Source organism: Dysidea avara, chromosome 7 (assembly GCF_963678975.1).
Source record: "Dysidea avara chromosome 7, odDysAvar1.4, whole genome shotgun sequence".
NCBI lineage: Eukaryota > Metazoa > Porifera > Demospongiae > Dictyoceratida > Dysideidae > Dysidea > Dysidea avara.
Genome location: NC_089278.1, coordinates 27,000,729 through 27,137,615, shown reverse-complemented (window position 1 = coordinate 27,137,615; position 136,887 = coordinate 27,000,729). Strand labels below are relative to the sequence as shown.

At 37.2% G+C, this 136,887-nt stretch overlaps 4 protein-coding genes and 3 long non-coding RNA genes across 11 annotated transcripts; 1 reads left to right on the top strand and 6 right to left on the bottom strand.

Moving 5' to 3' along the window:
- Positions 1-11,246: 11,246 nt before the first annotated feature.
- Positions 11,247-32,823, bottom strand: LOC136262394 (uncharacterized). Its single transcript, XM_066056645.1, has 17 exons — positions 32,641-32,823; positions 25,447-25,744; positions 24,160-24,388; positions 23,994-24,100; positions 23,237-23,675; positions 22,948-23,126; positions 21,923-21,970; positions 21,539-21,860; positions 18,884-19,086; positions 18,450-18,747; positions 18,222-18,385; positions 17,028-17,349; positions 15,638-15,801; positions 14,378-14,744; positions 13,488-13,654; positions 11,890-11,940; positions 11,247-11,828 (listed from the first exon to the last, which is right to left on the bottom strand). The coding sequence occupies exons 1-17, from the start codon at positions 32,776-32,778 to the stop codon at positions 11,464-11,466; spliced, it is 3,861 nt and encodes a 1,286-aa protein (XP_065912717.1). The 5' UTR covers positions 32,779-32,823; the 3' UTR covers positions 11,247-11,463.
- An 8,305-nt stretch (positions 32,824-41,128) lies between these two features.
- Positions 41,129-51,174, bottom strand: LOC136261821 (uncharacterized). Of its 2 annotated transcripts, none has more exons than XM_066055891.1 (10): positions 50,907-51,174; positions 46,015-46,309; positions 45,686-45,962; positions 43,601-43,704; positions 43,224-43,451; positions 43,114-43,171; positions 42,267-42,638; positions 41,815-42,203; positions 41,583-41,717; positions 41,129-41,466 (listed from the first exon to the last, which is right to left on the bottom strand). In XM_066055891.1, exons 1-10 carry the CDS (start codon positions 51,045-51,047, stop codon positions 41,399-41,401), a joined length of 2,067 nt encoding a protein of 688 aa, XP_065911963.1. In that variant the 5' UTR covers positions 51,048-51,174; the 3' UTR covers positions 41,129-41,398. The 2 variants fall into 2 exon arrangements, with proteins under 2 accessions (XP_065911963.1, XP_065911962.1); XM_066055890.1 differs by having other exon boundaries at positions 43,114-43,174; positions 50,907-51,173.
- A 21,326-nt stretch (positions 51,175-72,500) lies between these two features.
- On the top strand, positions 72,501-75,348 carry LOC136261830 (uncharacterized). The gene is made up of 3 exons (XR_010704032.1): positions 72,501-72,726; positions 75,068-75,098; positions 75,169-75,348. It is a non-coding gene; the product is annotated as an uncharacterized lncRNA (long non-coding RNA).
- On the bottom strand, positions 74,651-95,585 carry LOC136261820 (uncharacterized). 3 transcript variants are annotated; one of them, XM_066055887.1, is made up of 10 exons: positions 95,385-95,585; positions 83,760-84,057; positions 83,436-83,700; positions 77,107-77,210; positions 76,731-76,958; positions 76,600-76,672; positions 75,801-76,163; positions 75,350-75,738; positions 75,092-75,250; positions 74,651-74,990 (listed from the first exon to the last, which is right to left on the bottom strand). In XM_066055887.1, exons 1-10 carry the CDS (start codon positions 95,508-95,510, stop codon positions 74,923-74,925), a joined length of 2,073 nt encoding a protein of 690 aa, XP_065911959.1. In that variant the 5' UTR covers positions 95,511-95,585; the 3' UTR covers positions 74,651-74,922. The 3 variants fall into 3 exon arrangements, with proteins under 3 accessions (XP_065911959.1, XP_065911960.1, XP_065911961.1); XM_066055888.1 differs by having other exon boundaries at positions 76,600-76,669; XM_066055889.1 differs by lacking the exon at positions 95,385-95,585 and having other exon boundaries at positions 83,760-84,149.
- Positions 95,586-102,791: 7,206 nt separating this feature from the next.
- LOC136261494 (uncharacterized) lies at positions 102,792-106,074 on the bottom strand. The gene is made up of 4 exons (XR_010703929.1): positions 105,832-106,074; positions 103,321-103,702; positions 103,167-103,244; positions 102,792-103,114 (listed from the first exon to the last, which is right to left on the bottom strand). It is a non-coding gene; the product is annotated as an uncharacterized lncRNA (long non-coding RNA).
- Positions 106,075-108,735: 2,661 nt separating this feature from the next.
- Positions 108,736-113,542, bottom strand: LOC136261495 (uncharacterized). Its single transcript, XR_010703930.1, has 3 exons — positions 112,956-113,542; positions 112,641-112,706; positions 108,736-109,023 (listed from the first exon to the last, which is right to left on the bottom strand). It is a non-coding gene; the product is annotated as an uncharacterized lncRNA (long non-coding RNA).
- Positions 113,543-123,486: 9,944 nt separating this feature from the next.
- On the bottom strand, positions 123,487-126,444 carry LOC136260907 (uncharacterized). 2 transcript variants are annotated; one of them, XM_066054821.1, is made up of 7 exons: positions 126,231-126,444; positions 125,695-126,004; positions 125,149-125,385; positions 124,868-124,986; positions 124,172-124,777; positions 123,895-123,954; positions 123,487-123,793 (listed from the first exon to the last, which is right to left on the bottom strand). In XM_066054821.1, exons 3-7 carry the CDS (start codon positions 125,268-125,270, stop codon positions 123,600-123,602), a joined length of 1,101 nt encoding a protein of 366 aa, XP_065910893.1. In that variant the 5' UTR covers positions 125,271-125,385; positions 125,695-126,004; positions 126,231-126,444; the 3' UTR covers positions 123,487-123,599. The 2 variants fall into 2 exon arrangements, with proteins under 2 accessions (XP_065910893.1, XP_065910894.1); XM_066054822.1 differs by lacking the exon at positions 126,231-126,444 and adding an exon at positions 126,065-126,181.
- Positions 126,445-136,887: the final 10,443 nt, after the last annotated feature.

The window sequence follows — 136,887 nt, the reverse complement described above, 5'->3', positions numbered from 1 at the left end:
AAGTGTTTTGTGCTGGAGTACTGTGTGCCGGAGAAGTGCTGGCTAGTTAGCTATCTGGCCTATTTCAGCCGCTAGTTAGCTATCTGGCCTGTTTCAGCCAAAAAGTGGTCTGGCCCCACTGGTCTGGCCTCACTGGTCGCACATACTCGATGGAGTCGATGCCCTTAATCTAATCTTGAGACATGCAGCCATTTTCGAGAATTTTCCATTTGTGGTCCACTAAAATTGCAACTTATAGTTATGGTCATTTTCACAGTCCTAAAATACTTTCCTTAAAATCTAATAAAACAATATAATAATTATATAGTTTGATCTAAAGAATTGGCTTGTACGTTACTGTAAGTTTGTTTGCTATTTCCTAGTTCCAGATCTCAGTCAGCTTCTATATTCAATCTTGCCATAATTATGTTTCAACTACTGAGGTAAATATGCTCCCACACTCCCCTGAAATCCCTTCAATCATTCTCTTCACCGGCATTTTGCTACACAACAATCATGACAATATAGAGCACTAGGCCTGTGTCAAATATGCCAGCATAAAAAAAACATAATAGGCCAAAGTGCTATGCCAACATAATGCTAGCATATTAGGTGGATATTTCAAACTATGGAACTTAATTACATGAAAATAGATCAATACTCCTAAGTACAGCAGTCAGCAAAAAAACTACAAACTGCAATAGAACAAGTGTTTGTAAGAAATTTTGCTAACCTAGGAGCATAATGCAAGCATAATGGGAACACTTGAAGAGCATAATAGTGAAAATTTTGGGAAGGCAAAATTTTGAGCATGTTTGACTCAGGCCTATAGAGCACAAACCAAATACAAAATATATGATTCAAACACAAAAGCAAATTTTGTTTATATGTACTACTACTACCCCCCCCCCCCCCCCCATTCTCAGGTTTGGGATAGTTGTAACTGGAAGAATAGTTTCTTTAGCCACTGGATATCGGTTCGTTCTGGCATACTGTTGCATAAACTTTTGATCGTGGTTATAGCCCTGATAGTTATAAGGGGGATGGCACTGGCAAATACTGGGTAGGAATATGTATCAACTTGTTTACGAACTTAAATAGCAGAATTAAACGTGAATGTCTTCTACGATTTTCAAGGGATGGCCATTTCAACGTCATTAGCATGTCAGTTATACTGTCTCTGTGGTTCCTCCTCCAAGGTTTGTTTAATACAGACTGTGCAGCACATGCAATGTTGTAGCATTTCTAGCTTATGGATGGATGTTTAATTGCTGGTATGGATCCCATATAGCAGAACAATACTCAATATAGTTGGTAAAACAATCTGTTTGTAAGCACGCTCTTTTAAGTGAGGTGGACAATAATGGAGGTTTCTACGTAGAAATCCTAGTAGTCGATTTGCTTTGTTGCAAATGAGGGGTCCATGCAGTATTGATTTCAGTTCTACCTTGTGGTTGGTTAATTTGTTTTATCTGCTTTACCAGATGGGCACTGGAGGACACTGGAAGTAAAGCCTGTAGCTTGGCTCACAATATTATTAAATGATCACAAGTATATAATAGGTATAGCTAGCTAACTACTGCACAGTGAGTGCCGGCACCAATTATCTTGAAAACCAGTAGCTATAGCTAAACCGCCATACTCAATCAAATTGTTGATCAGTTATTTTGCAAGCCTTTCAAGGGTAAAATGACAATGTACACAAAACAAGTGTTTAAACCATGTAAACAGCCGGTCAAACTAAGGCCAGGCAAACTAAATTCATTGTTTCTCATCCCCGCCTCCATCACTTTTTACCCCACCACCTCAAATTTCATTATAGCTATAATCAATCATGTGCACACACACCTTGATGCTAAGTAGGCTGGGTATCATTTCACAGTACAACAACTCTGAACTCTCATTTCTTGCAACTCAGAAAACGTAATTATTAGCTTTTGCAAAACTTTAGTTAATCTTTATAGTAGCAGGCAGCCTGACTTGGAGAATTTTCTTCAATAATGAATAATGAAAAATGACCTCCCGCCCACATGGAAGTCCAGTGGATAAAAAACAAGTAGCTAATCAAGTTTTTCTGGCTAAACTGTCCATAGTAACTAAACCAGGAATGTCCTTGGTTTATGATTTCTCCCACTCAAAGATCTGTTTAACACAAAACATGCAACACGTACTGTCAATATTGTGTGATTGTACATCCTAGACAAATCAGCTGTGCTGCCTGCCTAGTAATCAAATAAAGAGTAAAGCACAGTGTTGTATCATCTCTAGATCATAGAAGATGGAATGATGCTTGCATCAGTGCTGGTGCGGACAGTACTATGGATATTAAAATAATTTGTTTGTATGATTGGTGGGATGGGCGGTGCCTGTGGCTGTCTGGGCGGTGTCCGGCTGTGACTCGAGCGGGAGGTGGGGCATCGGGCATGGCGCGGCCGCCCTTTCGTAAGCAGGATGGGGCGGCCGCGCCAGACTAGTCAATACATACAGGTATTTTATTGGTAGAGGCTATTCGTCCGGTTCCAGACGCCGATTTTACCAAGCTATTCGTCCGGCTCGGTTCACGTGAATAAAAACTTAGACAAAAAAAGAGTCCTCAAGCGAAAAAAAAAGTTATGACCTGTCCGGGAATCGAACCCGGGACCTCCAGTGTGTGAGGCAAGGATCGTAACCACTGTGTTTCGTGGCTCCCGCTACCCACTTCTCTTAGTTTCTATCTTATATACGTCATTCAAGAAGAAACCTATAGATTAGATTAGATTATCAATTTTTGTCAAAGACATGGGAACACAAAAGGCACAGCCTGCAAACGTGCTCCCTATAGCTATAAGAAGATACTCAGTGAAGAAGAAACCAAAGCTGAACCCGACCCTAACCCTAACGCTAACGTGACGTTTGCCTGTTAAGCACAATGATGACTTTCACTGTCTGTATGAAGGTAAGTTTTAGGGTGAGTTCGAGGCGAGCTAGGGTTGGCCCGGCTTTGCCGGGACGCTCGCTTCGCTCGCTCCAACCCTAGCTCGCCTTGCATTCACCCCAAAACTTACCTTCATACAACTAGTGTGTTTGATACTCGAGTTATGGGTGATACTGTCGGACGAATAGTACCGGACGAACAGGACCACGCGATCCGAACCGGACGAATAGTCTGGTGAAATCGGCGTCCGGAACCGGACAAATAGCCACTACGTATTTTATTTGCATGACCACGTTGGGAGCTTGCCAGCCAGCTTAAAAATTTGTTCATTCCTTAGTTCCGTTCCGATATTCTTGCCCAGTAGCCAGCAATCGAGCGCCCGCAATAGATTGATGTGCCCAGCCGAGCTCGCGCTAATTTGCTTGCGTATGGTCACGTGACTATGCATGGTCACGTGCAGTCATGCAGTGGTCGGCATCGAGAAGCCACACTCTACTATAGCAGAAAAATGCAACATGTAATATTGTTCGCGTGCTTGTCATACGTTTCCTCCGCCGTGTGCTGCACATTGCCGGTGTCTACCAGCAAAAACCGAGGCGAAAAAGAGTTGGCTAATATGATATTTAAGCATCAGCTTCACAAAGGAATTGGTAAAATGTTTGCTCCTACAGATCCAACGAGTGTTATGACCGAGGATATGACAGAGCGGATAGTGGAAATCGAAGTGCATTTCAGCTGCTGTGACAAGGGAAATCTCCACTTTGTATGGACCAGCAGCAGTATTCATATCTACTTGAAATGGTACTTGTATTCGTTCCTGAGCTTGCTAGGTCCAACGGTCAATTTGGAATGGTACAGACTCTCTATAAACTTTGGTGATTTTAACCAGTCAGGCTGCTTTGATAGTGACCAAATCGCTATAGTCATTCTAGAGGTCAGTAGCTAATTAAAAGTGCAAGTATACATAGTGATACACAACCGCTCAGCTATAGCTATATACTTATAATAATCGATAATAGACTATCATGGGTACATAACTTTGTGCATGCAACATACCGTAGCATAGCTATAGGCATGATAGCTAAGCAATCAAGGGGTTTAACCGCGTATGTGTGTGTGTGTGTGTCCAAGGGCTCATCAGTGCATGCACCGGCCTGTAACTTCTATAGTGTACATGTGCATGTTCCTTTCATATTATGGGTCTCTCTTTCAAATTGGCTTTAAATGGTGAATCTCAAATCTGTTAAATTGTCTCTGTAACTGTATGTGTATCTGTTGTATATGTCTTTTTGTTACTCCAACAAAGAAGAATGGCTTTGCCGATTGTTGAGAGGTTAGATTAATATCAATCTCTACATGTAATGTTGAACCTGGCTAACTTGAAAATATAGTTACTACATCTGGTAGGCCTATCAGAAATAATCATCTCATAGCAATTATGGGATGTATAGATACTATATCACACTGGAGTGAGTCTGCACACATGCAATCTTATATCTTTGGTGGGATCATCACCTACAGTTGGCAATTTGTAGTTATTCACTGTGTCAATGGATACACAAAGGGTCTTTGCTTAGTCAGTGTGTGATGCATACCTTTAATAATGTCTTTTATGTCAACTTGTATATTGCTACATGTAGAGTGATTCCTGAATTTTTAGAAATTTTCATCCAGCACTTGTTTATGTGTACAAGGGTAGTGGCGTAGCCAGGAAAATTTTTTTACTGAGGCAAAGTTTATACATTCACCAAATTGAGAGGGTCTGCTTCTGGCTCAACTGATTCACAAATACTTTCAAGTATGGGTGGTACAGCATTTACAGGTTGACTATCTGGTTGGAAGGAGGAAACTGTTTCAGAAGACTCTTAACATTTTTCTACATGTCATATGTAATGCTCCAGCATATGTGACCGAATTTGACAGAACAAGGCTTCCACACACATCCACTTTTATGACTTTGAAGTACCATTAGTTTCAAAATAATTAACTTGGTATATTGTACTATGCTATGGAAGGACTTTGTGAAATTTTAGGCCAATAGCTTGCTGAGTAGTCAAGTTACAGCTGGTTAAAGTCAGAAAATTGGATGTGTGGAATGGAAGCCTTGTTTTGTCAAATTTGGTCACATATATAGTTAATGCTACAGTATACCATGCTCCAATTATTAGACTAGTTTAATTGCATGCAACACAACTTACTCCGGAGATATTTTTATCCATGGACTGCAATGGAGGTCATAATCATGTGCACTACTTTTTATTGATCTGATCAGATGTGATGTTTAAATCAGAGATAATAATCTCTTTCATGTGATGCTCAACTGCATGTGCTAAGCATGTCAAGCTAGGGAGTCTGGGGGAATGCTCCCTCAAGGGAAATTTTGAAAATATATGCTTTGAAATGGCATGTGGAGCAGGCTGTTTTTGATTGTAACTGCTAATGCATGATATGCATGATCAATTAGCTCAATGTAATGCCATGCAGTTGACTTATTGAACTTTTGAAAAGTAATGTGAAGACAATTAACATTGATCAAGCAGTGTAATGAGAACAGTGGCTATAATCTGTATTGAATGCTCTATTAGAGTATATTACGATGACTGCTCTATTAGAGTATCTCAATCTTTCACAAATTCAAGCCATACAAAATAGTACTAAGCAGGGCTGGAGCCTATGATGACATGGTGCCTTGCATGGTGCTGGACCACTTTTCAGCTACTGGGGTACTGTAATACTGTCTAGTAATGTTTGAGTAGAAAATTTGGGGTGCCAAAACTCAGGCCTGCTCAGCCTAGCCTGTTGTTGAGCATTTTTAGCTGCCTCGGTTGCCTCAATGGTAGCTACGCCACTGTAAGGGTCAGCATTATTGTCCATGCAGTTTTCATTATTGGTATATGCTACTGCATACATATGAATTTACAACATTATAGTTATAATTTCTTTGATGCACAACTTTGGTAGCTGGCTATATCAAGGAGCTGTACATTTAGAGAGAAAAAAAGACTAATTTTTGGATGAAGGTGTCATAACCAGTACAAAGTGTATACACAGGAATCTAAAATTTTGGCGCTGGAGGTCTGGGTTCCTTCATAACAGCCACAGAAGTATCATTGGCTTTACATGAAGTTACTTCATGATACTCTATGCAAGGCTTTTCTTAGTACGCATATGTACATGACCATGCATGCGTGTGTATAATCTTCTAGGTGTAGTATAATACATGTATGCTACATACGTACAGTGCATGAGTGCATAGGTACCCTTCTATTATGCACAGTTGTACATATGCCACTTTTACAAGAGCTTATTGATTGAATTGTGAACTTACATTATAGATTATAGGCCATTACACTTAAGCTATGCATTGACATTTGTTATATCAAGACACATAGTAGCATGTTATGCTGCTAAGGAATGCTGGTGCAAGCAGGGGATTATTAATTTTCTCATCCTCCATGTCAATGCTCATGCACAGTAACAATGTGGGCAGGCAGGTTTTAATTTTATTATTTTTAGCTAGATAGCTAAAATAGATAGCCCACTAAGACTTGACACAAAATGCAGACTGCTCTAGCTAGATACAAATCTTCACAGGGGCTGAATGAATGTATTTAGCCACCGATAGTCCAAAGTCATACTTGATGTGATAGGTATTGGCAATATAAAATGTGGACAGGGATGAGAAATTAACAAGTAATTTTGATGCATATTAATAATGTGAAATGTTTCACTAACATCACAAGTTCTCATTACAGATTCATAGGATTGCTGTGCAGTATGCTTATAAAGAATCAAGTCCTTCTAAACTGTTTGATACATATTTGAAAGATACTGGATATGTCATTAACCTGGATGAATCACAGTACAAGATCTTGTACACCAGTATTTTCTCGATAATCGGAATAAGTCTGATTGTGCTGATTTTCAGTTTAGTAACTATTTCATCCCTTATGCAAATGTCACTATCTCTTAAGGAACACATGTTACCAATCTGGCTTCATTCTGCTGCAATATTCTCATGTGTAATGTGCACAATTATGATGTCTGCGATGGTATTCTTTTTATCAATGGCATATATGGAACTCCCAAACAGCTTTGATTCAAATACAGCATATGCAGTTATAGTAGCACATTGTATGTGTTATTCTGCTTTATGTGTTCTGGGTGTTATAGGTGGTATTCATAGCACTCATTATTGGTCTACATTCACTTTTGTTACCATCTTTCTGTATCATGAGGCTTTTACTTTCATAGTGTTTTTGTACCATCCATTGCCAGTTCTTGTAAATGTCACCTACAGAGGTACAGTCCTGATTATCAGTGGTATGGCAATTCTTACTACAGTCAAAATAATGAATTTTAAAAATGATCATATCCGTTGGACTGTTTTGTATGCGGTTTGGGTGTTCATAGGTACAACTGCTTACTGTGTGACTTTGAGGTGCATTTATGCCATAATGGAGCCAGAGAATTTGTTCAAGTTTTACCTGGTAGAAGTTATACTGTCTGTCATACTACTGTACTCCTACTATTACTCAAACTCTCTTATCCACAAGACATTGTTTCCTAAAGAACAAAATGTGAAGAATGGAAACAATAAAGTTGCTAATATCCTTGAAGCTACCACAGAGGAGGTGGCAATGGCACTTCAACATCAACCACAACATTCAGCTTGTGTCACCACTAGAAGATCAGAAAGACTGGTCATGATATCCATTACAGTAATGTATAACCGTGATGTTGCAGATAGTGTGTAGACTGATATTAAATAAACCGACAGCATAGATTGTGATTAAGAATTTAGACTGTTGTGTAGGATATAGTAGTGCGTACAATGTTGACATTAATTGTAGTGCATGTGTACAAGTGTCTGTAAACACATGCATGTACTCATGCATACATTTCTATTGTACAATAATTTTTGATGTATGCATACATAGTACTCTTGTAGTTGATGTTTGCCATTGGTGCATTTGGTAAGAAACATTATCAGCCACAATTTTCAGTTTTAGTTAAAACGTAATAGTTTCAGTATTAAAAGTAGTAAGCCACACAGTTAATGTTCAGAAATTCGACTATTAGATTTGCGTAAAACATTTTCATAGAAGTTTGTGCAAAATTTATTACAATGAAATAGCAAGCAAATTTGTGGTATACGCAGACCTAATAATACTTTCAATCTAGAACAAACCTGTATAGAGTAGTAGCACATGGCCAAGTGTCCAAGCCCTTTGGGAACTTAGAACTTAAGCTATATAAGTTCCCAAAGATAATTCAATAGTGATATTTTATTAAGTCTTTTGAGATATGGTATCCCTCAACTGCTGAGGTGCCATGATGATGATGAAGCAATTTTCCAGTACTTATGAGGTGATGAATACATGATATGGCACCAGGTCAGTATTACGTTATCATTAACATTATAGCCAAATTAAAATGTCTCAAGGAACATGGGCAATATGAAGCAGTGGAAAAGCAATTCTATTGTAAAAGTTGTATGTAAACAAATACATGTTCAGATATGACAACAGAATGGTCAATATATAACTGATATTTTAGTGTAGTCTTCAACGTTGTTCTTTGAATGTTTGTATGCTATAGAGTGAATACAAGTACAGCACTACTATATAGAAATTGTTATATGTAGTATAATGCATCACATCTCTTGTAGCTACTGTTCAAAGTTACAATAATTACCTTGTTCCCCTAGAACATTTTGTAATTTTAGTACGAAGTATACTACAGACAGATTGAGTCTCAATGGGTTGTACTGTTCTTCATAATCCATGCCAGGCTGTATAGTATTATGGGCTCAGGGCTTGAAGTGGAATGGCCACTTTAATTTGCTTGTACAGTACAGTGGATATATATGCATGCATGCATAATTCTGTGGGCTTTCATAAGATATAAATAGCATGTGTATTGTGTGAGGATGAATGTACACATGATTAATTTTCGTTTGCGTGTCAATCATGACCTTAGAGTTTAGACTCCAACCTACAAATTGACACTGCTACATGGAGACAGTATAATATATAACATGCCTAAGCTGCAAATATTGGTGTAACATGCAAGGGACTAGTGTTGTTTCAGTTAACTGTAACTAAAACTAAAAGTACTTTTAGTAAGGTGTATATGTTTAAGTTAACTAAAACTAAAACTATAACTAAAAACTAATGTATATAATCACTAAAACTATAACTATAACTAAAAACAAATCTATATTATTACTAAAACTATAACTAAAACTAAAACAAACGTATATAATCACTGAAACTATAACTATAACTAAAATCAAATCTATATTATTACTAAAACTAAAACTATAACTAAAACAAACGTATATAATCACTAAAACTATAACTATAACTAAAATCAAATCTATATTATTACTAAAACTAAAACTGCTTACAATATAGCAAGTTGATCTTATTACTGAAACTGTAACTGCTTGTTAAATGTATTTGATACTATAGTTACGTACATACTATTAAATCTATAACTAATAAAAACTGTTTGACCAAAATTCACGAACTCAGTTATGTAGGTACTAGGTAGTAGTGATGGCCTATAGTATGCTAACCATTTTTGTTAATGGTCACTGTAATTTAATGCTTTTAGCTAATGGCTACATTTATGCATACCTGCATGCTTCAACAGCCCCTATTGAAAGAGTATTTGTCTACAAGTGGGGAATCGACATCTGGCAAACGCAACAGACTTACTAATAGTAACTTGGAAAGGGAAGTTCTGCTAAGAAAGAATGAGGAATACCTGTGACAGAGATTGCGTCAAATGCACTGTATTAAGTGTTGTATTAATCTATATTATAAAAAAATTGACAGGTCTTGTAATACAAAGATTTTGTATTACTAAGCTGGAAAAATGGTACTGAAATTATAACAAGAGTTTCATTCACATAAAATATAGCTTACTATTAAAGCTAAACAAGGTTTTCTTATGCACAACTAAAACTATAACTAAAAGGTTTTCAGATACATAACTAAAACTGTGTCTAAAACTAAAAGGTTTTCAAGTTTTTAACTAGAACTAGAACTAGAACTAAAACATTTTCATGTACATAACTAAAACTGTAACTAAAACTAAAAGGTTTTCATGTTTCTAACTATAACTAGAACTAGAACTAAAAGATTTCGATGTACATAACTAAAACTGTAACTAAAACTAAAAGGTTTTCATGTTTTTAACTGTAACTATAACTAAAACTAAAACATCAAAGAGTGAATAACCATAACTAAATCAATAACTAAAAAAAATTAAGAAAGATTACTATAACTAAAACTAAAACTAAAATTATTGATGAAACTAGCTACAACTATAACTAAAACTAAAACTAAAACTCCATACTAAAACAACACTACAAGGGACATGACAATTATAAGCCACTTGCTACGTATTAGTAGATAGGCTATGATGAGTATGATCAGTAATGAGCTGCATGCCTTAAAACTTGCAATTGATGTTATAATACAATGCTGAATTAAGGCTTTACTTGTATCCAGGCATGAATTTTTCAGATGATTTTGGGTGCAGCTTAGTGGTTACAGCTATCATAGTTTTGTGGTACTCAAACTTAAGTGAAGACATTCTGCTCCTCTAAATTATGTAAGGGTGAAGCTTTTATTTCTTTTACAACAGATCAGAGACACGCACTTGTCAGCCACTCAAGATAGCCATGAGAGAGGGTGAACAGCTGTACACAGTAACACCTGAAGTTATCAATAAAATTTGCTCATCAAGTAGTCTTCAGTATTCCATCCATGTAGCTAGCTATAACTTTAAAGACTATATAGTAAACATGCATAGTAGTTTGCACTGATCATGATCAGTAAGTATATATAGCTGATTAAAGGTTAGGTGCATCAATGTTATGATGCATGCTGAGTGAATCATACCATAATGAGGTTTCAAGCAAAATGAAATTACTGAACATTTGTCAGTTTCTGGGGGCTATGCTTCCAGACCCCCACTTCCCTCTAATTAGAATAAGTTTTTCTTGTATTATAGTTAAGATTAGTCATATTGATCAATACTCAGGGGCGGATCCCTGGCAAGGGAAGGAAGTGGGGGTCAAGAGTTGTCGGATCAGTGACAGTCATAAGTACTTCTGTTATGAGCAATTGTCATATAGAACGGTACACAAAGGATCATGTGCATTTTAAATGTGCCTATGGAATGGTGCTGCAGATGCCAAGTAACTGTGGAGGATTCTTAATGCAGTGACTGTTCTATTAGAGTATTTTGACTGACTGCTCTATACCTACTTTTATTTACTTACTGATGCAATCTTCAAAACTATTTAGGCAATAGTGTATAGCGTGTGTAGTTCTAGTTTACTGAGTTAACTTTTAATACAGTAAGCATTCCAACACCCAACATGACACTATTTCTATACCATAATATAAATGACTGAAATATATAATAATATTATTGCTTCTATGAAGCAAATACAAAAATAAAATATAGGTCAATAGTGAAGATTAATTAAGCCAGTATTTTAAGTGCATTGGATTTTTTCAATGACAACACATGTTGAATAGTGTACACTGTTACATGCTATTTGTAAAATCTTGTGAGTTGAGTCTCTTAATATTCTCTGTCACCTGGTTGATTTTGGAGTGTAAATCATTACCAGGTGACTGTGCAACTGAGGATGGTAACAAATCATAAACGTTACCTTGATCCTGATAAACGAATTCTTGGCCACTATGCACATACTTGCAAACGTCTGGCACATTTTGATAATGATGAAAAGACTTTTTACGGGAATTACTATTGTCCTTATCAAAATGTTGTCGTACATGAGCCAACCACTGATCACAGCTATCCAAATCACTGTCAGCTGCTGCATCAATCTCACATTGTAAAGCTTTCAAGTCACAATAACTATATGTGTAGTCGGTAGATGATATTACTATTAAAAAAAAAGAATCGTACAGTCACTCAATTGACTTGCTAATTCTTGACGTGCTTACATTCTAAGTAAACAGCATCTCCGGCTGACTTTCTACTTCCCTGAGAGCTTCCTAATAGTACAAGTAAACTGGTCATGAAATACACAATAATATTAAATCACAAACACAATTACACTAGTTATTTACCATGTGTTAAATTGTTTCACTGATGCCCCATTTTATGTGACTACTTTATGAATTTTATAGAAATACTGTTTCAACAGGTTAGCTACTGAGCTTCATACTGTGATCAAGGAGCAATATGTGTCTTACAGCTCAAATCATTTGATTCAATGTTTCCTTAATGTCCATCATCACAGAACATTCTAAAATTACTATTAAACAAGAATACAGGAGTACAGTCTACTTGACTGAATAGTTGGCAATAATGATATTAGTGTGGTGTTTAACCATGTATGGTATCCCTATTATAAATCAAGACATACAGTAGTATGCCACGCAACCAAGAAAACTGGTGCGTCACACCATGTGTATGTTGACAGGAAGAAAGAAAACATTATTTTCATAACTGTATGCCAAAATTTTCATTTTTTTCTATGGAAGCCTAGATGCATACTTTGCAAAACTTGTTATAAACACAAATGTGTAATTGCATTACTTTAAAATTTGGAGCATATAAAGGTAAATTCAAGCACTAAGTTCAAGGAATCTATTTAGTGTCTATGGTGCTAAGAATGTATATTCGCTAAAAAAACGACTGAACTTCTGTCATATGGCTACAGGGTAAACTGCTTATTGGAATACCTTGAAATTTGGTTTGTACATAAGATAACCATCATAGCAGAGCAGTACCTTTTGATGGTTAAGAAGTACCACTTACAGAATTACAAAGCAAAAAACTAGACAAATATAAACGGCGGGTAAAGATCCTCTAATAAAACCGTCACAACAGAGTTAAACAGTGCAGGGAACAAAATAAACTACCAGAGTTTGAACCAGGGACCTCCTTACTAAATACCCAAATCTTTAACCACTGAGCCATTGCTATCACCAGTTGCACTACTATCACCAGTAAATAAATTAGTTAAAATTTACTAATAATGGTTATGTAGATTTATCAATGGAAATTCTAGATTGTTCTAGAACATTCCATGTGCGTTCTATTGAATTCCTCAAAAATGCACAATAATATTGCCATTTCAAATACAATACATCTGCAATAATCATCATTGTTTCTGTAGATGAGAAATGTGCATCGTATAAATAAACCCCAAATCCAGCCTTGGGGCCATATAGAGTACAAAAAGAACAAATCTGCACAAAACAGTCAAGCTGTGAAAAAGGTGCGGCCTTCAATAGCCTGGGTGAAAAAAGATATGACAGTGAAATCCAAGGTGGCAGCCAAGAAATGGCTGTGATCATAAGTTAATGGCAAAAATTTTAATAGCAATTCAGGTGAATGTGGTGCCCAGAGCAGGCAGCACCAATTCACTTGAATTATCACTATTGAAATTGACTTCTCGCTATTAAAATTTTTGGCATTGACAGCCATTTCTTGGCTGCCACCTTAGATTTCACATCTATTCTCGCCATAGCTATATTGAAGGCTGCATCCTTTTTTTGCTGTTTTTGAGCAGAATAGTTATACTCAGGCATACCTGTGTTACATCTGACCAAGAAGGAAGCAGAAAATCTACTACTGCTGTCACAAGAAGTCCGATGTTCAGTAGCTGACATCAACAACTGGTCATTGTGTTGTGTAGATGGATTGTTATACATTGGTAGTGAAACTGATTGATCATTTGAACAGCCACTACTTTTTTTGCTAAAAGCAAGATGTACAAAGTCATTATTACATAGCTGTATATACAGTTTAGATTAACAATTGTACATTTTAAAATGTTGAAAATAACAATACACCAATACACTACGTAGCAGACATGGGGCCAAGTACATTTAAAAGTACTTAAGTAAAGTACAAGTACTTTTGAATTTTCCAAGTACAAGTACAAGTACTCCAGCAGCAATCAAGAGAGTACTTAAGTAAAGTACAAGTACATTTTGCTGTAGTAAAATATATGCTGTATTCAGTGTATTGTAGTATGTAAGTGCACCTAGGGGATTGGTTTTTGTCAACCATTCTCTCTCTTAAACTCTTAAAATTCACTGACTTGAATAGCAGCATTGTTGTTGTTTGCCAGAATTCTATGACATCATTAATCGTGGCAACATGGTACATAGTAAGATTGGGGAAGGCAGTAGAAAAATCGCAAAAAGTTGTAAACTGCACCTTCACCCACTGTGTACAAACTACGTACAATGTTTGCAGTACTTACAAGTACTTAAAAGTACTTTAAGTACTCAAGTACATACAAGTACTTAGCAAAGTACTTGAGTATAAGTACAAGTACATTGGGGAAATTAAGAAAGTATTTAAGTAAAGTACAAGTACTTTCAAATCTGTACTTAAGTGTACTTAAGTATAAGTACTCATGTACTTGGCCCCATGTCTGCTACGTAGCATTTACTAGTTACAAATATGCCGTACCAATTGCCATTATCTGTTAATAACTTGGCAGATGCAGTATTCTTTTCTGTCAATGCCCTTGTATCATTGTGCAGCGGAGTGACATTGGCTGACACATTCTTTCTTGGTGCTGCAACAGGTTTGTGTAATCTTGGCAACACTTGTGGCTTCTTTTTAACACTGTGCATGTTAGGATTTCTTGTCTCTTTTTCACTGTCGTAATCACTGCCCTTATTCAGTGTTTGGTTAATTTCATTATCTGCTGATGAAAGTGTTCTTTGGTTACCACGTAACCATGATTCACTGTCACTGTAGTAGCAGTCATCAACACTGTTACATCTTGCAAGTAAGTTGCTTGTTCTTGGCACACTGTACACTTGATCACCATCTGTATGATGGATAAGGATAACATTGCACACATACACATTAAGCATTAGAAGTATCAGAAAGTGTTCGAAACTTTCTTAGGTCTTAAAACATACATTAGTATGTACCTAATAAAATTATATGCATATGGCTGGCTATAGCTACCACACACACACACCAGCGTTGAAACCGGGTCGGGTCATCCGGGTCACATTTTCTCCGGGTCACCCGGGTCTGACCCGGTTTACAAATTATCCGGGTCTGACCCAGATTGGATCATGTGAGAAACGAAGTTGTTCATTTGACAACGTGGAAACTTATAAACGCTATCGCGTAGCTCTTTCGTGAGCCACGCCCACTTATCGCGTTACAAACATATGCTCAGCCACACCATTTATTAGTAAGTGCAGTATGTAGCACGAAACTGAGGATATCTATGGTGAGGGGTAGCTATTGTTAGTAGGTGATGACCTTTTGTTTTTTTTTTGGTCTTCAACCTACAGCTAGGCTGAAGTTGCAATTCTAAAAGTCTGGATCCGCTCCTGTTTACTCAACACGAATCGAACATTCAAATGTAGTCTCGCTCGCTCGAGACTAGCCGAAACATAGTTCTTATCGCACGACTCGGCTTTAATTAATCTGGGTCTGGCCCAGATTGCTATCCGGGTCAGTGGGTCATCCGGGTCAGCAGTAGTAACCCGCTTTCAACGCTGACACACACACACACACACACACACACACACACACACACACACACACACACACACACACACACACACACACACACACACACACACACACACACACACACTTATGTTCATCAAAGGTGAACTGGACTCTTACAAAAGGGATTTTGTAAATGTCAGTAAAGCATTTCTGGCAGGCTTACATACAAAAAAAAATGAGTATCCTAACCTTCAGAACTATTGCATGTTGATAAGATATGATGACGACGTGTCTCCAGTAATATGGGTGAGTGAGGTAAGGGCTGTTTGTTTCTAGCAATCCTCCAGTACTTGTGAGGTGGTGAATCCACAACTGTATATGGCTCCGGGTCCATATTGCATTCATCATTAGTGCTATAACCAAATTAACATGTCTGAACATACATATTATAATATTATATAGCAGTGGAAAAGCAGCTTTTTAAATACTCTAATAGAACATTCAACTGTGATAACAGTTTATTATACGTATTTAGTTAAGGTGGCGGTTACCTGGAAGTCGTGGTTTTGAAGTCATGGCAAACGAAGCCATACGTCCTGCCACAAAAATTCATTTATTGCGTCAGGTGATTAGTGTTTACGTAATGATTAAAATGGCAGCTGTGCATACTAAGGCCCATTGCTTTGTAACAAGAAGAAATTTGTTACTATTGTGCGAGTATTATCAAAGAAAACATTCACTAAAGTAAGTAGAGTAGTGTAGAAGCTTTGTTCACAGGGATTCGGGTGGTTCGCGCGAAACTTAGGCGACATATGTCATTTGTGGTTTTGTATGGTATGCTAAAGTGTTAGTACAACTTTCTGCATCAGTTTTTTCTTGTATACTAGTGAGGGAGACCTCTGTATTACTGTACGCAAGGAAATTTTGACGCAAGAAAAATTTGAGACTTCAGCAGATTTGACGAATAAAATGTTGACGAAAATCAAGAAATTGTAGGCAAAACCTGTACTTTTAAGGGCGCTTATAAACATTTGACGAATTTAAATTTGACGAATTAAACCGATTCGTCAAATTTGTCAATTTTTTTTGACGTCAAAATTTTCTTGTGTACAGTAGCGTAAAATAAGCAATTGGTTATTTTAGCAGGGCCGCATGTTGAGGAAAAGATTTTTGTACTGCCTGTCGATGTTACAGCAGGTTTTAGGTCCCTTCGCGGTGGCCAATAGGGTTTCAAAGTCCCATAGCTGTGTTTCAGCCTGGCATAGGCTGAAGTTGCGTTGATTGCGCCCTGCTTATGCTGCTAAAGAATAGATTACATGTTTTACTTTGCCATAATGTGCAACGAGCTTTGCGTAAACTGACACCGAAAATATTTTTGCATGCTCTTACAATTGGCTCTATAGCGTTATAGTTCAGCACCTAATGGCCGTACAAATCATCATGTAAGTAGAGGAGGAGCTGGTCTACGATGTAACAGTGTTTGCTTTCGTGTAGCTCTACAAATGTGTTTACAACTGAATTTAAAAAAAATATCCTTCAAACCGGAAATTGTGAGGTAACCGCCACCTTAAAAGATAACATATCTAAATGCAGTCTCCAACATTCCACTTCTTATATCACAGTAAACACAAGTACTTACTAATAGCATTCGGGATCAGGAGACAAGGGGAATAATGATTCTGAGTGCTGTGTAGTATCACTTAATACACTTAAGCTGCCCAGTTGCTTGTCCACTTTTAGTGGAGCAAGATCAGTGGGTGAAGTGCCAATATTAAAATTCCTTGTACTTGTTTTATTTTTACCAGTTAATAGTCTTTGCTGTCTAGACAACTTCTGATCTTTGTATAGTTCACTGTCACTGTAATTGGGTTCCGCATCACATACAACACTACTAGCACCCTTGTATTCTCTCCATGTGGCAATATCCTCCATGTCAAATTGTAGATCAGTATAAACCGAGCCTAGGGATATGTTTTAGAATAGCAATCATACTGCATGTTAGTGTGAAAACTTATGTTACCAGAACTTTGGGTCTATTGGTTATAAGTTGAAGTGTTAGAAAACAGTACAATTACAAAAAACACCAAATTTAACACTAATGTTAGAACAATAGAACATAAATACTTTGTTCAGATAACTGAAGTATAGTGATGTACTGATTAGTTGGTTAAACAGTGGAAATTGGCTTAAAATTAATAGCATGCAGTATTGACATTCTAATGTTTTTACCCAACTCCCCTGAACCAATTACGGTTGCAAACAATAGTCCCCTCTGTCAAATTGAATCCTCTCACTAGCATTATGTGTGTGTATTATATTGGCAAGTGTAGGGAGGAGTTTTCAGTAGGTTTCAGCAGGAAAACCAGGATATCCTGATTAAGCAAAATGCTTATAAATGATCTTTCCAAATTAGTAGCTAAAAGGGAAAAAGGAAACCTACATTGTGGAATTGCTCCTAGTTCATCCTACATCTTAACAAGGCATCTAAAAGGGTACTAAACCTAACAAGACTCAGTGTAAACATTGTGCATGATGTATGTTCCAATTTAATTTGTCTTGTGCTCCAGTTGTCGCAGCACTACCTGCAACAACATAACCATGATCGTATTCCTTGACACAATTGGTATGGAGAGTATCAATGATAACCACAATTTGTCCCTGGACCATCTTTGATTGCAACAAATGGTTACCCCAGGACCAATACTTGCAAGGTGGACTATTTTTGCAAGTTGCCAAATTTTATCTGAGAGTTTAGCGGCCAGAGCAGACTAAGTTTGTTCTGACAGGATATTCAGTAAAATCTTCATAGGTGTATCACTATGTCAATACTTACTCCTATCAGATGCAACCATAAATGAACTATCTTCAAGTGACTTTGACCTTCTCTTGTTAACACCATTGTGTAATGCATGACGAGGACTGTGGATAGGCAATGGAACGCCTTCTTTTCGTCTGATCATAAAATACTTGTGAACTAGAGATTGCTCTTTCATAAATCTGTAATAAATTTGAGAAAAAAGGTTTTGTTACATGTAAAAAACTTATCTTCTACTTTACATACCGACTGATGTGATTGCCTTGTGAAGTGTGTTGCTCTTGACAACTTGCATTATAAAGTTCACTTGATTTATAGGCAGAAACATTATCAGTAGAAATGCTAATCTTTTGATCCTGAGCTGTTTTTGCATTGGTTTGACTTGTTAATAGCTTTTTCGTTTGACTGATCTTTTTTGATCTTCTTGAGAACATAGCCTGTTGTCTAGATAACCATATTTCACCATCACTACAATTATCATCATCATGATGAAGACTAGTAGCTATACTACTGATAGACTTTGTAGATGCTTTCTTCTTGTGATCTATTAATAAGAGACACAAATTATTAATAATTTACTACGTTATATATAGTCAACGTTACCAAACAAATTAACTACAGGATTACATATTGTACAAAAACACAGACATAAGTAAATAAGCAAGCCTTTGTATACCTACCTGAATCACATTCAAGGAGTTCAGAGTCACTATTGCAATGAAGCATTGCATGGTTACTGAACATTTTGTGGCTTTGAGGGAGATCATACACTGAAGGTAGTTGAGGTAACGGATCATTGTGTAGTCTACCAATAACAGAATATGTGTGATCTGGTGGTGAAATATCTTGTGTACGATTTATTTGTAGAGGTGAAGTTTTTCCACTGTGAAATGATAAAAATTTCTGCATTATATACAACGATACAAACATACTGTATATGGTTACTTTGTAGGATTATTTCTTATATCACTTCTTAAATAAGATGGCATCAATATATGTTGAGTAGGTCCCAACATACCAAGGTGCATGCTATGGCCTCACTATACACAGGATCACTTTATTATCTAGGTCTCAAAGTGGAATATCCAGGAGCTGTAAAGGTGAGAGACACATCAAAGCCAAGGTGCAGGCAGCTAAGAACAGTATTTTAGCTGTTATAGCGATAATGTATTCAGTTTTTAACACAGTAAATGTCCTTTTTGTTTCTGAGTGGTTTAAATGAAGTATGTTGCCATGTATCAATGCTAATGATTTTAAAGATCACCAACTTAGAGATTCAATCACATGATATTGTACTGACTACACTAATAGAGTTGTTGGTGTTCCTTCGCTGTTTTGCTTACGAAAGCCTCAAGAGTATAGGATCGGTATGTTAGAATATAAATAAATACACAAAACATGGACAAAAGGAGTGCAGACATCACAAAATGCAGTTGAAGGCATAATGCATTTTTAGTGTAGGCGAACACTAGCACTAGAAACAATATGAGGCTCGTACAGTTTATAGTGATATTATACTTGATTTTCACCTACGAAAAGGTAAGTCAGTAACAGCTATGAAAAAACCGGTTACACTGATGTGGCCTTATTATTGCGCTCTCTTGACAGCTACAATTACTGACTGATCAGTTAGAGTTATTGATTACTCTAGATTGTTTACTTGTTATCTAGTTACCTAGTTAAGCCAGAGATGGAGGATGCCTCTGTGCCCCCTCCCTCCCCCTAATTCCACCCAAATGAAGTGAGCATAAATACAATTTCTCTGTACATGCTTTGTATGTTTTGCAGTAGTCAGCGATGCTTCAAACTACGAATTCTATGAGATATTTTGCAACTCTGTTTCAGAGTCAAGTTGGCTGGAAACAGTTTCTGTATGGCTTCAACATGAAATTTACAGGGCCTAAAACAAGCAAGCTGTCACCATGAAGCGCCTTGTACTAACAGAAATCTATAAAGCATTTTGTTCTCTACTGTTTACAACAAACAGGAACTCTCTTGAATGCATGTAGTGCAAGTTACAAATTTAGCCCTTCAGAGTGAACTCTTTCTTCGTACTTGGTGCTATGGGGCTGAATTTGCTGTTAGACACTATTTACCTGATAATCTACCATTGTGTGGAGTTACTTTTCTTAATCAAGTCTTTAGTTCACGTGTTAATTCTACCCATGTCACACAAAGATTTGAAATGGGTTTTTTAAAAATGTGCCACCACAAGGCAGAAGAGAGTATTAAAAATCAGCTTCTGCACAATTGTAGCTTATTTACTACTGCTTGCCCTCCCGAAATTCGACTGTTGTATCTTGAAGAAAAACCGGTGACTAGTTCATTATTGTATTGAGGCTTGTAACAATAGTGTGCTGCGATCTCGTTAAATGCTGTGATGTATAGTCTCGCATGGCCAGACCGCTTTTTCTCGGCACGGCACTTATTGATTACAATTATAAGCACCTATTTGAAAAAAAGTCTGGTCCAGAATCAATACGTGAACTCATTGTATTTAATCAACTTTCATTCTTCCATTTCCAGTGCGTACGTGGTTTGAAAATGTGTAGGTTCATTAGAACTGAACCTACACATTTGACATAGCTATTAAAATGATGTGGTGTTATTCTTATTTGTGATTGGATCTGGGAAAACTGATCTTATTTCCCATGCCAGCGGACTCGATCTTTCACCAAGAACACACAGCTACATGAATAAACTATCTAATTTCATAATTTAAATCAGCTAGACTTGAGTGGTCTGCTTTTGCTGGCTGCTTTTCCTAAGCCCAGTGGAGATCTGTACATGCGGTGTGGGGCCTTAATGAAGCCTGGGTATGGCTGTATGTGGCTGTACAGCTCTGTGGTGTTGAATAAACACCTCTGTTATGAATTTCCTTTCATTTAAGGCAGTTTTGAGACCTGAATGGCCCATAACTTGGCTAATTCATCCCTACGTCTTCCTTTTCAATTTTCTAAACAGCCTCTTGTCCTCCTTCCGGGCCCCCGCCTCTCTCCCTTTTGGAGCTCGCCTGATACAGCCAACCTTGGTTTAAAAACTATCTAAAATGGCAGGAAAAACTTAGCTGCTAGCTACTTGCACAGTGGATGCTTTGGAATGTAAGGAATTTGTATAAAATGTGTGAAAATTTGATACATTTAATTTAACCATTGGCGAACTACAACACACTAAATACTTAAAGCCGGCATTTCTCAATACTTTACAATAGGTGACAGTCCCAGACTTCGTCACATTTAAGGAAGTAACTGCAAATAAAGTTAAGAAAAACCCTGCAATTCTATACATTTCACAAACAAAGCCCAGCCAACCAATATAACCAAATGCAAACATACTTGTACATTTGATGGTTATTCTTTTGACACCCATTTTCTTTTCTTGGGTTCAACATTTCGGGCACATCACTACTGGAGTTAGCACATAATGACTTCTCATCTGCTGAATTGCCTCCAGATTTTCGTTTCTGACTGAGTTTCTTGGATCTCTGAGAAAGTCTCTTTTGCTTTTTGCACAACCACAGTTCACTATCACTATAGTTTGATTCTCCATCAGAGCTAACAAGGTGTTCATCCTTTTCCCATACGCATGAGTTATCTGGATCCATTTCAAAGTGAGGGTCACTGTAAACATGGTCCAATGACAATTGCAATGGTGATGCTGTAGGTTAACAATATTATAATAATTGCTTTTTATATAAGTATTTTATCAGTATTTCTTACACAAGAAATCAGAACTATTCCACTTTGTAGAATCATGTCCAGGACTTCCTGGTAAATAAAAAAGCAAACATTTCAATTTACCAGTTATACATCTGTGTGATGAGTTTTAATTTAATGATCAATTTTTCTTGTAGAACCCACTGCAAACCCAAGCACCAGACACGGAAAGATTATGAAGATGGTAATGACAGCTGGAATAAAACCTTAACACAGCTCCACCCAAGATTACCACTAGTAGTACAAACAGTTCGATCACTCATCATTGAAACGTAGTCCTAATCTCATTACAAAACATTAGTAAATCAATTTCTTAATTTCAAACCTACATAACTTGTAACCAAACTCTGCTACATAAAATGATGTGACTGTGCTTTACTGTTGATCTGGACATCAGCAGAGGAAGTTTTGATTTGAAGTTGTGAAGTGAATACTATATTCCCTACTGTGTAAGTATGGGTTATTGAACTGATTGCTGGCCAAGTATGACAAGACTGAAAAAAGCAAGCCGCATGATGAATCGATATTTGCAACGAAAGATAACTAAATGACAAATCTAAACTACTGTAAATGTTTGCCTTTGTGGTATATTACTTCTCTAACAAAGCAATCGTGATGTGATAAGTATACATATACAAAGAGCAGAATACAGTATAGAGTACTGAACGTACGTATGTATATATGTGGAATTTCATCATATGTGACTGGATTTGCGAAAAGGGGTCTTCCACACACATCCAATTCTATGAACTTGAAATACCATAATTTTGTGTTCAAGAAGGACACAAACCTGAAATTTTCTCCATCCAATAACCGATGTTGGTACTCACAACTGTCCAAATTTCAAGTCAATAACTTTTTCTAATCTGAAGTTATGAATTATCAAAGTTCGTAAATTGGATGTGTGTGGAAGACCCCCTTTCGCAAATCTGGTCACATATAAAATTGCTCTGAGTTTGTTTTATAGGAAACATCAAGAATACATAATCTTGGCATCTTGCATCTACATAAAAACACAAATATCATACCTCCATTTTGTTGATAATTGAGGATTTGTGAGTCACTTTTTGAAGGTGACATTGCGATACTATTGGGTGAAATAGGTAACAACTTGTCAGTATCAAGTGAAGCTAGTGATCGAGGCAATGGGGCTGGAGGTCTAGCACTGACTGAAAGACGTTTATCAGCAGTATTAAATGGTATCAATCTACATAACAAATAATAGAACTCCTTAAACAGTCCACTCATTAAAAGCCACATGGTACAATGACAGATAGCAATTTCAGGGACAGCATTAAATAGAACACACATGTATACCTGTCAATATTTGATGGAGTTACATTGGAGTCCTCTACTTCAGCCAATCGACAGCCACTCACAGCAAAAATGGGCTCAGATTTTTTGCGATTCCCTCTTGATAGAAAATTCTTTGTTCCATTAACTGCTACAGATGGCTCAGATGACTTCCGAGGCTGATCTTGTTTAGGTTTGGATGACAGCAATGGTAATTTAGTCTTTCTTGTGCTCTTGGACACTTTTGATTTGCTCTTGACATTGACCTGTTGAGCAGCTCTATGTTGCACAACTGCATTGAAATTTGCATAAAGATGATTTTCTGGATTTGTTCTAAACTTCTTTGTTGTGGTAGTGATATGAGGAGTTTGTGGCGGTGACAATGTTTTATTAACCTTATTTGGTAAGACTACATCTTCATCTGGCTGGGGCAGATCAATTACTGAAGGTTGTTTGGGGAGATCTGGAGTGGACAAACTACCAGTATCAAACTACATTTGTGCATACATAATTCACATATGTACATGTTAGCCACAATAGCTGAATCATATTTTAATCGGATCAGATGTAAATGTAAAGAAATATTCCCAGCTCCTTCCTAGTCAAAAGCATAATACATTGTTTGAACCAAACTGTCAATCTAAAACAATTTTTGTACATTAATAATAGTAAGGTTTGTTACATGTTTTACTACAGTGTACAATACTATTAGTATATGTGACTGAAATTCATACATTACATCCACCTTAATTTTAAGTGTATGAATATGATGCTGATTTACCTCTGCTTGATGAGCTTTTAAACAAAACATTTTTCCTGTGATTAATAACACGAGCTATATCATGAGCACAGCTGGCCTGAAACACCATAACATCACCACCATTTTCACTGCGATAAAAAATATAGTGTAATTTTAAGGAGCAGTTATACTCTATAAATGTCCCTACCCAGAATCAATGTTGAGGACGGCCAAACTGATCACATGTCTTGGCTTATTGGCTAGATCTATTGATGACGCCTTGACAATATCCTTAATAGGCTTCCTGAACTTTGTAGAGATTTTTCCATTGGCAGAAAACAGCCTAACTTCTTCATCAAATATTTTTAGTAGATAAGAACCCATAATATCATACTCTTGTGCAGTACGATTCTGCTCCACTTCTACATTGTAGTTATCTATATATATGCACACAAAGTATTCCCATAAGAATATATCATGCAGTATGGCAGTATTTAATAGCAGGAATCACAAAGGTTTGTGCTTTTCCAATGACCTGAAATCTTCATAAGTAACACTTCTATGGTGCCTTGGCTAAACATCTTGTTCTCCATATGTACACATGCAAGTACACAGGGGACATTTATTATAGCAAACTGAAGCCTACAAGCTATCCATGTTAGCAGTAGTGGGATTGTTGTATAGAATTTTGGATTATCTGTGTGACATTGCACGGTCTTCTTGTTGGTTACTAGTCTTGGCGATTTGCTTGTACCAACTCTAGTACCTAAGGACAGGTACCCAGTACTGGCTCACTGGGTGTAAATAGCTTTTCCTTGCCATCAATTAGCATTATTGTGGGTGTGTATTTTGTTCTAACCTACTGTAAGATGGTGTTCACTAATAATATAATAAAAACAGGATGTTAAATATACTTTACAATAATGAAACAAGCTAGATCATCACCTGACATACAAATTTAATTCTTAACTTAGTCATGGTAACCAGTTATTGATGTGGACATGAACTAGAGTAGGGATTAAAATTGCAAGTTAGGAAATGATCTCTTGCCTCAGCATGCACTTTTATTCTTTATAACACATTGGTATGTGTGTGTGTGCGCGCGCGCGCGCGTGTGTGTGTGTGTGTGTACGTAGCTATCTTTATGTGATGTTAATATACCTGTGAAAAACCACAGACATTTCATGATAATACCTAATGGGTATTTCCCATTATAATTGACAGGAACAGTGGTACCCAGAACACTTAATAAAATAAACAAACATGTTAGAACATAAAAAATCCTATGTGAAAATGTAATGATTTTAGAAATGCATGACAAAACACTGCATTGTTTTATAGATTTTGGAAACACACATTGTATACAACCTTTATTTATTTATTTATTTATTTATTAAGACTTTACAGCACAAATGCTGAAGGTCTGTAGGACACCTGGTCCTATAGCCTGTTTAGAGTTGTTACATAAAGTGTGTTTGTTTAACCTGTTACTTACATATTATTCCATCAGTCACGGGTCCAAACAGTTCCTTCCAGATGGCATAAGTCCAGCTTTCAGCTTGTTCAGGTACATCAGTACCAATAATGTATCCTGTTTCTCTCGTAATAATCTTAAATGATGTGGAGTGTCCATAGTTGACCCCAGATACCACCTCTATTATGTCACATTGTAGTGGAATTGTGCCAACTGCATTCTGCCTGCTTTGGACACCATTAGCTCTGCTGTGGTAAAACCTCAATTCTCTTGGAATGTGGCTAACCTCCCGATGAAATTCACACCAATACTTGCATGACTAAAAACATTATGTAAAGTGTAAGCTGTCAACTCATTAAAAATGTAAAGGGTACACAACCCATACGAGTACACCCAAATAGTAACAATAGATCCACAATTAATTTTACTCATGCAAATAACGTTTAGGCTTTACCCTTATTTTAAAGGTAGGTTGTTCTATTACTGATATCCTCTCTCATGACCAAACATTACCATATAAGTTTAACGCTTATACCAAATTAGAGACAGATTTATCCCCTTTATCCAACAAAACTTTATTTCTATGAGAGTGTGGTATATCATGTTGATAGTGAATACATTGAAAAGTATAACCTTTTCCTGTTTTGGTACATTACTAATCACATTTATGTCCACCAAGTAGAAAAAAACAAATTTTGCTATGCGGTTTATATAATCCACTTTCTGTGATATTTAGCATGAAGCATCCAATTGTTAGTTCATAGTAAAATAATGATATAAGCCTTGATGCATGAGCACACCATTGTAAAATCTTCTCACCCATAGTATCTGTTGAATCATTGAGAAGTTAAAGTATTGCTACAAGTGCTACACGAAATAATATGATGTAAAACAATGGATGAGAGCACGAGGCTAAACTGAGTGCTTTATTTTGTCTCGAGACCACTCTTTGAGTGCTATGTATCTATTGTATAGCACAAACAAAGCAAAGCTTTAACTGATTTAAAGAACTTTCAGTTTGAGCTCGAACTGGTTGAACCTTGGGTTGAACAAGAACATGCGTGAAACTGTTTGAAACTTATACCAAGTCCCAGTAGCAAGTAGCCCTAAAACAGCCAACTTTGTTCTGGATAATGATTGAATGCACCATCTGGTGTGATTGCTTCTGTGAAAGCTTTCTTTTTCTTCATGAAAATCAGTCTTTTGCCTCCATATAACACTGGTACAGTATGTATACGTAGCACTGTGGTCACTGCATGTGGGCACATGAGCCATTCTGTATGGTGAAATAGCACAGTTTTTTTGCAATGATCAAAGTTCTTTAACTTTCCCACACAGATTAGTTAATTTGCCGTACAGGACATTATCAGCCGTATGTGGTATACCACTAACACTATCAGATAATTAGATAACATTATGAAACAAAATTGGATAATATTACAACACAATAATGCCACACAATTGAGGTGCCTACTTATGGTAAACAACTAAAATGATAGATGTGGTATATGAATATGGCATCTGCTTATCCACTAAATGAAAATCATCACCAAAATCTTTAGCCTACTGACTGGCTGAGAAGTACATTATTCAGAATTGCATAATATAAAAACACAGACAAAACTGCTTGACTCAGTATGTATGTACATACGTGGGTACCAACCGACAGTCCTAACCCCCCAAGGTGGTGGGATTTTCCATACAAGCACTTGTGTGTTGTTAGAACATGCTGTATTAAGGTATAAGCTTGACTAACTGTGGTCAATTCATCACACAATGCCAGATTTGGAACAGCTAACTAATCTTTCTTAAATTACATTACTCAGGGTTGTATAATTGTAACATGTGACACTTGCCGTGAAGGCAGAAACAATTTACTAAATAAGTACACACAGAACTCACATGGATACAGGTGGATGGATTTGGTGCATACCGTATTGTCTCAAATTACGGCCAAATTATGGCCCGGGTGTTTATTTCATTCAAGCAACTTTTTACCCAGGCTACTAAACGAGACTGGAGACTATACGAGACTGGCGTTTATATACCTGATCAGCATTCACAAGTCAACTTCATACCTTGGTGTTGACTCTCCTCAATGTTTCCCTCAACATATTTCACAGATTCAAGCTTAAAAGGAGCTCTATAAAATGTTCTTCCTTCATCGATATAACACCACCCGGAATTGTTAACAATAATGACTAGACGTTTATTTGAGACCCGGTGTTTATTCGAGACCTGGCATTTATTTTTGTTATGATGCTGTATACTAAACGGGACCAGGAGTTTATACAAGACCAGCCGTAATCCGAGGCAATATGGTATATTTTATGACCAAACATAGCAACAATATATTAGAGCAAGAACTAGATATTGCTTATGCTGCATAATGTTCAGATATTGCAAAGGAAAATAAACACTGCTTTAACTTGGGCTTCTTTATGGATCACAAGTGCTCACGGTAATTTTAGAGAAGTTCTCATTTTACAGTGCTTCTGACAGCGACATCAGTCACAATTCCTACAAATTTATCCAGACATTCACTGGAGCATGGCGTGCTTGCTTACTAGGATAGTAATACACACAGCACAAGGGAAGCTTATGAAAAACCTTTATGATTAACTCATGAAACTGGAGTTTAAAGTAATAATCAATCAATCAGTCATTAATCAATTGGCCAACTTAATTTTACAGGTGTTTGAATTATAGAACAGCTGTATAGAAACAAAGTAATGTGTGCATACTAAAACTTAAAATTAATGCACGATTAAGGTGGCCAAGAAGTTTAACAGTAACTGTTTCAATCATTACTTCTGTAATGAAATTGGGATGGGTTGATTGTTTATAGTAAAGTTCTCCTATTCATGGTTACACATTTCAGTGCTAATTTCACCTCATACCAGAAGCCATGTGGTTAGAGTAATCTAGTGTGGTCAACACTGGTATTTTTGATGTTGGTCAAATAAATGATTTACGTACGACACTGGTTGGGTTACCATTCAATGCCTCTAATGTGTGAAGCAGCAAAGATAACATACCAAGATTTTGTGATGAAAGCACCAACTGATTCTGTGAATGGCTTAACATTTGACCATACGGGTATATGTATCTTTGATCACTTCCTTGTAAACAATACCCAGTTGCGTATGATACAATCTGTAACTTCTCAACATCACTTTGTGTAGTATAGTGAACCTAGCAACCGTGATTCTACTCAAGGAAATTGAAACACATTTTATCTGAAGCAATAATCATTAGCAGCAACTATTGCTAACAGTAAAGTAATCTATACCACTCTCTAATATTCACAGAAGCTAAGTATTGACTGTTAAAAATAGAAATAAACATACTGACAGAAGGTAAGTTTAGCAAAGCCCAGAGCCGGTAAACTCTCAATATGTACATTAATGGCTTGTAGGTACCACAAGCTTAAGAACCACAAGTACTGAATTTTCATTCCCGAATTGTAATGAAGGTGCCAATCTTAAATAGTAGTCACCATACTAATACAACTTATATTATTCACAAACTCTCAATTGTGAGACTCTCCTAACACCAGAATGCACTCAAGTGTTTTTAGTAGAATGATTTATTCCTACCAACCAACAGAGCCCATACAACACCAGTGTTACACTACTCAAATGTTATTAGTGTTATTCCCTCCAATAGTAGTTATCCTGACAGGTTCTTGTGGTGAAAGTAAAGTTAGCCACAGCACTTAAAAGGTAGGCTTTGAGGGTACAGTATACAGTCCTTCTATAGATTGTCATGGGTACACATTACCTTCTATGGTACTTTGCTAAGTCATACAACAATGGCTTCACATTAACCATAAGAAACTAAAACTTTTCCCTGATGAGCACACATGGCAAAACAGAAGGAGCTTTATGAAAATGCTAGAAAATAGAATACACAAAAACACTTATCTTGTACTCCTTCTGATATAGCTCTTGAGTGCAGTTTTCGTGTGGTTATAAAAAGTGTATATATACATCAATGGTACAGAGTGACAAATAATTAAGAATTTTGGCACCATTATATTTGTAAGGCTACATGAACATTTTGAAACATTAGCAGTATATAGTGCACTTTGTGATACAAATATAACAAATTGTTCTCTCTCATGACGTTTATTGTTTGATACAGTGCCACCACAGGTTTGACCTTTGGTGACCAGCCATTTTTGTATTGAAAATTCGTCATTCTTGTCTTCATTTCCCTGAGGCATTACTGAGGAAACAATTTGACTTTTATTAGAGGTAAATAACTCATTCCATTCCGATCATTGTTATTAATGCCTTGAATTTCTCTGCCCTTCGGGTGTAAATTACCAATGGGCAGGTAAATTTATAGAATTTCATGGCTGATACAAATGGTCATAACTTTGGAACGAAATCACTTCAAATAAAATCCAAGCTGTTAAGACCTTTAATTTGAAATCATGTATTAACTAATGCCTCAGGGAGTTATATAAAGACAAAAATGATGAATTTTTGATACAAAGATGGCTATAAGGTCAAATTTGTGATGGCACCATATCAAATAATAAATGTCATAAGGAGTGCAATTTGTGTGGAAAGTTTTATAACTGTACATATCACATATGACACATTTCTATACAACATGGCTACCAAATCAAAGACTATTAAAAATAACCACACAGAAATTATTCATGGCTGTAAATATCTATTTCCTTTTAAAGTCACATATAAGATTCTTACAAGTACATAAGGTTCATAGTGACAACTACCTATTGGTGACAAATACATTATACTACTATAAATGTGTTAAAAGAGAGCAATTCATTACATAGCTATGTACAATAGTAGCTACATGACATCTTCTACTGCAGGACTGTTATACCAATGCTAGTAGGAAGTGTGATAGCATAGGTACTACCAGGAGTATATAATGGGGAGGGTTCCCCATTATATACTCTTGGTACTACAGGATATATCCTTCAAATTCATGATACTACATAGACATACTGTCTTTATTCAAAGGCACCCATGTACTAACACAACAATTGACTATATAACATAATTCATTACATACTTGAAGTTAGCAGTAAACACAATGTACTCAAAAGCTTATGTCTTATACTTATATGAAATGTTTCAATACAAAGCCTTATACTACAACTACAACTCATGATCAACATTAAAAACATGATGTGACAACCTACGTAGTGACAACAGGAAGATGGAACTAGCCAATATATTAACAACAGACAAGCACAATATTCTAGAAAGGAACATAAAAGTATTAAAAAGACGTCTGTAATTTCCATGAAATCCGTTTGTATTGTAATTTGTATAAACCTTAGCTGCGGAGCAGAAAATATGACTGACAGAGCACAACTTAATTGTATAAGGTACTGCTAATCTATAACAACACATCTGACATATTCTACAAAGCTAAATATATGTTCTGGTGAAGTTGTATGTTAATAACTTTTGGAGTTACAGCCTTACAAAGTAGCAACAACGGAAGGATTGATTTGTATAGCAAGTATAGGGAAAAATAAATTACAGATGCTTACAAAAGTGGTTGTAACTAACAAGTGCAATAATATACAGATTTGCAACTTGTACTATCGTGTTCACCATGAATAGGGGAATTCATTGCTGGGTACGTTTTTCTTGTATCACCTTTCTTCACTGAAGAAAGATCAATCGCTTTGACGTGATGTAAACAAATGCCTTTAACTCATGTATCCATTGGTCTACTCAAAGATTCTCATACTCTTGGTGAATAAGATGATATCCAAGTTTTTATCTTTAGACCTTTTCTTCACAAGAAAAAAATTTACTAATTTTTTTTTTAAAATACACAAGTATTTTATGAATCAATGGTTTATACTGTAAATTTAAGCTTGCACCATTATGCCAAGTTTTTGCAAATCCGGTCACACATATAACCTGATGGTTGATCACATTTTCAATTGATTTGAACACTTTTTGCATATGATCTCTATTAATGTGATAACATTTGCATCTTCATATGCTAAATTATGAAAAGGTCAAATTTTATATAAATATTCAACAATCAAGAATTCAAACAATGTGCCATGATGAACGGATTCAGGAGCTTGTTTTTCCCCTTTAGTTTTTGCAGCCACTGGAGATATGAGACCTACTGCAACTACCGTCTTTTGGAAACTTGCTGCTATGTTGGCTGAGAAGTGGAATGTGAATTACAGTCATTGTTTATTCTGGGTTCAATATCGGTTGTGTTTTTCTTTGTTAAGGTCTGCTGTGATGTGCTTACGGGGTCATCCAGTACCATCTATGGTCGATCTGGCCTATTCCGAGGGTCGCCTTGAGTCTGGCACCCTCAATTGAATTGTTTCAGTAGCTGGTGCCCTCCAGCTGTCCAGCACTTGACAGCCAGTGCTGGGGGTGGTAGGCAAGGGCAGTCCATCTAGCCCAGGTAAAAAAGCCATTATGCCAGGTTTTCGCAAATCCGGTCACATATTGCATAATCAATACGTACAATATGAAGGCTTAAGTAGCTATACCAGGTAGCATTATTAGTATTGTACAGTTCTAATGGGAGCAGCAACAGAGGATTTTAATTGCATTTGAATTTTCCCTTCTTGGATGTGTGCATAGAAAGTAATGGATTAAGAAACACAAAACAAACATATAACCAAAATCTTCCGTACTGTGGATTTCCTGTCCACTTGAACATTGTGCATCATGTACACCCACAACTGACCCATGTGATTAAAATTAGCTAGGTACATTAGCATGTCATATATAACCCGCAGTATCATACTGCATAGCTATGATTATGCATGCAGTGACATCTAGCTAGCTACATATCAAATCTAACTCTCTACTCTGTCGTCACGTGGCTGTGTAGCCATTACAGGCTTGTTCATATGACAAAGCTGGTAGGCTGGCCCGGCTCGTACACTGGCATATGACATGGGTTTTTTCTCCTTTCTCCACCTTTTCAAACACACTTATGTAACGACTTTAAACACGCTGTAGGACCAGATCTTCAGCACTTGTGCTGTAAAGCCTTAATAGAAATAGAATAGACGTGCAAAATTCATTGACAAAGTATACTCCCTTTCTGATTAACGTGGCAAGATGTACGGTGCCCTTAACAGTTTAGTTTAGGATGCACCTATTAAAACGTGTTTGGATGGTTTTATTACCTCGACAAATACATGCGTAGATATAAAGTGAACGGACACAATAATACCTTGTGCGGTCTCTTCTTTCGAGGATTGTAGTAGAGTGATCCGCCCCAAACTAAGCTATCGTCATTATTCTCTTGAGATCGTTCAGGTACAGACGCCATGGCCACATCTGTAGGAGTGTCTATACTCGTACCACTCATCGTCACTCCTTCTGCTTTATAAGATGCGAGTACGGATACGTCACGGAGTAGTGGACGGAAAAATCCGATGTTTGGATCACGTGCATGTGGCAATTGTAGATTTCATATCCTATCGTCCAGATTCAGAAAGGTGCACGGCCTATTAATTGTGGAAACTTGATGTCAACTTGAAACACCAGATTTACAGCAGATAAGTTTATCTAGCCCAGGCTATATATGGTTCGTAACTTGAAATTCATTTGATGTCTGTTGCCTCATGTAGGTAGTGTGTGGCTGTCTGATCTAATTAGTATTATTAGTATTAGTATTATTAATTACCGGTAAAGGCACTGCCTGTATACCGGGTCAACACAAAATTTGTACAATCATAAGATGGCTATACAAAAATAATTCTAGAATTAGCAAAGTGAGAATCTAACAATGATTTAAAACAATTAATTGAACTAGCATTATAATACAATACCTTTGAAATGACTAGCTATCTACGGGTTACATGCGAGGGTAGTGATGACCCGATAAGTGATTGATTGTCTGATACTCACATACACATGCACAAAAAAACAAGGTCAACTTGACAAGCTACTTGACCTTTAATCATTTTGTCCACTTACAATGAGGCATGCTACCTATAGCTATTAGCTATCAGTACGATGGACATGAAGATATCAGGAGCTTATAAGCACCAAAGATGTGGCACTTATGAGCTCCAGCTGATAATATGACCTACCATGATATTCATGGGACTAGGTACTTAAAGCTAGACTTGTAGCTATAGCTAGCTACCTTACCTGGGACATGGACAATAGCCCTGTGTTAGCTAAATCCAGTATTTATTTGGCAGCAGCAATGCTAGTTCCTAAAGAAAGAAACAGCGGCATATATGCATTATATGGTGAACCTAGGACCTTGTCATCTACCTGACTAATGTGGCCCTAACACTAACTGCACACATCAGTGTGCTCATGCGTGCACATATTTTAGATGCTGCAACCTACAGTAAATCCATACTAGCCCACATACATACATGTATATGTATAAGAACCACAGAGGTCATGTATAAGGTTCAAAATGTTATTTCAGGAATTAAAATGTTATTTTGTACTGCCTGCAGAGCCGATGTATGCAACTGGGCCAACTACATGCACCTATTTAAGTTAGTTTACGTATAGTCATATACTAATAGTTTGTTTGTATTCTATTAAATGTTGTAGCTAGCTAACTATATATAAAGAAACATGATACAGATAATATGTAATTATAGTTGTTAAACAGCACTACATAAATGAAGCAGAATGTGTAATTGTAGTAAAGTAATTACTCCTAAACTGCATTATTTATATTCAGCTAACTCTTACAGTATTACCTATGTACGTATAGCTACATTAAATGGTTTACTATTACAAGGTGTACTAATGTGTTTACAAGATCAGTGTACAGTTACAATCATCACTATCATTTTACTGCATGGTGTCTGTTATTCTGTTACATGGTGGAATCCAACTGTGACTAATAAACTGTAGTTTTAAAAATTGGTTTATGTATCATCATGGCATTTCAATTAATATTATTATGGTTATATTTATCACTAGATATCAGCCAGTAAATCCAAATTATCTTAATTGCCACCATGGTAACCATGCTAATTTGTGATACTACACATTAGCTACTCCATATCTAGCTCAAGCTCTTTACTGAATCTTTCAACCCATACACAAACATATAGCTAATTGTTTCAGCTTAAGGCAATGAGTCAATAGAGCACATTGTTTCCACAAGCCATGCAAAGAAATGCTTAACCACAGAACCCAATGTGGTGTATCCTCTTATATAAACAGTTCCATTGTACAAAAAGCAGTCAGTAGTGTTACACATGAATGGTATGAGTTCTATTTATAAAGCCATATTGTAATAGCAACCACACCAATTATTGAGTATATTGACACTATACTGCTATAAAGCCTAATGTTATTCTCTGTGTGTGTGATCATCTGTAAGACAATCACAATTATGCAATAAATGATTTTGATCTTACTGCATGCATGGATTCAATTTGGAAGCATTAAAAATATCATTATGAAATGAAGGCCTTTGTTTAGCCTGTGAAAGAGGTTAGTCAAATAGAAGAAAAGAGTTGATGTTTTAACAAATTTTCATTAATATCAAAGTTATGCAGCAACCAACAAAAGTCACACTCATCAAAATATTTCTACTGTTCTACCCATCTTTATTAATGAAAGAAAGATTATTTGTGAATTAAAATAAAGAATTTGAGTAATGTCAAAAGTAGCCAGATCACATGGCATTAAATAAGAAGTCAACACCAATCAGACCAAACTACATGCAATATTACTGCTTCAAATTGAGACATTAACGACCCAGCTGAATTTAAGCACATAAATTTTGTCATACTCTAATAAAGCAGTCCATGATATGCAAAATAGTGATGATACATGCCCAGTCAGGTGATGCAAGAAGTTTTGCAAATTATTTTGCCAGATCAAAATCACAATTAACTTCACCAAATTTCAAATTACTTGACATACTGACTCACTGTCTTGCAGTCTCACTAGATATTTGCATTATAATGGAATCACACTTTAAAAGCTCTTCACAGCTGTGAGTGAATTTACTGCAGGACCAAACTGGCCTCAATAAAAGGCTAGGACCAGGCGAACAGACACTGCAGTGGCTAAAAAACTAGCCCAAAGAACAGGGGTTTAATATTTGCTTAAAGTATTTTTTTGTGTTCTATATTGTCATGATTAAATAATTGCTCAAAGAGTCATAGTGAAGTTAGGATTTGTTTGGCAAAATACTAGTGGCAGGCTGAAGGGAATTTTTGTGCAACACAGCATGCTCCAACTAGGAGATGTGCTTTACCAGGAAAATAGCTGTGGCAACATTGAATCTGGAATCAAGTTGAGAGATAAAATGATTTGGAATCAGGGGCAGATCTAGGGTTTGGCAAGGTGGTAGTATGGAGCAGCAGGGGATTTTTTGCATTTTTTCTTTATTCTTCACAGTTTTAGATACATGTTTCTGACTCCCTGTATTTACAGGCCTAACCTTCTTACAGGTCCCTAGTGGGATATAGATATATGTGCAGGGGTCATCATTAAAATGCTTCAAAATTTACAGTAGAATCATAATTTTATGGGTAGTAAGTGCAAGCTATTTTCAATACATACTTTGTTCACTTTAAGTCACAAATGTCAATTATGGCTTATGACTAGTCAGATATTGTAGTGACCTAAATATAGAAAAACTTAAGATTTAGCTGCTAACTTATCCAAGTCAGTCTTATATTTAAATCATTCTTTAGTAGCCATTAAAAATTACATTCTTTACTGAATGTTCTATTAGAATAGTTAGACTGCTCTATCAGAATATATCTGACTGCTCTATTAGAGTATCTCGATCTTTATAAAGACATACCCTTGGCTTTATATTTTATCAATATACTGTGAAAACTTTTATTATTATTATTAAATACAGAGAAAAGGCATTACGCCTGTGAGTCCTGCTCGTTACAATAAACAATTACATTTAGAATAAAAGTTATCAATCATAGTTTTAAATTGTCAGTAGAATTAGACGACACTCATAATTGGGCAAATTATTCCATGAATTGATGGTTCTTACTGAAAGAATTTGCTGCGAACGTTCTTTTGGGCATGAGGTTTGAAAAGTTTAACGCCATCAGGGGCGGATCTAGGATTTATAAAAGGGGGGGGGGGGGGGGGGGGGCTAACTCAAGGTATACTAATCTCTTGGGTGGAGGTGTGCCTTTCGCATGCTGGAACTAGGGGGCCTGGGGGAATTAGGGGGTCTGGGGGAATGCCCTCCAGGAAAGTTTTTGAAAAATAGATGCTAAAATATTGCAATTTGGAGACATTTCCACATAAAATGCATATTTCTGCCTGTAGATATTTATATACTGCCTTTAGATATATATGGCTCTCTGCAGCATTTGCTAATGGAAAGGTTTGGGTAGGTTCAGACAACCAAGCACATGATACACCCTCTCACAATTGCATGCATGATAGAATGATAATGTTGAAACTGGAAAATTTTGAAATTTGAATGATACGAGATTGAATCTGAGACCATTTTCAATGGAAATTGTGTACCTGAATTAAGTATACCAGTACCAGTAATAACTATACAAGTAGATGAACAAGCCTTTTAAACAGACCAATGCACTTCATTGTATGTATAGGCACAGGCAGATTTGGAAAAATTCCATAACAGAACCAACTTTTTGCTTACACTGAATGTTCTATTAGAGTAGTTAGGTGACTGTTCTATTGGAGTATCTCGACCTTGTACACCTCCAATGCTGATCCGGGTCCTTGTTGCATAACCTTTAGCATAAATCCACTAATAATTCCTTGGAAAGATATTTATAAGGTATGAGTATTTCTATTATTAGTGATCTTATAATTATGCTAAGACAAAACTTTTCTTATAATCCTCAGCACATTGATCAAGCAAAGCCTAAAAGTGAAGGGGGGGCTTCAGCCCCCAAAGCCCACCCCCTAGATCCGCCCCTGGTCATGTCCCCTTGTGACACTTGACAAATTCTGGTGAAAGAATAATCCAGGTTGTAGATTAACATTCCCTTGTAAGATATTATATACCATTATCATGTCAGCACGATGCCTTTGATACGACAATGTGTATAGGAAGCTTGAGGGTAACCAGACATTCATCATACTCTAAACTGGACAAATCCTGAACACATTTAGTGGCTCTTCTTTGCACTCTCTCCATCCTATCACAATCTCCAATATAATTAGGTCCCCATACAACATTAGCATATTCAAGGGGAGGTCTTACCAGAGCCTTGTAGAGTATTATTGGAAGGGTCTTTCTATTTAGAATGTTAGATGATTTTTTGATTAATCTCAATACGCGATTAGCTTTATTTATAGCAGAAGTTGCAGAGAAAACTTGCTTTGTTCTCCCTTATTTTGAAGGATCAATGTACTGTAAGTTTTTTTCTAATACACTGCATCTATGCTACCCTGCCCTGTTCCCATTTACTCTGTATATTTGTGTTGCCAAACTAAGATAGTTTGGTGTTCCTGCTGCAAATCCACAAGTTAAAATTTTAGAAGGGGTTTCTGGAACCGCAGGAAACCCCCTAAATACAGGGGATCTGGGTACTTCATATGTTTTAGAACTAAAATTTTTAATGTAGAGCTGTTTTATGCACAGATATGTAAATATTATAACAATATACTTCTTTCTAAGTGGTCTGCATTGATCAAGAATTGTAGGAATTAGTGACAGTCATAAGTAGATAGATAGATATTTTTTAACTCCACAAAATCAGCTAAAGCTGCTCTTCCTTGCAGGAGACGTTACAATACATTCGTACAGTACAACTACAAAAACAAACACTACAGTTATAAACAAGACAATATTATACATACACAAAATAACTGATCATTACAAAAACTATTAAAATGGCATCTGTTAACAGTATTGTGGAGGGAAGCTGGTACACTGTTCCACCAATGGGATGTTTTATATCTAAAGAACTGGTGCAAGAAACTAAAATTGTAGTGATATGGAGGCACAAAAATTGGCTTAACCCTTGTATGGTAATGAGTTCAATTGGATGCTACCAAAGTGAATGGGTGGCTCCAAGGGAATACATCTGGTATGATGGTACTGGTGGAACATTGCACAAACAGAACAAATTAAAATTGAGTGAGATATTGAAATGGTAGTCACACTGGTAATAGATCATGATCTCGGGGATTTAAACTCATTATCAGACGAACAGCTACGTAGCTCTATTCTGGAGATGCAGCAGACATTATGATAACTGTTGAGTCAGAGAGGGACCCCACACAGGTAGAGCATAATAAAGGTGAGAAAATACAAGAGAATCAATAAGTTTAATCAATTGAGTGCTCAGAGTCCGCTTGTGCGATTGGTATGAATAATTAAGTGAAGATATTATGCCATCTTTTTACAAACATTGGGTACTTGAATAGCCCAGGGTTTCTGTTTATCCACCACCATCAAGATTACTCCATCAACTACAATGGGAGGATAATCTACCAGCTTCTTATGATTGTCATGAAACCACATAACATTAGATTTGTTAAAGTTTAGCATCATTCTGCTGTCAGAGATAAAATTAGAAACTAACTGCAGCTGAGAATTCATTAAAGCAACTGCTGCTGCAGGGGTGGGTCCACAGGGTGGTGTCATTAGCATACTCAGGCTGAACCAATAACCCATCTGTAACTTGAAGTGGCAACTTGTTCATATTAGAAATAGCAGTGGCCCAAGAGAACGTCCTTGTGGAATACCACCCAACATTGGTTGCCAATTACAGAACTGATCAGATCTCTTAACACGCTGAATCCTCCCACTCAAATAATTCTAAAACCACTTTAATACAGCAGAAGTAACATTGATATTGAGCTCCTTTAGTCTCTGTAGTAAAATGCATTGATCAAGTGAGTCATTGGCTTTCCTCAGATCCAAAAATGCAGCACATACTGACTGATCATAGTCCAAGGAATTAACAATGTAATCAACAGCAACTAACAAGATGTCTTCTGTAGATTTTCCACGTTGGAAAGTGCCCTGGTGAGGGTGAAGCAGTTTATTTACCTCTAAATAAGAATATAACTGGGTGGACACAATCTTTTCAAACACCTTAGCAACCACAGGGACTACATGAGAGATGGGCCTATTATTACTAGGGTCCAATGTTGAAACCGGGTCACTACTGCTGACCAGGATGACCCACTGACCCGGATAGCAATCCGGTACACCGGGTCAGACCCGGATGACCCAGAGAAGATGTGACCCAGATGACCCGACCCGGTTTCAACGCTGCTAGGGTCATCAATGCAACTTCCTTTATGTACTGGGGTGATGTTTGGATTGCTTCCATGCAGGCGGAATAATACCTTCTCTCAAAGATTCATTATACAAGGTGGTTAAATGGGGGCAATCGCTTCAGCTATTTCTTTAAGATACCTAGCAGATAAACCAACAGGACCAGTAGCCTTACACACATCCAGTTTAGACAACTGTTAAAGAAATCTGGCTAAAGGTAAAACCATCAGATGAATTATTATCAGAACAAAATTCTTCCACACTCTTGTGGCTTGGAGAAATGGCCACAGTTTGAAAGAAATTATTAATAGAATCTAAGGAGACTGAGTCATTGACAGGTGAAGGTTTTTGCTTAGAGCGACCAATAACTTCATTTATGCATGGCCACATATAAGCCGCCTTCTGTGGGCACCTCTTAGACTGCTCTGTAGAAGGTTGCAAATAATTTATCTTGGGTTAACGAATAGTGGCCCTTAAATCATTTTCTCTAGGCACCCCAGTCAGCACTTGACCCTGCAAGACACCTGGCAGTTGTTCAGTTGTTAAGTAGTTCAGTTATGAACCAATAATATTGTCATATAGTTAGAATGGCTACAAAGGAAATCTATGGTAAAATTCCTAGTTGGCTACATATATCGTTTTTTTTTGTTGTTTTTTTTTGGGGGGGGGGAGGGGGGGGGAGGAGGAGCAAGTTCCCTGTGCTCCCCTTGCTTGGATCCGTTAGTGGGAATAATGTAAAGGGAATAGTCAGCCAAAGGGAGAAAATAGAAAAAACTTAACATAATAGTTACAAGCCAAGGTTAGGATTGGAAGCAATTTTATTTTATTAAGGCAAGTTTAATTTAATAGTGGACTGTAGTAAAAAGAAATTAAACATGATAGGAATCACAATAAAGAAATTTTAAAGAATAACTATCTCTAGTAGACTGTTAAAGATATTTAGAATGCAGGCATGCATATACTCCCTGTAGCTATATGCATACGTACATGACTTTGTATTTAACTTTTCTGCATATGGTGCAGACTTCTGACTTTTACAACTACTTAAATTACCATTTACATCTAGCCCAAATCCATGCACTTACAACTAGCCACAGCTAGTCCTTATAGCCTGGCAGACAGTCAAGGTATCACTGCAAAGGTTACTGCTCCTAGATAAGTATATAATTACGTTGCCAAAAGCTGTGTCTATTTTTCTGGTCCATGTGGCTTTTGCCAGCCATTATATGTCTCAAGTAATGTTACAATAATTGGTACCTTTCACACTGTGATGAAACTCTACTAAGTATAGTAGTCATATAGTGTATTTGTTTAAATTTCCTGATACAGCAACTAACCATTTATTGAAGCCTTGATAATAAGGCCACTTTGTTATTAATGAAGTTTTTAGTAATAGGGCCACTTATCGTGGGCGGTCCCATAGGTGACCCTATTACACTGTACCTTGTGTTCATCAAATGTAGCTATTATTTAATTATGACATACTGCCTGTAATTTAAACTATTCAACCATTGGCCAAATCAAAATGACAATTATGTACATACACACATTCACATGCGTACATCTTTAAGTTTATATAGTGACAAAGCACCACATACAATAAACAGATATGTACACATTGTACTAGAACTGTAGAGCCTGTACAAATATCTCTTGTAGTTCCAATATACAAAAATTACAAATTTGTTACAATGAGTTACAAGTGCCAACAATTCTAACTACACCAAACCATTTCACTATAATGATGCTCTCATTACAGTACTTGAGAATAAATTCTGTTATTATCATCCAGTTCGTAAGTGTTCTCTGTGTCAGGAAGAACTATATAAGAAAATGATACCGTAGCTAATAAACATATTAAAAATTATAAAACTAAAGTATTCTTTACTTGTAGACAGCTATCTATGTGTATATGTCACATGTGAAACATCACTTACGTTTAAGGTAATGTTCTTTAGCAAGATGCCTAATGACATAACCTTCATCACCACCATCATCATCATCATCATCACCACCAACTTCATCATAGATGCCATCGTCATCATCATCATTAACTTCATCATAGATGTGTGCTATTTGTGTGAAATCAAATACAATTATCAGATATTTCAGAATTATAGCAAAATTGCATTTTATCTTTTTACATATGTGCAGCAGAGTAAAGTTTACCTGTTCTTACAACCCCAACAGTGCTCCACTTAGGTGAAAGAGATGGCAAATCATCATGCAGATCATTTGTAGGTAGTAATTCTGTTAGTGATGCAGATTTGCAGTGCAAAAGTAGGACATGTTTTTGCTGACTCATAACTGAATTAGTTACGAGTGATGATTTTGTATTTTCCTTCACTGCTGAGTTAACGTGTTGATCTGGTGCACGTGGGGAGAATCTATCAATACGAAACATGGTGCAATTATTCTCATTAGTAATGTTGATTTCTGGAGTTGACGGATGACAAGGAGGCTTATCAGTTAGGGAGTATCCTGGACTAAATGGGATCATCTGTGGTATTTTATGTCGTGGACGAGGTAAGGGGGGTCGATTCAAAGCAGATACATTGCTATATAGGTCAATATTGGCATACATATAGATGAGCTATTATAATTATCTATGCATACTTTACCTTAGTGAATGGAAATTAGTGGATTGGTTTGCAAGATTACTTTTAGCTTCACAGATATTTTCTACTGATTTTGAATACTGTTTCTTCATTGGCATGTCTCCACTAGAAGAGCTGCTGCGGCACTGTGCATATTCCAGCAAATTCTTTTGTAGCTGTGACAGGGAATCACGGGTGTGTCCCAATGATGAGGCTGATGTGATATCTGGTGCTCTAAAATCAGCTTCACAGTCAGTGGAATTTAGTGAGGAGTTGGATGAGTTAACTTGTGAATGATCAACAAGTGAAGCATTACAACTCAGTGGTAATGCTATAAATGGTGTTGCTGATTTCCTTCGTGGAGAAAGCTTGGCTTCCACTTCAGCTTTAAGGTCACTATAATTTATGAGAACACCAAAGATTAAATCACTGTATAAAGTCAGCTACAAAATTCAACACAAATGTGCATGTGGGAAAGTTATGAAACACTATAATATAGGATGCCTAGTCTTACCACATAGTTATTCCAGCAAACCGTATAGCTATGTTTTCACTAACAGGCTAGTGTTTTGTTGTAGGGGTTTGACTATATAGGTGCATGGCTAATTTGATTATAGGAATAACTGTATAGCTTATATGCTTTGAGGTACTCTAATAGAACATTCACATATATATATATATATATATATATATGCATAGAGTGGTCAAAATGGTTAATATGCTATGCACTATTTTCAACAGCATTAGTTCTCAGATGAAACATTAAGAATGACCAAATAGCCTCCCAGCAAGGGAAAGTGGTAACAGTCATCTTTGTTAAAAGACAATAATAAACCAGTAAAGGTATGTGTGTTTAAGTGCCTGCCCTTACTTAAATTTACGACTCTGAATGGCATCATTTATGTTTCCCATTGACTTTGAAATTCTTCCTACTAGGAGAAACATAATCATTAAATGTACACAAAGCTAATTAGTACATACCTTCATTGAATGGATCCAGCTTTTGTCGAGGCACTGGAATGGGTTTTGCATGATGTGAGCCAATCCCATCAATTACGGGTTCATTGGTACTGAATGTTGAGACACTTACACTATTCCAGTCTCCAGGACACTGTTCTACTGATCTCTTAGTACAGAAATGCTTTGGTCTGATGCTCTCTTGAAAGGGCTCTTCTAAAGATTTGTTGCTGGGTAAAGATATCACATTCCCTACAAAAACAAAACAACTCCTTAGCGTGTAAATTATGTATGTGCATTGATTTACATGCCCCCCTCCTTGGACAAACCAGTAAAAATTAACTGTCTGTCCAGTATTAATAAATGATTTCACACACTATCACATTCATACATGTATTAACCTTCAGAAGATTTTTCCACTGTTAGTCTTTTTCTGTGACAGACAACCCTTATCAGATCAATAGTACTCATTGCTTGTAGTGTTAGAATATCTTTTTCTTGATAACTAATATAAAAGGTCATATATAATTTGCAAAGTATACCAAGTAACAAAATGATTTTATTATATATACTTTTAGGTATTCTTTCATGCATGTTCAATGGCAGATCTAAAGGGTTCCAATGGATTCCATGGAATCTCCCTTTTGGAAGAGCCTTAATAATATTACTTGCTAAGCTGATGACAATTTTTTTGGACTGCCGAATACTATATTTATATTCAGTAAATTAAAATCTGTTAGTCAAATCAGTTAGTCGCTCAAAGAAATATTTAATGTATGACCTTTATTGCTGCAAACATTGTTTTTTACTGCTCTGCAACCCCAGCACCATCATATACAATAAGCGCCTCTAAAATAATTATTGTTTTGATGTTATTTAAGCTATTATGGGTGCTTTTAAAGACTCGGTTACATTTCCAAAGGACTAAGTGGTAAGATTTAACAGTGAAATATTTCTGAGGAGTGATTGAATACTGTACTACAACTAGGTAGCTATAGTATTACTATTATATGCCTAAAACCAGAGCCCTCTTTTGTACAGTCCGAATCTGCCACTGTAGTAGAGCAGCATATCACAAAAATGGGCATTTCGTGCACTTAATGAAACTTTCCACATAAATAGTACTCCTTGTGATAATTATTTTTTGGCTATTGATACTGATTGTCGGTGTCAATAAGTGCCATCCGAAGCTATTGACACCGACCTGCAAAAGCTTAGACAAAAAACGTAGGGAAAAAAAGAAAAATTGCACTAAAGCAGATCCCCAACCCTTTGCCATTAGAATACTCTAGTCCACTGTGCTAACCCATCAACTACCAGTGCAAGCTACAAATTTCTGTTCTTTTTTACATTATAAAGGCAAGTCGTAAATGATGCTATAAGAGGACTAATGAAGAAGAAACCAAGGCTGAACCCGACTCTAACCCTAACGCTAACATTTAAGTTTGCCTGTTTAGCATAATGATGTCTTTCACTGTCTGTATGAAGGTAAGTTTTTGGTGAGTTTGAGGTAAGCTAGGGTTAGCCTGGCTTTGCTGGGATGGTCGCTTTGCTCCCTCTAACCCTAGCTTGCCTCAAACTCACCAAAAACTTACCTTCATACAACTAGTGTGTTTGATCTTGAGTCCCTTGGTCGACGTCACTGTCAATAGCATTAATTTTGGTGGTGCTTATTGACACCGATGATCAGTATCAATAGCCACTGCATTATTTTTTTGATATAGAGCCATTGCATATTTGACCTCTGGTGACATTTACAGCCATTTTCATTGAGAATTCATCATTTTTGTCTTTATCTCCCTGAGGCTTTATTTTACACTGTTTAAATATGGTTAAAAATTAAAGGTCTTGCTGACAGAAACTACTTGATTTATAGCTGAAGTCAATAGGTGATTTCATCCCAAAATTATGATAATTTATATTAGCCATGAAATTGTATGAAGTTTACTATGCATTGGTAATTTACACCCCAAGGGAAACAAATTTTATGACTATACTTAAAGTAATCATAACTTTGTGGTGGAATGAGCTATTTACTTCAAACAAAAATCATATTGTTTCTTAGATCAACACCTTTAATTTGAAACCATGTTTTAGCAGTGTAAAATAATATTTCAGGAAGATAAAGACAAAAATGATAAATTTTCAATGTAAAAATGGCCGTAAAGGCCAAATATGCAATGGGACTATATCAAAAAATAAATGTCACAAGGATTTCTATATAATAATATGTGTGCAGAGTGCATGAAATGCACACTATGCCCTCTACTACTGATACTACTGGGAATAACAATCTAGAGCTTGAGAGCCACAACGACTTGATCACACACGCACGCGCGCACGCACACACGCACGCACGCACACACACACACACGCACACACGCATGCACACAAACACACAAAACACATATAACACACACATGTGCACACACGTACAGACATGCACACGTACACATATACATGCATAATAAGTATTCAGTGCTTACTGTGATTTAGCATCGTTTATAGAAATTGTAAGATAGCCTCTTTCATCAAAATTGAAGAGATGATTACAACATTGTTTTTTTTTAGTCTGGTATTTGACATTGTAAATATCCTTTATGTCACATGAAAACTTGCATGAGATTTTTCCATTAGCACTATAAAGTTTTATCTTATCATCATATACTTTCAGAAGGTACCTATTACAAAGTGATCCTTTACTACTTTCTGCTTCACACTGTTTACCAATACAATTGCAAGGGACTTTCACTCTGTATTCATCTACAGATAAAAGCATGAAATTTATTTGAACATTCTAAATGGTTATACTCACATACTACTCCAGGCACTGGTGGTCCAATAGTTTCATTATTTATTGCATCTACCCAATTGGAAGCTTCTTGGAAAGTATGAACTCTAATTTGGTACTGTTTATCTGAAGTCATAATTTTGAACATGCACTTCTTATCTACTACTTCAACTCTGAACACCTCATCTAATGGGATTAATCCAGCAACTTTTCCAGATTGCTCTGTACTGCCATTGTACTTTGGTATCTCAAAGAGAACTAACTGTCTTGGGTAGAAATTGGTTTCTCTGTGTAGTTCACAGTAATATTTGTGGATGACCTGTGATTGGAAAGCAATAATTTGACAGCACCAAATCAGTTTACACCCACAATGAATAGCTACATTCAAACAGACAAATCAAAAGAAAGGTGACATCAAGTTGTGGCATGTAGCTAAACCTGATATACATAGCTTTGAATTGGATGGAGGCACCCACAAATACATGTTAAATGAAAACAATATGAATGCTTTAAATGCATTGAACCCTGCATGCATGCATGACCCATTCACTTTACAACACTATGATACTTTACAACTACACAACCTCGTACACGACATGCACAACAGTCAACTGCTAGCTATAGTGTTATGACATGCACAACATACACAACAGTAGCTATGTAGCTAACACTTCATAAGGACCATGTTTCATGGCCCTTATGTAGTCTTATGTAGTGTTAGCTACATAAGGGCCATGAAACATGGTGCGATTCCTGCTTATAACTTATAAGTAACATGTTTACATGGCATGCATCAAAGCTACGTTACTCTATAGCTACATGTACACACAGTAAAAACAAACTAGTGAAGGTCACTACTAATGTCTGCCACAATAGCTACTCACTATTTTGTGTAGTGATGTTCACTACTAATTTTGTAGTGGCCTTCATTAGTGAACATCACTATTGCTACATGGTAGCTAGTGACGGTCACTACAAACTTAGTAGTGAGCGTCACTGCACAAAAATAGTGAGGATTGAGTATTGTGGCAGAAATTAAACAGGCTGTAGCTAGGACCAGGTGTCCCAGCACTTGTGCTGTAAAGCCTTAATAATAATAAAAAAAAATTAATAGTGAAATTCACTACTAATTTTTTACAGTACAACATATATAGCTAGGGACCCACCTATTATGCTCAAATTTTTACCTATTATGCTATGCTGCACTGCTCAAAAATTTTACCATGCTATGCTGCACTGCTCAAAAATTTTACCTATTATGCTCAAATTATGCTCAAGCTTTATGCCTAATTTCCCATGTTTTGCTAATAATTTTGCAGTTATGGGTACATAATAAGTGGCTGAAGCACATCTTTGCTCTTCAAAATGCATGTAACAGAAAAGATCGATATATTGAGTTATTGACTGTTCTATTAGAGTATATCGATCTTTTTCTGTGATATGTATTTTGACCATCAAGGATTTGTAGTATGGCTCAAATATTCTTCCTATTAATGTACTGCACAATAACTTTCCCAGGTCATGCCACAAGCACCACTAAACATTTCTACAAATCAATACTACACAATACGGCATGCTTACCTACACATATCACCCTTCCACCACACCTGGCTCTATAACATTACAGCACTGAGAACAGACCTTAAATTGACCACAGACATATACAAGACATAATGAACAGACAGGTAACACATACTTTGAGGGGAATTGGAGGCTGAATGAGGCAATGTCAGAGCATGCTATCACCTTAGACTTTTTAGCATGTGTCACACAATACACATTGCATCGTGACATCTATCGTGTCATTAACACATCGTGTCATGACAATACCTTATACACATTGTGCTGTAAAGCCTTAATAAATAAATTAATATCCATTTGGCTCCACATGGGGTACTTTGAGATAATGAGTCACTCTCTAGAGTTCCTTTGATACATATACATGAAATTGACAAGGAGAAAACATACTGACCGCCTGACAGACTCCTGTAAGTGTTCGAGCATTAATCAGATGGTTGCAGGTCAACGTTGAAACCGGGTCACTACTGCTGACCCGGATGACCCACTGACCCGGATGTGACCCGGATTAATTAAAGCCGAGACGTGTTTCGGCTAGTCTCGGGTGAGCGAACGAGTCTACATTTTGAGCGTTCGATTCGTGTTGAGTAATTATTGCAACTTCAGCCTAGCTGTAGGTTGAAGACCAAAAAAAAAAAAAAAAAAAAAAAAAGGTCTTCACCTACTGACAATAGCTACCCCTCACCATAGATACCCTCAGTTTCGTGCTACATACTGCACTTACTAACAAATAGGCGTGGCTGAGCATATGTTGGTAATGCGATAAGTGGGCGTGGCTCACGAAAGAGCTACGCGATAGCGTTTATAAGTTTCACGTCGTCAAACGAACAATTTCGTTTCTCACGTGATCCAATCCCGGTCAGACCCAAATAAATTGTAAACCGGGTCAGACCCGGATGACCCGGAGAAAATGTGACCCGGATGACCCGACCCGGTTTCAACGCTGTTGTAGGTTCGAGGCTGCCTAGGTCCAGTCATGGATTTTTTCTCCATTCTCCACCTTTTCAAAACACACTTTCTGTAACAACTTTAAATAGGCTGTATGACCAGGTGTCCTACAGACCTTCGGCACTTTTGCTGTAAAGCCTTAATAAATAAATAAATAAACATTGCGTTGTAACAGCACATCACACCAGTCATGTCATAACACACATCGCGTCTATATACATTGTGTTGTGACATCACACATTACATACATTGAGTTGCAACAGCACATCACACCAGTCAAGTCATAACACACATCGCATCTTTACACATCGCATCTTTATACATCGCATCTTTACACATCGCATCTTTACACATCGCATCGTGACATTATACTACACAACACATTACGCACATTGCATTGTAACAGCACATCACATCAGTCCTGTCCTAACACACATCGCGTCTACACATTGCGTTGTAACATCATACTACACAACATATTATTCATATTACATTGTAACAGCACACTTCACCAGTCATAGCACACATCGCACAGTGACAACACATTACACAGGTATTATATTACTTTGGTGATAACACACGCTTTTCCTCTCAGTACATAATTGCCTTCTTTCATTTTTTATTCTAGCAGCTAACTGTGTCCGATTTTCCCCAAACTTTTTTGATAAGTATGTACATGAGACATGAAATAGTATAGTACTTATGTCAATGATCTTACGCATATGTATAAATTCTGGAACATAAGAGAATGTTGAAGTACGCATACATACTATGTCTAAGCACATACAATACTGGGTCAGTACAGGAATACTGAGTTGTAGGTATAATGGTGTGATGCACAATGATTAATGTTCTTGTCCTTCTGTGGACACTGAATGGTAGACTAGCAATACTGACTGACCACCAAGTTGTCAATGACATCTGTAGCAAAGCCATCAAAGCAAAAGCCTTCCTACAATGTTATCTCTTCCGGTGTCCAACAACAGTGAAATCTAATTATTACACATCCTTAGTGAGACCTATATTAGAGTATGCTGCTACAGTGTGGTCCCCACACCTTCAATATCAGAAATACCAAATAGAAAAGGTTCAGTGCAGTGCTGCTCGCTTTGTTAAAAATGATTTCTCCTATCACAGTAGTGTAACTACTAGGGGGTAGCCAGCGCCCACGCAAAAACTCAACATGGTATACGAGAGTCCCAATATTTAAGTATTTCAAAAATATTTATGTAATTAAAATAAATTTGTAAACACAATGTAATTCTATTTTTGATATTTACGATGATGTTTTTACCTTGAGTTTTTGCAAAGGAACACCTGAGAGAGTAGATGGGAACTTCAGAAGAGACACAGGTGTACTTTGCACTGTCAATTTGAAATGTTGTATAAAGCGGCGACCATAATTGAAATCATGAACGGATGAAAACGAGAATAACCTATTTTGTACGTGATTCGGGATTTCTAAATATTTAATGGATGGATTTCTCAGATAGTGTACGAGAGTCCCAAGACGTTGGCTACCCCTCGGTAACTACCATGCTCAAACATCTTAAGTGGCCACTACTCGAACACCGAAGAAGTTTCTTAAAATTGATAATGTTTTATCTAATGAATCGGGTAGAGAATTCCACAAATTGATAGCAGAGGGTAGGAAAGAATTTAAATATGTATCAGTTCTAGCAAAAGGGGTGACGAAACGCTGGTTGTGTTCACGGGTAGGTGTTGAGAGGGGTATAAGTGTAAATGAAATGTCAACAAGACCATGTAATATTTTGTAAAACAGTTTTGAATGAAATGGCTGGGGCATCAATTTCTGCATCTCAAAGGATCTTATTTGGGAGGAACCGTAAAGAATGGACTATCGACCCAGACTGATTGAACTAGATTTTGTAGTTACCTTATAGGGCTTTTCTTGTTGTATTTATGTATGTACGTATGCATGTAGTTACACTTTTTCTTTCCTTGCCATGCCCACAACTGACTACTGTGTAGATCAGATCTGTGGTCGCATGTTAGTCCGAGGATTCACATACTTGTTTCTTTTTTTGTTGTACACATTCATCATAATCATGATGGTCTTCTCCACCTCAATTTTAAGAAACTTCTTCGGCGTTCGAGTAGTAGCCACTTAAGATGTTTGAACATGGTTATAGTTGAACTGGATGATTTAAACCAATTTAAAGATGATTCAGTATCCTTTATACCTCTTCCCAACAGACTGATTTTATGTATGATTATCTGTGTGTTTATACTGTTCTACGGCACAGTAATTAACAATTACAATAATAATGCTATATTAACTAGAGTACGTATTCAGCATAGATAATATATACCTGTATCAGCTACACGTATAGTTATTATAATAGCTATGTATCTATTCGCAAACTTACTTGTCGAAAAAGCGCCTTCATAGGAAAGTACACAACTCCAAATTTAACAGCATTGTTACCCTTCTTCACTGGCATGGTAGCGGACATGGTAGCCATTGGTGGCGACCACAATGACTCTGGCGAATGATGTAAGAGTTCCATAACTAGAGTCGGTGAGATTGCTGAGACTTGTAGCTAGTAAAACTATTATAGACTATCATAGTATAGAGTAACTAATCTTTATACGTAGCTATAGGTCTACGTAGCTAAGCCAACTAACTGGACTTTTAGATTCAGTGTAAATACCAGTACGGATAGCCGGAAGTCAATGGAATGTTGGGCATGACTTGCAGCCATCTAACGTCCTGTGGGTAAAGAAGCAAACTGTGCCCAATCCTGCAAAGATATATTATTAAGATCCATCCTGTAAAGATGGAATCAGTGATCGCCATCACGAAATTGTGTGGCCCTATTTGTTGTGCTCCATGACCAGAAGGGAACCTATCCGCCACACTTGAAGGTGCACAAGATGCACAAGATCCCGAGAACATTCATCACCTGTGACAGTGTGACATGTTAGCTATATGGTGAGTGGCTAAAAGCAGTCAACTGAGACTATAGCTACGTATATGCCAACATAATAATAAGGTGTACGTGTATCATGAGTGGTATGCTGGGTCAGAAATCTCAGGATGTCAATTAATACTAAAAGGTTAAGTATGGTACATAGCTAGCTAGTTGATGTACATATGATGTGTGTAAACTGCAACTACTAATGATTGTTGCAATGTGTAGCCAGTCATGGATGGGTACCATTGCAATTTGTACTACTAATGATGTTGCTAGGAGACCAAAGCTATTAGAAAACATTTATCTTGGTCATCTCATGTATCCAAAATAACAGGAAAAGCATCCAGAACATTAAACTTTCTTAAGAGAAACCTAAGCAATTGTTCTACACAAGTGAAAGCAGCAGCATATTTAGCAATGGTGGAATATGCTTCAGTAGTATGGGACCCTATTTATAACAGTGATGTACATAAACTATTCAAAGAAAAGCAGCAAGATGGGTTTTGAAAGATTACAGTAGATACAGTTCAGTTACTTCCATGCTCCAACATCTCTCCTGGCCTGAACTTATATACTCGATGCAAGATATCCAGACTGCAGACATTTTACAAAGTACTTCACAACCAAATTTCCTTATCTATTCCATCCAATTATCTTCCAATGACCAGAGAAACCAGGCAATATCATCAGTACCATTTCATACTCCCTACAACATCTACTACAGCTTACCAAAAAAGTTTTTTCTCCAGAACAGCTCAAGACTGGTCTAAGGAACTTGTTGCCACAATTCCTAATTGATTTAAATGACTCTGACTCTTTCTCAGTAAACATTTCTAATTATTGTAGTAATGTACATGTGTGATTTTTTTTCCTGAGCGCATCAGCAGTGCTGGCTGCTCAGTAATAATAAATAAATAAATAAATAAATTAGATCAAAACTTTCAAGTTGTCATTTTTACTATCATAAGGTTAGTCTTGGGTAGCCAGACCCTTTTCTTTCTTTTGTGTGAATGCATGGGAGTGCACTGGGTGACAACCAGCTACCATGCAGATAGACAGAGCAGCTAGCTCTACAGACTACTGTGTGACTAGTTATCACCCAGTAGCAGAACCACTAAGAATAATTTGTGACATCATAATAGTGAATGGTATTGTTTAACTACCAATGGAGCAAATAGCCAAATATGGAAATGTTATTACAAGGAAACATACAGATAGCTATTAGTGGTGCCACGATATGAAAATTTTCATATCACAATGATCACGATATCATCATGGGACTTATATCACAGTAATCACGATATATTAAATGAATTGAATTTGTTGTGTTACTCAGTCTATATGCTTAAAACAGTGATGTAACAAAGTTGACACTTGTTTATTAAGAGCATATTTTGAAAATATCAAGCCACTTTTCACTAAATAATTTATGTTTTTTGGCTTTTTCTCTGTCACGATTATCATGAAATGTTACTATCACAATAATCATAATGTATGATATATCGTGGAATCACTAGTAGCTATAACACTTACAACAATATGGTTGATTCTTCAGTGACACTACATAATACTAGCTTTCAGTATTGTTATTTGCTACTATACTATATATATATATATATATATATATATATATATATATATATATATATATATATATATATATACGTATATATACAGAGGCGTAGCTACACCCGGGCCTGCACGGGCACAGGCCCGGGCAATCATTGCTGGTGCCCGGGTAGCGAGCCTGGTGATAGCGGCGCCCGCCAAGGCACGCCCGTAATTAATACACACTAAAATACGCATTTGCTATCTTTTTGGAGCGTCTTGTAATACTTTCCATAATAGTAAATAGCCTATACTTGAATTTTCCGGATTCCTCAGTCAGTTTAGTAAACTTCTATGTAATGCCCAGCATCACGTGATAACATTTTAAGATTTGAGCTCGGGTTGAGAGTCAACTGAACACGAGGTCGAACATGTGCTGCAATTAGGTGGAATCACTCAGTGGACAACAGTACTGGATATAAAGTAATTGTTAAAAGAGTTGATGTTGGGGCTGGAGTTGTCACTGATGAAGTATTATGCTTATAAAGCGCCGGCTGCCGGTGTCAGGCAGAAGAGTGAAAAGAATTCCCATACTGGCGGGGTTGGAGGCTAAGTTAATCCATCATTGTTTAGATTTAGCTTCTATATTTTCATGCAGTAGTATCTTAGCTATTTAAGCTGCACAAACAGCAGTGTTTAGTAGCTAGCTAGGTACATGTGTGCACTTTTAAACAGTTTTTCGAAAGCAAATGTGTAATAAAGAGTCCACAGAGATGGGCTCGCGTTTCTTGCTAAATAGTTTGCATGGGGACGTGCAGTTGAACCTTGTACCCGGGCAATCAAGAAAGCTAGCTACGCCCCTGTATATACATGATAATCTAATCAAAAACAGCCAAGCTGTAAAAAAGGTGCGGCCCCCAAAAAGGCCATGGTGAAAAAAGATGTGAAATCCAAGATGGCGGCCAAGAAATGGCTGTGATGGTAGGTTAATGGTTACATTTTAATAACAACAATTCAGGTGAATTTGGTGCCAAGGCCAAGCGGCACAAAATTCACCTGAATTGTCGTTATTAAAATGTAACCATTAACCTACCATCACAGCCATTTCTTGGCCGCCACCTTGGATTTCACATCTTTTTTCACCATGGCCTTTTTGGGGGCCGCACCTTTTTTTACAGCTTGGCTGTTTTTGATTAGATATCACTTCTTTTTGTATTTGTATACTGCAAAGCCGGCCTATGCCTGGCTTTGGGGCTTTTTTTAACCCATGTGTTTTTTTCTTTACTACAGGAAGAAGAAATTAAAGAAGAATTTTAGTACTTCAATTATTTTTTGATTTTATTAGTAATTATACAAATTATATACATATATTTATTACATGCCCATTATTCCCCACAGGATATTTTTTGCAGCTGATCTCTCTACTGGGTGACTTGAAATGTAGCTGAACTATATACAGGATGGTTTCTTTGTAGCTGAACTCTCTACAAGGTAACCTCTTCTAGCTGGTCTCTCTACAGGGTATTTTGTTTCTAGCTGAACTCTCTACAGGTGGTTTGTTTGCAGCTAAACTCTCTACATGGTGGTGTCTTTGTAGTCGAACTCTCTACATGATGGTTTCTTTGTAGCTGAACTCTCTATAAGGTGACTTCGTCTAGCTGAACTCTCTACAGGGTGATTTGTTTGTAGCTGAACTCTCTGCAGGGTGATTTGTTTGCAGCTGAACTCTCTACATGATGGTTTCTTTGTAGCTGAACTCTCTACAAGGTGACTTCGTCCAGCTGATCTCTCTACGGTGTGATTTGTTTCTAGCTGAACTCTCTACAGGTGATTTGTTTGCAGCTAAACTCTCTACATGGTGGTTTCTTGTAGCTGAACTCCCTACATGATGGTTTCTTTGTAGCTGAACTCTCTACATGGTAATTTCTTCTCTACAGGGTGATTTGTTGTAGTTGAATTCTCTACAAGGTGGTTTGTATGAGGCTGAACTCTCTACATGGCGGTTTCTTTGTAGCTGAACTCTCTACAGAGTGATTTGTTTGCAGCTGAACTCTCTACATGATGGTTTCTTTGTAAATGAACACTCTACGAGGTGACTTCTTCTAGCTGATCTTTCTACAGGATGAATTGTTGTAGCTGAACGATCTACAAGGTAACTTCTTCTAGCTGATCTTTATACAGGGTAATTTGTTTGTAGTTGAATTCTGTACAGGTGGTTTCTTTGTAGCTGAACTCTGTACATGATGGTTTCTTTGTAGCTGAACTCTTTACAAGGTGACTTCTTCTAGCTGAACTCTCTACAGGGTAATTTCTTTGTAGCTGAACTCTCTATACGATGGTTTCTTTGTAACTGAACTCTCTACAAGGTAACTTCTTCTAGCTGATCTTTCTACTGGGTGATTTGTTTGCAGCTGAACTCTCTACATGGTGGTTTCTTTGTTGCTGAACTCTCTACAAGGTGAATTCTTCTACCTGATCTCTCTACAGGGTGATTTGTTTGTAACTGAACTCTGTACAAGTGCGTTTTTGTGGGTGATCTCACTGCAGGTTGATTTGTTTGCAGCTGAACTCACTAAAGGGTGATTTTGCTTGTAGCTGAACTCCTTGCATTGTATCTAGTTTCTAGCTGATCGCTCTACAGGGTGATTTGTTTGTAGCTGATCTCTCTACAAGTTGATTTGTGTGTAGCTGATCTCTCTGCAGGTTGATTAATTTGCAGCCGATCTCTCTACAAGGTAATTTGTTTGTAGCTGAACTGTCTGTAAAGTGATTTATTTGTAGCTGATCTCTCTGCAGGTTGATTTGTTTTAGCTGAACTCTCTACAGGGTGATTTACTTGTAGCTGAACTCCTTACATTGTGTCTAGTTTCTAGCTGATCTCTCTACAGGGTGATTTGTTTGTAGCTGATCTCTCTACAAGTTGATTTGTGTGTAGCTGATCTTTCTACTGGTTGATTTGTTTGTAGCCGATCTCTCTACAGGGTAATTTGTTTGTAGCTGAACTCTGTACAAGGTGCTTTTTTGTAGGTGATCTCACTGCAGGTTGATTTGTTTGTAGCTGAACTCACTAAAGGGTGATTTGCTTGTAGCTGAACTCCTTACATTGTGTCTAGTTTCTAGCTGATCTCTCTACAGGGTGATTTGTTTGTAGCTGAACTCTCTATAAGGTGATTTGTTTGCAGCTGAACTCTCTACATGGTGGTTTCTTTGTTGCTGAACTCTCTACAGGGTGTTTTGCTTGTAGCTACTCTCTACAGGGTGATTTGTTTCTAGCTTATCTCTCTACAGGTTGATTTGTGTGTAACTGATCTCTCTACAAACTGATTTGTTTGTAGCTGAATTCTCTGCAAAGTGTTTTGTTTGTAGCAGACCTCTCTTCAGGGTGATTTGTATCTAGCTGATCTCTCTACAGGGTGATTTTTTTGTAGCTGACCTCTCTTCAGGGTGATTTGTTTCTAGCTGATATCTCTACAGGGTGATTTTTTGTAGCTGACCTCTCTTCAGGGTGATTTGTTTCTAGCTGATCGCTCTACAGGTTGGTTTGTTTGTAGCTGAACTCTCTACACGGTGATTTGCTTGTAGCTGAACTCCTTACATTGTGTCTAGTTTCTAGCTGATCTCTCTACAGGGTGATTTGTTTGTAGCTGATCTCTCTACAAGTTGAATTGTGTGTAGCTGATCTCTCTGCAGGTTGATTTGTTTGTAGCCGATCTCTCTACAAGGTAATTTATTTGTAGCTGAACTGTCTAAAAGGTGATTTGTTTGTAGCTGATCTCTCTGCAGGTTGATTTGTTTTAGCTGAACTCTCTACAGGGTGATTTATTTGTAGCTGAACTCCTTACATTGTGTGTAGTTTCTAGCTGATCTCTCTACAGGGTGATTTGTTTGTAGTTGATCTCTCTACAAGTTGATTTGTGTGTAGCTGATCTCTCTGCAGGTTGATTTGTTTGTAGCCGATCTCTCTATAGGGTAATTTGTTTGTAGCTGAACTCTCTATAAGGTGATTTGTTTGTAGTTGATCTCTCTGCAGGTTGATTTGTTTTAGTTGAACTCTCTACAGGCTGATTTGTTTGTAGCCGATCTCTCTACAGGGTAATTTGTTTGTAGCTGAACTCTCTACATGGTGGTTTCTTTGTTGCTGAACTCTCTACAGGGTGTTTGCTTGTAGCTGATCTCTCTACAGGGCAATTTGTTTGTAGCTGATCTCTCTACAGGGTGATTTTTGTGTAGCTGACCTCTCTTAAGGGTGATTTGTTTCTAACTGATCTCTCTACAGGGTGATTTTTTGTAGCTGACCTCTCTTCAGGGTGATTTGTTTCTAGCTGATTGCTCTACAGGTTGATTTGTTTGTAGATGAACTCTCTACAGGGTAATTTACTTGTAGCTGAACTCCTTACTTTGTGTCTAGTTTGTAGCTGATCTCTCTACAGGGTGATTTGTTTGTAGCTGAACTCCTTACATTGTGTGTAGTTTCTAGCTGATCTCTCTACAGGGTGATTTGTTTGTAGCTGATCTCTCTACAAGTTGATTTGTGTGTAGCTGATCTCTCTGCAGGTTGATTTGTTTGAAGCCGATTTCTCTACAGGTAATCTGTTTGTAGCTGAACTCTCTATAAGGTGATTTGTTTGTAGCTGATCTCTCTGTAGGTTGATTTGTTTTAGCTGAACTCTCTACAGGGTGATTGCTTGTAGCTGAACTCCTTACATTGTGTCTAGTTTCTAGCTGATGTCTCTACAGGGTGATTTTTTGTAGCTGAACTCTCTTCAGGGTGATTTGTTTCTAGCTGATCTCTCTACAGGTAGATTTGTGTTGATTTGTTCATTGCTGATTGCTCTAAAGGTTGATTTGTTGCAGCTGAACACCCTGCAAAGTGTTTTGTTTGTAGCTGATCACTCTAAAGGGTAATTTGTTTGTAGCTGAACTCTCTCCACAGTGACTTGTGTGTAGCTGAATTCTGTGTAACTGAATTCTCTAGAGAGTGACTTAATTGTAGCTGAATTCTCTACACAGTGCATGACTTGTTTATAGCTGAACTTTCTTCAGGGTGACTTGTAATAATGTTCTGAATTTCTATAGTGATATATTTGCTTAACTCTCCACATGGTGACTGTCTTCTTGCTGAACTGTCTATAAGATTAACTGTTTGCAGCTGAACTCCCTACAGAATAACTTGTGATGTAATAAAATTCTATAATGGAGTAAATAAATTAGCCGAATGCTCTATTAGGGTGACTGTTCTATTAGAGTATCTCGATCTCGCATTTGCTACACGGAGTTGGCTTTCGAATCATAACTCAGTGATTTGTAATCCGATTCTTCTGTACTACTGCAAGGACTTTCTATGAAGATTATTCCAGCTATACACCGATTTTCAGCTCATTGCTCTAAGCGGTTTGCCTAGTAGCCGTGAAAACTAATACTTTTTTATTCATAAAAATCGATCGCGTAATTGTGACACAGGTTGGGTTTTGTGTCATATCTCCGTGGTCTTTATCTCGATTCCTTTCAAACCACCAAAAGACACTCCTACGATGGTTACTCCATCTACATAGCAATTTTCAACTCATTCCATGAAGCGGTTTACCCTGTAGGCGTGACAACAAATCGATCTTGTTTTACGCGAATAATCGGTCATAACTCCTGAACCATTCATCGGATTTGTACCAAATTTGATGCTAGGATTCGCCTTTGGACTCCCTTTCTGTGTGCCAAATTTCAAGGCGATCGGAGTACGCGTTTGCTTGTTATAGCAATTTTTGCAAGTGTGCGAAAAGACGAAGAAGAAAAAAAAACGAAGAAAAAAAACGAAACTTTGGCAGCTCGTATCTCGGAAATGGCTGGAGCGATTTCCTTCAAATTTGGAATGTAGACTCCCTTGGCTGGCGGGCAACTGCGTAGCAAATTTGGTTCCAATCAGATAAGTGATCACCGAGATACAAAGGTGTGAAAATGACGTTTTCGTTCTTCCTGTCAATATACTCACGGTGTGGCGCGCCGGCTTCTTGGGCCGCACGACACACTATCGTGTGTCTTGATATAATATATACTAGTAATAGCATGGGTAGCAGTGAAATTTGGGATAAATACCACGAGTGTTGTATTGGAAATTTACCATTTCCAATACAACAAGAGTGGTATTTATACCATTTCCAATGCAACAAGAGTGGTATTTATCCCAAATTTCACCGCTATACCCATGCTATTCCCAGTTAATACCATACTCGCTGCATATACACGGCATATACGCATGTTGTACACTATAGCGTTGCTATGTACGCAATTTGTCACTATGTACTAAACACGCGTAAACACTAGCTAATTGGCGCTACATTGTTAACATAAATTCTAGCCAATGAAATTGCAATTACAACTTTTTCACTGCTACCAGTGAAATACGGGATAAATTTTACTGCTACTATTGAGACTTTTGTATGGGCAGTGAAACAGGTATGGTATTAATCAAGACACACGGTAGTGTGTCGTGCGGCCCAAGAAGCCGGCGTGCAACACCCGTGAGTATATTTACAGGAAGAACGAAAACGAAATTTTCGCACCTCTGTAGCTCTGTGCTGCCTTGATGAAACTACGATTTTTGTTGTGGAAACGCCCTCCAACTTCAGCACTCCACATTCCAAATTTGAGCGAAATCGCTTCAAGCGTTCCCGAGATATGCGACTTCAAAAATAAAATCTTATAATTAAAGGGTAAACAAACTATTAAAATTACAAACAACTATTACAACTACGTAAACTACAGCTAGCTACAGGGAGAAAACTATTACTAGGGGCCTTCAAAAATTGGCTAAGTTTCTTCGTCCCCCCCCCCCTTTTCTTATTTTTCATCCTCTTTTCGCACACTTACAAAAACTGCTATAAAACGCGAACTCCATATCCGATCGCCTTGAAATTTGGCACACAGAAGGGGGGTATAAAGGCGCATCTCGGTACCAATTTTGGCTGGAATACGATAAACAGGCAAAGAGTTAAGAGCGATTATTCACGAAAAATAACACCGATATGTTGTCACGCCTACAGGGTAAACCGTGTATGGTAAGAAGCTGAAAGTCGGTGGGTGAATAGGTTAACTATTGAACCTCAAACTTTTTGTGGTTTGAAAGAAATCGAGCTAAAAACCAGGAAGATACAACGAAAAGACCAACAGTGTGTAACAATAGACGATATGCACACTCTATTACTCGAACGAAAAATGATCAATTAAGCGTAGACGGCGCAAAACTCGACGGTAACTTAAAAGCGGAAGTCCCATACAAAAATATGGGAAGCAAATGCGGCTCGAGCAATAACTCACCACTCGAGCTAAGGACAGGCCATCTCGCTTGCCATACACTTCTTTCCGTGATTACAACAACTCATAGTAATTACAATCACGAGACTCTTTATACCCTACGTTACATCACTATAAGAAGTCTGTTCATTACGTAATACCACCCCCCCCCCCCCCCCCCCCCTTAAGAGAAACGGCAGGGGGACGAATCTCAGTCCCAGTTTGACTTCTAGTCATCATTCGGTGAGGCTCTTCTGGTTCTGACAGTTCTTCAGGAAACCCAGCATTAGATTCTTGAGGAACAACTCTTAATTGGATTCTGTTCCTCTGAAGTTGACCTGAAGGAGTCTCTACAAGATAGGATCTGGGGGTTCTTGCTGAAGTAACCACTCTGCCCGAAACTGGACCATTATCAGAGTTTACCCAAACGGGAGTGTCATCGGGGATCATAGGTAAATCCTTGGTCCTATGACGTTTGTCAAAATTGTCCTTCTGTTTCAGCTTGTATGTGGCATCTGGCATCAGACTTCTGAAATTCTTCCAAATAGGTCCATTGAGGAATCAGCTTACAGTCTGCAGTAGGAACACAAGTTCGGATCTGTCTCCCCATACTCAATTCAGCTGGGCTCCTTCCACACCAGGGAAGAGGTGTTGACCTATAAGTAAGCATCGCCATGTATGGATCTTTACTGTTTTTCAGTAAATGTTTAACAGTTTGAACCATGCGTTCAGCTTGCCCATTACTCTGGGGATACTTGGGGCTGCTTATGATGTGACAGAATCCATATTCATTTGCAAACTGAGTAAACTCTAGAGCTGAGAATTGTGGACCATTATCGCTGCGAACTACTTCCGGGATTCCATGATGTGAGAACACATTTTTGAGGTGGCTAATAACAGCTGCTGAGGTAGTTGTAGTCAACTTGGTTACTTCAGGGTACCTTGAAAAATAGTCTACTGTTAACAAGTACTTGGTACCTTCCAGTTCAAACAAATCTGTCCCTATAATTTGCCATGGATAATCTGGGAGTGTCGACTTGATCAGGGGTTCTCTCCTCCGTTGGGCTTCTCTAGCACATGTGGGACACTGACAAACTATCTCAGCAGTATCCTTGGTAATCCCAGGCCACCAAACGGAGCACTTCATTCTGGCTCTACAGCGTTCAATCCCCTGATGCCCCTCGTGAATCTTTGCCAAGGTCTCCTTTCTTAAAGAAGAAGGAATAACAATACGCTGGTTATATAATAGCAAATTATTATGAAGCGAAAAGAAACTTCTCACCTTCCAAAATGCACTCAGGTCAGCATCTGTAGGAGATTTGGCAGGGCAACCCTCTAGGCACCATCTTTTCACTGTCATGCATGTCGAGTCATCATCCTGAGCATCTTTGTACTGTTTCAAGCGATGCTCCCCAGCTGGTAAAGCTGCTACTACAGTATCAACTACTTCTTCTTGAAGTTGTTTGTCACAAAGTGGGGATGGTGCTCTTGATAAGGCATCAGCTGTAGTCAGTAGCTTTCCAGGTACATGTGACACAGTATAATTAAACCTGGCCATTCTGAGTCTAAAGCGAAGAATTCTAGGAGGTAAATGGTCAAGGTTTTTGGCATTCAACAATGGGATGAGTGGCTTGTGATCTGATTCTATTAGAAAGTGAGTACCCAGTATGTAGTTTTCAAATTTGTCACATGCCCATGTAACTGCCAGGGCCTCTTTTTCTATCTGGGCGTAGCGTCGTTCAGTCTCTGTCATGGAGCGGGATGCATATGCCACTGGCTTCCAGATTTGGCCTGACTGTTGGAGGAGAGCCGCACCCAACCCGTAGGAGGATGCATCAGCAGATACTTTGCTGCTGGCTTCAGGGTCATAAAGTGCCAGGACTGTTGGTTGTGTCAATTCAGCTTTAATTGCTATGAATGAATCTTCCTGTGTTGGGCCCCACACCCAAGCATGTGACGGACTCAGTAACTCATGTAATGGCTGACTAATTTGGGATAGCTGGGGAGAAAATTTCCCTAACTGGTTGGCCATTCCCAGGAACCTGCGTAGCTCAGTAACACTAGTAGGGGGTTTCATATTAGATACTGCTGCAATCTTCTCTGGGTCTGCTCTGATTCCTTGACTATCAACAAGGTGTCCCAGGAATTTCACAGATTTTTGGTTGAATTCACACTTAGTATGGTTCAGGGTGACATTAGCTGACTGTAGTCACTGAAGTACTGCCAACAATCTAGAGTTGTATTCTTGTGGGGTGGAACCAAACACAAGGATATCATCCATCTGGCATACTACCCCTTGCAAACCCTCAAGAATTCTCTTCATTCGTTTCTGAAATAGTTCTGGGGCACTTGTGATGCCAAAAGGCAATTTGTTAAAACAATACCGCCCAAATGGGGTTATGAATGTTGTAAGGTGGCGAGAATCTTTTGCAAGAGGAATTTGCCAAAACCCACTATTGGCATCGAGTTTGGAAAATATAGTGGCACCAGCTAACAAGGCTAAAGTTTCATCTACTTTGGGCATCGGGTGTACTTCTCTGAGAACACCTTCATTCAACTTCTTCAAATCGACACAAATTCTGATGGCCCCAGATTTTTTTGGAACCACCACCATCCCAGCACACCATGGTGTGGGCTCATCAACCTTAGAGATAATACCACCAGACTCCATTCGAGTTAATTCTTCTTGGACTTTCTTACGAAGCGGTAGTGGTATGTTACAAGGGGTATGAAGAGAATGTGGCTGTGTATCATCCTTGAGTTTAATCAAATATTCATCCCCTAAAGTGCCCAAACCTCGGAAAACTGTGGGAAACTGGCTGTAAATGTCCTCAGCAACCATAGTATGAATTCTGCAAATGAGATGTAGTGCTGTGATGGCTGGTAATCCTAAGAGGTTGTGTCTCAAGCCCTGTACTACGAAGATTTCCTGTCTAGATGAAATATCTTTGTTAGACAGAGCATCTGTATATTGTCCCAGTACAGTCAACTTTTGGTTGGCAGGTCCTGACAATATCTTAGAGGGCTTCTTCAACTCTGTTTTTGGAAGTGCACGGTATGTTTCCTCTGATATGGCTGTTACTGCAGCACCAGTGTCTAGTTTGAACTGAACAACGTTGGTATCCAGAGTCACTGTAACATACCAAGATGATTCTGAACTGGTTGCTATGGCATCTAGGAATGCAATATCAAGGGACAGTTCTTCAACAGGAGGTAGTTTCTCACTGGGTGTGGTATCTACAGATAATTCATCAGTGGGTGAAGTGTCGACTGAAAATGCTTGTTTCTTAGTCTTGGAAAAACAAAGTGAACTGTAATGCCGTCTTCTGTTACATCTGTGGCATGTGGCACTGATAGCTGGACACTTCACACCTGGATGTCTACTGTGACCACACCTACTGCATGCTTGTGCAAATTGTTGTCTGTCTGGCAACATGCCTCCTCTGAGTTGTTGTGTGTGGGGTGTGGTTTTTCCACCAATGGCTCTCTTGTTGGAATACTTGGATACAGCATCCACTACTACAGGATCTTGCATAGTCCCTTCACCTTTTAACTGACGTTGCTGATCTTGTACAGTTTCGTTCAAACGTACTGCCTTCTTAGCTTTGTCGAGCGCTAGTTCCGGGTCGAGCTGAAGGCATTTGGAAATGGCTTCATCTCTTATTCCAACAACAATTCTGTACGGAGCATCTCTTCTGTTAAGTTTCTGTACTCACAAGTCTCTACTAAGGCATAAAGCTCGGAGATGTACTGCTCCACCGTTTCACCAGGTAATTGGTTGCGACGATTAAATTTGGCTCTTTCAAAAATCACGTTCCTTCTAACTTTGAAGAACCTGTTAAGTTTGGCCAGGACTGTGTCATATTTCTTTCGTTCTTCACTAGTAATTCGTGTGGAAGTTAGAACGTTGTCGGCATTTTCCCCCATCGTATACAACAGTGTGCTCACTTGTCGAGTTTCAGATTCTCCCGATAAACCAGACACTTCTATCCCACTTCTGACACCATGTGGCGGTTGCTGCAGTGCGTTCACTAACAGGTCAAACAATTATTAATAATTCTGTTAATCAATACAACAATCACCAGCACACTCAAGATTACAACAACTCATAATAATTACAATCATGAGACTCTTTATACCCTACGTTACATCACTATAAGAAGTCTGTTCATTATGTAATACCACAGAAACCACCATGTAGAGAGTTCAGCTACAAACAAATCGCCCTGTAGAGAGATCAGCTAGAAGAAGTTACCTTGTAGAGAGTTCAGCTACAAAGAAACCATCATATAGAGAGTTCAGCTGCAAACAAATCACCTGTAAAGAGTTCAGCTACAAACAAATCTCCCTGTAGAGATATCAGCTAGAAGAAGTTTCCTTGTAGAGAGTTCAGCTACAAACAAATCACCCTGTAGAAAGATCAGCTAGAAGTCACCTTGTAGGTACAAAGTAACTACCATGTAGAGAGTTCAGCTACAAACTAGTGACCTTGTAGAGACATCAGCTAGAAGAAGTTACCTTGTAGAGAGTTCAGCTACAAACAATTCACCCTGTTCAGAGATCAGTTAGAAGAAGTTTTCTTGTAGAGAGGTCAGCTACAAACAAATCACCCTGTAGAAGATCAGCTAGAAGAAGTTACCTTGTAGAGAGTTCAGTTACAAAGAAACCACCATGTAGAGAATTCAGCTACAAACTAGTGACCCTGTAGATACATCAGGTAGAAGAAGTTATCTTGTAGAGAGTTCAGCTACAAAGAAACCATTCTGTAAAGAGCTTCTTCTAGCTGATCTCAGCTAGAAGTTACCTTGTAGATAGTTCAGCTACAAACAAATCACCCTGTAGAAAGATCAGCTAGAAGTTACTTTGTAGATAGTTCAGCTACAAACAAATCACCCTGTAGAAAGATCAGCTAGAAGAAGTCACCTTGTAGAGAGTTCAGCTACAAAGAAACCACCATGTAGAGAGTTCAACTGCAAACAAATCAACCTGTAAAAAATTCAGCTACAAACAAATTACCCTGTAGAAAGATCAGCTAGAAAAAGTCACCTTGTAGAGAGTTCAGCTACAAAGAAACCACCATGTAGAGAGTTCAGCTACAAACAAATCGCCCTGTAGAAAGATCAGTTAGAAGAAGTTACCTTGTAGAGAGTTCAGCTACAAAGAAACCATTCTGTAAAGAGCTCAGCTGCAAACAAATCACCTGTACAGAATTCAGCTACAAACAAATCACCCTGTAGAGAGATCAGCTAGAAGAAATTACCTTGCAGAGAGTTCAGCTACAAAGAAACCACCATGTAGAGAGTTCAGCTGCAAAGAAATCACCCTGTAGAAAATTCAGCCACAAACAAATTGCCCTGTAGAAAGATCAGTTAGAAGAAGTTACCTTGTAGAGAGTTCAGCTACAAAGAAACCATTCTGTAAAGAGCTCAGCTGCAAACAAATCACCTGTACAGAATTCAGCTACAAACAAATCACCCTGTAGAAAGATCAGCTAGAAGAAGTTACCTTGTTTGTAGATAGTTCAGCTACAAACAAATCACCCTGTAGAAAGATCAGCTAGAAGAAGTTACCTTGTAGATTGTTCAGCTACAAACAATTCACCCTGTAGTGAGAGCAGCTAGAAGAAGTCACCTTGTAGAGTGTTCAGTTTCAAAGAAACCACCATGGAGAATTCTGTAATAAATATATGTATTAATATATATAATTTGTACATTTACTGATAAAATCAGAAATATTTAAAGTATTCAACATCTGCTTCATCTTTTCTTCTTCCTGTGGTAAAGAAAAAAAGATAGGTTTAAAAAATCCCAAAGCCGGCCTATAGTATACAAATACCAAAAGAAGTGAAATCTAATCCAAAACAGCTAAGCTGATAAAAAGAGTGTGGCCCTCAAAAAGGCTATGGTGAAAAAGATGTGAAATCCAAGGTGGCGGCCAAGAAATGGCTGTGATGGTAGGTTAATGGTAAAAATTTTAATAACGACAATTCAGGTGAATTTTGTGCCAAGACCAAGCGGCACAAAAATTCACCTGAATTGTTGTTATTAAAATTTTTACCATTAACCTACCATCACAGCCATTTCTTGGTCGCCACCTTGGATTTCACATCTATTTGCATAGCCTTTTTGAGGGCCGCACACTTTTTTTACAGCTTGGCTGTTTTGGATTAGATATATATATATATATATATTATATATAAAAAGTTTACGTTTGTAATTGTAATTACAGTGTGATTACTAGGTATTATGCATGTTTGTACTGTAATTACATTTTGACCGTAATCCATAATTATCCAAAAAGTGGTTTTTCACTAGCCATATTTACAATATATTCATAATTACCAATAGAGCATAATTCGTAATTACGTTTTTGTAATTACGCTACTACAGCACAATTACGATTACAAAACGTAAACTTTTTTGCAGCCTACTGTAGCTCTCAGTATTGCAGTGGTTTGAAACAAATGTCAAGAAACATGCAGTAACTACCTATAGTCTGTGTTGGTGTCTGGTCCAGCAATCAGTCCTGGATGGTGAAAAACCAACTTCTTCAGATAACTTGACTCTGTATCCATCATTTTATCTTGGCCTGGGAATAATCCTCGCCACTTTTTGTTCTTTTAGCTAACCACTCGACACCACTCCACCAAGGTGAATCATGAAAACTGAAGGGACCATTTCTTGTGGAATCTTGCAGAATGGTTTTGTGACACCTGAACACTGCTGCTTTGTAAAATTGTCCATCTCTATAGTTTATAGCCTGTCAGTATATAGCTATAGCTATGGTGTCTCTGTAGCGCTCTAGTAGCATCTGTGATCTGGAATCATAACAAAATTTTTGCTTTTCCACATATATCAGTTGATTCTTACAAGTATACTCCTTTTTCTAAGAACAGTACCAGAGTAAAATAGACTTCCAGCAAGAATTGTACAAAGCCAATCACTGACACAAGCACTTTGGTCATATGTAAAAGAATAGAACTTCCATATTCTAAGTTCTAACACATGTATCATACAAAGTATTAGCTGCATTCAGTTAAACTAGTTTTTGTTTTGTCTATTGTTATGCAATATACAGTATATGTATGTGATTGTCTTTTGTATAATAAACATTTCAAATAGTACGCTATGTAGCTAACTCATTGTGTTGGAGACATTAACTGGGACTGGTTTATTACAGTAATTTATATATTACATGTAATATTATATAATTACCACATTAGTGAGAATTAGTCATGACTGCACATAAAAAAACAATAGCAGGTACTAGTGTTACAGCAAATGCACACTAAATGCTTAAGTTAACAATTCCCATATGCACTCTGTAGATACATAGCTATGCAGTATTTACAAACAATGACTATATAGTTGTGGGTTCTATAACTTATAGCTGAAGATATGACAATGCTATCATTACAGTTATACATTCTATTCTGCTGGCATGTCAGTAAGATTTGTATTCTAGATCATGTGACAGTCACAATAGATTTTTGCAAGCTTAGTAGGCATAGCATGCCACAGTGCATGGATCACCATCAACTTGTGTTTGTTTGCACATACATGATGCATTCTTTGAGAATCCAGGTAAATATCTATGCAGTAATGTACACTATAGTAATCTGAATGTACTTTTTCCTTTGCAAGTTATGTACCTTTTACGTTTGATATAAGAATGCTGCAAATATTTTGTTATGACAAAGGATGTTTTCACTGACTGAAAAGTGACAAATATTAAAAGTATGTAGCTCCCAAAAATTGTTTTCAAAATAGTATTCATTGTTTTACTTTGTAGTGATTGCAGTTTAGTATTCCAATTCTCCAATTGTAAGGGCAGATATATATATATATATTATTGTAAGGGCAGATTCTCCAATTATAAGGGTAATTGTAGGGAATAATCCAATTGTAAGTTTTCTGTACTTAAGGGCAGATATAGAAAAGTGTCATCTTAATTTTCACCTTAATGTTTGGAGACACTTAATTTGGTGCTTTATAAGAGTATTAAATGATTTAGGATATTGAGAGGATCTCAACTTGACATTTGGAATAAACTGATTCATCCCTGTAATAATTATTATTTGCTTATAATTGGATATAGCATGGAGATACAGATGGATGAAATTGGCATGCTCTCAGCTTGTTTCTGGTAAAATACACATTCGTCTGTTGCCCGCCCACACCAGCTGTACTTGGCCACACAATGTTTATTGAATGTAATGATATATTTTTATTATACAGACTGCCTGTGATTTTAATTAAATATCAGACCACAGACCAAATTAAAAAATAACGAATATTATGTATTGTACTAGAACTGTAGAGTTTATCTCTTGTAGCTATGACGGTATGAGTTGCATAAAAATAGTTGAAGAAAATATCAACAATTCTGATTATCTGAAATCATTTAATCACAATACTTAAGCAATCATCATCATCATCCAGTTCATAAGTGTTCTCTGTGTCAGGATCATCACCCAGTTCATAAGTGTTCTCTGTGTCAGGAAGAACTGATATGCACATGTAATATACATGTAATATACCACCTGAAACATCACTTACGTTTAAGGTAGCATTCATTGGAAAGATACTCAATAACATAGCCCTCATCATCATTATCAATCTCATCATAGATGTGAGCTGTGTGTGAAATCAAATGCAATTAGTAAATAACTTGCTGATAGTATACATATTTCACAATACTACAATACATACTTACTGGTTTTTACGGCTCCATCTGTGTTCCATTTAGGAGAGAGAGGTGGCAGCACTTCTAGTGACTCAGACTTGTAGTTCAAAAGTAGGACATGCTTTTGTTGACTTGTAACTGACCAAGTTTCCAGTGTTGACTTTGTCTTCCCCTTCACTACTGAATTAGAATGTTGGACTGGTGCATGTGGGAAGAATCCATTGATACAAAACATAGTGCAATTATCCTCTATAATATTGTTGATTTCTGGAGCAGATGAATGACAAGGAGGTTTATCAGTTAGGGAGTATCCTGGACTGAAGGGGATCATTTGTGGTATTTGAAGTCGTGGATAGGGCAACGGGGGTGGTTTCATAGCAGATGTATCACTAAGAAAATATTGCATAGCATATAGAGTAGGGGCTGGTTTTATGGGACAGGCGGTAATATGGGTTGCATAAAGTTTAGTGGGGTTAAATCCTGCAGATTTTAGAGTAAAAGGAAACACCTATTCAGATAAGTAAACCACAAATCCAATTAGGGGGTAATATAGCTCTTTAAATTTGCTAGGAATTCTCTCAATGATAGTCTTTGTACCATTCGCCACATGTGTAGTAAAGAGTACAAAGATGTACATCATGAAGTCAACTAATCTGTTTTGACTTTCTATATATACTAACAGTGTCCCTGCTACCCTTTACATGAAATTTACCATAATCAAATATGAAATAGTCAACTTATAAGCACAGTGTCATTATACCCAACACACACCTTCAGTGCTCCAGAAAAATGGTCATACAGACCACCACAAGGTAGGAAAGTTTTGAAATTTTAGGATAGTGTAGTTTATGGGTACATTTTTTCCTATTAGTAGTATGAAATATCATGCAGGGTTGCGGTTTTAGGTGATAGCAATGCTTTAAAGTTAAGTGTCTCGTAACTACGTATCACCATGCACTATCCTGCACGAAAAATACTTGTACTTTACCTTAGTGAATGGAAAATAGCAGAGTGATGGTTTGCAAGATTGCTTTCAGCTTCACAGATATTATCTACTGATTTTGATTGATGTTTCATCAAAAGCATTTCTTCACTAGAGGAGCTATTGTGTTGCTGTAAATCTGTCAGCAAATTCTTTTTTAAACTATAATTTTAAACATCAAATATCAAATCACTTCAAAACTGTTGCAACATTAAATAACAAATTGGTAATGGCAGTTTCGAAACACTAGGATGACTTAATATCATATACCACTGTAAAGCTCTTAAGAAAATCTGTAGCTCAGGCTAGTGTTCTAACATTGTAAAGAATTGAATATAGAGCTGTGAGTAATTTGACAATAGGAATGCCTGTTGTAATTTTAAAACTCTCCAAGTTACTCTAATAGAGCATTCACAGCAGTTATGCACACTGCTTTGGTTCATGATTCAAACATTAAGAATGACTTAACAGAATTAGGGAAAATGAAACAGTCACCTTTGCATATGATTAAAAACAGCGCTAAATAATTTATTTATTGATAATATTATACTACCGGTATGTGCTTGTACTTACTTAAATTTGTGACTCTCAATCGTTTGATATAAGGAGTCATTTTCATTGTCATATATGTTTTCCAATGACTTTGAAACCTTCTCACTAAGGAAAAAAGATAACCTTTGAATGTACAAAATACTCTTTAATACCTTAATTCAATGGATAAGCTGTTCCAGCTTTCGTCGAGGCACTGTAATGGATTTTGTGAGATGTGAGCCAACCCTACCAAATTCAGTTTCATTGGTACTGAAAGATGAGACTAAACAAGCATTTTTACTATTCCTGTCTCCAGGACACTGTACATGCTCTACTAATGTCTTAGGGCAGAAGTGGCTATTAGGTCTGATGCTGTCTTGCAAGGGTGCTCCTATGAACAAGGCAAGTTTTTAATACACTGAACATTTCTAAAATATCAGCTGCTGATTTTACAACGAAAATATCGTTTTACCAAGGTATGCACAACTTGCTTATGATTATTACAACAATAGCGAGCAGGAGCCACTGTCCTAGGGAAATTTTTGGTGGACATGTGCCCACCCAGGCCCACCCTTTGCTATGCCACCGGTACTAACGTTCAGTCTTGAAAAAAATGATTGTAAATGGGATGTGGTTGATACAGGTTGAAGTATGAAATGATACGGATGATAATGACGTGTGTCTCTTGTTGCAGGTAGATAGTAAGTTGGAATTGACAGGGATGTTTGATGGTGAAAGAATTTATGAAATAATTGTAGTCTTGAAATCTTCCGTCGAATTTGTAAGGAAGGCCAGGACAGATGATGCAACATTAATGATACTGAACTAGTTCTGTTATAATCACTTAGAACCCATCTAGCAACCCTATGCTGGATTAATTCTAATTTATTTCTGTCACTATTATAGTAAGGATCCCAAATAACGGAAGCATACTTCATTTGAGGCCAAACCATTGTTAGGTAAGCTGATACCTTAACATTTGATGAACAGTTGCTTAAGTTTCGCTTTATAAAGTTTAGAGTTTTTGATGCTTTTTTAGCTATGTATGATATATGTTGTGACCATGACATTGTCTTGTCTAACATGACTCCGAGATATGGATGACTATCAGTTTGTTTGAGGATACAATTATTTAAAGTGTAGTGATAAATGATCGATGAATGGGATCTATTACATCGAATAAGTACACACTTAATGATATTCAGTCTGAGCTGTCAAGTTGATACCCAACTAGCAATTTGATCTAAGTCTTTCTGCAATATAATGGTGTCTTTTGATGTATTAATAATCCTATACAAAAGGCAATCATCAGCAAATATTCTTAGAGGTGAGTTTATATTGGAAATAATATCATTTATATAAAGCAGGAACATAAGTGGTCCAAGTACTGTCCCCTGAGGGACACCAGATGTTACAGATACGGAACTGGATGTTATGCCATCAAGGAGCACTTGCTGAGTACGGTTAGAAAGCCATGCCTTTATCCAGTTGTATGTGTTATCTCGAATTCCATAGTGTTGAAGTTTAGTGAGGAGTCGTTGATGAGGAACAGTATCAAACGCTTTAGCAAAGTCAAGGAGTATGATGTCTATTTGTTTCTTATGATCTAGTGCATACGATATATTTTCTGTTAGTGTTAGTAGTTGGGTGACATAGGAATGGTTTGATCGGAAGCCATGTTGATTCTCTACCAGGATGTTATTACTGTTTAAATAGTTCATAATATTATGATATATGATATGTTCAAGTACTTTAGAGCAGATTGATGTCAGAGAAATGGGTCTACAGTTAGAAGCATCATCACGCCTTCCTTTTTTGTGAATTGGACATATATTAGCTGTTAACCAGTCTGTTGGTAAATTACCTGTTGTAAATGACCGTGCAAATATTATTTTCAACACAGGAGAGATCTCCTCGGCACAGATTTTAAGAATATAAGGAGGTATGCGGTCAGGGCCACTTGATTTGTTTACTTGAAGACTGCAAAGTACTTGTTGTATTCCATTTATAGAGGAGATATCAGGCATGTTGGGAAACGGATTCCCTGAATCAGTAGTTGTAGTCATTGTTGGAATATTATTTAGATCTTCGTGAGTATCTGGCTATAAATCTATAGTTGTAATTACAACTGTGTCACGTGAGATCACATAATCCACCCAATAATACAAAGTTATAAACTGGCTGCTATGGCTGTTCTAAGTGGCTGGCACTACTTCTGGATGTGTTTCATGGCTGAAATTGGTAAGTTAGCTGTTCTGGAGTATCTGGCTATAAATCTATAGTTGTATGTGACCCAGTCTGGGAAACTGAACCAGGCTTATTGCCTATTTAAAAGTATCAAGAAATGCCGGTTTAAAGTATTTAGTGTGTTGTAGCTTGCCAATGGTTGAAGCTATGTGTACTGTAGGATATTGACTAATCGCCCATTCCTACCTATTAGGCCACTCCAAATAAATTCTCTGTTTCCCGTCCACCGCCCGCATCTGGTTACTGCCAGCTCTAAATATTCCATTATTCTGTATTCTTCCATTATTTTCTGGTTATTCTTGCATACTGATAGGCTCAGTAAAAGCTATCTTGAAACAGTGTCAGCTCACGTGTCAGCAGTGCTATCAAGTCAGCACAAACTTCACGTTTGTGTTATTTTTGCAACTTACAAAGGAAGGAACAAGCTTAGGCTACTCCAAATAAATTCTCTGTTTCCCGTCCTGGACTCAGGCATATTTGCATGCGGGCGGGCGGTCCATTTCCATTATTTCATTATAAGATTTGCTAGCTTTTCAAGCTATTATTTGCCTGGGTCTGCCAAAAAGGCTGCATAAAAGCATGCTTAAGCTTGTTCTTCCTTTGTAAGTTACCAAAATAGCACAAATGTGAAGTTTGTGCTGACTTGATAGCACTGCTGACACGTGAGCTGACACTGTTTCAAAAGCGCTTTTGCTGAGCCTATCAGTATGCAAGAATAACCGGAAATAATGGAAGAATACGGAATAATGGAATGTTTAGAGCTGGCAGTAACCAGATGCGGGCGGTGGACGGGAAACAGAGAATTTATTTGGAGTGGCCTTAAGCATGCTTTTATGCAGCCTTTTGGCAGTGCCAGGAAAATAATGGCTTGAATAGCTAGCCAATCTTATAATGAAATAATGGAAATGGACCACCCGCCCGCATGCAAATATGCCTGAGTCCAGGACGGGAAACAGAGAATTTATTTGGAGTGGCCTTAGCTAATTAATACATCATGTGACTGTACTTGTATGGTAGCTATTACCACCTGTTTGTACAAATGGTGTGTCAATATACCGGTAGATACCGCATCATGATCAGTTATCTAGGCTAACCAACTACCACCTGAGTCGTACTGACTGGCCCAGGTTCCTACATGCGGGCGCTGCGAGCATAAACGACCTTGGCTGTTGCGAAGGAAGAGTGCTCGTATCAGACGGAGCACTTGTGTATCAGACACCAGGCAACAGCGTGCGTCCGACCACAGGGTGTATGGTAGACTTCACCAAGCAAGAGCTTGGTGAAGTCTAGGTATCACTGCAAAAGATACTGCTCCTATATAAGTATCTATCTAATTAAGCTGCCAAAAGCTGTGTCTATTTTTCTGGTCCATGTGGCTTTTGCCAGCCACTATGGCTCAAGTAATGCTAGAATAATTGATACCTTTCACACTGTGATGAAACTCTACTAAGTATAATAGTCATAGTGTATTTATGCCAATGGTAAATTTCCTGATACGGCAGCAACTAACCATTTGTGACTGGGCCTGCGAAAACAGGGCATGTGGGCACATGATTTTTTGCTTACTTTTTCACAATTATATCACTTATAGCTTTTTATGCCATTATGCTATGGCAATGCAATTTTTCTTTAGTAGTATGCAGTTAACTGGCTTTATGATGCAAGTTACAGAATGCAAATATTCTGTTCTAGTACTGAGATATGAGCTGTAGTGTGATGGGGTGTAGTTTGTACCCACATGCCCTGTTTTCGCAGGCCCGGTCTCATTTGTTGAAAGCCTTGATAATAAGCCCACTTTGATATTAACAAGGTTTTCAGTACTAGGGCCACTTATTGTGGGCGGGCACATAGGTGGCCCTATTACACTGTACCTTGTGTTTATCAAATGTAGCTATTATTTAATTATGACAAACTTCCTGTAATTTTAAAATATCCGACCATTGGCCAAATCAAAATGATAATTATGTACAGTACATACACACATTCACATGCGTACATCTTTAAGTTTATATAGTGACAACGTACTGCATACAATCAACAGGTATGTACATAAGATTATTGTACTAGAACTGTAGAGCCTGTACAAATATCTCTTGTAGTTCAAATACACAAAAGTACAAGTTTATTACAATGAGTTGAAAGTGCCAACAATTCTAATTACACCAAACCATTTCACTAATGATGTTCTCATTACAGTACTTGAGAATAAATGCTGTTATTATCATCCAGTTCATAAGTGTTCTCTGTGTCAGGAAGAACTATATAAGAAAATGATACAGTAGCTAATAAACATATTAAAAATTGAATAACTAAAGTATTCTATTGTTACTTGTAGGTATCTTATTATGACATCACTTACGTTTAAGGTAATGTTCTTTTGCAAGATACTTTATGACATAACCTTCATCATCATCATTGTCATCAATGTCATCATAGATACCATCATCATCATCATCAATGTCATCATAGATACCATCATCATCATCATCATCATCATCAATTTCATCATAGATGTGTGCTATTTGTGTGAAATCAAATACAATTATTAAAAAAACTTCAGAATCATAACAAATATGCATTTTATCTTTATACATATGTGCAGCAGAGTAAAGTTTACCTGTTCTTACAGTTCCAACAGTGTTCCCTTTAGGTGGAAGAGGTTGCAAATCATCATACAGATCATTTGTAGGTAGTAATTCTGTTAGTGATGCAGATTTGCAGTGCAAAAATGGGACATATTTTTGCTGACTCATAACTGAATCAGTTACGAGTGATGGTTTTGTTTTTTCCTTCACTGCTGAGTTAATGTGTTGATCTGGTGCACGTGGGGAGAATCCATCAATACGAAACATAGTGCAATTATTCTCATTAGCAATGTTGATTTCTGGAGCTGATGAATAACAAGGAGGCTTATCAGTTAGGGAGTATCCTGGACTAAATGGGATCATCTGTGGTATTTTATGTCGTGGACGAGGTAAGGGGGGTGGTTTCAAAGCAGATACATTGCTATATAGGCCAACATTGGCATACATATTATATAGATGAGCGATTATCTATGCATACTTTACCTTAGTGAATGGAAAATAGTGGATTGGTTTGCAAGATTACTTTTAGCTTCGCAGATATTTTCTACTGATTTTGAATACTGTTTCTTTAAAGGCATGTCTCCACTAGAAGAGCTACTGCAGCATTGTACACGTTCCAGCAAATTCTTTTGTAACTGTGACAGGAAATCATGGGTGTGTTCTGATGATGAGACTGATGTGATATCTGGTGTTCTAAAATCAGCTTCACAGTCAGTGGAATTAAGTGAGGAGTTGGATGAGTTAACTCGTGAATGATCACCAAGTGAAGCATTACAACTCAGTGATAATGCTAATAATGGGTTCCTTCGTGGAGAGAGCTTGGCTTCCACTTCAGCTTTAAGGTCACTATAATTTTTGAAAACACCAAAGATTAATTCACTGTATAAATTCTGCTGCAAAATTCAACACAAATGTGTTGGGAAATTTTGAAATACTAGGACTAATACCTATAGTCTTACCTTATAGTTATTTTAGCAAACTGTATATCTAAGTATTCATGCACTGATACAGGCTAGTGTCTTTTGTTGGGGGTTGACTATAGGTGCATGACTAATTTGATTAGCTACAGAAAATGCAATTATTAATCTGCTGTATAATGAACAACGTATATTCTGAGGTACCGTAATAGAACATTCACATATTGAATAGTCAAAATGGCTAGTATAACAGCATTAGTTGTTGGATGAAACATCAAGAATGACTGAAAAGAATTTAGTCCCCAGCAAGGGAAATAGCAAAAAGACAATAATGAAATAATATAAAGGTAGGTGCCTGTCCTTACTTAAATTTATAACTCTGAGTGGAACCATTTTCAAAATCACATATGCTTCTCACTGACTTTGAAATTCTTCCTACTAAGAGAAACGTAATCATTAAAATTAATGTGCACAATGCCATATAATTAATACATACCTTCATTGAATGGACCCAGCTTTTTTCGAGGCATTGGAATGGGTTTTGCATGATGTGAGCCAATCCCATTGATTACAGATTCATTGGTACTAAATGATGAGACACTTTCACTATTCCAGCCTCCAGGACACTGTTCTACTGATCTCTTAGTACAGAAATGGTTTGATCTGATGCTCTCTTGGAAGGGTTCATCTACAGATTTGTTGCTGGGTGAAGATATCATATTCCCTACATGCATGCAAAAAAAGCAATTCCTTAGTGTGCAAATTATGTGTACATGGATCTCCCCCCCACCCCCTGCACAAACCAATTGTTTGTACAGTATTAATAAATGATCTCATATTAGACACACTATCACATTCATGTATGTATTAACCTTCAGAAGATTTTTCCACTGTTAGTCTTTTTCTGTGACAGACAACCCTTATCAGATCAATAGTACTTATCGCTTGTAGTGTTAGAATATCCTTTTCTTGATAACTAAAATAACAGGTTGTACACAACTTGCATAGTATACCAACCACATGTAGTAATAAAATGATCATATATATAATTCCAGGTACAGTGGAACCTGTGTTACGGTCACCTGGATTAAGCGGTCGCCTCTGCATAACGGCCATGGTCACGAGGTCCCAAATATTTTCCCATACAAATGTATGCATTGTGGTCTGCATTAAGCGGTCACCTGTCTAACGCGTATAATGGCCAACCAACAATTTGCCTATGAATCATTATACATAACTTTCTCCTTCGTATAGCGGTCGCTACCTTTTATGGTGGTTTGTTAAGCCAATTTCCTGGTACCACGGCACCGTTTCAATTAATGCGCAATTATCACACTTCCTGCCTTTCATTGAATACTATATAATCAATCAAGCTTTATCGCTTAAGCGTATTCAATAGCTATAACCAACATTCATAGACTCACCTTACCCTTTCTGTACTATTAAATATTCAGATTGTATTGTGGTTGGCGCGAGCCTCTTACTAATAATTACTCATTTATAACGGTCATAGCCACTAAAATGCTGCTGACCACCTTATGCAGGTTTTCTCTATAACAGCCACCTGTATATAAAGGCCAGATATATCTGGTCCCAAGGTGACCGTTATAGACAGGTTCCACTGTATTATACTGATGCATACTCATTGGCAGATTCAGAGGGTTCCAAAGAATTCCTCTTTAGGAAGAGTCTTAATTTATTTGCTGAGCTGTTGACAAATTTTTCTGGACTGCTGGAATACTATATTTGCTAGTTTTAAAAAATTAAAACATGGGAATAGAGATTGTTGAAAGAAATAAAGAAACAAGGGTCAAACAAGCCAGCATGTTAAGCACATGCACAGAGATCTCTATGTAGATATGGTAGCTAGAGACTAAGGAAAAGTCAGTAGTTTTAAATAAATCAGGGGCAGTTAAGTACTGAGAGTGCTTCTGTATAAATGTTTATTTGAGTCCACATAAAGATCTCTCTGTGTTTAACATGCTGGCTTGTTTAACTCTTGTTTCTTTACTTTCTTCAGCATCTCTATTCCGATGTTTTAATTTTTAAAATTATTTTACACTAGCTATAGTTTGTTTACTTTTTATATATCCATTTATGGATAGCTAACTTGATAATAAGAGGTGCTGGTGGTGCTTACAGTACTAAACATGTATATTGAATCAGTCATCATGTACAGTAGGTGTTATTTAAGATATTATCAGAGTTAACAAACACCAGTGTATGCACATGTGTTGTTTCCTTACAATTGAACACACTTTGTACTATAAAGCTTTGATATATCCAGTGTATAGCATACTGTAGTCAGCAATTTAATATACTGTGGTTAAAATGTGACCAGATTTCGCAAAATCAACCATATGGGCACAAAAGGCAAAAGTGAGATAACACCATCATGAAGTGCTGCACTATCAGGCTAACAATTTCCATATCAAACTTGCCTTTTAACTTGTTGGGTCTGCTTTTGGTGGACCATTCTCTGGCGGCCTGTATAACCACCCCAGACATCTGTACAGGTCTGTGAACAACAGGGAAGTGTTTTGGGGGGGGGGGGGGGGGGGGGGGGGAGGGGTTCACGCACTCTGGACAGACGAGCAGGGAGCTGAATGTGTGATGTATGTCTGTTTTGTGAGATTTCAGTCTATTCCCTGCCTCTGACAGGCTGTTTTGTGGTCCGGTGCCTTCATTTACCATTCTCGTCCATTTTGTAGTCTATCTCTTGCCCGCCCCGACACCCCCCACCCCCTTTTGAGGACTCGTGATACAGCAACACTGGTGAAAAAACCTATCTAAAATGGCGGGAAACTCTACAGGGATTACCTTGGCCACTAGCTGCTCTTAAAGGTTTTGAATTGCTCCATCTTTGCTGAAAAATCCAAACGTGTGGCTGCCAAGGCTGGTGAGTAACAACGCTTTAAATTATTAAAATACATTTTTCTCTGAATCAACAATGCGCCCATAAGGGTGATTTTCCAAAATCCAGTCACATACAACCATCACTCTTCCATTTTAACGTTCAACCTTCTTAGAATCTCTCATACACCTCCAGTACACAATTGCTGGTCCTCTAGGTCCTCGGGAAACTCACAGTAACAATTCCATCTCGTAAGCATCCCTCTGGATCACGTGATCTCATGTGAGCTCGATCTTATCCATTGTATGTGACCAGATTTAGCAAAATCAACCGTATGGGCGCAAAAGGCAAAAGTGAGATAACACCAGCATGAAGTTGCTGCACTATCGGGCTAACAATTTCCATATCAAACTCGCCTTTTAACTTGTTGGGTCTGCTTTTGGTGGACCATTCTCTGGCGGCCTGTATAACCACCCCAGACGTCTGTACAGGTCTGTGAACAACAGGGAAGTGCTTTAGGGGGTTTAACACACTCTGGACAGACGAGCAGGGAGCTGAATGTGTGATGTATGTCTGTTTTGTGAGATTTCAGTCTATTCCTTTCCTCTGGCAGGTTGTTTTGTGGTCCGGTGCCTTCATTTACCATTCTCATCCATTTTGTAGTCTATCTCTTGCCTGCCCCACTACCCCTCACCCTCCACCCCTTTTTGAGGACTCGTGATACAGCAACACTGGTGAAAAACCAATCTAAAATGGTGGGAAACTCTACAGGGATTAGTCTCATGCCCAGACTGCTTTTTTTCTTTTGTGTGGGGGCGGAGAAAAAGAGGGTCTGGTGGATCTCCGATACATTTTTTGTGCAGCCGGATCTACAACTTTTGGGGATCGTTGATTAGTGGTGATGAACAACAAAGACCTGTTAATGAAGCAACAATAGGAAATATGGCGTGCCTACCCAAGGATGGCTTACCAAGCAAACGCGTGCCGTATTTCCTATTGTTACTTCGTTAACAGGCCTTTACTGTTCATCACCACTAATCAACGATCCCCAAAACAAGGAGGTGTCACTCAGGCTCTTGCTGTAGGTAGATCTGCGACCGCGGTCAAACTCTAAGTCAACGGTCAAGGCCACTAAATAGCTCTTACAGTGGGTCAAGGGTCAAGACGATATGGAAGGTTCGAAGCCCACAGTCGAAAACTATACGTAGCTATTATCAAGTTTACGGGATTATACGTAACTCACAAGAAGTAAGGATCTCCAAGAAGATGTTTTAAAGCTCCAACAGGCATTTCGCCGTAATTATAATGATTTTTCTCTCCCAGCTGCTGGTAGCACGCACTAAGAAAATATTATGCTAAGTTACAAGTGCAGGTGCGTATAGGAAAATAGAGAAATAAGTGTAGGTCAAAAATTCGACAAGAAACGCTCAAGTCACAGGTCAAAGACGATAAACGCTGCAAGTCAAGGGTCAAGGTGAAATTTTCCCCGGTCAAGACTTTGACCGCGGTCGCAGATCTACCTACAACGTGAGCCGATATGACACCCCCTTGCCAAAAGTTGTAGTACCGGCTGCACAAAAAATGTATTAGACCCTTTTTTCTCCGCCCCCACACAAAAAGAAAAAAAAAGCGGTCTGGGCACGAGACTATACAGGGATTACCTTGGCCACTAGCTGCTCTTAAAGGTTGTGAATTGCTCCATCTTTGCTGAAAAATCCAAACGTGTGGCTGCCAAGGCTGGTGAGTAACAAAGCTTTAAATTATTAAAATACGTTTTTCTCTGAATCAACAATGCGCCCATAAGGGTGATTTTCCAAAATCCAGTCACAAATATAGGTAATGATATAGGGTTTAGTTCCAAATGAACATGTTAACTTAAATAGATCAGAGACTAAGTCAGAACAATGGCAAAGTGAACCTAAAAGAAGCAAATTTGTTTGAGAATGGATGTTATCATTGCAATATGCATTTAAAAAATAGGTCATGGACATGAAGAAAGACATAGGAAGGAAAGTTACATAGTTTTTATCCCTAAAAAGTACTCACATTTTGTTCTAGCCCTGTAGGAAATAATAATACCGTAAGTCCTCTAAAATTCGGCATATTTTTAAATCAATAATTATCATCTCGCCAAATTTCGGCCTATAATTAGATAGTAATCACCACTAATTTTAGTTGATCGACCACTCGTCACAGTATAATTGGTATCGTCGATATTAAGGCTAGACAACTCTGACGTTCTCGTCACTATCAGCATCCATCGCAAAAATAGCAAACGTGCCGAATTTTTTTATTAGAGAAGTTATTTCACTGTTAGAATACAGGTGCCGAATAAATAGAGGGGTCGAATTTTTAGAGAATTTATGGTAACAAGTGCAAGAAAAAATTATTCCTTACTTTAGCCTGCTATGATGTATGGTTAAAGTAGGGATTAAAATACAATCATTCAGTTGTGTTTTGCCTCAGCGGCTTGTTTCAGTGCTTTTATTGCTGCAGTCCCTACTCATATGGAAAATTCCTAATTTTTTCTTGAACTTGTTTGGGTACTTTTTTTTGTAAATTTTATTGAATAACTGTATTTAATAATTCACCCCCCCCTCCCTGCAATTCTCAAAATACACAGCTAAACGTTCCTAAGGATGCGTATTTTTAACAAACCGCTTTAAGCAACACATTACCCACAGAAGTATCTTTTCAACTGTTTTATAGTGTGTCTACAGTATTCTTTTCCACTAATTCTCTCAACAAAGACTCAGGGATGCTTTTACTGTACTTTTAATTTGCGTAAGTACGAGTCACACCCACTTTCTAGACGACGAGATACATGAGCCTATGAGGCCTACTACGGTGTTTTTCAGTTCTAGTAAGCTTGAAAAGTGCTCTGGGAAAGCTACCCATAGAGTCTGTAGAGAGGCGCTATATACAACTGGTTTTTAAACTCAGAAAATAAACCACCTTTGAGCCAAAGCAAACACTCTAATCCTTACACGTGTAGTTTCTCAACCGGCAATGTTGAACAGGCGGCAGCATATCCCGAGGTGTATCCCAACATTAAAATCATGTGCTTGCTACAATTATACTACACAATATGTTGGGGCGCTGTGGTGTGCGTGCTTTGATGGAAGCCGTACCCATGAGAGATGGCCACGATAAAGAAGGATCAAAGATAAAACAGTAAGACAGTAGCACACACATCGTAGGTATTTAATATTGTGAAAGGTTTTTTCTCCACAAAATTCGAAGCGTTTCTGCCAAAGAAGCAAGGCTGTAGCTGTAGCCAGTTTTCCGCTACGCTTTACTGAATGCATTAGTGAGGCAGTGAGGTAGTAGAAAATTCGCTAAAATAATATATTTTAAAAATTTCGTGGCACCTCGTCGGAAACGTTTCGGGTCGTTCTGAAGACACATTTGGGCTTGTTTATACCTGACCAATACTGTGAAATTGCCGTGAAGGATTTCTGAAGATGATTTTGGGTAGATTTTTCTTTGTGAACCATGCCCACACCTTCATCGTCCCTACTATACAGTACTATTGTACTATATGATAACATCAAGATGAAGATTTCAATTCTTTAAAAAGTTCTTTTATCAGGTCCTTTTGACTTCATGATTGCTAATGAACCTAAACTTCTTTCAAATTAACTTATAAGGCTTCTTTTGAGGTTGGAAGAGGTTTCTAATGTGCATAGTGTTTAGGTAAGTGTTCTATTAGGATTTTTGAAAACACAGACAATCTTTATTACCATTGCCATGGTTCATGATATTCAATAAATTATAATCAGTTATCACTCAATGAAATGCTTATTGTATGATCTTTATTGCTGCAAACACTTATTCTACCTTTCTTTACTGCTCTGCAATCCCAGCACCATCATGCAATAAGTGCCTCTAAAATAATTTTCGTTTGATGTTATTTGAGCTATTATGGGTGCTTTCACCAAAAGACTAAATGATAAGATTTAACAGTGAAACATTCCTGAGGAGTGATCAAATACTGTACTACAACTAGGTATAGGTATAGGTATATATACTACCATGTCAATAACCAGAGTCCTTTTTTTTTAAAGTCCAAATCCACCACTGGTGGTATATAGTACTGGAAATGACAATCTAGAGGTTAATTGAGAGGCACATCAACTTGATATTGTAAAAATAGCTAGCTGTTAGAAAATTAAATGCATAATTGCCATGTCCACATGCATGTCATGCATACACCACACATGCACACAGGCATACACGCATGTACACATGCACATATGCATGCACACTCACACACACACACATGCATGCACACGCATGCACGGACTCACTCACACACATACGGTACACAAAGTATCTAGTACTTACTGTGATTTAGCATTGTTTATAGAAAATGTAAGGTAGTCTCTTTCATCAAAATTGAAGAGATGATTACGACATTGTTTTTCCTTAGGCTGGTATTTGACATTGTAAATATTCTTTATGTCACATGAAAACTTGCATGGGATTTTTCCATTAGCAGTAAAAAGTTTTATCTTGTCGTCATATACTTTCAGAAGGTAGCTGTTACAAAGTGATCCTTTACTATTTCCTACTTCAAACTGTTTGCAAGGGACTTTTACTCTGTACTCATCTACAGATAAAAGCATGAAATTTATTAATATTCTAAATGGTTTATATTATTATACTCACATACTACTCCAGGCACTGGTTGTCCAATGATTTCATTATTTATTGCATCTACCCAATCGGAGGCTTCTTGGAAAGTATCAACTCTAATTTGGTACTGTTTGTCTGAAGTCATAATTTTGAACATGCACTTCTTATCCGTTAATGCTTCAACTCTGAACACCTTATCTAATGGGATTAATTCAGCAACTTTTTCAGATTGCTCTGTACTGCCATTGTACTTCGGTATCTCAAAGAGAACTAACTGTCTTGGGTAGAAATTGGTTTCTCTGTGTAGTTCACAGTAATATTTGTGGATGACCTGTAATAGGAAAGCAAGAAAAATTTGACAGCACCAGAGGCATAGTCAGGATTTTTTGAAGGGGGGTTCCACTAGCAGTATCGAGTTACCAGAAGCAGGGGTCAGGGAGCACAGCCCCTAGCTGCTGAGAGACTTTCAATATTTTAATGAATCAAAACTCATCAAATTGCTATATTTTATGCAAAAATAGTACATTAAGTACTATAATGTATATAAGTTTCCCTGGGATGAAGCTAGTAGCTACTACGTATGCACAGTGGAAACAGATAACACATAGAGACACATATAGTTTGACATCTGTGAGTGATAGCTATCCATCCCACTGGTGTAGGAACCATGAATCTACAGATACAAATGGAATGACTTACAATCACTGCTCTTTTAGAGTATATCGATCTTTTAAACAAGTTTTCAAGAGAGTTCTGCAAGTTACCTCTGTAAATCCTTCCCTGAGAGATGAATGCAAGCTTTATAAATTGTTGTGCTGTGCCATACACTATTACTCACTCATTTTGTCCTGCCACACTAAATGGTGTGTTAGGGTCCTGCTGTAAACTCAGAAGTCTAAATTTTACAGGAAGAGTTCCTGAACCCTCTGCACCCCCCTCCCCCACGCCCCTGAACACTGAATTTACAATCGCTATATGAATACATTCCAACTGGCAGACAAATCTTAAGAAAGGTGACATAAAGTCATAGGCAGATCTAGGAGACACTGTCAGGGGGGGCCAAGGGGGGGGGGCAAGAAGTTTTAGTGCACAACAGTGTTTATTCCACTATGAGGATAAGAATGGAATTATAGTACACAAGTTATATTCATTTGCATAACTTTATTCAGCAAATAGCTGGATGAATTATGGACATACAGTTTTTAAGACTGTAGTTGGAGAAAATTTTAAAAATTAGATCTCTAGGTTTGAATTTCAGAGCATTTTTGATAGCACTTAGCTAACAAAGTGATACTTTGTAATGCATACAAGATTGGTTAGCCTATCTGACATAAACCTGTTTGATGGTAAAGTGTATACCAAATCAAAATAAGGAGTAGCTAGCATTGTTACAATTTGTAAAAATTGTAAATTGATGACATTAAAATTGCGATTGTTGTATTAGAGTAGTGACTGCTCTATTAGAGTATCTCGATCTTTGCACAAAACTTCAAATTTATTTGCTTTGCTTTCTTTACAGTGTACAGATTAGCTATAACTGTAAAGTGTATTAATTTTATAACTGTTGTCTTCTATTTTCCCATTGGCTTTCTATACTTCTGAATACAGTGTGAATGCATGATTCTAGTTTCTGGTATACATATAGTACTGTAGGTCCAAGGGGGGCCAGAGAAGGGCCAGGGGGGGCACAGCACCTCTTGGCCCCCCCTCAGATCTGCCTATGCATCAAGTTGTGGCATGCAGCTAAATCTGATATACATAGCTTTGAATTGGATGGAGGCACCCACAAATATGTTAAATTAATGAATGCATTGAACTCTGCATGCATGACCATTCACTTTACAACACTGATGCTTTACAACCATGACATGGCACAACAGTCAACTGTTAGTAATAGCTATGATTTCTCTTGGTAAAAAGAGTGTTTCCCGCTTAGCTTAATCAAGGCCATACCTATTGGATCTTATGTTGTGTGGGCAAAACCTTCAATAAAATAAGTAGGTAGGTCAATTTGATAATGATAATGATAGTTTTTCAATACTATTCTTTGATGTAAACATAAAAAGCATCACAGTACATGGCTACTAAACTTCAAACTCAAACTACAGAAAGCATGGTACATCAATACAAGTACGAAAGTATTGTGTTATTGCCAAAAAATGAACCTATGTACTGTATATTCATGATTTTAGTTTTTCTTCACTTCTTCATATTGTTCGGTTGTCTAGTGGCAGGCCTTTCCCACTAGATCTACACAAAAAACCGTATGACAGCATATTGCTTGCATAACTCTTTGATGGAATTATCATTGACCAGTCCATCTGGTAAGGCACAAAAGTAACAGATTTGAGGAAACGATACGAACGTTGCACTGTAATATTGTACTTCAATCGAATCACTGCATATCAGAGCTGCACGTGTAACTATCAAGTCATAGCGGCATGAAGATGGAGGAAATAGTTCAGAACCACAGGTATATATACATCTTAGCATAATCAATCTCTTCTAGAAGTGTACATTCTTCTTTGGTCAGCTTACATGCAGCATAAATACACCTAGGCTTGAAGCATTCTCGGCATGTAATAGTCTACAAACTTTGCTGTTAGTAAAAAGTGACTTTCCTTTGGCATCAAGTTCTTTTACTTCCTGGAAGCTGTAAGATTCCTTTGAGGGCTGATCTTTGTCAGATAGTAGCTGCCCATAAACTTTATCAAATGGAAGGTACGAATCCTTATGAGAATTAAGCAGAGGTAGAGGCAAGTAACTAAGTGTTTCATGATGGGCACTGTGAAGGCAACTATTGTTTTAACATTTTCTAATTTGAAAAACATATTTAGACATGTCACAGTGCCCTGTAATAAGATCTTGAAGAGGCACAGACTCTTTCATTATTTTGGAGGTCATTTTTCTTTTCACTATCTATAGATGGTTCCAAAAATTGTATAAAATTTAAGGCACTGTTGATTTCATCTTCACTTGCTGCAAAGGCAACACCAACACCCTGCTCCTTAATTTCATTGCCTTGAACTGGTCAGCTAGAGTTGTAATTGGATCTTGCATAGAATCTCTTAATGCATCTTCTAAGCCAGGATTCTCATCTAACATCTTGCACACTTCACCAAGAGTGTTCTTACCCTTTATTATTTCCTCTAGGTCTGGTTCCATAGACCTTCTAGCTAATGCCACGTGTTGCAAAGCCAAATTAAGAGTAGACATTACTCTTTCTGCAAGATTTCCCCAGCTCTGATAGGGACAAGTACGTATGGAGATTAGCATATCCAAATCAAGTGCACGAAACAAGTAGGCTTGAGCCAATTATGCTTTGAAAATAGCTTATTATGCTTTTGAGCAGTGCTCAAAAATCCAGCCTATTATGCTCTCAAAATCAAGATTATGCTCGAGAGCTGACTGCTTTATTAGAGTATGTCTGAATTTCCTGACTGCTGTATTAGAGTAAGTGATTGCTCTATTAGATTATTTCGATCTTATTTCCATAAAGTGTAAATAATCAGTCAAGAAATAGTAAAAATAATAACACTGCAATGTTTTTGATATGAAATGCAGTAATAATTTGCAGTGTGTTCATGTTGTCCAGTATTTTTGGCGCGTGCATTGTGCATTTAATTATAAATCTTGAAAATCGTTCTATTACGCTGGCATAATGCTTGATGCTTTTGCTAGCCTATCATGCTTGAAATTATGCCAGCATAATTGGCGCAAACCTAGAAACAAGGCAGTAAGACTTAGCTTCACAGATGGAAAAGTGATTCTGTGATCAGGACCACCATCCCTAACAGTGATTTTTAATAGGGTTGTAATCCTCCTTTTCTAAAACATTCATTAGTTCAGATGTGTGCCTTAGTGCACTAGAGGGTTGGGAAACCTTGTCCTTGAGAGTGACGCATGCCTTTCCTTTAAGAAAGAATCTTTTGCAGATATGGGTATGTCAACTATAAAGGATACTGATGAGAAAATACCATGTACATGAAAGTCATGGTCAAGAACACAATTCTGTGGCCCATCTACAGGAATCAGTGACCTGTTATACCCCTAACACTTGTTGACACAGGGAAACTTGGCTCTCCTACAGGTATGATAGCCTTATCATCCACAGATATCATTCGAACAAGGGATTTGTGAGGTCTTTCACATACTTTAAAATATTCCCCACATATCTGGCATCAGGGTGATCTTTTCTTAACTGCCGTACCTGTACACCGTGCTTTACCTTAAACTTCCCAGTGTAACGTAGTGCTGCATTACTATAGGGATTAGATGGCCAGAACTGCAATTTTATCCATTCAGTTGAAGGAACTGCTGGCATATTATTTGTATGTTTCTTCTGTAGACGCTCAGTTATAATGTCCCGTAGATGGTGGATGGATATGGCAAGAGGCATGTTCATAACATCACCCTGTCGTCTTTCATCAACAGCTATTATGGTTTCTTCCAAATATTCACTCATCTCATTCCAGAAGGCATCAAATGTGTTGGATTTAGGATTTCCATTAGGCACCAGCCTATTATGCTGGCATAATTTTGAGCATAATAGGTGCCCGAAAGCATCAAGCATAATGTTAGCATAATAGGCAGAATAATTATGTCATACTATAAACAAAATGCATGCCACTGAAGAAGGTGGACAGAACAGTTGATGCCACAGTGGAACATAATTATTTGACACGACTATTATTATAGTTTACAATGCAGCCAAATTCTTAATGCACAGCAGGCATTAACTTTTATTACATTAAACCAGTTATTCATAAGCAAAAGTTTATCATTATTCATTAGAAAGTAACAAAACATGGGTACTGCAGAAAAATTTGAGCATAATTATGAGCATAATAGGCAAAAATTTTGAGCACTGCAGCATAGCATAATAGGCAAAATTAAAAGCATAATAGGCTGGTGCCTAATTTCCATTCATTTCTCGTAAATCTAAGACAACATTGGGATCATCAAGATTAATCAGTGCTTTAGCTACACACTCAATTGTTGGAAGAAGTATCTCCTACCAAGGATTTATAAACATTATGTAACACTCTTTGGTGTTTTAGACAAACATTTATATCTATCCAAAAATTCTTTCCTGATGGCCCTGAATGAATACTTAGGCTGGTCCCAGGTAAGTCTGGCAACAATGTGGCTTGTTTTATCGACATCATTAGCATCCTGTTGAATTTTCCAAACAAAAGAGAGTGTACCTATCTGTGATCCATGAGCAAATGTGACTGAATTCTGGAAAATCACCCTTATGAGTGCACGTGAAATAATTAGAATTTTCATGTTTAGTGGGTTGCTAATAAGAGCAGGGAACAGTTTTGAAAATATTTCAAGAATTTTCTTGTAATTTAAGGTATTGAGAATGGCTTAAAACCATCAACAAGTAGATTTGCACTATAAAGTTTGTGATATGATTATAATATGTTAGGTGTCAAAGCACCCATATGGGTGATTTTCCAAAATTCGGTCACAAATTTGTAAAGCATCACCGGAAACCACAATGATAGTGCATCAATCCAATGACGTCATGCATATCTGTCATCTGGAGCAAAATCATTTAAAAAGACAGGTTCATATTTTTCTTTAGCATTCAAAGTTTCTTCAATCTTAACATACTCTTTTCTGGTTGGATTAGGTGAAGCTGATATCAGCATAGCACTACAGGACTCCTTCACTGGTTTGGGAGTAACCTCTCATGTGTTACCTTCATATTCTCATTGTGGCTTTTAAGGTAAGTTTTATATTTGTATAGGGATTCAATAAGCTTTTCAACAGATGACCGAAAACTCTGCCATTCCGATGTTGAAAGCCATGGATGCATTAAATAATCAGATAGTGAGGAAATGTGCTTTTCAAGCACTTCTTGAGAAAGCTGTGGCTTTTTATGTCTTTTCCTTACCCAATTATTGAATCCTGTAAACCCAGAAAAACTTCTGGGATTATGCAAGCTCGTGAGGAAAATTTATCATGATGTGGATCAAGCATTCACAAGCAATCTGTAAGGGCAGTGTACAATATAAGGGAAAGTTATTGCTCGGACAGAATGGCCAATCAAAAGTAAATTTGATTGGCCATTTCTGAAATTGCATGGCCATAAGATAGAGGTGTACTATCCTAGTGTGCGAAGCACACCCCGCAGTGCAAAGCAAAAGCCTTCTAGGGAGTCTGGGGGCATGCCCCCTAGGAAATTTTTGAAAAAGGATCACTCTGAGATTGAATCTGAGACCACTTTCAGCTACTTTTCACTGAACTTTATGCACATGCATTTTACAGAGAATTAATTGTTTATTAGTAGCTAATACATGTACAAAATTTGCTTTGCTGCATACATATTTTACAAAAAAAAACTATGAATCAATATATTGTACAGCCAGTTTGTAGACTTAGCTAGGCTAAATGCTTTGTTACAAGTGGTGTCAAGTCAGCACAGATTGAATTATCAACTAGCTATTGCTAAAGTTTCTCTTGTTAGATCAAAACTTACTCTCGAACTTTCCGTGTGCAGAACACTTTTATCACATGACTTTCATTCCACTTTCCCCAGCCACTGCATCTCCACAGATTATAACCACGAAATGGCCATCTTATACTTAATATCGTACCTCCACTTCGCAACATTACTTTCTTTTCTTCTCTTGGAAGGCGCCACTCGTGTAGTCAGTGTAGTGATCGCTTCTTCACAACATCGACAGTAACCCACAATCGATAATTTGGGTAAATACGAGATGCAGTGTTCTAGCTTACGCATGCGCATAGAGTCGATGCTTCGACGGGATCGAGACTTCACGTAGTGATTAAATAGCTTCGGTAAGGAAAGTTAACAATACGATAATAATAATAACTACTGTATAATATTACATGTTATAAAGACTAATAATAAAGAATTACAGTTGTAAAATATTTGATCGGCACAAATGGCCGACCAACGGCTACAATGATCGGTCAACAGCATCACTTGGTCGGAAAATGGCCGAGAGCCGACCGTTATATTGTACTCTGAAGGGCCTTCAGAAACCTTATACCTGTGGTTTTGACAATATCTGGACTCCATCCTAAGCTTCTACAGATCAACTAATTTATTATAAATGGCAAGATCACCTCTCAATGGCTGTTCATCATATGGTCGGGATAATACTGTCTTGTGAGCTGCAGACATCATAACCTGGAAGGTGTTAGGTTTGTCTCCACCGTGCAGACAGGACAAAGAAGTGCTCACACTCCTATTATCTTCCAGTGTAAAGCACACAAACTTTCAATGAAACTGATTACAGAGAAATACTGGGGCATCAATGTTACCTTTTATGAAAGGCACAGGAAAATGAAGTTTACATGGCATAACACAGTGAGTAGCTATATAATTTATAAATAATAAAAGTGTTCTACTGTAGCTATAACATTCATATATTTATTTATTTATTTACCATTTACCATAACATGATTCAATAATCAAGACACACGGTAGTGTGTTGTGCGGCTCAAGAAGCTGGCGCGCCACACCGTGAGTATATTTACAGGAAGAAAGAAAACGTCATTTTCACACTTTTGTATCTCGGTGATACCTTATCCGATTGAAACCAAATTTGCTGCAGCATTGCCCGACAGCTAGGGAAGTCTACATTCCAAATTTGAAGGAAATCACTCAAATCATTTCCGAGATACGAGTGGCCAAAGTTTCGTTTTTTTTCTTCGTTTGTTTTTCTTCGTCTTTTCGCACACTTGCAAAAATTGCTATAAAACGAAAAAGCGTACTCCGATCGCCTTGAAATTTGGCACACAGAAGGGGAGACCAAAGGCGAATCCTAGCATCAAATTTGGTGCAAATCCGATGTATGATGCAGAAGTTATGACCAATTATTCGCGTAAAACAAGATCGATTTGTTGTCACGCCTACAGGGTAAACCGCTTCATGGAATGAGTTGAAAATTGCTATGTAGATGGAGTAACCATCGTAGGAGTGCCTTTTGGTGGTTTGAAAAGAATCGAGATAAAGACCACGGAGATATGACACAAAACCCAACCTGTGTCACAATTACGCGATCGATTTTTAGGAATAAAAAAGTATTAGTTTTCACGCCTACTAGGCAAACCGCTTAGAGCAATGAGCTGAAAATCGGTGTATAGCTGGAATAATCTTCATTGAAAGTCCTTGCAGTAGTATAGAAGAATTGGATTACAAACCACTGAGTTATGATTCGAAAGCCAACTCCGTGTAGCAAATGCGAGATCGAGATACTCTAATAGAACAGTCACCCTAATAGAGCATTCAGCTAATTTATTTACTCCATTATAGAATTCTATTACATTACAAGTTATTCTGTAGGGACTTCAGCTGCAAACAGTTAATCTTATAGACAGTTCAACACGAAGCAAGTCACGCTGTGGAGAGTTAAGCTACAAATATATCACTGTAGAGATTCAGAACATTACAAGTCACACTGAAGAGAGTTCAGCTATAAACAAGTCATGTACCATGTAGAGAATTCAGCTACACACAAGTCACTGTGGAGAGAGTTCAGCTACAAACAAATTACCCTGTAGAGAGACAGCTACAAACAAAACACTTTGCAGAGAGTTCAGCAACAAACAAATCAACTTGTAGAGAGATCAGCTAGAAACAAATCAACCTGCAGAGAGATCAGCTACAAACAAATCAGCTTGTAGAGAGATCAGTTACACACAAATCAACCTGTAGAAAGATAAGCTAGAAACAAATAACTCTGTAGAGAGTTCAGCTACAAAAAATCACCCTGTAGAGACATCAGCTAGAAACTAGACACAATGTAAGGAGTTCAGCTACAAGCAATTACCCTGTAGAGAGTTCAGCTATAACAAATCAACCTGCAGAGAGATCAGCTACAAACAAATCACCTTATAGAGAGTTCAGCTACAAACAAATTACCCTGTAGAGAGATCGGCTACAAACAAATCAACCTGCAGAAAGATCAGCTACACACAAATCAACTTGTAGAGAGATCAGCTACAAACAAATTACCCTGTAGAGAGATCAGCTAGAAACTAGACACAATGTAAGGAGTTCAGCTACAAGCAAATCACCCTGTAGAGAGTTCAGCTACAAACAAATCAACCTGTAGAGCGATCAGCTAGAAACAAATCACCCTGAAGAGAGATCAGCTACAAAAAATCACATTGTAGAGAGATCAACTACAAACAAAACACTTTGCAGAGAGTTCAGCTACAAACAAATCAACCTTTAGAGCAATCAGCAATAAACAAATCAACTGGTAGAGAGATCAGGTAGAAACAATTCAACCTGCAGAGAGATCAGCTACAAACAAATCAGCTTGTAGAGAGATCAGTTACACACAAATCAACCTGTCGAGAGTTCAGCTACAAGCAAATCACCCTGTAGAGACATCAGCTAAAACAATCAACCTGCAGAGAGATCAGCTACAAACAAATCACCTTATAGAGAGTTCAGCTACAAACAAATTATCCTGTAGTGAGATCGGCTAAAAAATCAACCTGCAGAAAGATCAGCTACACACAAATCAACTTGTAGAGAGATCAGCTACAAACAAATCACCCTGTAGAGAGATCAGCTAGAAACTAGACACAATGCAAGGAGTTCAGCTACAAGCAAATCACCCTTTAGCGAGTTCAGCTACAAACAAATCAGCCTGCAGTGAGATCACCTACAAAAACGCACCTTGTACAGAGTTCAGTTATAAACAAATTACCCTGTAGAGAGATCAGGTAGAAGAATTCACCTTGTAGAGAGTTCAGCTACAAAGAAACCACCACATAAAGAGTTCAGCTGCAAATAAATCACCTGTAGAGAGTTCAGCTACAAACAAATCCCCCTGTAGAGGGATCAGCTAGAAGAAGTCACCTTGTAGAGAGTTCAGCTACAAAGAAACCATCATGTAGAGAGTTCAACTACAAACAAATCACCCTGTAGAGAGATCAGCTAGAAGAAGTTACCTTGTAGATAGTTCAGCTACAAACAATTCACCCTGTAGAAAGATCAGCTAGAAGAAGTCACCTTGTAGAGTGTTCATGATCAGTTACAAAGAAACCATCATGTAGAGAATTCAGCTGCAAACAAATCACTCTGTAGAGAGTTCGACTACAAAACAATCACCCTGTAGAGAGTTCAGCTAGACAAAGTCACCTTATAGAGAGTTCAGCTACAAAGAAACTATCATTTAGAGAGTTCAGGTACAAAGAAACCACCATGTAGAGAGTTTAGCTGCAAACAAGTCACCTGTAGAGAGTTCAGCTAGAAACAAATCACCCTGTAGAGAGACCAGCTAGAAGAGGTCACCTTGTAGAGAGTTCAGCTACAAAAAGAAACCATCCTGTATATAGTTCAGCTACATTTCAAGTCACCCAGTAGAGAGATCAGCTGCAAAAAAAATATCCTGTGGGGAATAATGGGCATGTAATAAATATATGTATATAATTTGTATAATTACTAATAAAATCAAAAATAATTGAAGTGTTAAAAATCTTCTTTAAGTTCTTCTCTTCTTCTAAAAAAAAAACATGGGTTAAAAAAGCCCCAAAGCCAGGCATAGGCTGGCTTTGCAGAATACAGATACAAAAAGAAGTGATATCTAATCAAAAACAGCCAAGCTGTAAAAAAAGGTGTGGCCCCCAGAAAGGCCATGGTGAAAAATGATGTGAAATCCAAGGTGGCAGCCAAGAAATGGCTGCAATGGTAGGTTAATGGTTAAATTTTAATAATGAAAATTCAGGTGAATTTTGTGCCGCTTGGTCTTGGCACCAAATTCACCTGAAATGTCGTTAATAAAATTTAACCATTAACCTACCATCACAGCCATTTCTTGGCCGTCACCTTGGATTTCACATCTTTTTTCACCATGGCCTTTCTGGGGGCCGCACCTTTTTTTTTACAGCTTGGCTGTTTTTGATTAGATAATAAAACACTAGCTACATAGCTATATAAGCAAACCTCGTGGGTAGTCAAAAATTGATCAGTCTGGGAGATCATGCAGTTTCCACTTTTAAAACTTCTTTCTGGCTGTACGTCGTGTACGACTTCAAAAGTAAATCGCCAAAAGAGTTTCCCAATTACACTGGATTATTTTTGAACGCTTAACAAGCTTCAGCCCTTCTTTTACAACCACGAGTTAGAAGCCATATTAGAGCAAGTAATCAAAATTCACGTGATTATCATTTATGGTATGAAAAAGACAGTCGGTCGGGCCCACGCAACATAACTCGTAACACGTTTACATGTGGCATGCATCAAAGCTATATATACGTACGTACATGTACAACATGTTACTCCGCTCGGCTATTCAGTGCATTCGAGGTGCGCGTTCATCCATTGGTGCTTACACTAGGGCTCCACCACCAATGGATTTAGTGCAAGTGGAATCCCGCTTGTCAGAGTAACATGCTGGCTGTGTTACTCTGTTTTTCTTTTGTCTTTTACAGTTGTCCAGCACGTGCCTTTCTTTGTGCTGGGGGTGGTAGGCAAGGGCAGTCCTTCAAGCCCGGGTTAGAAAAAAAAATAGCTAGCTATCATGATCTATCGCCGGCGTGTAGCCGCTACCGACTGATATAGCTAGCTAATGATGTAGCTATACGTAGTAAACTAGACTACATGTACATCACGTACGCAGCTAACTATAGCTAGCTATCTAAGACTTATTACAAACTTACTCGTCGAAAAAGCACCTTCGTAGGAAAGTACACAAGTCCAGATTTAACAGCGTTGTTACCCTTCTTCTCTGGTATGGTAGCCACTGGTGACGACCACACTGACGCTGGCGAATGGCAGAGTTCCATAACTAGAGTCGGTGAGTTTGTTGTACGTAGCCCATGATATTAAAATTCAGTAGCTAGCTGTAGGCCGGAATAAGCTTTATAGCTATAACAACTAGGCCACGCCGTAACATGCAGTGGACTTTTATAATTTCAGTATAAATACCAATACGGATATATAGCTATATGCGGTGTTTTGATGAAACCGATGGAATGTATAGCTAGGTATTAAATGACCCGCGCAGTTGCAGCCATTTAACGTCCTGTGGGCAAAGAAGCAAACTTTGCCCAATCCTGCAACGATGGAATGGTTGTCGTCACGAGTGCAGCATATGTGTCCGAGGATATAATTTACTGTGTTTTTCATCAATAAAACTGATGGTTTTTCCCCTTCCCACGTTGAACCATAATAGCAATTTTAAATTGTGTAGCCCTATTCCGTTGTCTCCAGTCTGCTTCACGACCAGGAGGGACTCTATCCGCCGCACCAATGAAGGTACACAAGATCCCCAAGAGAGAACATTCAACGTCTGTTACAGTGACATGTTATATGGTGAGTGGTTAAAAGTCAACTGAGACGATATAGTTATGTGCCAACATAACAAGAAGTGTACATGTATCATGAGCGGTAGCTATGCTGGGTCTTCATTATATGCATCAGACTCGAAAATCTGATGGTAACACTATAAAAGATAAGTGCATGTAGTACGTAGCTAGTAGATGTACTGTATGTATGATGTGTATAAGATATGTATGTAAACTGCAGCTACCAATGATTGTTGCAGTGTCAAATAGTTAGCCGGCCATGAATGGTTGCAATTCTTGTACTACTAATGATGACCCGACTAATGATGTTGCTAGGTGACCAAAGCTATTAGACCAAAAATTTCAGGTTGTCATTTTTTTTTACTATCATAAGGTATAGCCAATACCAGAAAAGTATGCCATGAAACGTCTATGTTTTTTCCATGAAATGTTAAATCGCCCCTATGAAATGTACCATGAAAGTCAATTCATGGTATAGCATGGGTTGTTTCATGGGCCATGAAATGCATCTCCAGATCAGATTTTCATGGTAAATTCATGGCATTGCAGAGATTTCATGGGTGCAGTACCCATGAAATGTTAAAATTCATGGGATAAACCATAGGTATTTTCATTGGTATTTCATGGTTATTTTCATGGCAATTTCATGCACTGTTTCTGGTAGTGAGCTAGCTACTGTACAAGTCATTTCTTCAAAAAATTTAAATTCCTCTTACCAAGTGTTTGTTATAATATTTGCATCCTCAAAGGGTGTGAACTTAGGCATATAGATAGTGAGAGCCACACTTTCTACTTCATCCACACTGCCTACTTGAGCCATGTTGTGCATTAAATTATACATACAACTATACATAACTATTACAGCTATATACACTCACATATACAGTACTGCCACATAGACCACGCATGATATACATGGCACTAATGGCAAAGAGCCATATGGATGTCTTTCCTTTTATGTTGAACACAATTCCAGGCTAATTGACTTTTTTGTGAATTTGGGGCAGAAAGCACAACACCAATAAATTTACAAATTTGTTTATGCTACAGTTATATCCCCTTTTGAGGGTGATATCATTTTTAATACACAAGACCAAGGCAGAGCTGATCAAGGCTAAGTGTAATAACAGTGATACCATCTGAGTATACGGAATATAGCTAACTAGTTTATATCCCACTGTGCAGGAGTTTATGGATATTAAAAGTAAGTTCTTTTGGAGTTCTTGTTTACGCGTACATGCACAAATATTTTCTTCCACATCGTGTAGAGGTTTAACTTCACAGCTACGTACTTAGCTATATTGTAATTTTTAATCAGCAAGGCTCACTGGCTGAAGTACATGTGCATTTACACATTAAAATGTTCATACAAATAATTCTCAGTGATTGGATTTGTACGATTCTTGCTGAAAGGCTATTCCACTCTGGTACTGTTCTTGGAAAAAGGACTATACAAGAATCAACTGATCGGCGTGGAAAAGTAAAAATTTGTTATGATTTGACCTTGTTCCAGATCACAGATACTACTATATACTGACAGTATAGAGATTTTATACTAAGCAGCAGTGTTCAGGCACCATAAAACCATCCTACAAGACAATTCCTCAAGAAAAGGTCCCTTTTCATTATTCACCTTGTCTGGGTTGGTGGAGTTAGATAAAGAAACTAAAAAGTGGCGAGGATTATTCCTGAGCCAAGATAGAATGATGGATCCAGAATCAGAGAAGTTATCTGATGAAGTTGGCTCTTCACTGTCTGGGACTAATTGCAGGACCAGACTAGTATACTGTCACTGTGTAAAGAATTGACCATGTTGTTGTGTTATAGCTACCAGTAATTTTCTTGTAACAACATTTCCATATTTGGCTATTTGTTTCATTGGTAGCTAAACAATACCATTCACTGTTATAATGTCACAAACTAGTTTGAGTGGCTCTGCTACTGGGTGATAACTGGTCACATAGTAGTCTGTAGATCTGCTCTGTCTAACTGAATGGTACGTAGCTATATATCACCCAGTGCGGCACTTTGACACCCAGTGCTGCACTATTACGTGTAATAAACCAGTCCCAATTAACAGCTGACTGACAGTGAGTTAACTACATAAGCATCCTATTTGAAATGTATATATATATAAATATATGCAAAAATGAAAAATACAATAATTAGAACACAGCTAATACTATGTATGATGTGTTATAGAACTTAGAATATGGGTTATGTATAAGTTCTATTAGTGTTTTACATATGACCAAAGTGCTTGTGTTAGCTACTTGCATTTTCGTGCACACACATGATCCATACTTTGAGGATCCAGGTAAATATCTATGTGGTAATGTGGACTATAGTAAACTGAGTGTAGTTTTGCCTTTGCAAGTTATGTACCTTTTAAGTTTGATAAGAATACTGCAAATATTTTGTTATAACAAAGGATGTTTTCACTGACTGAAAAGTGACAAATATTAAAAGTATGTAGCTCCCAAAAGTTGTTTCCAAAATAGTATTCTTTGTAATAGCTTTTTTCCATGAGTAGTCCCTCAATGGAATGCTTTACCAAGTGTCACTGTCAATGCACCAACTCTACAACAATTCTCTACACTTGTACACCAGTGATCTCTTCAATTACTTAATTACTTATCCTTAATTAATTTACTGACTTAATTACTTATACTTAATTAATTTACTTACTTAATTACATTCTAATTTAATTTGTAACTAATCATTGTACTATGCTCATGCATATGAGTCTTACAATTATAAAATATAATATAATAATAATAATAGTGATTTGCGCTAATCACATAGTGATTTAGTTTACCATACCATACATATTTATCTGTATTAAAGCAAGGCTCAAATAAATTCCAGGACCTAAATGAAGGCCAGGGAGCACTACATTATTGTAAGGGTGGGTACGAGATTATATTGGCTTAATTTGTAGAACAGCAACTAATGAAACCTGTAATTTGTTACAAGGATGTCAACAGCAGCTACTACTAGGAGCAACAAGATGCTTCAGCTGGTTCACAAGTAACTAAATGCTGGGCATCTATACAGTATATCAGTGGCAGAGGAAGTAGTTGATATGAGGGGGGGGGGCTGAACAGAGAATAAAGTCCCTGACAGTAGGGGGTCTGGGGGGGCCCCAGAAGGTGTAGCCATTTTAGTTTTCACAATGTCTCAAAGTTCACCAAAATTAATTTATAGCAATTATATAAGTACAATTTAAAGCATTTTAACTAAAACAACAACTTTTAGTCAAAACTATTCACAACAGGCTATTTGAGTTGAAAACTCTTTGGCAAAGCTTTTAGCTGTTGACTACAGGATTAATGAACATAATAGCATTTATAAGCAGTACAAAACAGCCGATAGCCAGTTGGAAACACTTGATACAGTGGTAAGTAAGACACCAGCTCTGAAAGTAAGAGGTACCTGCAGGGTTTGATTCCTGCTGTAGGCAACTTTCTTTTGTTTTAGTTTTTTGAACTATTTTTAGGACTAAGTTTTTATGAAGGCCTTGACTGCTTTATTAGGGTATTTGAGCATACTAATAGTGTATATCGATCCTTATCACGGTTTTTAGCACCACTCAAAGAAGGATAATTTTGGCGTGATATCATTTTGAGGGGGGCTAATCCCCCCTCAGCAGAGCTAAGGAGGCCTCAACCCCCCCTTCTGCCGCCTATGCAGTATAGCATGAATTGTTTCTGCAATTGCACTGTTATTTTGACAGTATGGTGTGATTCTGGTGTTATCATAGTGATAGATACCCTATTGCATAGTCAATAATGTGGTTGCTTAACAATGGTTGCTAGGTGACCATTGCTAAGGTAAATATCACTTTGGTGCCATAGCGATGGTTGCTAAGTGTGTTCCGCCTTTTTTGCAGTTATTTTTTGAATTTCTGTTACTTAGAAACAGTTGCTCTGGTTGTCAGATTAATTTGCAATTATATTATGGGATAGTGGCCTCTATGTGATTAGTAGGCAATCACACATTTTGTGCAATTAGGAAATAATTGTACTTGCAACAACCAAAATTGCACTCCTTATTATGTGTGTGATTACCTATGCAAACTAAACTATTAGTGAGGTAGATTATTGTTGCAGGGCAAATAATAGTAAAGCACCATTTTTGGTACACAAATTTTTTACGGATCAAAATTAAAAGGGGTGCCCACCAGAACTAATTATTTGTAGGCAGAAAACAAAATGGTCACATTCAGTGTATTAAAAATAGCTCCTTTACAATACACTTATATTATACATACTAGAATGCACGAATTCTAGCAATATGTAGATGTAACTTATTAACTTTAAATTTCATGTATAAGTATAACTTCAAACAATCATTATGGCATTCAATTCATATAGATATGTCATTTGAAGATAGAATATTATCAAGAGTATAAAATGATATTTGTATGGGATTATGTACCCTTGATTATTATATATATGCACAGGTCATTTGATCACGTGAACTTTTGAAGCTTCTAAAGTTGTTACTTAGTGTGCATGTGCTAACTTGACAGCTTGGAGTAAAACCTTGTGTATTAATAAGTTGTCAGAATGTTGTTGATGTATTAACCAAGCTGTAGTAGTGAATACGCACTAAAGTTGGCAATATATTATAACTTGTCTACTTATCAGTTCATTTGTTGAACAACTCTTTCTTTGCATCATAAACAGAACTGCAATAGTTTCTTTTGGTGGAGAATGACAATGAGATTGTTAAAAAGGCCTGAGTGAGTTTATCTGAACTATGGCCATTTTTACCAATGCAGCATTACCTAGGATTCTTTTGCTTTGTTGTACCTGGGAAAAATCTTTTTCAACAGTTGGATCTTCCAAATGGTATACAAAAAATGATACTAATTGAACTGTTATAGCAATACTCCTACAGTAGCTACTCAACATTAATATAGTAAGTTGATCTGACTAACATTAATAAAGAGTTCTCATGGCTTATAGTAGTTTTGATGTCAAACCAATTGATTTCTATATATATATAAGACTTAGCTGTAACGGTTTCATAGTGGGATTGCCATATTAAGTTTGCTGTAAAAATAATGCTGAGTTCCTTGTGTTGAGACACTTTATGGAGATAACTGCAGTCCATATATGAGTCTTTATAGGTAGGTAACACTTGAGGTCATCAGAAAACTAAAATATGGTTGAATGTTCCATGATGTGAGCTAAATCATTTACATAGTTTAAGAATCGTAATGCTGCCCTGCACCAGACTTAACAGGTAGGACATTGGAAAGACAGCCATTAACAGACACACACTGGTAACAAGAAGTCAAATGCGAATGAAACTATATTCCAAAAGTCAAGTTGAGATCCTTTCAATATCCTAAATGGTTTAATGCTCTTATACATAAGGCACCAAATTAAGTGTCTCTGAACATTACAACAAAAGTTGAGATGATGCTTATCTGCCCTTAATCACTTAAACTGTGCAGAAGAAAACTTACGTTACAAACTGTTAAATACAAGCAAAATCTAGTAGACATTTATTTTTGTCAAGCATAAAACCCTAAAATAATTTACTATATCAAAAGATTGTTGCTTACAGTCCTGTAGCATAACTCCATTTCAGTAGAGCCAGACAAAGAAAAAGGCAGATCTGTTCAATAGCTACTTTTTGTCTGTGTTTAAAGGTAGTACTTCTGATTTACCTGTGCTGCCTGAGCTAAATAGCTTAACAACTGTTATATCAATTAATTCCAATGAAGTATTTGTAGTGCTAAATGCTCTCCAAGCATCTGGTGCATATTCATTGTGGGCCTGTCAGTATTAAAAATTGTGCTGCCTCTCTGGCTCAACCATCAATTTCCTTTTCCCCCCTTGCCTCTAAAAAAATGGAGAGGTGCCTTTTGAGTGGAAGCACCAGACGATTATACCAGGTGACAAATCCAGTGTTAGGTTTCACTATTAAACAATATCTCAAAGATCCTTGAATGGATATACAAAATGATGGTAGTTTGCTCAGACTTTATAATTAGATCAGTTATCATATACATATCATCAGTTTATATTTCAGAGAATCAAGTCCATGTTACAACAACTACTGCTTTGTTTAATGATCTTTGCTCCTCAAAAGAACAAAAAGACTGTATAATTATTTCTATATAAAGCTTTTGATCGTGTCCTGTAGTGGTGTGCGATATAGGATATTTTCCTATCACGATTATAGCACAAAATATATCACGATACGATATATATCACGATATACAAACTCAACACTCGGTTTGTGTATTTACACTGATGACACTTATAGCAGTGATGTACTGGAAGTACAATACAACATGGTACATGACTAGCACACAACATTGCAAACTCTTATCAAAAAAATTACAGTGTACAATGACATCTTGGGTACATTATTCTCTAATTATAGCTAAAATCTATACCTAGGCTTATATCACAATATGAAGATTCTATATAATATCACAATATAGAAAATTTTATTACGATATTTCGATATATATCACATATCGCACATCACTAGTGTCCTGCACAATAAATTGTTATCAAAGCTATAGCTTAATGGGGTCATTGGCAATTTTTGGTCAAACTGATCCATCCCTGTAATAATTGTTTACTTATAGTAGGATGATTTTCGTTCAGGAACTATAGCATGGAATTGTGAATGCATAAAATTGGCATATTCTCAGCTTGTTTCCGTTAAAATACACACTTGTCTGTTGCCCACTTGGTCACACGATGTTTATTGAATGTAATGATATTCTTATTGTAATAATGACAGACTGCCTGTGATTGTAAATATCAGACCACAGACCAAATCAAAAAATAATGAACATTATGTATTGTACTAGAACTGTAGAGTTTGTACAAATTATCTCATGTGACTGACATTATGAGATTCATAAAAATACAAGTTTGTAACAATGAGAGTTGAAAAAGTATCAACAATTTTGACTATCCGAATTCATTCCACTATTTAATCACAGTATTTGAGAATAAAAGAAATACAATCATCATCATCCAGTTCATAAGTGTTCTCTATGTCAGGATGATCACCCAGTTCATAAGTGTTCTCTGTGTCAGGAAGAACTGATATATACATGTAAATATTACATGTCATACCATGTGAAACATCACTTACGTTTAAGGTAGCGTTCATTGGAAAGATACTCAATAACATAACCCTCATCATCATTATCAATCTCATCGTAGATGTGAGCTGTGTGTGAAATCAAATACAATTAGTAAATAACTTACTGATAGTACATATTTTTACGATACTACAATATAATTACTGGTTTTTGCTGTGTTCCATTTAGGAGAGAGAGGTGGCGGCAAGTGATCATACAGATCATCTGTTAACAGTATCTCTTCTAGTGACTCAGACTTGTAGTGCAAAATGGGATGTACTTTTGCTGACTTGTAACTGACCTAGTTGCCAGTGTTGACTTTGTCTTCACCTTCACTACTGAGTTAGAATGTTGAGCTGTTGCATGTGGGGAGACTCCATTGATATGAAACATAGTGCAGTTATCCCCATAAATGTTGTTGATTTCTGGAGCAGATGAATGACAAGGAGGCTTATCAGTTAGGGAGTATCCTGGACTGAATGGTATCATTTGTGGTATTTGCAGTCGTGGATAGGGCAACGGGGGTGGTTTCATAGCAGATGTATTACTATATTATAAGAAAATATTGCACAGCATATTATGTAGGACAAGTACACAGAAAAATTTGGAATTTTCAACTAGAGTAGGGACCATAGCACATCAATAAAAAGTACTGAAACAAGTTGGAGTATAGTGCACGATATTAAATCAACAAGAAGTGTTATATCCCTTCTGTGCTCAAGATACCATAATGGAAATGCACAGTAGGGATGTAACACTTCTTGTTGATTTACTGTGATTTAATATCGTGCACTTTACTCCAACTTGTTTCAGTACTTTTTATTGATGTGCTATGGTCACTAGACTAGTTGAAAATTCCAAATTTTTCTGTGTACTTGTTTGTTAACTTTTTTTTGTAAATAATTATTATGACTGGTGAACCCATGCATACCGCATTTGAATGGCGCCGCGCACCCCAGCTATATTAATTATCGGCTGAAAAGTGAAGTATCCATTACGCTTCTTCGTCATATGTGTTACACAGCATTTCAGATTAAAAACAACACCTCTGCAATCCATGCACACTGAAAGAAATGGTGCCGTGCACCCCAGTTATATTAATTATCGTATGAAAAGTAAAGTAGCTATCCATTATCTCGTCCATTACGCTTCGTTGTCTATGTTCAACTTGTTACACAGCAGTACAAACCAAGAACTGTTCGAAAAGCACCTCTGCAATCAAAATAGCCACTGCAGACGATTTCCGTTACGAGGGAAGCCATCACGTGCTACTACCAAATTGACACTTTTCGCTGTCAACAAAAAATGAATAGGACACAAAAAAGGACACTGGTAAGTCCATGAAGAATACATTGTATGTACTGTGGTATGCCAAAAGGCACCACTCGGGCCGAGGTGACGTTGAACAGTGAAAAAATCAAGCCCGTAGCCTTAGCCGTTATCGAGTTATGCTTGTCTGAAGGCATCAGTCAGTCAGTCAGTAGAAAATTTCATTTCAATAAGTTGTTTTTAAAATTCCGTAGCAACTTGTTGAAAGCATTTCAGGTTGATCTGAAAGCTTTTTTGGGCTTAGTTTTACCTAACCAATACTGCCTCATTGTCGTCAGGTAAAATCTAGGCTGTATTTAGGTGATATTATTTTGCCAGTGGGCCACGCCCATTCCTTTGTGGTCCCTACTATAGTATGTTCATGTTGAGCTGAATCCTGAAAAACAGCTAAAACTTAAAAGTGGATTTTTTCTCAACAGAGTTAATGTTTTAGCCAACCAGATGATTATTGGTAACAACAAAGGTGTCAACAACAGACATGTATGGTTAGGCTCCATTACAAGTTCGGGAAAGGGCTGTAATGGACACTGTACTTATATGGCTTCCCCATAGGAAATGTATTGTGAAAACTTTGATTGGCCATAAATATTATGCCAAATATTTGAACAAAAAGATTTTGAAATATTTTTAGCGGGTTAAGCAGTACTACAAATGAACCAAATTTCAAGATCATGTGTAATTGCATCCATGAGTTATTAAATGTTTTTGAGGATTCAGCTCAACGTGAACATACTATATACAGTTATTATCGTACTGTATGATATATAGAGGCTGGTATTATGGGACAGGGGGTGATATGGGTCGCATAAAGTTTATTGGGGGGGGGGGGGGGGGGGAATCCTGCAGATTTAGGAGTAAAGGTAAAATACCTATTCAGATAAGTAAACCAAAAATCCAATTAGGGGGTAATATAGCTCTTTAAATTTGCTAGTAATCCTCTCAATGATAGTCTTTGTACCACTTGCCACATGTGTAGTAAAGAGTACAAAGATGTAAAGTACATTATGAAGTCAACTAATCTGTTTTGACTGTCTATATATACAGTGTCCCTGCTACCCTTTCCATGAAATTTACCATAATTAAATATGAAATAGTCAACTTACAAGCACAGTGTCATTATACCCAACACACACCTTCAGTGCTCCAGAAAAATGATCATACAGACCACCACAAGGCAGGAAAAGTTTTGAAATTTTAGGATAGTGTAGTTCATGGGTACACTTTTTCCTATTAGTAGTATGAAATATCATGTAGGGTTACGGTTTTAGGTGATAGCAATGCTTTAAAGTTAAGTGTCTCATAACTATCACCATGCACTACACTACATGGAAAATACTTGTACTTTACCTTAGAGAATGGAAAATAGAGTGATGGTTTGCAAGATTGCTCTCAGCTTCACAGATATTTTCTACTGATTTTGAGTGTTGTTTCTTCAAAGGCATTTCTTCACTAGAAGAGCTACTGTGTTGCTGTAAATCTGTCAGCAAATTCTTTTGTAAACTATAATTTTAAAACATCAAATATCAAATCACTGTGTAACTGTTGCAACATTAAATAACAAATTGGTAATGGAAGTTTTGAAACACTAGGATTACTTAATGTTATGTGCCACTGTAAAGCTTTTAAGAAAATCTGTAGTTCAGGCTAGTGTCCTAACATTGTAAAGAATTGAATATAAAGCTGTGAGTAATTTGACAATAGGGATGCCTGTTGTAATTTTAAAACTCTCCAAATTACTCTAATAGAGCATTCACAGCAGTTATGCACACACTTTGGCTCATGATTCAAACATTAAGAATGACTTAACAGAATTAGGGGAAACTGAAACAGTCACCTTAGTATATGATTAAAGACGGTACTAAATAGTTTATTAATCGATAATATTATACTAATAATAAAAAAATAAAATTACAACAGGCATCCCTATTGTCAAATTACTCACAGCTTTATATTCAATTCTTTACAATATATGTTAGTATATTATGTGACCGGATTTTATATAACCAGGCTTCCACACACACAAAATCAAACTTACGATTTTACCAGAAATGGATTGCTGGTCTAATACACTATCATATTCCACACTGTACTTCCTTCAGGACTGGCAAGTCTGGTTTCTGTAGCAGCTTTCTTCCGACCCTGTCAAAACCACGAGTGGGAGATTGGCACCATTAAATGGCCATAGATTTGTGATAATGGTGTGTAGTGAGCTGGTACTTCACAGAAAGCTTGCCAATAGTGTTCTCAGTCATTTTGGAGTGATTTGAGGGCCATGGAGGGCCTAAACGTGGCCTCTGGATTCCATTCGTCTTCTTACTTCATTTTATACCCCTATATTAAGCCCACCCACCTGAGAATTTCTAACTGTAGTTACTAGGGTGTGGATAGAGCCATTAACTCAATTTAGAACAGCTTTTTAGTTGCTCAAAATGATAAACAGTGTTTTATAATTATGTTGCTCTTGACTGTTTTACTAGAATAAATGACTGTTCTATTAGAGTATCTCGATTTCTAAACATAGAGGGTATTCCATCTAGTGTTTTTCTAGTACAAGTATATTTCTCTAGTACAGTTCTAGTTCTAGTTCAGTTGCCAGAAATATTTTAAGTTAGTATTAGTTCTAGTATTCATTGTTTAAAACAATTTAGTTAGTATTAGTTCTAGTATACCTTGTTAGAAACAATAATAGTTTGTATTAGTTCTAGTATCCTTGGCTGAAACAATTTTAGTTAGTGCTATAGTACTTGCAATGTAGTAAGTATTAGTTATAGTACTGTAGTGATGCTAAGAATATATACTTAGTCATACTTATTCATTGCTTTTACGAATAAATGATCACTAACTAGGTGTAATAGAATTATCGTCCTATACCACTTTGAGAAATTACCTAATCAAAGATTTAAGAAAACATCCTACCTAAACAATACACTTATTGTTTCCACATAAGAAGATCTCTCTTTCTAAGTTTCATCTGTTGCGTGGTTTTGTTTCTCTCTCCACCAGAAGAAATTATTCTTTCCACCAGGGCAGTGGTTGCTACAATGTCCCAAGCCACTCGAGATAGTAATGGAAAGTTGCCTTTGTTCTTAATCATGCATCTTATATGTTAATATGTACTTCAAAGTCAGGCTTTAACTTGATGTGCCAGATAGTCAGTTCACCAATCAGGCTCCTGCTAAATCTCAAATAACAGTTGCAGTAGTAGTTGCAGTACTAAAAGTTTTAGTTTAGTTCTAGTATTGGTACTATAAAGCTATTAATTTTAGCTTAGTTCTTGTTAAAAAACTTAAAAACAACACTTTTCTAGTATAGTTCCAGTTTTTTAAATAGATTGTAATGGAATTATAGTTTAGTTCCAGTTCCTAGAACTAAAAAGAAAAGGCTGTACTAAAACTACTTTTAGTTCTAGTTCTAGTATACTAGAAAAACACTAATTCTATCCCACCTAGTTCTCCTTGTGCTATGTCAATATGGGTAATAATTTACTAGACACAGATTTATTATATTATACATAGTCATAAACTGCATGAAAATGTTTGAATTATGTCTAAAGTGCCTAGCTATGTTCAATGAGCAACACTATAAAAAATTCTGAAGGGGGGGCATTGGCCCCCTTTCCCCCTCCCCCCGATCCGCCCCTGTGCACACATGCACACATGCACACACGCACATGCACACACAACACACATGCAGAGTCTTCCCTAAACAGCAGTAAAGTGGTGCAGCAACTGCTCTACTTTTCTCATAACATTTCTTTTGATGTGGTAAATCCATAAAATTAATAAAATTGTATTGATGTTGGGAACAGTTTACCAACTTTATTGTTCTACTTTATTTTGCTGGGAAAGCTCTACACATGTACATGCATACACACATGCACAAAATACACACGCATACATGTACCTATACACTTTCACAGCTTACTCACTGAGATTTGGCATTTCTATAGAAAATACAAGATAGTCTCTTTCATCAGAATCAAAAAGACGGGTCGTTTTTTCTTAGGCTGGTATTTGACCCTGTAAATATCCTTTAGGTAACAAGAAAACTTGCAGGAGATTTTTCCACTAGCACTAAAAAGTTTCATCTCATCATCATATAGTTTCAGAAGGTAGCTGTTACAAATTCCACTAGCTATCACACTGCTTATGAATGCAAGGAACTTTCACTCTGTATTGATCTATAAATAGAAGCATAATTATGAACACATATTCTAGATATGTAACAGAATATACAGCTGCTCACATACTACTCCAGATAATAGTGGTCCAACGATTTCATTATTTATTGCATCCACCCAATTGAATACTTATTGAGAAGTGTCAACTCCTATGAGGTACTGTTTATCTGAAGTTACTATTTTGATCATACCATCTTATCCAACGCTTCAACTCTCAACACCTTATCTAGTAGGATTGATTCAGTGACTTTTCCAGATTGCTCAGTACTGCCATTGTGCTTTGGTATCTCAAAGCAAACTAACTGTCTTGGGTAGAAAGTAGTTTCTCTGTGTAGTTCACAGTAATATTTTTGGATGGCCTGCATTTGGAAAAGCAATAAGACTTGACAGTGCTGAACTTACACCCACAACATACACATTGTAATAGACATACCCAAAGAAAAACATTGTGTCAGCTATATATATAATATTATAGGCTTTGAATTGGTGGATGCTATGGTGGCACCCACAAATATGTGAATGCCTTAAACTTTAGGAAGTGGTTACTGGAAGAACAGTTTTTATTTTCGAATCTAGTAGTTTCCTCAAGCATTCGACTTTAGGGAACGCAAAAAGTAGCATTAGCATTAGAGTCGGGTTCAGCTTTGGTTTCTTCTTCACCTTTAGGTTACGTTCTTGTTGCTATATATAGAGTGAGACTACTATGTGAGTAATATTTATAAGGTAGAAAAGTAGGGGTAGTGGGTAGCTAGCAGCAGTGGCACAGTGATTAGCACACTGCCTATGGTTCCAGTAGTCCAGGGTTCAAGCCCCGGCTGAGTTTTACTGTTGGTTCAATAGCGAGTCCGGCTTATTGAACCAACTTTCAGTTCAGTAACAGTAACCACTGCCTAAGTTTTACTGGTCTAAGACGATAACCTGCCTTGTAAACAACTAAATTATCATTCATGCACAGGGCAGGGGATTCAAAGGGCTCCATGGAACCCATGCTATGATCCCTACTCTAGTCAATTTTTTTGTGTACTTGTTAATATGTAGCTATAGTTCTTTTTTGAAAAAGTATGTGTAGGCTAGCTAGCGGGAACCTTCTAAAACCAGGAAGAAACCTTTTAAAAAGAATTTTTAAGATTCAGCAAATTCCACAAGCCAAGTAATTGGGAGTTTATATAATAATTATATTGATGAAACACTTTCTTGGAATTTTCACATTAATTTTGTATGCAATAAAGCAAAATTGTAATAACTTTTGAGCATTTCTGCAGCATAACTTGAGACAATGTCTAACAAGTGTAAACGATAGATGCTATATCCTTCTTTAGTGCAATCCATATTAGAGTATTCTTGTGTAGTTTGGATGAGTAATATTGATAAACTACAAAGGAAAGCAGTAAGATTTATGTGTAATGACTTTTCAATTAGTGTAATGACTTCTAAATTAGGAGCTGGCTGTACCAATTTCACTTTGTACTGATACTTCAAGTACCAAGTACTTACCTTGGAAGTACGTACCAATACCAAGTACCTAAGCTCTCATCACTTCACACATTATTATGTTAAAACTTGTTACATGAACTACACAAATAAATAACTAAATTGATATATGAATGAGTTATGTATATGGTGCACATCACACAATTCTTGATCATTGTAATCAGCACATAATGTAGTGACCAACTGTACAAGATTTACTAGAAGTACAAACCAGCTCACCTCAGCAGCTAGTCAAATAGTCTTCTATGCTCTACCACGGTGTGAAGTCTTGAACAAAATTGTTAATAACCTTGTTGAAATTGAAACAGGGAACTTAGAATAATTTACCAACCAGAGGTCACTCAAATAGATTCAAGCAACTATTTACTAGTAGAGTCAACTCATTTAAATTATTCCTTTTACCCAGATACAATTAAACTGTGGAACAAATTACCAGGTACTATAAGTAACTGTACAACATAGGCGGCGGAAAGGGGGGGGCTAGGGGGCTAAAGCCCCCCTAGGTCTGCTGAGGGGGGGCTTAGCCCCCCTCAGAATGATATCACACCGAAATTATCTTTCTTGGAGTGGGGCTGAAAACCGTGATAAAGATCAAGATACTCTAATAGGGCAGTCACTCTAATAAAGTAGTCAGTGTGTAGCGAGCTATGTAAGGATTTTTATGTAGTTTATCAGCTAGAAATGGTAGCTGGTGAGGTGGAAAGCTCTTGTGAGTTGGTTGTGACCTTTTTTTTTTTTTTGGTCTCACTTTACCAAACTATAGAAATAAGTCTGGATCAGCTCAACGGAGCCCCCCCTCATATCAACTACTTCCTCCGCCGCTGCTGTACAACATTACAAAACTTTAAAGATACAAGTACACAAAAAAAATTTGGAATTTTCAAATAGAGTAGGGACCATAGCACATCGATAAAAAGTACTGAAACAAGCTGGAGTATAGTATGTACACATTGAGCTGGATTCTCAAAAAATTTAATAACTCACGGATGCAATTACACATGATCTTGAAATTTGGCTCATTTGTAGTACTGCTTGACCTGCTAAAAAATAATTCAAAATCTTTACGTTCAAATGTCTGACAATATTTATGGCCAATCAAAATTTTCACCATACATTTCCTATGGGGAAGCCATAAAAACACAATGTCCATTACAGTCCTTTCCCGAACTTGTAATTGAGCCAAATTGTACGTGTCTATTGTTGACACCTTTGCTGTCACCACTAATCATCTGATTGGCTGAAATGTGAACTTTCTTGAGAAAATCCACTTTTAATTTTTAGCTGTTTTTCAGGATCCATTTCAACTTGCACATAGTATAGTGTGTGATATTAAATCACAGTAAAACAATAAGAAGTGTTCTAATCCTACTGTGCTCAAGATACCATAACAGAAATGCACAGTAGGGACACTTCTTATTGCTTTACTGTGATTTAATATCATGCACTACTGCTTGTTTCAATACTTTTCATCGATGTGCTATGGTCCCTATACTCTAGTTGAAAATTCCAAAATTTTTTGTGTATTTGTTTGTTAAATTTTTTTGTAATTTATTATTATGACTGGTGAACCCACGCACCCTGTGAAAGAAACGGTGCCACGCACCCCAGCTTTATCAATTATCATCTGAAAAGTGAACAACCCGTTACACAGCATTACAAATCAAGAACTGTTTGAAAACACCTCTGCAATCAAATAGCCACTATGAAAAATATGGACAATTTCCATTACGAAAGGAAGCCATCATGTGCTACCACCAAATCAACACTTTTCGCTGTCAGCAAAGATGAATGGAACAAAAAGGAGGACACTGGTAAGTCCATGAAGAATGCATTGTATGTACTGCGGTATGCCAAAAGGCACCTCTCAGGCTGGGCAACGTCGAATAGTGAAAAAATCAAGCCCACAGCCTTAGCTGTTATCAAGTTATGTTTGTCTGAATCATCAGTCAGTGACAGTCAGTCAGTCAGTTACTTACTTACTCAGTCAGTCACTAAAAAATTCTATTAAATAATTTCAAAAAGAAAATTCGTAGCAATTTGTTGAAAGCATTCCTGCATCTCGGGTCGATCTCAAGGCTTGTTTGGGCTTAGTTTTGCCCAACCAATACTGTTTCATCGTTGTCTGGGAATGTGAAGCTGGTTTTTGGGTGATGTTTTTCATGGGCCACACCTACTCCTTTGTGGTCCCTACTATACAGTACTATCGTACTGTATGATGATATTAACAGTTACTCAGTACACCCCAATAATTATTTAGTGCACTGTGAGTCCGTGACACATCACAAACTTTCTGCCATGTACATTCACACTTGTTTGCCAAGTTCTGTACATTAGGCCACTCCAAGTAGATTCATTGTTTCCCATTTCACTGACCTCAAAAATGTGTGCAGGTGGGGGTTCATTATTTAATATTCATTACAGCTATAATTATAGTAATAGTAATTTTCAAAAAGATCCACACAAACATTACATTATCAAGACTCACGGTAGTGAGGCGCGTGGCCAAGAAATTACAAAGCACTTAGTGGGTGAATCACTATGACTAGATTGCCTGTAAGAACAGATAGGTGAGCATTAAATGCAATACACTTAAATTTATCACTTTTTACACAAAATAAACATTTGGGGATTTTATTCATTTAAACAGTTGACATTGTTACACAGAGATCTGAATAGACAGGCATATCAGGAAGTTTGCAGACATTTGCTACACTTTTGTTCATGGCAAAAACGCCAGCTGGAACAGCATGTCCAATACATTTCAATATAAAAATTAAATTAATTATCGTGTACCACCTACCTCAAGTCTGTTTAGTAACTTTCTGAATTTGATACATGTAGAGCAACTCTCTGCGAGTACAATGATGCCTCCAATTCACGGAAATTTTGGCTTGTCAAAATGGCCTAAACTGACCAGGTGTAGCGAATTCCCCCATACATTTTGTATTGAGTGTTTTGGGGTCATGCAATAAAAGGCGAAATAACCCATGACACGTGATAGATACCTCAGATTCCGAACCAGATTTGGAAATAGCAGTGAATAGTGATTAAGATGAACTATAGCAGAAGGAAATCAGGAAATTTAAGCTCGTCATTTTAAGGTTGAAAATCACTTACTTTTTCTATGGCGAATTGAATGCCAGATATTTGGAAAGGAACGCTCCGATCTATTTTGATGTCTTGACAGCCATTATTAACCTTCACTACATTATTGTTACAATTGAACAAAAGCACTGCGAATTAGTTCTGCAGGTTAGTTTGTGAAAATGACAGTGTTCTGTGATTAAACAAAATAATGTCCATCCCATGCAGCAAACTTCTTCATGTTTCACTGTACATAAATTCAGTAATTTAGACCAGAACATGTGAATGGGTATACCTTTTCATACAAACATTGATATCTGACACAGATTCACTTATACTGACTTTTCATCTGCAGCCAAAGTTCCAAGAATTCTGATGATGATGTAAGTGGCAAATGATAAGATAGTCATGGTTTTTTGGTAAGGGATTTACTAAGTTCACTCGATTCCATGCCACCAGGGTATCACTCTTTTCACCCTATTTCATAACCCTACAGAACTTAGCTAGACAAAAAACCGACGGTGAACCAAAAAGGCGAAAAAAAAAGTGCAATATTGACTTCAGGGGATCGAACCCAGGATCCCAGTGTGATGGTCCAGTGTGCTACCGATTATGCTACCGCTGCTAGCTCCCTTGATTCCCTTCTTTTGTATTTTATAAATGTGATGTGACATACCGGGGCATCCAATCGAGTGAACTTAGCGAATCCCCCTACTAAACAGTAGAAATGATTGTTCTAGTAGAGCACTTTGTCGCCTAAGGTATGCATTTTATTAGTATTGAACAGGACTGGAGTCTGTATATAAATGAGTAAGCTTCATCATTTTTTCAATGCTCTCAGAGCCCAATGAATAATAGAGGGACCATATATATTGTAGGTTTTTTGCACAATCCACTTGGTATTGCTGAGGCACCTGTGCAGTTTACCAGAGTAAAAAAGTTGTGATCTTCTGGATATACACACCTTATTGTCATGTATGTGTATACAACCAGCCTAAATCTTATCATAGTGCTCAAGGTTTCATCACCAGCACTTGTATTGGGATACATTTATGACATTATAAATGGAAACCATTATTACTTTAGGGAAGCCATGAGTGACATATTTTTTTACATAACTGCAATCACTTAGTCTCATAACAAGCATATGCATGCATATGACAGGCAATTACACGCATAAATCCTCCTATCAAAACTCCACCCTGTAACTCTATTACTTACAGCACATGAGATGAAGTATAGGCCAACAGCTGCCAACCTACCTATTTTGTTATAGCCTACAAACTTGATGCCCCTCATGGCACTTTTATTGCCATGCCACATGCATAATATTATCCACCTCAAAAACACCTTCGCTGTAAAAAAAGGCGCGTCCAAGAAACTACAAGTACCTGTAATCCAATGTAATTACAAACAACTCAGTTATAGGGAAAGACTTCATAAAAGTAAAAATAACTGGTAACTTAAAGAGCTGATATCTGGAGCGGCCAAGAATCAATCTTACTCATACTAATTTTTTTTAATCCATGAAAGAACACCTTGCATTGGCTGTAAAAAAGTGCACCCATGAAAGTAACTGGCAATTGAAATAGCTGATATCTGAAGCGGCCAAGAATGAATGCTGATATACAACTAATTGGAACTAACAAAAAGTTTAACATCGAACCTTTTATCTTTCAGCTGTGTTCTACATTCACTCTTGCTGCATCATAAATTGATTTCTTTTAACTCTAATTGACTGTTAATTTGGCAGCCTTTTTTTTGCTCTATACACTGAATATTAAAAAAGGCGGCCAAATTACCAGCCAATTAGAATTAAAAGAAATCAATTTATGATGCAGCAAGAGTGAATGTAGAACACAGCTGAAAGATAAAGATTCGATGTTAAACTTTTTGTTAATACCAATTAGTTGTATATCAGCATTCATTCTTGTAATTGGCCGCTTCAGATATCAGCTATTTCAATTGCCAGTTACTTTCACGGGTGCACTTTTTTACAGCCAATGCAAGGTGTTCTTTCATGGATTAAAAAAATTTAGTATGAGTAAGATTGATTCTTGGCCGCTCCAGATATCAGCTCTTTAAGTTACCAGTTATTTTTACTTTATGAAGTCTTTCCCTACAACTGAGCTGTTTTTAATTACATTGGATTACAGGTACTTGTAGTTTCTTGGACATGCCTTTTTTACAGCGAAGGTGTTTTTGAGGTGGATATCACTCATTTTTGTTATATAGTGATAGTCCCACTGGGGGAACAACAAAATTGTTAAAAATTTAATGGTAACATTTAGATGACTGATATTGGGAATTAGCAATAATATTATTATCTTGGAGAGTCAAACATGTGCACCTGTCATCTTGTTTGACAAAGGCATGCACATTACAGACTGTTCACACTGTAAATTTGGAAGTATGAATTTACAGTGTAGAATAGACAGACTGTTCTATAGATTTATGTTTACTGTGGCGTTCATTTACTATTTACAACATCTCACATCTGTGGTAAATGCTTTAGATTATGCACATAATTAGCAAGTGCCTAATTAGTTCACAGTTACTACACAGCTAGCTATTGACTGTTCTATTAGAGTATTTTATCTTTTTTAATAATATTATTTACAAAATATATCTGTGGAATACTTCAGGCATCTTACGCTCAAACTTAGCTAAATGTTAACTGGGTGCGTAATAAATTACTACACAGCTAGCTATGCATAATTTTGACTGAATTCATAATACAGACAATTTATTGCACAAGCATTGATTGATGGTAATACGACGCAATGTTTACCAGCAGCTATAGTGATCTTACTTAGTTCACTGCAGCTATATACATGTAAGTCTCACATTACATTTCAAGTGTTTTTGTGTTGTGGCACTGTAGGGAAACACTATGCATCTCCTCATCTCAATAACTGCATCATCATCATATTTATAGATTATAGATCAACTGATTGACAAGGTGTACTGATTTTCTAGTCATATAAAATCAATAAAGAGGGATCAGTAAAGAGGATGGAGGGAAACCGACAAGATATCAGATAATTGAACAAGAATTATAGGAGGAACAGTCACAATGCACTTAAATAAAACATATTCAAAACTCTTTGCTGATACAATAACCATGAACTCTGCTCTGACAATTATCTTATCATTGTGTTGAACATGATTCTTAGTGTGGAGCTAGAGCCTTACATTTCCCAGGCCTCATAGTACATGGAATAGCAATTTATACCAGCAGATGAAAGAATATCTTGTATACGCAACCTGAAAGCTAAACCCTAGTGGGATAGCATTTAATAATAATAAATAAATACATATAGTCATTATTATCAAGAGTCCATGCAAGCATATAACAAGAGTTCATTTTAATATGGGACTCTAACTATCTTTTGGACAATATATATAGGGCATCAGAAGATACAACCAGTGCATTGAGATCTAAGCCTTTTTGACTGGAATTAAACAAACTTTCAAACTTGATGAAACGAATTTGGTCACTGAAGGACTAGCTAAAAGTTGCAGTATACTTAGCTAAAATTTTCTGAGGGAATATGTCCCAGAGGGCCAGACTATATAGACCAGTTGACTTAGCCTTAGCTACCACTTTCACCTTACTCTGGTGCCCCTGATGTATCAGCAACATAATAATAGCTATAGAAAAAGCTGGTTAATGCCATAGGCATAGCTAGGGGTGGGCATTTGCCCTACCATCATGCGTTCTATGCGACCATATGCATCATCACACAAAAAATCCTATAGCTAGGCTATAGTACATACGTACCGCAGGGCTGAGCCATGACTAAGGACAAGTACCACACAAGACTGACAATTATCACGTGATCTATTTAGGGGAAGTCCGTTGGAATGTCCCTGCAACACCCGAAGTGGACACACGTGATACGCGGTTTTGATTAAAATTGAACAAAATTAATGTTGTTTAAAATGGCAGTCCAAGAAGGAGAGAGTGAGACTGAGTAATCAACATTAAGTCTTGTTGTAACTGGATTTCGTTTCATGGTGAAGTGTACTTTAATGCAGAGGCCGTACACCGTTGTTGAAGTATGAAAGAACCCGTGAAAGACAAATAAGAGTCTGGAGTGGAGGTTAACGAAACTGATTAGATTAGATTAGATTGGATTATCGATTTTGTCAAAAGACAAGTGTCACACAAAAGGCAAAGCCTGCAAACGTGCTCCCCTTACAAAGACATATTAGATCGAGGATTAGATCAACATCGACACACACCGATTAACCGCATTTGCAGTATTTTAGAGTCCCGCCAGGCGAAAACTCCTAGTAGCTCCACTAGCTCGTATTAATCTCATGGCGAGATTGTAGTGACAAGGTGTACGGGACCAATTACCAAAAAAAGGGATTCGCTAAAAAAGGATTCGCTAAGTTCACTCGATTGGATGCCCCAGTATGTCACATCACATTTATAAAATACAAAAGAAGGAAATCAAGGGAGCTAGCAGCGGTAGCATAATCGGTAGCACACTGGACCATCACACTGGGATCCTGGGTTCGATCCCCTGAAGTCAATATTGCACTTTTTTTCGCCTTTTTGGTTCACCGTCGGTTTTTTTGTCTAGCTAAGTTCTGTAGGGTTATGAAATGGGGTGAAAAGAGTGATACCCTGGTGGCATGGAATCGAGTGAACTTAGTAAATCCCGTTTAGTAGGGACCCGCCGATTATGCTCATTATTTTACCTATTATGCTATGCTGCACTGCTCAAAAATTTACCTATTATGCTTAAATTAATGCTCACTTTTTACCTATTATGCTCAAATTATGCTCAATATTTTTACCTCAGTTCCCAATAATTTTGCACCTTATGGGAAAACAGTAAGTGGTTGAAGCACAGACTGTAAATCCTTGCTTGTCAAAATGCATGTCACAGAAAAGATCGATATACTCTAATAGAACAGTCAGCTACCTGATAATTTTATTAGAGTTACTGACTGTTCTATTAGAGTATATCGATCTTTTTGTGGGATATGTACTTTGATAAGCAAGAATTTATAGTATTGCACAAGTTTTCTGCCTATTATGCTAGCATTATGCTCAATGCTTCCAGGCACCTATTATGCTCATTATTATGCCAGCATAATCGGCGGGTCCCTACTGTTTAGGCACATGACCCATTCTAATGTTTGACATTCACATATAACTATTAAAAAAATGGCCAGCTAGATAGTAAACAGTATAATGGTACGTATAGCGTAGTACATATAATGCTTTGTACAACTGTTTTACTTTTTACTCAATGGCCTATCTATATATACAGCTGACAATGGCATGAGTGATATGAGGTAACTTGTATAAACCCTGAATGTCTTATATATGTAGGCATGTCATGATGTATGGAAAAGCATAGTAAATTTATTATCTTCGATGTCATGACTTCCAGTAATGCATGTATGCTTATGTAGATGATTATTATACAGTGCACGTTTTTTTGTGATTAGAATGCAAAGTACATAATATGGATATTTACTAAAAACCAAATAGTTCTGTCACATTGCTGCTATTTTGTGATTAAAAGTTTATACATATTATACATTTATCAATGTTGCTCCTTAATAAATCAAGTTAATCTTCCTCTACACCAGTGCATATAGTCACTGCATAGGCAGTCTCTGGAGGAAGTTAGCATCCAGTCAAATTATGGTTCCAGCTGCAGGGATTCTGGGAAGCCTATTGAATCAGAAAGTGTAGTCTATACCATGCAGGAACAGTGCATAACAGACTATTTTTGGGATTTGTGTGTTTCATTTATACCAAAATAGATCAACTTAGAGGGCCACAGACAGGCAATTCACTTGTGGTGAGCTGTCTTTCCACCCTAGCATTATGTCATATAGAAGTCTATATCTGTGTTGATATTCCAGCAAGTATTCAGTAACATCACTGGCCATCTTTGACCATACACTGAATGAATCCTGTGAAGGTAACAGTTTACTGACCTATGAACTATGTACTGTCAGCTGTACATAATTAGTTAAACAATCTGAGTTGAAGCTATCTGTAGCTTCCTCTAATAATTGTTCCCAGTGAGACTATAATTAATCTAATCGGTGCCATTCCATGCAAGTTTCCATGTCCATAATTCTCAATGTTTTTTTTTCCATTGTAAGATGTCACAGGATTACAGAAAGAATTACGTGGCACAGGGGGTATAGCAAGTATAAAATCCTGTATTGTATATCAACACAGATAGACTTCTATTGCAATGTTAAGACCAGTACATGCTATATATCTGGTCAGAAAATATTCTAAAGTCTGTAATGTAACTGTGATGATATCAATGTTTCTGGCAGCTCAATGTCTTAGCGGCCTGTGTATTCCTCAATAATTATTGTCATCTGTCAGGCCAGGAGCTATTAAGCACCAAATACAGCTTCAGCACTTAAGCTCTAGTCATTAATGAAAATGGTTTTCCAAATCCATGAGTGGTATGGAAAATGGATACTCAGTGTTTAACAGCATGCAATATATAGATTAAGATAATGAAAATGGTGTAACATAATATAGAAGTCAAATACTATACATAGCTAATGGTATGGACCCTACATGCAGCTGAATGGTTATTGCTGGTGGAGATGGGTGGAGGGTGAATCCAAAGTATGCACATACGTACATAATAATATTTAGATAGTTTATTGGACCAAATAGTGTTGTTGCTGTTATTTTACAAATTATCCACCATCATGTGCTTTGGACATTTACACTGTATACTGTAACTGTCCAAATATTTAGTAACAATGAACAGAATAAAATCAGACAATTACATGCGTACTATGGAATAAATAGGATCACTGTTAATATCTGTACAATAGAAATTGTCAATGTCTTTATAAGTGTCATTTGAGAAAGTATCATCACCAGTGATAGACTCATAATAAGCCTCATCATCAATACACTCATAATGTGGTAGATCATCTTTAATAGACTCATAGTCAGTAGCAACATTAGGAAGAACTATGTAAACAAAATAAAATAATAATTAGATACATACAAATACGTATCATGAAATGCAGAAGCATTTTTGTTGGATAAGAGGGGTGCAGTGGCAAAAAAACAACTATTTTTTTACAACTACGTAGCCCAAACCTGAGACTGGGGGGGTTGTAGTAGTATATATAAACATAAGATTTTAAGGCAATTATTTCATATCAATAGTTAACTGTGAAAATGACCATAACTATTAGTTGCAATTTTAGTGGACCACAAGTGGAAAATTTTTGAAAATGACAATAAGCTAGGGGCATCTATGGCGGGGTATAAAATGTGGCAACTGGTTAATACAATTATAGTACAGTGTAGTTCAGTGTAAGAAGTACACTCAGCACGAGGAGTGTGCTTTATCTAGGGGGTCTGGGAGCATGTCCACATGGGAGAATTTTGCTTTCTGAGATCGAATTTGGCAATAATACTTATTGAATAAATATTGTGACCTACTTTGAACTATACTGTAAGTGAAATCATTATTTTCTAGCAGTAATAACTATAGCTTGCATATACGTAAAGGGCATAGCATAAATGTAGCAGTATGGTTTAAGTTCAAAGTTAAAGTTCAAGCAGTCTATATAGGAGTTGGTCTTTGCTCTTTATGGTTCGCAGAATTTTAATGATGGATGTCCTATTAGAATAATTATTTCGATGTTTAGCAGCTTTTTAGCAGTTATACTCTATTGATCCCCTCTATATAGAAGAAATTATCTCACTCTTTCCATGTTTTCATTGCCCATGTATGCTTTAGATGCAGCTGCAACCATACTATAGCTTCTACTATCTTCCTAGCTAGCACATAGTAAAATTTTAGAGGGGAAGGGGTGCCCCCATGCATCCCCTAAATACATTCTTGTAGAGATTACAAGGCACAATGTAGGAGCTAGAGTTCAGCTACAAACAAGTATATAACTGAGTCTCTACAGGGTGACTTGTACCAATGCTGAGCGTTATAATAGGGTGACTGTACTCAGATTAGAGTATTTCAATTGCGCACTTGCTACAGGTAGTTGGCTTTGCAGGTTTTAAATCTACACTGTAAATTAATGGTACTGTATGCTACCTGCGAGAGAATCTAGTTGTGAGAAGACATTTAGCATTATTTCATTTATTTGCATTATTGAGTGCTGTTGATATAGGTGCTAAATAATTAAGGTAAAACCTTAAGTATACATGGATGCCTTCTAAGTTACACAGTGATTTTGCCTGAAAGTGTCCTAGTTAGACACAGGGGTTAGGACATGATGGGGTAAGAGATGATGTCACAACACATAGAGTTTTGCATAATTTAATTAAATTCCAATGATAATTACATGATGAAAAACTAAAGTACCAGCTACTTGCATTATTGTAGATTTCAAAGTTAATTTCACCCCTACCCCTACCCCACCCCCACCCCTCCTCCATTTCTCTGCCCCTGGAGTAACATGTATGAAGATGCCCGAAGTAATCATGTACAAAGCTGTATAATTATGCATTTTAACATGACCAAATTAGCATGCACAGAAGCTCACATGGGTCAAGTTGACCAATAAGGATTCAGACTGATGTTGTTAGAAATCTGAAGGATATTGTTTTAAGTTACCTCCAGCATTTTCCTTTAATTGCAAGCAGCCATCTGGAGGTTTACCTCCAGCATACCTCCAGATGGCATGTACTGTAATATTTTATTTACACTTTATATATAATATGTTTTAATTTCATGTTCAATATTGTCTATATATAGCATTAGGGGGAAACTGATGGGAAAATATGAAGCAGGCAACAAGATCAAGATAATTGGCACTCATACATGTACTACTAAGAAATACAATTACAACACATTGAAAAGGAAGTTGTATACCATGTATAAGGAAAAGTTGAGTAAATATTGTAGTTTTACATGTAAGGTTGTAACTCGTGGACTAGCTACACATAGAGTTTAACCACCTCACATACACACATGCTTATACACATGTACATGCACGCAGGTTTCTTTTGGTTGAATCATGTATATACTATTTAATATATCAAGAGTTAGTAAAGTAATAATAGTGGACTAGTCGGGCACTGGAGGGTTTACACAGAAGGCAAAGTGCCTATAGCACTAGCCCAGAGAACCTAAACGAAAATCATTGAATTTAGTAAATGGAACAAGTGCTGAAAAAATCCACCCCCGGCGTGACTTTGGTCTGCAGATTGGACAAGTGCCACACTCAGTGGTCAAACCAGGGAGACCACCTGAGTTGAGCTCCCCTAGCTGAGATAAATACATGCTATCTTCTGGAAACTCTATGCTACATACCATTCTTAACTTTGTCTTCTGTCTGTATAATATTATATATACTGACTTCAGAGGTTTGAACAATATACATCATCAGGCTACTTCTATGATAAGCAATGCAGAACAGTAGCACAATTTCTGTGTTATTGTGAAACCTATAACATACATGCATACGTACAGTAGCCTTTTGAATTTTAAGGTTGTCTCTAATTTATCATGCACAACTTCATAGATCATCAGTGCTATAATTATGAAGATTTATACTGGTGTTTACACTTCAACAATTCAATGCATACATACTCTATGGAAAAGTGCAAGCAGTCATTTTGCTTCATTATGCACACTTATTAAGGAAAACATCAGAAGTTGGACCACAATCATCAGTATAACCTCTGTACCACATAATTCTTTCAGTAATCCTGATTTAATGTGACATCTCACAATGAAAAAACAACATTGAGAAGTACAGACATGAAAGTTTGCACAGAATTATAGTCTCACTAGGAACAATTATTATTAGAGGAAGCTACCTAAGCTTTTACATAGTTTCAATACAGATCAATTATGTACAGCTGACAGTACATAGTTCACAGTTCAGTAAACTGCTACCTACACAGGATTCAGTCAGCGCAAGATGGCCAAAGATAACCAGTGCTTTGCAATATTATATATGACCAGTATTATACATGCTATATCTGGTTTGAAAATTTTCTAAAGTTCGTTTATAACCGTGATGGTCTGCCAGCTCAATGTATTAGAGACCTGTTTATTCCTAACATGCAGCATTGCAATAATTATAATATTGAATGAGATAACAAAAATGGTGAGACACAATATTCTGAGTGAACTCAAATGCTACGGAGCCAACTCCTGCATGCAGCTGAATAGTTATTGTGGAGATGGGTGGAGGGTGACTGCAAAGCATAATTATACATACATAGTAATGATTATTATTTATTGGACATCTATTATTGCTGTTATTTTATAATTAAATATTTAGAATATATGCACAGTGATCGAGCTAGTATTTTGGACATTTACAACTGTATAACAATGAACAGAATAAAAACAAATTTAGACAATTACATGCGTACTATGGAATAAATAGGGTTGCTGTTAATATCTGTACAATAAAAACTGTCTATGTCTTCATAAGTGTCATTTGAGAAAGTATCATCACCAGTGATACACTCATAATAAGCCTCATCATCAATACACTCATAATGTGGTAGAGCATCTTTAATAGACTCATAGTCAGTAGCAACATCAGGAAGAACTATGTGAACCAAGAAAATAGTAATGACAGTTTTAGATACATATAAAATCATGAAATACAGAAGAGAGGAGTAGTGTATAATAATATCTAGTTATTCTTACTTGTAATGTATTGATCAGACAAACTGCTGATTACATAAGTGTGATTGCTTGATGACGAACCTACAGAAAACAGTAGATAACAGCATAAAAATTGTACTGTAAAAATATACCAGTTGGAAGAAGCTAAGCATCTGCGCAACTTCGGTTTTGTAGTGCTAAAAGTTTTTCCATATGTAACATAATTTTGAGGTTTCAAAATTTCTAAACATTGCCTCATGATAGGTAACTATGCAGATTTATGTTCAACCAAACTATTTTAGCGCCATACAGTACTTACCAAAACGACATCTACTTGGCAATCTATTTGATTGATTTATTTGTGGCAACTCTTGATGTAACTGGTCGGGTACTGATTCAGCTTTACATTGCAAGAGAAGATTAGACATTTGAAAACTATTGTTTTGTTTCTTGACTAAATGTGATGCAGAGTCATCTACTGTGTATTGTCTTTGTGTAAGTGAATTGCAGGAACATTCAGTAAAGGAGACATCTTGCAGTGACGAACTCCTGCAGTGACTTGTGCAATGTTGCTGAGAGTCATGAAATATTTTGCAAGGAGGTAGCACAGGTGCTTGATTGTGGATTAAAATAGGTTCATGTGACTTAGATTGTCTTCTAACTCCACGTAAACCAGAAGAGATGATGCCTTCATTTTCACTGACTTCAGGAGAAAACTGATAATCTGCAGGATTTTTCTGAATTAGTTTCTGTTGGTATGACATCTGACTGGTCAAGATGTGATCAGCTTTACTGTTCAATTGACTATACAGTGAACAGTGTTTTACTGATAGGTCACTTTCCTCATTAACAGGATACACATCTACTGGAGATCTTTGATCGGGGAACACTACATCCACTGACTTAGCTCTTGACATTGATCCTCCTGAAATAAATATTTTATCAGTATTTAATTCTATTTGTGACTATTTTACTGTTAGCTGCATACATAAATTGCTTACTGATCATAACTGACCTTTCTTAAATGTTGCTTTACTGCTGTTTTGTGTCACCAGTCTCTTTCTGTGATAAACAACTCTGACTAGGTCTATTCTGCTCTTTGCACATATAATCAGTACATCTTTTTCTTGATAACTATGAATGAAAATTATACTTGGATAGGCTAGTCATTGTCAGGGCAACTAGTAAATACATATATCCTATGTGGCTATATATGCATGCAAAATATTTCGGCATTTAATTGTGTTTAAAAATATAGAATGTATAATTGATCTAAAAACTGCTTTAAGTGCTTACCATGTCTCAGCATTCTTAATTGAAAAGGTGAGTGAAGTCTTTTTATCTGCTTTGTACTGTTTTGTTGTTGCAGGTTGATACTTGATGTTGTGAATATCCTGTATCTTGTATGAGACATTCATTGCAATTTTCCATTAGCAGTGAAGAGTTTTATTTCATCATCATACACTCTCAGAACATAGTTGTTGCATCGTGTTCCTCTCCTCTTGTAATCACAGACTGCAACTCTGTACTCATCTGTACATAAAACATAGCCATGCATTTTACATATTATATAACAAAGCCGTGCTATAGCTAACATTAACCCCTAGCCAATAATTACTATTATACTATTACAGCTAATATGGCTTCAGTGATGATGAGCTCAAGGAACTTATCTCAGACTATGTTGTTACAACAACCATTTGTGGGGATTACTATATAGACACAATTAGCTACATATAGCTACAATGATGCATATAAGGCCAACTTGTCAATAAGGTCATTGTCAAGTGTACATTTGCATATCTATAGTCACAGTACAGAGTAACATTTGCAGTCACTTACACACTATTCCAGGCACTGGAGGTCCAAAGAACTCATCGTTGATTGCATTCACCCATGAAGAAGCATCACTCAAAGTGTTTACTGCAATCAGGTGTTGCTGTTTGGCGGTCACAATTTTGAACATGTATTTTCCTTTAATTGCACTAGTAGATGTCATGGAAACTTTGAACGCCTTATCTAGAGGAATGAGCTCTGACACTTCACCAGGATGAGGACTGTCTGTTAAGTCTTCTGACAGTTTATACAGTACCAACTGCCTTGGGTAGAATATGCTCTCTCGATGCAGCTCACACCAATACTTGTGATACACCTATATAGTAAAAACACACAGTGAATGTACTGTGTTTACAATTAAGGTAGTTCATGAAACCTATGCCATGGTCACATGTCATGCAACGGTGTGCAGGGTATACCGGCCGGGCATGCCACGGCGTGCCGGCATCATCAGTAGCTATACAGTAGCTAGCTAGAATAATGATGAACAGTGGTGCTTCTTAACCTAAGTATACCGTATTAGCTAATGTATACGTGCGTACTTGACGGAACAGTGTCTTCTTCGGTAAATACACGAGGCCAAATCTAGCCGCTAATTGATTAGGTTGCCGTGTCACTGCGAGCTGCGATGTCCCTGCTAGTGGCATCATACACTGCTGATGACTAAAGCTCTTGCTAAAGCTTCCCGTGGTATAGGAATAGTGGATCGAGATTTGCTAGCTACTATTTGGCAGACAAGACACGAAATGAGTAGTCTACTTTCTTCGTGTGTGAACTTTTATATGGTTTTTGCAGTTGTTTTTGCGGAAACTTAACAGGATATGCGGACACAATGACGTAACTTACATGACCACAAAGGGATTTACATTAAGTTGACACAATTTACAATACGGTAACTAGCTATAGCATGGTTTACACTATTATGCAGCTAATCCCAAAACTGCTGCTTATCCTAAAAGCATAGATTATAGGCCCATTATAATCTAGTATGCTAAAAGCATGTTGTTCATGCACAAATCCCAACCGCACCCTAAACCAGGGAGAGTATTTATTTATTTATTTATTATTGCTGGGCAGGCAGCTCTGCTGTAACATATATGTTCCCAGCTCTCAACTATACATATACACACACCAGGCTGTAGCTGTTTGTTAACCCTTGTAGCTGTTTGTTAACCCTGAGGAGCTAGCTAATAGTATGAGCCCCTACATGTGCATATATGCATGTAATAACTATATCTATAGCTAAATACAACTATATAGAGTGCAACTCTATGTTGTCCAAAAATGAATACCAATGTACAGTAGCTCACGCAGTATGGAGAAAGACAACTCCATACCAGAGTATGGTAAGAGATACAACGCATTGTTACTGAGTTGAGCCTATGTAGTTATGAGCAATTTCAAACATTGCAACACAATATTATTGTTTTACTCTTTCATAATAGTACCACTTCCTGGTAAACATTTTGTGGTATTCATAGCCACACAGATACAAGGAGGAAAACATTCTACCCATTGGTAGGTTGGATTGTGAGAAAATCATGCATATAAGGCTTTGTTGATTGCTATTTTGTAACCCACACCAATTTCATGAAGCAGTAGCTTGGCCTATGTATAATGTACTATATAGATTTGAAACTTTTGTGGTTTTTTAGGCTTATGAATTTGGATAAGGCAGAAAAGACATTCCATCATATAATGTAGCTAGCTAGAATGTCATCACGGTGATGTAAAACAAGGCAAAACATGTTTCTTTAAAACTGTAAAGTGCATGGTCTCGCTCAGTATAGTGAAATGACATGTGCATGATGCAAGCAATACATCGTGCACACCTTAGATCATACATGAGCTCATAGCAGCTATATAATGCATATTCTTTCCTCACTGCTTGCCATGCATGTAGCATTGTAACATGTGAGTAAGGGACATACAACCTATAGTGGTTTTATCAGCATCATGATGCATGTTTCATCAATGTTTCTATACTTGTTTGATAAAACGCAGACTGAAAAGAGATTGACTGGACCTGGGCAACCTCGAACCTGCAGCCATCCTTGATCATTCTTCACAACAACAAATTGAAATAAACTAAATTAAGTCTGTAGTTCTGTAATTGCATGATTGCATGTACAGTTGACGGAGTTAAACAGACAAATATTAGTCACTACTTAATTAACTTCTTGACAATTTGGTTGCCATGAGTGCTATAATATTAGCCAGAAAATCATTTCACTAACTGATGATCACATGGTATACCAAGAAAGTCACAAGATCAACACAGGAATCAGTTTTCATTGCACAGGAATCGGTTTTAATTGCAACTCCAGATACATTGGCCAGTTAATGAAGTGGGTAGTGGCTATAGTTTAGGATGCTGGATTGACTCTACACAATTTATTCATGCTTAGTTTGAGTATATGTATCATTGTGTCACCTTGACTCAATTTAATTACATGAACAACTGATTATGTAGAAGCACAGACATGCATGTCAGTATGCATCTCATAATGTATACCATTCATACAAACATGTAAACCTAACTGACACTGGACGTGATATGGTATTCTATCTAAAATGTCACCCACTGGGACCTGTAACTGCAGTTAGGGAGTCAGAAGTAAGCAGTAAAAATTCTTAGTGGTGTATATAATTATGTGTGTGTAGCTGCCACATTTGATGTTTTTCTGAAATATAGTAAGCAGGATGTGTGGAATACATATACTTAAGATCAGTTTTTAATGTTTTTTATACTCCGATGATTTAACACAGTTATGATTAGGAGGCATAAACAAACATCCGTACATTCTCTAGGTGATAAAGAATAGATTGTTTTTGGTACTCCATTACACTTCATTAGGTTTATGGGCCAGTGCTATATCATTGGTAAAGTACACTAATGTGGCTTTGGCTTTGTGTAGGATATAGGAGTTAATTGTAGTGTTTACATAACATTGTTATACTTTACAGTGCATAATGCAACATGTTCAATTTTCTTTTTCTGTGAAAATATATACCCACCATCATCCTGGGGTACATCAGTGTCACATCAATTTAGCATTAATCACTGTAGGATATACGTAGCCAGCAAGAATTTAGGAAATATTTTGTACTATAAATCAATCCTTATGGTGTCAATAACGTATGTAACTATAATGAGAATATTGCTACTTTTGGTATATATGCACACACATCAAATTAAATGATAGATAGATAGTATTGGAAATCAAGGGTTAAGTCTCTCTCTCTTATTGTTGATGTTGTCACTACATATTGTCTTTATTTGATTGTGTCATTTGTGTGACTTAGCACAAGTGGCATTTTATTACTGAGCATAATTAATACTGCTAACAGGTGAATCACCAACAAGACATGTAAACAGTAACCTCATGACCTTGCTAAGCAGCCTACTGAATCGTTATTTGTATGTAATGCAACAATTAAGTATTTATGGCCACTGTACATCTGTTAGGTATTTTAACAGGTTATTTTGATATTCTTTATGTCAGACTCAAGAATTCCATGAAAAAACAAGTTGGTTGAACCATAAACATCATTTCTAAATTCCTCAACATTATGCACATGTGCTGTTGGTGTGGATGGTAAAGGAAAGCTTGCATGTATATATGGTTAGCTAATGATTTGCTATACTATAGAGCAAACATTTTAAACATTGTAATATAAACAAGTCTTTTGTGTATATATGGCATGATTTGCAGATCCCTGTAGTGAGACGGTCAGTACGATATATATATATAGTACCATGGATCACACTTTTTAATGACTTCAGTCACATTTGATACTGTTCCACATTGTAGACTTTTAAATAAGCTTTGTCATTATGAAACCCATGACTGGATAAAAGTTTGGTTGACTCATAATCAGAGAGCACAGCATATTGTTTTGAATGGATATATGACTCAAATTTCAATCAGGCGGAGTCCCCAGGGAACTGTCCTCCAACAACAGATGTTTCTGTTATACATGATATTAATGAAATCAACTATGTTATCTCATCTCAGTTATGACTTTTTGCAGATGATTGCATCTTATGTCTATTAAACCATCAATAATCAACAAGACCAATCCTTATTTGGGAATTCTCATTACTAGTAATGTCACCTCTAAAGTAACAAGGAGACTAAGTAATAGTTAGAGATCTACCACAAGGATATTCATGATTTTAAAAACCTGAGGCGAAGCCGAGGTTTTTAAAGCCTTAAAGATCTTAGTGTGCAGTCTCTAACTGACTTAGAAAATCATGTGGGTCTATTTATACTATTAGATATGTAGATATGTCAGCTAGGATTTGTAAACGTTTTCCTGAATAAGCCGGTGTTTCGGTTTGTTAACTGTACTTTTCAGTACTCATAATCATTTGGTTTCATTGGCTAACTGTACGTTGGCTTGCATTCATGACAGAACACGGCTTTTCCACTGAGTACTTTGCTCATGCCTACTGAAACTTTGAACAGGGCTGATACGCTATGTAGCAATTTCCTGACAAGAACAGCAAGGAACTATGGTAACTGTTCACTCTTGAATCGGGACAACTTTGTCAACGGCACTGTTGATTTCAGTTCTCAAAGTTTCAGCAGACTGGTTTAATTACTGCAGTACCTCGGTGGAGTCGGGTGCAATCTTAGACAAGTGGTGGAGTTCTGAGGCTACCTAGATAACAGATCAGTTTTGTTCTGTTGCTTTTTATTGAATTGTTTTACCGCATGTATTTTCTGCAATCATACTCTCTGAAGTGTCATTGCCAAAGTTCATGTATTTTTCAGGAATATAATACTGCCATATGTAGTAGAACACAAGTAACTTGTGGTATTCATAGCATACCTAGATATAGTGCGGTGCCAAGACCCTCTAATTGAGATAATTGTTCACTTTTTGATAAAAGCACCAATTTCTTATGGGGTTTGTAGAATGTGTTACTCTCTGTAGCACTTTCTCCCTCTGTCAATGATTTTAAAACACTGCTAGACAGACACTACAGTAATTGCTTATTTGATTTTGTATCATGAACCACGATAGTGGGTTCATAATAGGGATCGCCCATGTTTTTTGCAAAAATCCTAATAGAACGCACACCTAAAAACCACCTTGAAAAGCATCCTTCAACTCAAAACAACCCTCTGGTGGTTCTTTGCAATGAGTATAGGTCCACTAGTAAGTATCAAGTGAAAAGGAAATAGTATGTGTATTTCAGACAACACTGAAATTTGCCAGTTTGTTCATATTATTATTATTATTCATAATATGTGACCAGATTTTACAGAACCGAACCAAATCGCACATCAGGCAAAATCAAACTAACACCACCAGTGGATAGCTACACTATCGTACTACAAGTTTTGACCCTCAGCACTACTCAAACTACACGAGGCTGGTTTTAATAGACGTCTTTTCTGGGTGGTGTGGAGTGCTCAAATGTCGGTTTCAGGCCTTGTGAAGGACCTGGCTTGGCAAGAATCAGTGGTTTACTGGTGGACAGCCTTATAATGTTGGCCAGACGTGTTCTCTGTAGATTTTGCTACGTATCAGCCACTAAGGAGCCAGCACAGCCCTGTAATCTCGTGTCTGGACTCCGATCGTGGTCTGCCTCCATTTTGAGGCCTATCTTTTGCCCTCCCCGCCACTCCCCAGCCTCCACCCCGTTTGTGAGCACTCGTGATACTACTTCGCTCGTCCAACTGCTCAGATTTTCTATCTTATTTGGCGGGAAACTGTACAAGCAACTACAAGTACTGGAAGTGGCTTGAAAGGTAAGGTAGGGGCGGGCGTTTCCGGACAAAGTTTGCACACACATTAGAAATTTGTTCATTCCTCCTCGAAAGAAAAGCGGATTTTAAAATGCTTAGTGCCGAATTGTAGCTAATGAGCTAGGCTATCGGTGGTATAAATTGTGGATGGTGAAGTATAGGGTACTAGGAGAAAGAGCAGTTTAAATTTGCAGTTTGAGAAATTGTCAAAAATTTATGTGGCTGGGGTTTCCGGACACCACTAAAAAAAGACGTACCTGCCATTGTTATGGGAAATGCTGCACTCTATTGAGTGTCAAGGCCCAGCAGAGACTGATAGCATTCTGTTTGTGTGGTTACTTTGTTGGTGACAGCGATTTTTAAGAAGCAGAACTGCTGCCAGCCTTGCTCGGCCCGTGCGTGTATCTTGCAGCACTTTCGAAGATGAGACATTTGATCTACTGCTTGGAAATCTGTATCAGTCCTTGCCTTAACACCGAAACAGCGGATCCTTGCTTGGGGCTTCTCTGGGCTGCTGGTTGTGTTGATTGTGCGTGCCAGTTAACACGTCGCAAGTAACGGGCTTGGATTCCAGTTGTACTATCTCTAAATCATGTATCCGTTCGCTGAATAGCGTGACTGATCATTTGTGCTGCCTATGGTCGCTTAGAATTATGAACGGTGCCCTCGATCTCCTGTTAACATGCGTAGTAAAAGTTTTTACACAAAAATATTCTACACGTGCAAGCGAATTGTGATGTATCTCGGCAATCCTTAAAGCTATCGAAACAAAACTTTAGTATTTTATAGTACACAAGTAGAGTACTTAGGTACTTAAACCATAGCCTGATTGGTTTCTATTCCATCCTTCAGTAGCAGATTAAAAACTAAGTGTCCGGAATACCCAGCTGTCCGGAAACCCCCTTACTTACCTTAACAGATTGATGCATCTTCTGCGTAAATTTCATACGCGTGCTTGCTAGCCTTGGAGAGTTATGCTGGCTTCAATTCTTTAAAACCGTTTATCTCGAAACTTCTAATGTGCGATTTGGATCGTTTTTCCAAAATCCAGTCACATATTATTATTCTTTCACAGGCATAGCGAAGTTTACAAGGAGAATCCTGGGATAAAAAGTAGCAAGGCTTGCTGAATGGATCATAGTGCGTGTCCATGACCTATTTTTGATTTCGTTTTCGGATAGACTTCTTGCCAAAAGCGCTATTACGCTCGATAAGCCATACAAGATCACGCTCAGAGTTACGTTTTTGGTGTGCGCTACTTGTGGCTAATAGAATCCGTCTTTATTAAACCCAGGAAGCTTAATCTGGGCTGATGACTTTGTTGCAAGGTTGTTTTTTTCGCTCCATTATTGTACGTGGGTGGGTTATCCAGATTAAATACTCTAATAGAGCAGTCACTTAAATACTCTAATAATGCAGTCAAGTGTATAATTACAATCCTTGCACTGAATTTGACAGCTATTAAAGGCACCAGTAATGTAAATTGTAGCTCATATTAGGAGACTCTCAGTCTGTATGCACATTACAATTTGATCAGTTTCATGTGTGTACTGAAATGTTGACAGTGTTACTATGCAGAATACAAAATTACACTATTGACAACAGTCTTTATTATCAATAGAAGAAATCTCATAATCCATTACTGGATTAATTAAAAAGTACACAAACTAGATGAATTAAAAATTGGAAATTTTAAAATGGGAATAGGGATCGCTGAAAAAAGCCACAAAACAAGAAAGGATCGCTGGGGTGGTAATGTAAACCACAAATCCCTATTTTGATTCTCTGTCGGTGGTGGTAATGTAAACCACAAATCCCTATTTTGACTCACTTCAAAATGACAGAGCATGTAACTAAAGATTTTTTTTTTGACAGAGTCAAAATAGGGATTTGTGGTTTACATTACCACCCCAGCGATCCCTTCTTGTTTTGTGGCTTTTTTCAGCGATCCCTATTCCCATTTTAAAATTTCCAATTTTTAATTCATCTAGTACTAATTAGAATAGCTAAGTACATAATTTAAAAATACAAATACATGTACTAAGAGATTTTAGAAGGGGAGGCATGTAAAAGTCCTTTGGAACCCTATATTTTGGACCTTGGTAACCAGTGGCATAGCTAGCCCTGAAGGATTAGTTGAGCACAGCTAGATTTTAGGTGAAGACCAAAAAAAAAAAAGGTCAACACCTTATTGCTAGGGGCATCTGGGGGCATGTCCCCAAGGAAATTGTTTTAAGTCAAACCCTCTAAAGTTGAATTTTAGAGCAATTTAAGCAGTTGATCATTTATTATCATGCTAATAATGCTTGACTCATGCATTAGGGTGACTGCTCTATTAGGGTATTTCGATCGCGCTTGAATAGTTTCTGCAAATTGAGTTGGTAGGGCACTAAAGCTGATTGGTTGGGCCTGTGCCTTACCAGTCCCCACCTTAGCTACGCCTCTGTTGGTAAAAAAACTATTTGTTTACATGGAAAACAATCAAGTTTAAAGGCTGGGTCTAGCATTAGACCAGGACAGAGCCTGCAGCTGTGACATGTGATGATGGCCCATTAAAATACCACATGGAACAAATTATTTTCTCAGCCTGGCGGTAAACAAAATGAATGAAAATGCTATTTTCAAGGGGTTTATTAAAGTTCCGCATTTCCAATGCACACAGTTCTGTAGTATCTTGTACAAGGATCATGTATCATTTCTTTATTGAAGGTGTATAACAAAAGTTATTGAATGATGAAGTTATAATTGGTTATAGGTGGGCATAAAATTATAGAAATCCTTCTGTATATGCATAAATCAAGCAACTATCTCTGCAATGTTGATCAAATCTAATTAGTATTGTAGAGATACCTTGTAGTTTAGTATATACTCTGACATTCCAATGATTTTATGTCCATCTGTAACCATTTAAAACTTCATTATTCAATAACTTTGTTATACACCTTCGATAAAGAAACGATACACATCAGGATGATACTGTTACATGATACTACAGAACTGTGTGCATTGGAAATGCAAAACTTTAATAAAAACCCTTGAAAATAGCTTTTTCAGTCATTATTTTTGTTTACAACCAGGCTGAGAAAACAATTTGTTTCACATGGCATTTTAATGGGCCATCATATCACAGCTGCAGGCTTTGTACTGGTCTAATACTAGATCCAGCCTTTAAACTTGATTCAGTTGATTGTTTTCCATGTAAACAAATAGTTTTGTTACCAAAGGAGTTTTTACATGCCTCCCCTTCTAAAATCACTTAGTACACATGCTACAAACCCCGTAAGAAATTTGGTGCTTTTATCAAAAAGTGAATGGTTTTGTGGCTTAGGCGCTGGACTAAATTTATCTGCGCGCGGGCAGGCTGAGTCTGCTTTAGATGAAATGAGCAAACCAACAGAAATTACATACAAGCGACTAGCTTCACTACTCGCTACAAAGCAATATAATGTTGTCATCTCCTTTATTCGCTGCAGATTGTCTTTTTCCTTATTGCGATCAGCCATTATGTGTCTTCGTTCCGGCAGTCGTCAGGAGCGGATCCAAGGGGAAGGGCACAAATAGGCTAAGTTGTAGGTGGTTTGGGGATTATGGGGTGCCATTTGTCTCAAAATCCCAAACATTGAAATCTAAACTAAATATCGTCGATATTTACTAAACATCGACGACATTTAGCTAAACATTGACGACTTTTGCTAAATATTGACAACTTTTGCTAAACATCGACGACATTTACTAAACATCTACGACATTTACTAAACATCGACGACATTTACTAAACATTGATGACATTTGCTAAACATCGACGATATTTAACAATTCTCCTGCTTTTGCGTTTTAATTTTCTGCGAATCTTTCAGTATAATAATATTACAGGCGCTTATGCTTGTAAATACTAATTGCTAATTAGCTGCTTTTGACTGTAGATGAATCATCTGTGGTGATATACGTGACTCATTAGGTTTGTTTACATTCGGATGAGTCCATGACCTTTAATGGAAATAATTGCTGCGCGTTTATTAAGATCAGTGTTGCTGTCATCGGCGACGAGAGGGACTGATCTCATCTGTAACTAAGGATGTGAGGTATGGAGTTTACCTTATCAATTGTAAATGAAACAACTTGTACACTGCACGTTTTTCACTTTTCATCCCTGCACTGTAAAAAATTAGTAGTGAATTGCTCTGCCACAATACTTACTACTTTTTGCAGTGAACGTCACTACTTGGTGGTAAATGTAGTGACGTTCACTACAAACTTAGTAGTGAACGTCACTACACAAAAATAGTGAGTATTGTGGCAGCCATTAGTAGTGACGTTCACTACATTTAGTAGTGATGTTCACTAGTTTGTTTTTACTGTGTGGGTGCAATAGCTACTCCCAGCCAGGGTCGGAGCCCACGGTCCGGCCGGTCTGGCATTGGCCGGACCACTTTTCAGCTACTTGAATTTGTAAAAAGATCGAGATACTCTAATAGAGCAGTCATCAGAGCATTCGGTATAGAATATAACATAGGCGTAGCACAATGGGGGGCAGCAGGGGCTGGAGCCCTCCCACTCCTATTTTAGAGGGGGCTAAGCCCCACCACTTTTTCAGATCGATAGAGAGAGATAAACGTCATAATAATTGACAATTACATGAACAAATAATTACAAGGGGTCAGGAGTCCAGTCTCAGGGTTACCAAGTTATTACTAAAAAGTATGGAGCCCTGGCAAGACCAAAAAAAAAAACTACATACAAAACTAAACAATTATACATGGCTTCTCAACAGGTAAACAGGTCAACTACATCCCAAGTAGTGGAAGCACAGGAATTAAAGATCCTATATGAACAGGAGATTGCAACACGAGCTGCTTGCTGAAGAATACAATGAATAGTATTCTTCGGTAGATGGCATACATCGCTTAGTTTAGAGACAGTCTGTGGCATGAAATGGCCCAAACAGCCAACCTCAACTCTAATAGAGCAGTCAGTTACTCTAATAGAGCAGTCATTTATTCAAATAAAGCTTCCAACTGCATTTTACACAAATATTAGTCAAAATTCTTATCAGATTCAATCTCAGATGGTTCATTTTTCAAAATTTTCCTGTGGGGGCATGCCCCCAGACCCCCCTAGACAAAGCATACTTCACACATGTGCTTGTGCACAAAATTAGCTAATTGTTCTTAGCCCCCTCACTTTAAAATTTATAGCTACGCCCTTGACTCAATATAGCCACTGTTCTTCTTAGTCTAAGCCATTACATCTATGCTAATTGTCCTCAAATCACTCCAGTGAACTAACTGCATGGTACTGCATTGGTTAATTGATCATGCATGCCATGCATGCATTTGCCACAATCCCAATGGCTTCTGTATCTCTAGGAACTAAGCTTTCACTGAAATTTTGAAAGCAAAAAATTGAGTTAATTGGTACTGTAGAACAAAATTGTCAG

What these genes read in the sequence shown, in the direction of transcription:
- LOC136260907 (XM_066054821.1), bottom strand. Translation starts at nt 125,270, where the DNA reads ATGAATGTCTCATACAAGATACAGGATATTCACAACATCAAGTATCAA. An exon ending in TAAAGCAACATTTAAGAAAG is followed by an intron (nt 124,778 to 124,867) that starts GTCAGTTATGAT and finishes TATTTATTTCAG; the next exon opens with GAGGATCAATGTCAAGAGCT. An exon ending in GTCTGATCAATACATTACAA is followed by an intron (nt 123,794 to 123,894) that starts GTAAGAATAACT and finishes TGGTTCACATAG; the next exon opens with TTCTTCCTGATGTTGCTACT.
- LOC136261820 (XM_066055887.1), bottom strand. Translation starts at nt 95,510, where the DNA reads ATGGAACTCTGCCATTCGCCAGCGTCAGTGTGGTCGTCACCAGTGGCT. An exon ending in ACCAGTGCCTGGAGTAGTAT is followed by an intron (nt 83,701 to 83,759) that starts GTGAGTATAATA and finishes TTTTATCTGTAG; the next exon opens with ATGAGTACAGAGTAAAAGTC. An exon ending in ACTATTTTCCATTCACTAAG is followed by an intron (nt 75,739 to 75,800) that starts GTAAAGTATGCA and finishes TGGCCTATATAG; the next exon opens with CAATGTATCTGCTTTGAAAC.
- LOC136262394 (XM_066056645.1), bottom strand. Translation starts at nt 32,778, where the DNA reads ATGAGTGGTACGAGTATAGACACTCCTACAGATGTGGCCATGGCGTCT. An exon ending in CCTGATCCCGAATGCTATTA is followed by an intron (nt 15,802 to 17,027) that starts GTAAGTACTTGT and finishes ATTTGGTTATAG; the next exon opens with CACTAATGATGAATGCAATA. An exon ending in CTTGGTCAGATGTAACACAG is followed by an intron (nt 11,941 to 13,487) that starts GTATGCCTGAGT and finishes TTGTACTATTAG; the next exon opens with GAAGCTCTCAGGGAAGTAGA.
- LOC136261821 (XM_066055890.1), bottom strand. Translation starts at nt 51,047, where the DNA reads ATGGAACTCTTACATCATTCGCCAGAGTCATTGTGGTCGCCACCAATG. An exon ending in ATTCAGAGTCGTAAATTTAA is followed by an intron (nt 42,639 to 43,113) that starts GTAAGGGCAGGC and finishes CATAAATTATAG; the next exon opens with TGACCTTAAAGCTGAAGTGG. An exon ending in TGTTGGGGTTGTAAGAACAG is followed by an intron (nt 41,718 to 41,814) that starts GTAAACTTTACT and finishes TCACACAAATAG; the next exon opens with CACACATCTATGATGAAGTT.